Source organism: Cryptomeria japonica, chromosome 3 (genome assembly GCF_030272615.1).
Source record: "Cryptomeria japonica chromosome 3, Sugi_1.0, whole genome shotgun sequence".
NCBI lineage: Eukaryota > Viridiplantae > Streptophyta > Pinopsida > Cupressales > Cupressaceae > Cryptomeria > Cryptomeria japonica.
In genome coordinates this window covers 744,800,227-744,944,405 of record NC_081407.1, presented here as the reverse complement: position 1 = coordinate 744,944,405, position 144,179 = coordinate 744,800,227, and the positions used below count along the sequence as shown (strand labels likewise).

At 36.5% G+C, this 144,179-nt stretch overlaps 1 protein-coding gene across 1 annotated transcript; it reads right to left on the bottom strand.

The window, feature by feature from the left end:
• Nucleotides 1-59,618: 59,618 nt before the first annotated feature.
• On the bottom strand, nt 59,619-110,176 carry LOC131042277 (succinate dehydrogenase [ubiquinone] flavoprotein subunit, mitochondrial). The gene is made up of 16 exons (XM_057975612.2): nt 109,808-110,176; nt 109,558-109,725; nt 107,315-107,402; nt 106,727-106,873; nt 106,432-106,572; nt 104,868-104,953; nt 104,653-104,745; nt 104,499-104,562; nt 102,358-102,501; nt 101,902-102,089; nt 101,532-101,706; nt 101,128-101,298; nt 64,247-64,316; nt 63,957-64,077; nt 63,814-63,851; nt 59,619-59,967 (listed from the first exon to the last, which is right to left on the bottom strand). The coding sequence occupies exons 1-16, from the start codon at nt 109,916-109,918 to the stop codon at nt 59,865-59,867; spliced, it is 1,908 nt and encodes a 635-aa protein (XP_057831595.2). The 5' UTR covers nt 109,919-110,176; the 3' UTR covers nt 59,619-59,864.
• Nucleotides 110,177-144,179: the final 34,003 nt, after the last annotated feature.

Genomic DNA, 144,179 nt, shown 5'->3' with positions numbered 1-144,179 from the left:
ATCTTCTTCCAAAGTGTTCTCCAAAAATAACCAACAAACTTAGTATCTCTGTCTAAAACTATGCTCTTAGGTAATCCATGCAATCTCACCACTTCCTTGAAAAATAGGTCAGCTGTATGCACTGCATCTAATGTCTTCTTACAAGGTATGAAATGAGCCATCTTCGAGAATCTATTCACTACCACAAATATAGAATCATTTTCTCTCCGTGTTTTAGGAAATCCAAGTATGAAATCCATGCTTATATCTTCCCAAGGTCTTTCCGGTACTGTCCAAGGTTTATACAATCCCACACTTTGACTACTACACTTTGCAACTTGACAAACTCTAAAACTTTGCACATATTTCCTAACATCCTTATGAATATGGGGCCAAAATTAATGCTCACTCACCAATGCTATTGTTTTATCAACACCAAAGTGTCTGACTAATCCTCCACTATGTTTCTCTTTTATCAGATTCTCCCTCATAGAACTCTTAGGTATGCACAACTGAACTCCTCTGAATAACAACCCATCCTGAATGAAGTAATCCAGCCACTTGCTTTTGTCTACCGTAACCGGTTCTCTACATGCTCTCCAAGGTTTTGCAAAATCTGAGTCATCATCATACAAGGTCTTCAACTCCTCAAATCCTAATACTATCACTCTCATCTTTGTTAGCAAATTCCTCCTTCTACTCAATGTATCAACAACTTTGTTAGATTTCCCACTTCTATGCTTCAATACAAAGGTGTAATTCTACAAAAATTCTACCCATCTCATATATCTCTGATTCAACTTACTCTGACTGTTCAAATACTGCAAAGCTTGATGATCCGTATACACCACAATCTCCATAGGCAACAGGTAATGTCTCCACTTCTTCAAGGCTTGAACTATGACGTAAAATTCTTGATCATACACTTAATATCTCCTCTGGGCATCATTCAATTTCTCACTGAAATAAGCTATTGCTCTCCCTTCCTGACTCAAGACTGCCCCTATTGCTGTTCCACTTGCATCACAATCCACTTGAAATACTTTGTTGAAATACGATAAAGCTAACATAGGCTGCTCAATCAATTTCTACTTCAGCAATTCAAAAATTTTGTTTGCTCCGGTGGTCCACTTTAATTCCTTCCTATCTCCCCTCATCATCTCAGTCATAGGGTTACAAACTGAATTGAAACTTCTGATAAACTTCCAGTAGAAACTAGCCAATCCATGAAATGATCTTACCTCTCCAATGCTTTCCGGTGTAGGCCATTCAACAATTGTTTTTACCTTCTCAAGGTCCATCTTCAAACCATCCTCAGATATGACATCCCAAATAGACTAACTCTTCCTTCATGAAAGTACACTTCTTAAGATTTATCAACAACTTTTCTTCTCTCAACCACTGTAAAACTTGTCTTAAATGCAACAAATGCTCCTCTTTTGTCTTACTAAAAACTAGAATGTCATCCAAATATACAATAACAAACTTACCCAAGAATTTTTTCAATACCTCATTCATTAGCCTCATGAAAGTACTCGGTGCATTAGTTAACCCAAAAGGCATCACCGACCATTAATATAGTCCTTCATTTGTCTTGAGTGTTGTCTTCGACTCACCTCCTTCTCTTATCTTGATATGATGATACCCACTCTTCAAGTCTATCTTTGTAAATTAGTTGGCTCCACTCAAACAATCCATTATGTCATTCATCATAGGCAATGGAAACTGATATTTCACTGTGATCTTGTTTGTTGCTCTAGAATTGGTACACATCCTCCATTCTCCATTCTTCTTAGGTGCTAATACTGCTAGTACTGCATAAGGACTCATAATTTCTCTGATCAAACCTTTCTTCAACAACTCCTGCACTTGTCTATTCAACTCTTTATTCTCTTTCGGTGTCATCTGGTGTGCAACTTTGTTAGGCAAACTAGCTCCGCGAACCAAGTCCGTGCAATGACTGATACTTCTCACAAGCAGTAACCCATCAGGCAAATTTTATGAAATGATGTCTTTATACTCTGTTAGCAACTCTTTTATCTCTTATGGGGTTTCTTCTTCATGATCCAAATTCTCATTCTTCTTAGGAACTAAGGCAAAACACACATTCTCATGTCTCATTCCATCCAGGAATTTTTTTCCATCCACCAAACAGATTCTAGTATTCATACAAACTTCACTCTTCAAAGGCTCCTCCAAGGGCAACAAGGTTTGCTTCATCCCATTGGCCACAATAGTGTATGTATTCTTTCTCCCATCATGTATTGCCTGTCTATCAAATTGCCAAGGTCTACCCAACAAAATGTGACAAATATCCATAGACATAATATCACACAAGACTTCATCATGATAATTCCCAATTTTCAATTTCACCAAACATTTTTCACTTACCAACAACTTATGTTCATCTTAAATCCATGCTATCTGATAAGGCTTAGGGTGTTTCAATCTTTCCAAATTCAACTTATTCAACATCTCTTCTGAAACAAGATTATCTGAACTACCACTATCAATAACAACTTTACAACACTTACCAAATACCTTACATTTAATTTTCAACAAATTCTTCCTCTGCAAGGGCTCTTCATCTCCTCCAGTATGACACAAAGCTCTCCTCATCATCAACAGTTCTCCATCTTCCAGTTTATTAGCTGATCCAGTGGGGCTTTCTTCCACCACTATTGTTCTCCTGGTATTCTCTGTCTTCTTACATTTTAAAGCACAATGTCCTTCTCCTCAACATTTATAGCAAGTTCCTCTAAACACTCTCTTGTCTTGTCTTCTGTCAGCTTTTCCAAAATTGTCATTCTGATAGCCATACAATTCTCTCCTCCGGTAGAAATTTCTATCATCTTTCCGGTATGAAATACCTTCTTTGCTTACTTCCTTGTCCTTGTTCTAATCCGTAGAGGTTCTTGTACCTCCAATATATCCTCTTCCTCCTTGAAATCTTCCTCTGGAAAACCTTCCACCTCTACCTCTCTGTCTTCGTTCATGTCTTTTGTTCAGCTTCTCTTATGCTTTTAGAGCATACTGGTAAGCTTCTTCAACACTATGCAATTTGATCAAATTGAGTTCATCTTGTATAGACATCCACAATCCATTCAAATATCTTGCAACTTGTTCAACTTCATCATCAACATGTCCGGATCTGATATTCAACTTGTAAAATGCTTCGGTGTACTCCACACTAGATTCCTTCTGCCTCGAATTCTGCAACTTCTAGAACAGATTCACTTGATAATCAGATGGCATAAATTTTTATTTCAACTTAGCAACCATCTGATTCCATGTCTTGCTCTTCTATTCACCTCTTCTTTGTCTATCAACCTGCAAATAATCCCACCAAAGAGATGCATGAACTTTCAACTAGGTACATACATATTTCACCTTTCTTTCTTTTGCAGTGTTTTCAAAATCAAAATATTTCTCATCTCCGAGATCCAATCCATAAATTCATCTAAATCCAACTTTCCATCATATTCTGGTGGGGTAAAATGAGGTTTAGTATTCGCCCTACTGAAAACCCTCAAAAACCTTTCTTTGTTTGGACCAGTCATCGGTGGGTTTATTTGTTCTACCAGGGCTTCTTCTCCTTCATCTTCACTCACATTTTCAATAGGACGACCTCTTCTCTGGGTTGTCTCAACGGCTTCCAACTGGGCTGCAATTCCTTGCAACATTTTCATCACAATAGGGTCTGCATTACCATGTGCTACACCATTCCTATTTCCTCTTCGCGCCATCTTCATGCCAGCCCTCTGCAGTTGCAGGTTGGATCCATAGTCTACCACCCTACAACAAAATTTCTCAAGACAACACAATCTCCAAAAGGAAAGATCGCTTTGATATCACTTGGTGCAGTCACCGGTTAGGAGGGACCTCAAAGAGATTAATCTGGGCTGGTTAGCAAGAGTAAACACAAAAGAAACACAAGGATATGATGGAGACAATGCATAACTGAAAGAATTATATCATGAAAAACTGATTACAATCAACTGATAACAATCCGGTTACAAAAATTAGCTCATTGGCCTGCTAAAACATTCTTAATTATAGAACATGTCGAACCTAGGACCTCAAATCTTCAAATCTATCTTCTATGTTCTATATCTTAATTTATCTATATTCTAATTCTCAATTACAATAATTTATATGATCCAAGGGGATTCGATCGGCCCAAAAAAGGGTCAAATGCCGAAGAACGAGACCTAACGTGTAAAAACAACAAAGTCGACCTCCGCCAAAGAAATTCCTTCGGAAAAGCCAAAGGATAAGTGTAGATCAAAGGGAATGGTCGACCACATGCCAAAGAACATCAAAATCAATGCTCAGGGCTCTGCAAGCTATGGAAGGGATCTGGTAGATTCCAGTAGATAACAAATGCAAATAAGTCCAGGCAACCAGTATTAGAAAACTGTCTCAGAAACCGATAGCGATAACTTGCTAGAAAATGATCCAAATGCTCCACGGTTTGGGAATAAGGTAGATGATCAAGTCCTCAAGAAAAAATCCAACTCCTCGAGACCCGGTGAGCCAATGCCAGAAAATGTAGAATGAAATGTTGAAACTACAAAACAAAAAGGAAATATTTTTTGGTTGATGCAAGATTGCCAAGAACCGGGGATGCTCTTGCATCAAGATGAGACATAAGTATGAAAAATCCTAAGTAAACTTAGGATAAGTGTGAATAGGTCACTAACTAGAATGTTGATTAGTTAACTAATTTGAGAACAACTCTATTTACACTAAGATCCCTCCTTAAGTGTAACTTAGGGAGTAATGTATGCATGATGATGAGTGTTACCTAATAGGTCATGTTATATACTCATGTACAATTTTTCACAAAGCATAGTAAAAGAGAAACAACCAATTGAAAAAATACCTCTCCAAAAGAGAAATGATGCATGCAATGTACAAGTGATGAAGATAAGTGATGTAAGGAAGGGCTTGTGACAACTCACCAAGGAATACTTACATAGTAAACAATGAATGTTCTCCCCATAGGAGAAAAAGAGAGAAGGTCATGTGCCCCCCCCCCCCCTCCTAAAAAAAAAATGTGAAGGAAAGAACTCCATGCAAAGATATGCTTCCTCCCAAAACTAAGAAATCATGCAACATCTCATTAGAATGATGCCTGTAGTGCTAGTAGATGCTGAAGATGATCCATGAATGTTAGAAAATATTCCCCCCCATTGGGAAGAAACACTACAAGTGTGTGCAAGATGGCTTCCCATTCTTGATAAAAATATTCAAAAAGTATAATGATCGTCTTTGAATTCTGGACATCATCTGAAGATTGATATGATTCCCATGATAGATGCTCAATGATCTCCAATCCAATGATGCTACAAGGTGACAAGTGTTAGTACGATGAAATAGGTACCTTAGAAGATTTGGGAATAGGGACCATGGATGTATGGTGATAACTAGACTAATGTGAATTTGATATTATTGCAAATGATGTCAACATAGATGATGACTGAGACAGTTAGGTCAACTCATCAATATCTACATAATTTGTTACAATAGAAGCTAATATAGGAAAGGAAATATTAATATCCAAATATATAGAAATAGAGTGACAACTGCATAGCTGTGAGTGTCATCAATTAGTAGATGAATGTCCTCAAAATTATCTCTCAACTTATCCCCATACAAATATTGTGACTACAAAACACTTGTTGTTTTTGCTTTTACTGTTATATATAACAATATTTACACTATTCATTGTAACAATCTATTTTTTATAATTTTTTCTCATAGCTAGTTGGTTGCAAACCATTTGTATTAGTTGTCAAGTGATTGCAAAGTTTGTAATGGGTTTTTATTTTTATTTTTTTGCATAAGTTGTAAATAGGGAAAAATTTCAAGTGTGAACAGTCGATGAAAATATTTTTCCATGTTGGAGACTTTAGCATCAATTTTTTTTGGATATTGTATTATTTTAGCTCCTTTTTGAACCTCTAAAATAATTATTGTAAATGAATTTTGACAAGACAACTTTCATCTCAATTATCAAAATTTTAAAAACGTTCTTTTGATGCATATCAAAATTTTGCAAGGAATTCATTTTTGCTTGTAGTTTTTGTTGGAATCCAAGAACACTGAGTGGGGGGGTGAATCAGTGTTCTACCAGATTGCTCTATTTTAACATTATTAAAACATGCATACACCAACCGGTAATACTGATACATATAGAATTGAAAGAAGTAAAGCAACCAATAAGCCAATCACATAAATGAGTACCATAACACACATAATTATACGTGGAAAACCTCAAAGAGGAAAAAACACAGTGGGATTTGTGACCTACATATCAATCCACTGGCCATATGAAGAGATATTACAAAATATAGGGGCTTGCACTTGCAGGAAGGCTTATAGCCTAGAGCACACTGATCAATCACAAAAGCAGCCTCACTGACTACATACAAATCCAGACTACAATCCAGAGAAATGATTGAACTGCAAAGGTAGCACCTTCTATGCCTGAATACAGTTTCGATTAAGCTCTGTCTTACGGTCTGAAACCCTAAACCCTTACCGGAATATCCCTTACATAAATATCCTCACATACATAATCTCTCTCATATATTTCACATCTCCTTCCTTATTTTTTTCCCAATACATACTCACATGATATATATCAAAAATGATCTAACCAACTGAACTATATACCCTTTACAATTTATCATGCCTTATATCGGCTTACAAAGATAATTACAATATCAATATACATGTCGGCTAGATAACATAAAACATGAATATAAAAAACAATTGCCAATGCTGGATCCAAAATATGTCGGTCTTCAATACCGATAACCTGATTCTAAACCATGTCGGCCTGCATTGCCAGTAACCAAAGGAATCTATCCAACGTGTCGGTGCCGGTGCCGGTGCCAGTGTAGTGTCTGTGAAGTGCCTGCCGATACACAATTAACCCAAAATATGAAGCTGGAACAAGATGCTATGTTGCCATCAATGATAGCATAGTGAAACCAACCAATTGAGTGCCAGTTGCCAACAATCTCCTGCTTTGGCATTGATGGAAACACTCATGTGAAAAATGGTCATGGTTTCCAACTGTCGGTTTCATCTTGAACCTACTCCCCCCGAGATGAATATCCATCAATACAAAACACTCCATACATCCATAGTTTTCCATATATACTCCCCCTAATGTATACAACTCCCTTTTTCTTATTCACATCTATATCACTCCCCCTTTGACATCAATGCCATCAAAAATACCAAAAAGAATACCAATAACTGGGACGAAGAATGAAAGACTATACAATGAATATGTCCCAAAATACTTTACCGGAGCTGGATGTATTTGAAAATATCCAAATAGGCCTTCTCCAATAGCTCAAGATAGGTATCTCAACTTGATTTGAAAGTACCAGAAATAGATACAAGTCCATTTAACATATGGGCAAATCACCCTTTCCCATTAAGCTCTGTCGGTGTGGGCTTATCAAAAACTTGGGCTTCCAGAACCAAAATTTTACCATCTATAGATGTAGTTAGTGAATTCAATCCATCAAAAGAATTGGCTATACCTGCAATCTCCTCCTGAATATCCTTTATCTTTTTATCTGTCTCAGCTGTGAGCAAACCTGTGTTACAACATAATCTATAGATATTAGTACACTGCCTCAATGCATTATTTGTCAATTTCAACTTATCATTAATCTTCTTCCTCTCAGACTCAATCACTTGACCAAATGTATCTCTTTTTGCTTGTGTGAACCTCTCCAGTGCTTGCCCATTTGATATCTGTTGCAAGGATTGGAAATCCTTTGAAATGTGCTTCGTGATTGTCTTAAGCTTGCCAGATGGGCTTGCTTCTCAGTCAAACTTACACTCTGGGACAAGTCTATGAAAAACAGTGATAGACTGATCAATAACACCTTTATCCATAAATCCTTACTTCAACATTTTCTGTGCAACCATCATCATGAGTTTAGTAGAACTCATCTCGGTTATGCTCAAAGAGTTTTTTAGTGGCGAATCTTCGCCAATTGGCGAATTCTACGTTTTTTTTAGGAAATAGCGAATAGTGTGGGGCAACATAGTGGTCAAATCGCCTAGAATTTCATGGTTAATGGTCCACTATATTCTGGCTTCACCATTGACCACACACCATTCGACGTGCATGCTCATAATATTCACTTGGAATCACTCGGACATGGGTATTAGATCACCTTCGTTATTTGACAGAAATAGTAAAATGACCATGTATCGAGGACCTAATTTGCCAACAGTAAATTAAATGTTCATTGCACGCGTCAAACAAATTCACCAATATTAATTAAAACATTATAAGCATTCGAGGACCCATTTTGCCCTGCTTAAATCAAGATGCATTTTGAAACGCCTGCACAATTTGCCAAAAATGCAATCATGGATTGATATAAATACAATTGAAAGTTTGAAACACTCTTTCTTACAATTTTTTTGTGTCTGATTAGTAAATTTGGGAGCTCTCGATTCGCATTCCACAATTTGAGTTTGAACGTGGAAGTTCATTGTAGGGCGGAGGGCCAGAGTTACAATCATGCAACATAGGCCCAAACATTCCTGATTCCTAATTCGGAGAATTGAGAAGGCATAAAGGTGAGTAATCATTTCTTCATACTTGATAGTATTAGTTTTAACTTTTAATTCATAGTGAGAGGTCAAGACTCAAGATGTCACAGTCAGACATGGCTGAGACTCCTAAGGGTGGTGAAGGGATTGAGATGTCAGACAAGGGTGAGATTGAGACTCCTCAAGATGATGAAGGGATTGGGATGTCAGACAAGGGTAAGAATCCTCAAGGCGGTGAAACTGAAGGGATTGAGAGGCCATCAAAATGCCCAAAACTTATAGATACTACCATAAAGTCTTACTTTGGAATTTGCAAAGTTTCTGGTCCATCAACTTCTGCAGTTGTAGAAGCCATTCACAGTAGGTCACCACCACCACAAGGTGGGATTGTCATTGAGTTAAATGCATCAAATAAGGATGACAATAACGACACGACAAAAGATGTTCTAAGGGATGCACACAATGAGATAATTCATTCGGATGCATGCAAATGCTAGTACTGAAAATGATGTTGGTAGGAAGAAAAGAAAAAGGAAAGTAAAAATGGGGCATGAGTGGGAGATGACAAGGAGTTTTAAGATTGATTAGGCAGAAAAGTACCCATTCATTGAACCGGTCCCAAACAATGATGAACAACCAACAGAATGTAGGTATAAGATTTGTAGCAGGAAAACTAAAAGAGAGAAGAAGATGCAACTAAAGCTTGACACCATAGAAAATCATATTGGTAAGGTTTATGAAAAATAGATCATAGACGAAAAGGAAACACCAGTAGTAAGATGAAAATCAAAGGAAGAATGTCTTCATGTTAAGTATGTCGCTGAATATGAAGAGCATAACCACAAAATGACACTGATTGGTAATAGTGGATTTGGAAATACAATCAAGGTTGGGCTTGAACATGCAGCGAAAGATGCAAACCTAGCAAAGACTGTTCAGATGAGTGCTATTTTTCATATTATGTCAAGAGGGCATCCTATGAAAGATTTCCCAGAATATAGTAATTTATTATCTTTTTTGAATGTTCCTCACTATCCTATGTTACATTGGTTAGTAAACGCTGGATGGGAAATGACAAACTATTTCATTGAGGTGGAAAAGCAAAATTTACAGGAGAGAGTAAAAGAGTCAAAATTCATTTCATTATCCATAGATGAAGTTACTATGGTAGATAACACTGCTTGGGTTTGTATGCACGTGTATACCGTAAAAGAACACGTTCGCCAAGCTCATCTACTTTGTGTTCGTAAAATGAGGGGCAATTCAACAACAAAAAAATTATATTTGGAAGTTAAGAAAGATTTGAATGAAATTGCTGGTATGGATGACTTGACAATTGCCAAGAAGTTGGTGTGTGTTGGTGCTGATGGAGCTGCAGTAATGCAAGGTCAAAGGACTAGTCTTTGCACAAGACTACAAACTAGTATTGCACCATACATGGTTGGCATTCACTGCATAGCCCATCGAATGAACTTAGCATATAGAATTGTAAGCAATTTCCCTATAGTGTCAAAAGTTGAAGATCTGGTCCACGAGCTCCACTCATACTTCTGCCGAAGTCCTAAACGTTTTGCAGAATTTTAGATTTTCGTTGAGGGAGTGATAGCAGGAAACAAGCTTTTCAGGGATGTTGAGATTAGATGGATCTCCTTGAATGAACCAGCGGAACGAGTTCTAACAGAATATCAATCCTTGATCAGACTAATGTATGAGCAACGCCTCACAGTAGACAAAGCTCCTGATCTCTTACATAAGTTAAGTGATATAGAGACTCTGTTAACTTTAGCTAGTCTTCTCCCCATGCCAGATTCAATGAAAAACCTTGTTAATAAAACCAAAGACAAAACTGTGTATATTAATGAGTATAGCACTCTACGTAAAATGACATGCTTGGGCCTGGATGGTCTATATTTAGATGTAGCAGGGTGAAGCCCAAATTTTTTTAGGTGACAGATAATTACAGATTTGAATCATGCTGATTTTTTTTTACATTTCAATACAAAAAATGAGTTATGTGTCTTTGTAAAAAGGATTTCAGATACCAATGCACCAATCTAAGACGGGCAAGCGAGGTAGAGCACTACCAGTTAAAAAGGAAGATTTTGACATGATTGTTAAATCTGTCAGTGATAATTTGAAGTCTATTACATATGAACTTTCAACTGAGATTCGTAAAAGATTCCCTCGAGAAGAAATACTTGAAGCCATGGGTTGTGTGTATCCTCAATTTTGGCATTCAATTGGAGATAATCCAAATGATGCAAAGGTGTTTCATAAAAAACTAGAGGAATTGATATTGACATTTTCAAAAGATGCATACTGCAATGGACAACCAATATAAGGAATTTTAAATTTAGATCATCTTAAAAAACAATGTAAACGCTTTGCACTGTGTATGAAACGACAGTTGGTTGACTTGGAGAGTCCATTTGAACCTGGATCAATCACAAGGCTTTGGAAAAGGATAGATCAAAGTGAAGTATTACGTTTTGTAATACCAGAATATTTCAAACTTGTTGATTTATGTCAAACAATGATATTGGGGTCGGTGGAAGATGAGAGAGTTTTAAGTGCATTAGGGATTTTGAAATCAAAGATAAAAAACAAATTAGACAAAAAATTGGAAACTTGCTTGAGGTTGTTTGTAACTTAGTATAATGTTAGAGATTTTCCATATGATAAGGCACTGGCAATTTGGAATTCCATGCGTGAAAGACGAGGGCTATGCAACACTTTAAAAGTTGGTGGTGCTACTGCTAGTGGCAGTGCTAAGACAAATGATGGATCACAGACTCAGAGTCAGCATGAAGACGAATAAATTTTTGAATACCCAACTCAGAATGAAGATGAACCTGTTAGTACTAGTAAGTTTCCGGATCTTGAGTCCAATTGGGATATAGAAGCCTCAGACTGAGTCACTAAAGTGAATTAACAGTCAGTTTATAGGTATTTATACTATAGTTCTTGAGTCATATTACAATTTGCAATACTTTAGTTGTCATTGATGATTTTTGATATTGTATTCCTTGAATTTGTCAATCAAAACGAATACTTATTTCATATTTTTAATTGTGAATTTGAATTATTCGTAAATAATTAGAATTTAGTTTCTGAATTATTAGAAAATAATTGAAATATTAGTAAATTGCTTCCACATTATGTTGAACATGAAATGCAACAATTTGTGTCACAAGACCCATAAAATTATTCATATTTCATAACTGTTAGAACCTTTCTATTGTTCTACATAAAATTCTTAACATGATGTTCAGGGCGATTAGGGTTTTGTGTTTGTTTTTTTGTCTCAGTTGGCTAGTAAATTGAAGTTGTCATGCGTTGAAAATCTGAGTTGTCCTCTCTTTATTTGTCCATGTCAATGTCAAGTGTGGTCAAACGGTTGGTCAGACAATGAGACATGTTTAATGTTTCATCTCTAACTCGCAGATAAATTTCATGTTTAACAATTTAAGTGGCAAGTTAGCGAGTGTTGGTTTGGGTTTAAATCGCGAGGTCTCTAGTTTTTTGGGTGTTAGCATTTTATATTAGTGAGTTGGAGATTGTTAATGAAATTGCTTTGGTTGCGAGGTCTTGAGTTGGTCTGTTGCCATGCATTATAGCCGCGAGAGTTAGTGAGTAAGTCATTAATGGTCTGTGTGCCACTGCTCGCACCTGTTTATGAAGGTAATTAACATAAAACATTGATATTTGTTGGTACTCGCTGGGTCGCTGCAGTCAAGAGATAAATAGTTTGAGATTTTATGGTTATTGCTAGCTCGCAGGTCCTTTATCATCAAGTCAGTTTAAGTCGCGATCTTGCGAGTACTAGGAGATTTTAGTTCTCACTACCTCGCAAGATGTTTTGCACTTGACCATTTTATGTTGCGAGGTTGCGACTGGGTGTGATTTTATGTTATCGCAAGGTCGTGAGGTGTTTGTGGTTAAGTCATTTTAATTTGCGATCATGCGATGTGGTTGGTATCGCAGCTTAGTTGGTTTTGTCGCTTGCTCGCAGGTTTTGAAGTTGTTTAGCAATTTATGTTACGATCTGGTGACAGGTAAGTTTTGGTCTTATTTTGTGGCCATCACATGCTCGTGGGTCTGTAAGTCTTAAGTCAAAAAGTGTTGCGAGCATGCGATGGCGGTTAAGTGTCTTATTGTCACAGGCCTGCAAGGGTTTAAGTCAAGTTAAGTTTTGAGTTGCGAGCTTGCGATGAAATAAGTTGTTTTGTTAGATTTGCAGTGGTCACCAGCTCACAGGTAAAGAAAGAATATTACAAATGTTGTTGCGAGGTTGTGACTGAAAGGCTTGATGAAGATCAACGTTTGTCGCTCACTCGCAAGATTCTTTGAGGATTCGTAAAAGGGGTTGTGAGCTTGCAATTAAGAGGATTTGGTAGCATTGTCGCTAACTTGCTGGTTACTTTCCAAATTGTTATAACAGGTTGCGGGTGTGCGATTAAAGATAGGGATTGACATGTGGACTTGTTTGCTGGGTTCTGTAAAAGTTTTGAATGGCAATCACTAATCAAATAGAAGGGCATGAATTCAAATTTTGCTCTAGTACTTTATCTTTGAATTAATGCCACAATAGCTAGTTCATGCAAGTGTGCCAATTAATGAGAGAAGTGACGACGCCCAAATACCATAAATTGCATGATCGAGTTGAGATTTTGTATAATTGCATTAATGCATTCTATCTTCGAGGTAATCCAGTGAATTGAGCTTTGCAACAACGTTGGAGAATTCAAAGTGTTGGGTGTGGGAAAATTTCAGAAAATTGGTTAAGTTTTTCTCCTACATCTAAAATGAGCAAGGCGATGAGTGGAACTGGAGGTTCCAAGCCCAAGGCCATGACAAGTGGAGGTTCCAAGCCCAAGGCCACAGAGGAAAAGAAGGATAAGAAATACAAAGAAGAATTTGTAGATTTCCTACCAGGGACTTCTGTTGCTTTGAATACAAATGATTTGGCATGGAAAGATTTATGGAGCCAATGCAGAAACCCGACCACGCTTCATATGACTGGTACTGCTCTGTTTCATTATTTCTGGAATAATAGGGTTAAGGGTATCCTAATGTCAAACCCTTGGGATTTAAATATGGCAAAGTTAATTGTGCCAAATGTGTATGCTGATGTGGATTTGATCAAAGAGTTGGCCAAACGCTATTGCCTAGTATCTAGGGTAATTAGAAGAAAGAATCATTTTGCCCTAGTTTCAATTAACAGAGCTAGCTTCGTTGAAGTTTTCCAGATTACTGGTGTTGCATGTACAAAAATAGATTTGGAGCGGATTGCAGAGGATTTTGACAAATACAAAGGTGTTATCAAGAAGCATGCAATGCCCAGATACATGCCTAGGGTGAATAGGAAACCACTTATAATTCCAGATAGTATTGAACCACCATTTGACATCACACCTTTCCACCATTATATGCATTGTACAATCTATGGATTATGCAGAGTGTTGGGTTTTGATGGAGATTCAACAATGTCAACTGAATTACTGATTATGGCTATGGACATTCAACATCGAGATGTTAACAAAGATTACAATTGTGTGGGCTATGTGGTTGAACACATTCATAATTCTCTAGTTGAACACATTCATAATTCTCTAGTTGAAATTCAAAGTGTTGCACCCAACCCTACATTTAAGCATTATTCATTGTTGATGCATTTAATCTTGTTCTATAATGTTGAGTTCATGGATAAAGAATTGGAGCTTTTCAAAGAAGAATTGTGTGTCTTAATGCCAAAACAAAGATGGACCTAGGTTTGGGACAATAGTTCTCCCCATTCTTCTTTCCTTTTCTTTGAAAATTGGATTGTTTTGCCAATTATGGAAATGCTAGGAATAAATAGGGAAAGATTGTCAATTAATGTTAGGAGAGTTTTGAGACCTTACCAGTATGTTCCAAACTAGTCTATTTCACATAACTGGGGGGACTTTTTATTTTTTGATAACTTTACTATGATCAGAGTCTATGGGTGTCTTCAGCCTCCCCATATTTTACCAAAATTTGTTCCAATTAGGATTGCTTTTATGGAGTTTATTTGGCAATTGACCCTAGTTGAAAAAGAATACCTTGACAGACACAGGAAGGGTTCTTTTCTTCCTAGGCTTTGGGTTGCGTCTAATTTGACCATTGGTAGGAATTCCTTTGATGAAGTAAACAATTTCCTTAAACAATATAGGTTGGTTAATGTCGTGTCTAGATTCTGTGATTCTAAACAATTTATTAAATGTGCATTGCCAAAATTGACACCTTGGGCCACAATAAATGACCATGAATCATTGGATGATGAAGATGTGGTTAGAAATCTGCTAAGAAAAGAGGAAGTACAAGAAAGGAGAATAAAATGAAAAAATTGATGAGAGTTGAAGCAGAATTGAAGGTTGTTGACCCTAGTTTCTCAGGTTTCTATCCTGATAACCCGTACCTAGAGAGGATTAACAAAATGCTGAGTTTATATGAAACTCTAATGGAACAAATGCCTAAAATTCCAGAAGTGGCTGCTCAGCAACAAGACCCCCAAGATGGACAATCTTCACATGGCAAGAGGCCACTTATTGTGTCTGCTGATGATGTAGAGAGTGGGGATGAAGTTCAATCTACCCGAGTGCCACCTGCAAAGAAACAAAAAACCAAAGAGGTCGGTGCAATTGTGAGGAGAGACCCTGCTAGAGCAATTATTACAGATTAAGGACACTACTTTCATCAAATAAGGACACATATCAGAGAAGCAGGGCAGAATGAAGAACATGGAGAAACAAACGAAGCTCTTGCTCAAGGCTTTGATGAGCGTGTAGTGTTGTCAAATGAGTTCATGAAAGATGATGAATTTATTAAGTCAGATGAATTTAATTTTTTTTTGACAAGGTTGAAACAAAATTAATTAAGACAAAATTTGATCATAGAGGAAGGAAATGTAGACAAGAAAAATGAGATCATCAAGGCACTACAGGAATAGGATCCTGACAGGGATCAAATATCTGTGGAACGGGCAAGACAATTGATTAAGAGTACTGGTATGATTATGATGCTTGATTGGGATATCCAGTCTAGTTTTATTATTGATTAGATTAGGAAGCAAGAGGACCCAATGTTTAAAACTGAATTTGAAATTGGAGATGTAATAAGAGGATCAAGATTTAATCCTAAGTCAAAGACACTTGCTGCTTGGTCTTTGGCCCCTTCCACTCAAAAGACCCACCTTCTAAATATCCAAGTAGAAAAGAAAGCTGACAGAATGATTTGGAATTTGTAGAACACAAGTGACACGGAGATTGCCTCATTTTTTACTCAAGTTTCTTTCATGAATTTATCAAAAAATAAGGATTTGTCAAGAACATACACAAAAACATATAACTAATTGATTGAATTATCTAAAAAATATGAAGAGACATTGATGAAGAAAGGCGCTCTAGAGGAAGAGTTAGTGGAGTTGAAAGAAAAAATTGCAAATGAGCCCCTTCCAATACAGATTACAGAACAAGTACAAGAAATACCAGCTGATGTGACAACAAAAATGGAGGAATACACAAAGAAAATTGAAAAGATTGAAAAGGAACAAAATGTCAAGGCTATCTCCATTGTGTCAGGAATTCTGAAACATAGGATTAATGTATTGAAAGGAAAATTGATAGTAGTGCAAAATTTGCACATTTCTTTGAAAGAGGCAAGTAAAACATCCTCTGAGGCTGTCGCTTTTCTTGGACCTTTGTTCAATGTTTGGCCAAGAAGAAGCACATTAATGGATAAGATAGATATTGCAATGTTGTATAGTGACGAGTTCCCTCCCAAGATCAGTGACACTAAAGACATGGTGGAGGTAATGAATGCAACTTATGCATTTTTCACAGGGAAGGATGTGCTTATAAGTGAAAAATTGCAGACATTTGGGGAACGTTATAGTAAATTGGTGCCTTCAATTTATGGTAGTAATGGAGAATTGAAATCAGTTTCCGATTGGACCAATGAATTTGATTTGATTCTAGAGGAAGAAGAAATAATCAAGCATATAGATGATCAGGTTGATGTTGATATCCTTAACGACATGTTTGATTCACTGTTCAAGGTTGAGGTTGACCATGCAAATTTTATTGTTGAGGCCAAGGAAGTTACAGATGCCAGATGGAAATATTCAGTTGCAAAGTTGGAAGAGGTAAAGGCATTCAGTTGGCCAATAGACAAAGAGGTGGATAGGTGGCAAGCCATGCTAAAGCAAAATAAGAAATGTCAGGTTGCTACCCAAGATTCCTCAAAGTAATTCTAATCTTGTTGCATCCTCATCTTATAAAAGGATTCCAAGATTAATTTGAGAGGGATGGGCCAGTTGGCCACTTTTATTGATGTTGAAAACTCTGATACAGTTGTAATATACTAATAGTTCACCTGTTCAAGAATTTGATAAGTGCATAGTTGAATCACATTTTGAATTTACTTTCTGATATCATTATGAATATAATATCAATAGCATTTGCAGTTTGATATTTTCACATAATTGTCTTTTTGTTGAAGTTATGTTTTCATTGTGAATTGAATGGTCAAGGGTTTTTCAATTTACGTTTCTGCAAGGCAAATTATGGAATACAGATTTGATGATTAAATCATTTGTATGAATCATTTTTTTAAATACAAATTTGATGATTATATCATTTGTATGAATCTGGGTTGTGTATGTAATGGCATATTCATTCTTGTTTATCTACAAATGAATCTTATTGAAGTTTATTATCAGGTTGTCTTTGAATTGTAAGTGACTTTATGCCCTAGGATAAGGCACTGGTCTGTTGTCTTGATGTTGTCTTGGTGAAGTGACCTTCCAATTATAATAGTTGATTCATTGTGGGTGAATATGTTTTCTCGTTTGCCTTTGATTATGAAAGTGTGATTTATCTATAACATCTGTCATGGAATTAGATCCTCAAAAGATATTCCCTTTAATTGAGTTGCATGCATGTTTTACTAATTATGTTGTATTCCTATCTATTGTGGTGTTTGATACTTTCATTCTTAATACTCTTATGATTTTATATGCTATGAATGTTTATGTAATATATATGGAGGTGTTCCATGACTATCAAGTACATGTTTTCCCTCCATAATTATAAAGTTGGCATTTCCTCATACCTATAATCAACATGTATCTCGACCTTTGTATCCTTGCCATTATATGTGTATATATGAATATAAATTATATATATATATATTCCACTGTGAGCATTAAAGATTTCCTGTATCTTATCCATCAGTATGTTCGACAAGTTTTCAGGGACCTCAAAACCCTCTTCCCTTAATTAATCTGCCCACCAATTACAATGAGGTGATTTAGGTGAATCCTTAATATGATTTTAGACTAACAAAAATTTTGCATTCCTGGGCATAATAGGAAGCATTAAATGAAAAATTACATACACCATAACAATGCAACAAATGAAAAAACTCATGATTCTGATCATTTGAAAGAGATATAATTATACACCGGAGAGAAATAGATCAGAATTTAATTTCTATTGAATACAATTACTACTTCCGTCACAAAATAAATTTATATATAACTCCTTCAAGAACCTGCACAAAGCTTGACACTAAATGCTTTTCATTTGCTTTGTAAATGACTATACAACTTGCTCCCTTTAGTGCCTTCACCTAGAGTCTAGAATCACTACTGGAACAAGAAAAGGAACCCCAAAGGCACCATAATTTTGGAACCCTCAAGAGACCCCCCCAAAAGGAACCCTTCTAATGGCCTTGATTTCCTTTTTTATAGAAGAAAAGGGAGCAACAAGCTTCAGGCCAAGAGACACATGTCAACAAAACATTTACTCTCAACAATTAGGCCTAAAAGGCCATATGCAAAATTCTGTTACAAAAATATTCTTTATCCATGCTCTGGCTGTGAATCAAAATTTTCAGAAGCAAAACTACTTGAGCCATGCCATTATCACCCTGATGCCTTCAGATGGAATGTGAGATGTTACATTCTGTCCAACATATTGTTCCCTTCTCGGAAGGGATACTGGGACCTGACAAGAAGTAAAGTCACCCCTAAAAATTAAAATAGAGGAGGAGCTTCAACCTTCATGCCCAAGAACATAGAAAATGGAAAGAGGAGCTCGAGCCTTCATGCCCAGGATCAGGGAAAGTGGAAATAGGAGCTTTAGGGTAAACATAATATGTTGGGGAGGGGTCGCAACTTCCATGTTGTCATAAAGATGACTGGTTGCCACTCCCCACCCAAACAAATCCTTCTTCATTCCTCTACGAGCTCCTTCTTCAAACCCCCTGCCATCATGTGGTAGAGTAGAAGCAGAGGACGTGCCATGCGTGGCCTTTCTTGATAAGAAAAGGCTTTCACACTCCCTCTGGAAATCCTTCTCACTTTCACAACCCCTCTGACAATAAACAAACTCACACAGGAGAAAACAAAAAAACAACCATCTGGTATCACATAACACACAACAACTCCATGCACGATCCTGCTCAAACATAATCTTCCTTTCTGAGGAAAAAACCACTCTCAGAAAATGAAAAAAGGTTTATTTTCTCTTCTACCAATTAAGTCACCACTCCATTGTATATAACTTTTTAACACTTCATCTGGTGATGCTCATTCACATGAAAAATCATCGTTTTGGTGCTTTTCAACATGACTCTAGACTCTAGAAGTCATGCCTATCAAATCCACTACATCCTGCTAAGGCTCATCTTATGTGAAGGATTTTGTTATGATTTTATTCCTCCTTGATTGTACAAATTTTCCCTCAGAATCCCTGACAACAAGCAACCTCTGATTTCTGAGAAATCCGTGATCTCCCATCTCTAACTCAGAAGCTATCCAATCCTTTTATGCCTCTTAAACCATCATCCTCGCTTGCCTAATCAACCTCATGTTGGCATATGTGCAAGAGTATGATGACATGATGATATTGTATGTTGTCATTGATGTCAATATGCTGAGAAGTAAACCAGTATATTGAAGTTAAGCAACTGGCAAAGAGAACCGGTATTATGGTGTAAACCGGTATATGTGTCATAAGTGAAGCAGTATGCTTGTCCAAGTGAACCGATATGATGTTGTGAATCGGTACCGGTATGTCAGAATGAGAACCGATACATGGAATGTGGTAGGACTACCGATTGGTAGTCTTAGCTTTAGGGTTTTCAGTTGAAGTATTCCAAGCCTAATGACATTGTGTGATGAGTTAGCATTGTAATGGAGATCAGATTGTGTTGCCACGTCAGTCTCGTGCACGTGAAGGATCTTGCATGAGGGAGATTGATCCTATCTACCTTGAGAATGTGCGGAGTCTTTGCAAACGATGGAAAATACGTGATGGGTTATCGCTTCCATGAAACGGTGAAGAACAAACGATGGAGAATGTCTTGAGATCTGTTCAAGACCGTTGTATTCAAATGAAAAGTGATCAATGGTCAGGATTGAATCGATCAATTTATCAACCTAATTGTTTAGGGTTTAGGGTTTATGCTGCCGACCTATCTATGTTCTATAAGGTTGGTGTTGTGTTTCATGTTGAGGTTGTTGGCAAATATTTTGTGTGTATCCAAGTGCAAAGATACGTGATTCTTGCCTGACTAGATAAGAGGATTGATACCTGCGTAGTGTGTGTGCAGAAGGAAGGAACTAAAGTGGATCTGCATTGGTATGGAGTGCTATTACCAGATCATTGTAATACCTGTTGATCTTTAACTACTTCAATAGTTGGAAAATCCCTTAACTGGGTAGCTTTAACCAGTTTGCTATAAATCCTTTAACAGGGTGACTCAAAGCCATTGAGTTCATAAAATCCTCTGACAAGGTAACCTCTGACAAGGTTTAACCATTAACCGGGTATTCTAGCCATCCCTTAACCGGGTGATCCCTAACAGGATCGGTTCCTAACAGAACCTGTTGTAACAATCTTTAACTGGACTAGGCTCCTAACAGAGTGGACTTCTAAAGAGTTCAAAAACAACTTGTGGGTATTCATCCCCACCGTGGTTTTTTCTAGTTGGGTTTCCACGTGAAAAATGTGTGTGTCATGTGTGATGCCTCTTTCATGTGATCCTTTGTTATTTTTTGTCAAGCGGTGAATCATGTTATGCTAGTAAATTATTGTGCCTCTGATGATAGATTATCTGTTTATGCATAAGGACAAAGTGGAAATGAGGAAGTAGGTTGTGTGGAAAGATAAGAAGATTGACCAGTTCATGTCTTTCACAGTTGCACTGTGTTTAATTGGTAGTAGTCTGGTTTGGACCGGTGTTAGGGATTGTCAGTAGTTTACAGTCTGCAATCAAACCAGTTCAAGAGAATTTTTATTGTTGTGCCTATATTGATTCACCCCCCCCTCTCAATACTGGTTTGGTACTCACTTTTCATCATTGAGTTATCAATTGGTATTAGAGCATCTTCTAGGTCCTCTATGTTGTAAGCTTAACTGCTTGAGGGAAAGATCCTATTGTAATGATGAAGAGGGAAGGTCCAAAGTTCAATAGAGATAACATTAAAATATGGAAGGAAAGAATGAAGATATACATCAGAAGCATGGTCGCTCAACATTGGAGCTATGTTGAGAACATTTATGTTATCCCTATTGGTATTCTCATCGATGACCAAAAGAGAGATTCAGGAGAATGGGCAAGTCATGGAAGCCCTAATCAGTAGTTTATCTGACATTGAGTTTATTGATGTCCAGGATAAAGACAATCTCAAAGAAGTATGGGATACTCTTGAGAATATCTATGGTGGTGATGAGCATATAAAGCAAGCTAAGGAAGAAAGCCTTAGAGGGAAGCTTGAAGACATGCAGATGGTTGAAGGTGAGACCATTCAACAATATTGAATACAAATCAAAACCGTTGTTGGAGATATCAAGAGTGCAGGTGGTAAAATGGAAGATTCCACTGTTGTTAGCAAAGTTTTGAGATCTCTATTACCGGTCTATGCAATAAGAGTTGCTGCTAATCAGGAGTTGAGATCAATAGACAAGACTAAGGTATCCCTAGACTCCACATTGCAAAATTAACAACCTATGAGCTAAATAGTTTTGATGGCAATGTTTAGAAGACTGAATCAACTTTTAGAGCATCTGCTGCACCATCCAGAAAAGGAAAAGAAGCAAGCACCAGCGGTGAACCAAGACAGAGCAGAGAAATGGATGATGAGGAGATTTTGATGGAATTTGAAGCTCTTCTTGCCAAGAGACTTCCTAAGGGAACCGGCAAACACAGAGGTAAGCTTCCTTTGAAATTCTTTTCTTGTAACCAGATAGGACACATCGCTATAAACTGTCATAATGGTGATAGCAAGGACAAACCAGAAAGGTTCAAGAAATTCAAAGGAGGAAACCGGAGAAACTATTTTGTAGCAGTTGATGAAGGTGTCACAAATGAGGAATCAAAAGATGAAGAAAATGAAGATATTGTGTTTGTTGCAGTCAAGGAGGATGTGGCAGACAAGAAGGCTCTTGTCTCCCGCTTTGATAATTTCAATGAGTGGATTATTGACAGTGGTTGCTCTCACCATATGACTGGTGACTGGAGCAAGTTTATACCCTGGAAGAGTATGATAGTGGTGTGGTTCGTTTTGGTAATGATGCACCATGTATGGTCAAAGTCAGAGGGTCCATCTCTCTAAATGGAAAGAGCAGTGCTGACAATATGTGTTGGGTGGAAGGTCTCAGACACAATCTATTGAGTGTTGCCCAACTGAATGACGGTGGACTCACTCTGGAATTCAAAAATGGAGTGTGCAAAATCAAAGGAAAGAATGCTGAATTGATGGCCACCGGTATGCAGACCAAAGGTAACTTATTTCAGTTGAATGCAAATATAAGTACATGTCTTATGGCTAAGTTTGATGATACCTGGATATGGCATAGGAGACTCTGCCATGTAAACTTTGATAACATTGTGAAGGCTAGTAAGACCAAGGTAGTTAGAGTATTACCTGTGCTGAGCAAACCGAAAAATCCTTTGTGCAGAGAGTGTCAACTGGGGAAAATGTCTTCCTCAACCTTCAAAGGTAAATCTTTCACTGCTAACAATTTACTTGATCTTGTGCATACTGATTTGTGTGGTCCTATGAAGACTAGGAGTGTGTAGGGAGATAGGTATTTTATGATTCTTACATATGATTGCTCAAGAATGATGTGGGTCACATTCTTGAAGGACAAATCTAAAGCTTTTGGAAATTTCAAAGCCTTCAGAGCACTGGTAGAAAAGGAAAGCAGTAGAAGAATCAAATGCCTTAGAACTGATCAAGGAGGGGAATTCACTTCCGGTGAATTCAACAAATATTGTGAAGAGAATGGAATCAAGAGGCAACTGTCTGCCCCCTGGACTCCATAACAAAATGGCTTAGTAGAGAGGAACAACTGGATTGTGGTTGAAGCAGCTAGAACTATGTTGATCCAAGGAAAGGTCGCTCACACCTTTTGGAGAGAAACGGTGAGCACTGCAGTCTACACCATGAACCGGGTACTCATCAAGAAAGAAAAGGATAAGACTCCTTATGAGTACTGGACCGGTAAGACACCAGTGGTAAGCTTCTTCAGAGTGTTTGGTAGTAAATGTTATATCAAGAGGAGTGAACATCAGAGCGAGTTTGATGCCAAATGTGATGAGGGAATATTCCTAGGGTATTCCACTAAGAGAAAAGCTCTCAAATGTTTCAACAATAGGACTCAGAGAATTATTGAAAGCATCAATGTTAGGGTTGATGAAAACTCTGAGAAATCCGAGGAAACTGATAGAGAGCATGTAGGAGATGAAACTGGTAGTAACCTTCTGGGAACCAGTTGCAAATTTGCCCAGTACCAGCAACTGTGCTCCTACACCGGTAGATGCTGATGAAGATGAGGATGATGAAGAAAAGCAAGAGGAAGCTGTTAAGAATATACCTAGGTATGTCAAACTCAATCATGATCCAAAGTAGATCATAGGATACAAAGATGTAGGAATTCTTACAAGAAGAAAGGTCAGAGAAAACTCATGTATGATCTCTGAATTTGAGCCTAAATCATTCAAAGAGGCACATAAAGATGAAGATTGGATCAAAACAATGGAAGAGGAACTTGATCACATAGAAAAGAATGGTACATGGTCCTTGGTACCTAGACCAGAGCATAAAAATGTCATTGGTACCTGATGCTTTGTAAAAAGGGAAGGTTAGTCAATGATAACAAAACACAAACAAGAAGAAAAGCCAAAATGTTAGTGTCAGAAATCATAAACAAAATACTTTCCTACACAAACATATCAAAAGAGATACCAAAAGCATGAGAGAATGTCTAAATAGGAAGATAAATATGATGAGGCATCTCCAAATGCCTCCTAACATGCTCTTGGCTCCTTCTCCTTTGTTACTCTCCTCTCCAAGTTCCAAAATAGTGTAGCTCTCAACAACTTTTTGCACTATGGATGCTTATGGAGGTTTGAGATTGAAGTATTTGCTCTAAATGTGAATAAAAAGCTAATACTATGCTATTGATACTAAAATGATTTATTTTAACCAAAATGACAAGATATTAGTTGATTATGCTAAAATGCTCTCTCAAAATGCCTATAGCTTAAATGCATACAAGTTGTCAAGATCTGGATTATGAAGAAATGGGCTCTATTTATAGGAAAAATAGAGCAATGGATGGTTGAGATTGAATAATCTCAACAAGGGTCAGGATTGAATGATTTGAGATCTATGTGAGGGCTTTCAACCCAATCCCAGGATGACAAGTGTCAATGTGAGATAGGTTGAGAGGAGAGGGAATAAGCATTAAATGCTTGACATGACTGTGGAAGTTAAGGTCAAGGTTAGTTGAATGAATAAACTCTTTATCCAAAGAATAAAGCTTTTATCCAATGGATAAACTCTTGTGCAAAGGCAAAAGGGATAAACATGGTCAAAGCAATAAATGCTTGAGGAGACACATGAGTGCAATTTGAAATAACCACAAATGGTTATGTTAGAGCCATTAATGGTCATGTAAGAGCCATTAGTGGTTTTGGAAGACTTTGGAGGTTAGATTGTTGAACACACAAAGCAATAAATGCTTTTCAAAGACTTTGAGGTCTTTGAGAAGTGACTCCAAGTTACTCAGGAATGTGACAATAATTAGGGGATGGATTAGGTTAATTAGGAAGGGCTTAGAAGAATCTAGAAGGGGGTTAGGATTTCAAGTGGGTTTGGTGGGTGAGGGAAAACAAGATTTTTATTTAAAATAAATTAATTTATTTCAATAAATGTGTGCAAGTTGCATTTGTAGGAAAATGCAAGTGGGGGGGATTTATGATTTAAATAAATGTTTTATTTAATTTATTTAAAAAAGGAATAGGATATTTAAATGAAATAAATATGATTTATTCATTTAACTGATTTGAATTTGGTTTAATGAATTAATTAAAATAAATTGAATAACTTATTTAATTAATAGGAGAATGTTTGGAGATGAATTAATTAAATATTAATTTAATTAACTGATGGCTAGTGGATTTTTAATCAAATAAATAAGAAATATTCATTTAATTAAATTGGACAGATTTATGTGACTACATTTGCCCCTCTTTGAGACGGTGCGGTTTATCGCGTCGTTTCAAAGAAAGAAAAATAGGTGTGAAGAGATGCCCCATAAAATGTAAATTTAATGGGTGGTAGGCCCCCGTGAGAGATGGGTCGAATTTTTTAAAAAAATCTAGCGATCTCTCGAAAAAGAATGAAAATTGGCAGGGTAGTAGAAGAGAAGAAGTTAGCAACGCGGGTGAAAAATAGAAGAAATCGGAGGTAAAAATGGAGAAATGGGAAGCTCGAGAAGTTCACGAGGACCACAACGGTGAGTGGGGGAAAGTTACGGTGACCACGAAGGGTTTAAATGGGGAGAAAGGGGTGAAAACATGATCATTTGTTACCACGACCAGTGTGAAACCAAAGCTCTGAGATTGACTTTTGAGAGGAGCGAGCAACAGTCAGGATGCCGGTACCTATTGCAGAGCACCATTTCGAGCGAGTTCGTCAGTTCTAGCGGCCAAATGACTATGGATCAGCGGTACGCAAATTTAAAATTTTGGATTTCATGCATTTTTGATATGTTTTTTGCTGAGTCCAAGTTGAGTCGGGACAATAGCGCTGAAACTATGTTTTGGCGCTATTGTCCAATTAACTAGCGCTATTGTGCCGCAATAGCGCTATTGTGGTGTTGTTTGAGCGCCTTTGAAAATTTGAGCGCTATTGTAGGCTTGTTTAGGCGCTTTTGTTTGATGAGCGCTATTGAGGGGTCAATTGAGCGTTTTTGTTTTTAAGCAGCGCTATTGTATAATTTTTGTAGCGCGTTTGCAGTTTTAGCGCTTTTGCATAGCTGAATAAGCGCTTTTGTTAGGGGTTTAGCGCTATTGTAGAGAAGTAGCACTTTTGTTTGCAAAATAGTACTTTTGTTTGCAAGATAATAAATGCCCCAGTTTGTGTGAAGAAATCTCCCGATGTCAAGGATGGATGGATAGGGATGCGAAGTGGGAGTTGTTTTGAACCATAGCAGCCTGATGAGACTTAGGTCATTAGGATAAATGTCTGTTGAAGTCTAGGTGTGCCATGATTGCTTACCTGTTGAGACCCAAAGATACTTGATCAAAGTATCTGTTGATAGTCTTAGGTTTAAACTTAAGAAAGTTTGAAAACAAAACAACTGATGATGATTGATTGATTCCCGTGTGCAGGAGGATCTATGCGTGTTATAGTTATGGGAGAGACATCTAGCGACACAGGGGTTGCGGGATCAGCTGACAGATGCCGAGATCGATTGCATTGTAGCGACTGGTTTATACGATGTGATGCATATGCCCATGATTCGGATGAATCACATATTGATTATCGCTTTAGCAGAGTGCTGGCATAGTGAGACATGCACATTTCACCTTGCACAGGGGGAGATGACAGTGACTTTGGAGGATGTGTGGCATATCCTTCATATTCCTATTCGGGGTGAGTTAGTCACTTACGATAGAGCATGGGGGACTGTAGTAGTTCAGCGAGTCTTTGATGACGATGTGTTTATTGATGATGGCTCGATAGAGTGGGAGGACATCGCTACATTATACGAGCCTCTACCAACAGTTTTGGCAGGCATTGTGGGAGGACTACTGTGCCCAGATAGGCGATCATATGGTCTGGCCGTTGGTTGGGGCAGGTGATCGAGATGATGATGGCAGAGGGGACCGGATTTGCCTGGGGATCGTGCGTGCTGGTGCACTTATATCAAGAATTGCATGAGGTGGCATACAACGGGAGGGGCTCATTAGCAGTGGGAGTGAAACTGCTGCACATTTGGGCGGGGGAGCACTTACCAGTGACCCGATCAGTGAGTTTGAGATTTCGGGCAGTCGACCAGCCCTATATGTTTATGTATAGTGGTATGATGAGTCAGCCTCACCTGGGGAAGTTAGAGTGGTGGAGGTGGACATTGGATGATCTGGATGTCGTGATCTGGAGACCTTATCTGGAGTGCAAGCCATGGGAGGATGATGCGGAGGCACTGCCGTATGTTTTTATGACGCGATTCCTCATTGGGAGGACATCTTATCATGTAGAGAGACAGGTGCCAGGCAGGGTTCTGAGACAGTTTGGACGGTAGCAGGGACTGCCTAGGGGATTGGGGGAGTACGCCAGAGTGGTCCGAGAGAGATATGCATGGGGACTAGTACTTCCATATGATCAGGCATTGGCGGAGTTTCGGATGCTTCAGGTGACGCCATGGGATATACAACTAAGGGTGGTGGATAAGGGGGTGGCAGATGAGTATACTCAGTATATGGCAGCGCATTTGATTCTACGAATATCTGATCCAGTAGAGCCGGTTCCTTCTTTTGAGGACGAGAGGGGACGAAGATGGAGGAGAGGAGGTTGAGGACCGATAGCAGGTGGAAGAGGGAGAGGATATGGTGGGGGTGGAGGAGGAGACGGTGGAGGTGGTGGTTTAGGTGGCTTAGGTGGTCGGGTTCAGCGGAGAGGGAGAGGCGGATTGCCACTGCGGATATCACAAAGGCCGTTGGTGCTGGGAGGAGTCAGATTAGGTGGTTGTGGTATGGAGAGGGAGATCCCGATGGACAGAGGGGAGGGAGCTACTGGAGAGGCACCAATGGAGATAGGGGAGGGAGCGATAGGGGGTGGTGATCCTCGAGAGCATATGCTAGCTCATTTGCATACTCGACTGACAACAACTGAGACACAGGTGGAGGATCTGGAGGTAGAGGTTGTAGCAAGAGATGTGTAGCTATTTGCACGAGAGTCAGAGCTGACTGTAGTGCTGCAGGAGAGAGATCAGGCCATGGACAGGGTGATCCAGTTGCAGGAGAGAGTGAGGTTTTTGGAGGGAGTATAGGGACAGGGGCCATCTGTGGAGGCATTGGCGAGGGAGCTACGGAGAGCAGGTGGAGAGGTTGATTATTGGTGGGGCCTATATGAGCAGGTGGTACCATCCAGTCAACGAGCACCGAGCTATTCGCAAATGCAACAGGCCAGATCAGAGCGATCCCAGAGGATGCAGAGTAGTGGGGGTGTGATAGGCCCTCTACGGAGAGACAAGTCAGGGGGTGTAGGAGCTAGTGGGGGATTGATGGGGCCTCCACGGATAGATAGGTCAAGTGGTGTGGGGACGAGTGGGGGAGCAGGTGGCGATGGTGGTGCAACATCTGGTCAGAGTGGTATCTGAGAGAGCATTTTGCATATATGTATTTTATTTTTGGACTGTATCTTGGATGGCTCTTGGTAGCCGATTTTGTAGACTTCATTGGACTCTGATACATGAGATGATATATATGAGGAGATCCCATTTTTTGATTTATATGCATATTGTGATGTATGGATGCTATACAGTATGGTGTTTTTATGAGTTTTATGCTTAGATGGATACGTGTATATGTTATGTATTTAAGAGATGATTCCTATATGCATGTTTTTATGATGATTTATGATGTTGGATATTGACATATGAATGCAGGTTTATACATGTGTGCATGTTTTGTTCGATGATTTACTTTATGTATGTAATGCCATGATGATGATGTATGCTTATGATGATTTATGAACATGATTTTGGTGTTTCCTGTTTTGATATAATGATGAGATAATGATATGCAATGATGAATGCAATGTTTTGAATGAATGATTATATGTATGTAAATGCATCTAGATGTTTTTAGATGAATGAAATATGGATAAACAAATGTAAAGTACAAATGTTTATATGATGATGTCTAAATGAATGCATATGTATAATGGATATATAAAATGGTATGAACCAATGTTTGGAGACAAATGGTTTTATGATTTTAAATGCCTAAATATGATTAGGTAAAAATGATAATGTGATGATAATGCAACTTATGGTTTAATAATTGCACCTTAATGTAATTAAAAAAATGAATGCAATGTAAATGAATCCTAAAATGAGCATAATAAGACACTTAATAATGGATGAAATGAATGTACCTTTTAACTAAGGAATAGATAAATGAATGTATGCAACGATACATGATAAAGGATGATAAAATGATAATTGATCACTGACACTAGATGAATGCATAGTAAATGGTTAATACAATCAAGGACAATTTGATCATATGAATGAATCTAATGATCATGATTACGCAATGATGCAAATGATATAAGAATACTAATGTTTAATAAATGATAATGAATGATATGCATTTTAACCAATTAAAATGATATGAAATGTTTTTGATGCAAATGCAACTAAATGTAATGATGATATGACCATGATGAATGCAAGGTTTTTGAGACTTTGCATGATGCATTGATGATGTATCAGAGTACTCGGTCGTGATTGTATCCAAGACCAGCTCAATTCTTACATAACTGTTTATATTAACCTTGCTCATATTTGCATACAAATCATACATATGAATGAGTGAATGGATGGGTGATATGCAATGGAATGCAGTATAGATGAGATAAAATGATGATCCATAGTGCTCTATTTTCATCATTGAGCTTTAAAATGTTGTAAGAAAATACAAGCATCTTGACATAATGATTCAAGATGACTAGAGTAGTTCTTACATGGATTTTGATATAGCAAGTTAATACAAACGACTTGATATAATGGGTCAAGTTGACCAGAGTATTGCTTGCGGAACAGACAAGGATCATCTTCGTTTATGCATGACTTGGATCATCCTCCTTGATCTTAAATTGATCACATCCTGAGACAAGTTCACACCTTAATAAGAGACAAAAACCTTTATCCAAATTGGATGAGGAGGAACCAAAGAAGGAGCATTGGTCATGTAAGCAAACAGTATGTACATAAAGAATAAAGAATATGGATCCTTGGTAATGGTTCATGCTCATATGGTTGAGGTATACGCTGTAGTCAGCAAGCCATAATGATCTATGACTGCATTTTGCATAAGATCACGTAGCTTAGTGAACTTCCCACGTAGACACCATTAGGACATGCCCCAGAACTTCATCGGAATAATGTGTAGACGATACATAAACACTATTGTAAGATCCTGATATAGATAATCAAATGAATTACTCACAAATCAACCAAGTATTTTGATAGCTTAACACAATTTTCTTGTCAAAGAAAATGTCATTTTGTCTTTGTTTTGTTAAGGAAGGAGTCATCCTTGTTGACGACAATTTGATTGTTGATGTTGATTGTTTGGTCAATTTGAGAAGTGATTATCGTGGGAGTATTTTGCAACGCTTGTTTGGTATCTTCTCAGATGAGTATGTACAATGTGTTGCTATGTTTTTTTTGTTTGATTTTTGATGTTTTCTGATGTTTTTGGAGTTTGTGATGATTGTTTTGAATGTTTTTGGTTTTTGTGAGATAGTTTTCCAATGTTTTTGGTATTTTGTGAGATAGTTTTGAATGAAGAACTTAATGAATCACAAGACAATGTAGAATCCACTTCCATCAATAGGTTAAGGGTGTTGCCCTCAGTTTAGACATGACTATGAAAAAGAGGGATGCAAAACGCATGAAGTACTTTCTTGATTGCAGATTTATAACAAGCCATGGTTTTGGACGGATGGATGTACGTATGAAGTAGAATGTGATCGCAACAAGTCTGAAAGACAATGGAGCCATAGCCTTTACGAGTGGCGCCTATTTGCTAGGTTTCCACCATCGTACTTACCCAAGGTGCCACCAGAGTGGTTGTTCACCGTTTGGATGCATGATTTTTCTTTACTATTTTGATATTTTTGTATTTTCTTCAGGACATTTTTTTGAATTTTTTTGGTATTTTGCCAATATATATGAGAGCCTAATGCTCTATACAGCTTTTTAGGTGTAAAACCGTTTGAGGTGCATGCTGTTGATCGGATCTGCTAGTGGTTCTCCTTCTGATGTAGCCAATTGATATGCCCTGGACCCAAATACAACAGTGACAACATATGGACCCAGCCAATTTGATTCAAACTTTCCTTGATGTTCTCGGTTGGGTTGGTTAGGAGGATTTTCTCGAAGAACAAGATCACCTACCTCGAATGTACGAGGCTTAACTCAATGATTATAACTTTTGCTCATGCGCTGCTGATAGGCTTTGAGGTGGTTGTATGCAGCTTGTCGCTTTTCATCAAGTAGCTCTAAGTCCTGAAGACGGGATACTCTGTATGCTTCATCATTAATGAGATTGTGCAAGGAAACCCGTAGTGATGGGATCTCAACTTCAATAGGTAAAGTAGCTTCTGTACCATAGACCAATGAGTATGGAGTTGCGCCTGTAGGGGTTTGAATGCTAGTTCGATATGCCCATAGTAATGGATTCAATTGAACATGCCAATCACAACCGACATCATTGACTATCTTCTTTAGGATTCTTAATATGTTTTTGTTCGATGCTTCGACTTGACCATTGCCTTGTGGGTAATAGGGAGTGGAAAAGCGGTGTTGGATGTGAAATTTCTCGCAGAGTTCACAGACATCTTGATTCTTGAAAGGAAGCCTGTTATCTGTGATGATGGACATGGGTACACCATACCGACAGATGATGTAATTGAGGATGAATGAGGCGATCTTCTTGTCGGTAACTTGGGTAAGTGGAACAGCTTCGATCCACTTTGTGAAATATTCGGTGGCGGTAATAATGAATTTATGGCCATTGGATGAAGATGGATGGATTTTACCCACAAGGTCAAGGCCCCATTGACAAAAAGGCCATGGTGTTGTGATTGGTTTCAATTCTTGTGCCGGTGCATGTATTAGGTCTCCATGAATTTGGCATTTCTTGCACTTCTTGATAAAGTAGTAGGAGTCTTTTTCCATAGATGGCCAATAGAATCCATTGCGCAGGAGTTTCTTGGCTAGTGACGGACCACTTGAGTGAGTCCCATAAATTCCTTCATGTACCTCTTCCAAGGCCTTTGTTATCTCATCTTATTCCAGACATTGAAGGAGAGTGCCATCAAGACTGCGTCGGTATAGGGTTTCGGCAATAATGGTATATCGAGCAGTTTGGCGAATGAAGGTTTTACTTTGGTTATTCGATTGGTTAGGAGGAAAGGTGTGACCGCGGAGATAGGTGTAGAACTCACCGTCCCACGGGGATTCAGAACCGACAAGGCGACATATCATCTCGGATTCAGGGATATCATAAGCAGGGATCCAAAGCTGTTCTATCAAGAACTCGTAGCGTGTTGAATTCTGCAAAAGATCTAGGAGAGATGCGATGGTAGCCATAGCGTCAACAACTCCATTATGATCTCCTGGTATCTGCTCAAAGGTAATTGTAGTAAATGATGCCTTTAGACTGTCCACCATTTGCTTGTATGGCATGAGTTTATCATCCTTGGTTTGATATTCATTTGTTGCTTGTCGAATGACCAGTTGTGAGTCGCCATATACTTGTAGTTCTTGTAATTTCCATTGTACGGCTAGCCTGAGTCCTATGATCAAGGCCTCATATTCTGCTATGTTGTTTGTGCATCGAAATGTGAGCCTGTAAGACTTCACGATGCTGTCACCTTGAGGTGTGATAAACAAAATACCCGCCCCCGAGCCATGCCTAGTGTACGAACCATCAAAGTATAGTTTCCATGGTTGTGTTGTTGTGATCATGAATATCTCTTCATCTGGAAAATTGGAAATGAGGGGATGATCACCTATGAGGGGTGCATCAACCAACTAATCTGCAATGACTTGTCCTTTGATAGCTTTACGGTCCACATACTCGATGTCAAATTCACTTAGAATCATCACCCATTTGGCCAAGCGACCTGTCAATGTTGCTTTGCTGAGTAAATACTTGAGTGGATCAATCTTTGCAATGAGTTGTACCTTGTGTGTTAACAGATAGTGCCTCAGTTTAGTGGCTGCCAGGATTACTACTAGGCAAGCTCACTCAATAGGTGTGTAATTGAGTTCATAGCCAACCAGTGTATGAGAGATGTAGTAAACAACACACTCTTTCCCTTCTGCATTATGTTGTGTCAATAGTACACCCAATGTTGTACTTGTTGCTGATATATAGAGTAACAAAGGTCTACTTGGATCTGGTGGGATCAACAATGGCATATTCATGAGATAATTTTTAAGAATCTGGAATGCTTGCTGGCATCTTGCATCCCATTGAAAGCAAATGTTTTTGTGTAGCAGATGTGTGAATGGGTGATACTTATCAACCAATTGTGCAATGAATCTTCAGATGGATTGAAGGTGTCCTTGTAATGTCCTTAGCTGACTGATATTGTTTGGTGGTGGCATGTCCATGATTGCTTTTACCTTTGCTAGGTCGACCTCAATACCTTTGCTTGAGACAATGTATCCTAGAAGCTTCTCAAAGGTTACTCCAAAGACACATTTCTTTGGGTTTAGTCGAACATGGTATTGTTCCAGTCTATCAAAGATTTTATCTAATATGTTGAGATGCCCTTCTCTGGTGAGTGATTTTGCTAGTAAGTCATCAACATAATCTTCCATCATAGTATGCATCATGTCATGGAAGATGGTGGTCATTGCTCGTTGATAGGTTGCTCCTGCATTCTTGAGACCGAAAGGCATTACATTCCAGTAGTATGTGCCCCATGGACATGTGAAGGTTGTCTTATGTTGATCCTCTGGTGCAATTTTTATCTGATTGTATCCTGAAAAACCATCCATGAGTGAAAGCATGGCATGTCCTGCTATTAGGTCCACTATGATGCCAATGTTTGGTAGGGGGAAGTCATCCTTAGGACATGCCTTATTCAGATCTCTGAAGTCAGTACAAATGCGGATGCCCCCTTTTGGTTTGCCGACAGGAACAATGTTGGAGATCCAATCTGCATAATCAATTGGTCTAATGAAACCAACATCTAGGAGTTTCTTGAGTTTTGTTTTGACTAGTACTACAATTTGAGGATGCATCTTGCGAAGCTTCTTCTTGACAGGTTGGCTCCTTCTGCTACTGTGAGGTGATGCATGACTAAATCTGGATCAAGACCAGGCATGTCTGTATATGACCATGCAAAGTTAATCGGGCGCTTCTGGAAGAATTCGACAAACTTGGGTTGTTCCTCTGGAGTTAGAAGAGTTGCCAGATGTATGAGGTGAGGAGTTTCAGAAGTCCCCACATTGTATTCTTTGGTTTCTTCAATGAGAATCGTTGATCGTTCCCGCTGTGTGCTACAGGGAAGGATGTCAAAACTTTCATCCTCAGGCACCTCAGAGAGGTTTTCACCATTGGATACACTCTTTCTTTTTACTTTTGTTGAATCAAACAGTGCCACGGTGTGGTTTTCACTGGAAGATCCATGTTTTATTGTTATATTTTTGCAGCTAAAAGGTTTGGCATCCGCCCTGAAGTATGCTGCGCTATTAAGTTCTATGGCGAATCCAGCTTTGTGATCCCCGTTTGGCAGGTTATCCCTTAATTCCAAAAATTCAATGATGGCCTCATCATTTTGAAAAAGGTCAAGACATGGGGGATTTGGTTGGTTCCATTCGATGAGTTCAGGATGGATAATGGGCATTACTTCATCGATTAGGTTAAGTTTGTTATATGTATCAGTGAGGGTTAAGACGTTATGGTGAAGGTCATTGATGGTACTCTCCCTATTAGAATCAGGCGTAGGATGTGACGTAGGGTCTGTGGAAGAAGCTTCCAGTTCAGGAACCCAAGAAGTCTTTATCTGTGCTTCTCCGTTAATAGGGATGTCTTTGCGGGGTGGTGGTGGTGATGTGTCTTCCTCATCTGAAGTGTTAAGCTGTATGGAATCAAATTCCCATTTATGTGAGTCGGTCTCTGAATCACTTTCCAACATCCGATTACTATACCATACTGGGATGTCCTTTGTGTTAAATGCTACAGGTGTGATCGGTTGATGTACCTTTGTAGATGAAATGATCGGTGCTGCAGGAAGGATGATGGGGATCAAAGAATCCGATATGAGGAGTATTGGTAGTGTTGACTCAGTTGCTTCTGCTGGAACTGCTGGTGTTGTAGATGCTGTTGCAGGTTCTGTTACAGTTGTTGCTGCTAATGGTGTTATTGATGTTATTGCTGCTGTTGATGGGATTACTGGTTTGTTTGGTGGGATGATTGACATTGTAGATGGTTGTGTTGAGATTTTGAGCCTTGGTGGGGCAGTTGCGATGGTATTTGATGCTGCTTTGATAATGAAAGGTGTCCTCTTTGCAATAGGCTGATATAGTGGTTTGTTGGGTTTTCCTTTGAATCTGAGCTTAGGAAAGATCTCCTTTTCAAAGCCTAGGCCTGTATTATCTTTGGGATTTAATTCTGGTAGCAGTGGTTCATGTCTTCCTTGTTTGCAAGATCCCAAAGCACTCTGACCATCATATCCCATTCTTTGCATAATGAGGAGGCCTTTGCCATACTGATCCATGGGAAGTGTAGCTTGCAGCATATCAGTGGTGATGAGATCTTTATAGATCCATTCCGCTAAGTCCTCATCTTTGGTTTCTTCTTCTTGACTCTTCCCAAGGATGAAAGGCATCAAAGCACATGCTGGCATGATCAATGGTTGCTGAAGTAACTATTGTGGTTTACCATGTGTTCTAGGAGAAGTGGGCATTTGTCCCACACAAAAGAGTTGACTTAAGTTGTATTCCTCGGGACCTTCCTCTGCTATTTTCATCTTAAGCTTTTCCTGCTTGGGTATAGGGGTGTTTGAACTAGCAAGAGAGGTTGGACTTATATATGATGTGGAGGAAATGGCTTTTCTATTGTTAGGAATAGTAATCTTTGGTTGATGACTGATATTATGACAATATGCAAAGGGATTTGCATCGCCTGGGATTGTGATCTCTACACCGTTATGTGGGAACTTGATACATTGATGGTAGGTAGATGGAACGACTTGCATGACATGTATCCAAGGTCTTCCTAACAATAGATTGTATGGCAGAGGAAGGTCCAGAACTTGACAGATGATGTGTTTTACCACAGGGCCCACTCAGATTGGTAGTACCACAGCTCCTTTGGATGAATGTTCTACATCGTCATAGGCTTTGATTGTGATCTTCTTATGGGGATCCACTGATTCTATTGCATATCCCAAAGTGGTGACCAACTGTACTGTACAAATATTTAAGCCCACTCCATTATCAATCAAGACTCACTTGATCCTATGTTGGTTGATAAAGCCTTCAATGTGTAGCGAAGCGTTATGAGGTTGCTGGAAGGAAGAGTTGTCACTTTCAGAAAAAGTGAGACAAGGTGATGACTTTAAACTTCCAACCAAGGCTTGAAATTGGTTTGTATTCAGGTTTGTAGGGACTGACGCCTCTTGGAGAGCTTGATCCAAGATTGTTTTATGAGATGGAGATAAGTGCAATAGTTCTAAAATGGATATAAGCGCAGACATTTTGTCTAATTGTTCCACAAGATTGTACTGCTTTGGTATGGAGGTGGTGCCTTGTGGAGCTTCCTTTATGGTAACCTTGCCGCGACGTGTAACAACATTGCAATTGGAGCTGAGATTTTTGATGGTTATAGTTGCAATTTATTCACCAACATCATACAGGTGATTTACAGTATAATTATATGTAGCCTGCGTATAATCAGTGGTATCAGTGCCTCTCTTGGAAGTGGAAGGACCCCTTTGATCTTGTGATGGAAGTGGATTTTTGAACATCAGATGATCATTGTTTGTTGTTTTTGGGTCATTCCCTTCGATTTCAATTTCACCTCAGTCAATAAGATCCTGAATAAGATCTTTCAATCTGTGACAATTACTTGTCTTGTGTCCTCTCCCTTGATGGAAATCACAATGTTCAATATCCCTCCACCATGCAGGTTTGACTTGAGGTTCATAGTTTGATGTTTTAGGTAGAGTTACCAAATTTTGAGAAAGGAGTTGTCGAAACACTGTTTCGATGGGTTCCCCTAAGGGAGTGTATGTTCATTTTTGTTTTTGTTGACGAGGTCTGGGTTTGTCGTGAGATGTGATGTGACCTTGATTTGAAGGAACAATTGTGTTAGTCTGAGGTGGGAGATTCTGTCTTGCAAATCAAACCACAGGTTGTGCACTTTTGATAGTGTTGGCATCCACAACCCCATTGTTGATGATATTTTTGTTTGTGTTCCAGAAGCTTGGTTTGTCACTATTGAAGTGTGGGCGAGGACCATCCTTTGGCTCATTATAGATTTTGATAAGTCCTTTCTTGATGAGAGCCCGCTCACATTTTAAGCCCTTGGTGATCATGTCATTAAAAGAGTCTGTGTCTTTGACATCCAGGTGAAATTCCATTTCTTCATTTAAGTTGGAAATAAATATTTCCACTAGTTCTTGTTCAGGTAACTGAAGAGAACGTCTGCTAGACATTTGACACCATCGTTGCAGGAATACTGAGAATAGTTCACCTGGTTTTTGTTTAGTGTTACACAGATCAACCATGGTGATGTCCCGTTCAATGTTATGAGAGTAATGTGCCAAGAACTTTTGAATTAGCTCTTCAAAGGTCCTAATGCCACCTGGTAGTCGGGAAAACCATGAAGTGGTTGTTCCTCCCAAGCTTTGGGGAAAAAGTCAGATTAGGTATGTGTCCTCATATGCCACTTCGAGGCAAGCTGAATGAAATTCTCTGACATGATCGCGAGGATCTCCCTTTCCTCTATATTTTTTGAATTTGGGTGTTTCGAATCCCCGTGGAAAGGGTGGCATATAAAGATTCCTATCAAAGGGATAGGGACATATGTCATTGAGTGAGAATTGGTTAGTTTTTACATGACTATGAAGTTGTTGGGTGAGATTTTCAACTTGTTGCCGCAACATCTCCATTTCATTTGGAGGAGGAGGTGGTGGGTTACCTCGGGGAATGTTATATCTGATGGGATCTCTACCTCTTTCTTCTTCATGGCGACTTTGTCATTCTGATGCTTGTCTTAATTGGGCAAGATCAAAGTCAGAGGGGAGCTTGGCTCCTTCTTGAGCGAGCTTTACAAAGTGAGCATCCGCATTGCTCCTGAGTATTTCGTCAAAAAGTTTGTTAAAGAGAGGGTTATGTTGGGCCCTTTCTATTGTTGTAGGAGTAGGAGCACTTGGGTTTTCGTCATTCACATTTCCTCCAAGGGCTTCTTGGAATTCATTGATGTTTTCCTCCTCTTCTTCCTCAATCTCCATTTGTCTAGTTCTTAGTCTAGTATGAGCCATTTTGTTCACAAGTTTTTGTTGAAGTTGAGTGAAAATGATGATGAGTTGTTGATGAAATGAGAGATTGATGGTTGGTGAATTGTGTTGCATGTGGATCTCTATCACTTTAAAGGTAGATGTAACCAAAATTCCTTCTTTGAATTGATTGGTTGTTTGATAAGGTTTGATGTGATAAGGTGTAGAGAAATCTGAGATGTGTTACAGATTTAACTACCTAGTAATGAGAGGATTCACTCATGAACTAGTTTTAACCTACGTAGATGTGTCTCTTAGGATGAGCTTATCTTAGATGTAGAAACAATCTAAAAAGTGATGGGATGCGTTTGATTCAAGAAATATCTAAAAGAGAACTTAGGACAAGAACCTCTTAATGTTTTGAGAGTTGGAATGGATTGATGATGAAGTGATGATATATGAGTGAGATAATGGATGAAGTGTTTTAACTTCAATAAAAGCTTTGTGTCACAAATGGAACAAATTCTACCTCTTCCCTTTCGGGCGTTGGTGGCGTTTCTCGAGTTATGTTGTATATGATACAAACGTTTGGGAAGAAGTTGGGATTAATCTTGCCTCCTTGGTTTTTGTGATAACTCAAAGCTCTATATTGCATAAAAGCTCTGCGGTTTAATGATTCTGAATCAAATTCGTTTGTTTTACCTTGAAGGTAGAGACGCATATGACATAGAAAAACTCTATGAGAGACAAAGATTTGTCTATTGAGATAGAAGAATTTCCTCCTTTTGATCAAAGCCTTTGAGCTCAATGGTCTTCTTTTCAAGTTGATATTCTGATGATGATTCTTCTTTTGCAAGATGTGAAGAATGGTCATAAAGTTTGATACTTTGTTGTTTGCACCTTGTTTTTGATATTTTTGGTTGTTTTGAAAGATGTTTGGTTGGATGAATACTTGTTTTGATTGATTTTTGATTCTTCTTTGACAAGAAAACAAAGCAAGCACACACACACAAGAATGTTGCCTTAAAAGGCACAAATGAGTATGGGTCTAGATCAACCCAATCCTTGGACTTTTTATGACCCTTTCCTTTAAGTGTATTTTAGGTGCTTTTCTTTCCAAAGCCTGAAGTCGGCTCAATTTGTACTTGGTCTTGACTAAAACGAAGACACCTCAAACACTTTGTATCCCTAAGGTCAAATGGCCAGTTGTGATAAATTCAACCCACATCTTGATATTTATTCGACTTTGGTACTACATACTTTATGAATCCCGCCGTGGCAGGTAAGGATGTGATATACTAAGTCTTGTGCGAGTATAACAAATAGATGATCCCTATGATGGGGGAGTCACCACTTTTATCAAGCCACAAGTGACTTTTGAAAAAGCTATGTTTCTACTCAAGGAAATATGTATGGTGAGTATCTTGGGAGCAAAACCATCTATGCTCTTGCACTGAATTGTATCTCAAATATTCTCAATCAATAGAACGGGTGGGCTACTACTTAAAGGTGTTCAGTCATTTTTGATGTCTTTGGACATAAGTTCATTCTGCAGTGACTCACTTAAGAGCCTTGTAACTTGTGGTGGGGCCCATTTGTCCTTTCAACAAGTTACACTGTAGGAACAACTATACCCAAGGCTATAACTTTCGCTCTCACCTGATTTCTATAGTGGCTCGAAGGATTTACCGCGCGAGGTCGTTCCCAAGAGTGATGTGTCTCTTGGTAGGCCTCTCTTAGAAAGATAAAATTTTGAGCGTTACTAACACTTTTCTCTTGCAGCTAGGACCACGAAAGCCAAGGGAGAGGATAATATGTGTTAGAAGTAGGACCACTCGACCAACTTTTTGCACAAGTGTGCCAAACACGAAATACACTTGTTCTTTTTAACTTGCCACCACAATGTGTTTTAACTATTTGGAGATGTTGCTACAACAATCATGGTGTTCTTTTTAACTTCAAATGCAAAATTTTGAGTAAACTAGAACTTTGAAAATCCTGGTCAACTTAATTTGAAGCACGTATGAAAGCAAAATCGCTTTGCAAAAATTTTGAAACAAGTTGATTGTGAGTTTTATTTGTACCAAAAATTGAAGTGTGGATTGTAAATTTTTGCTTAAGTTTGATGCTAGAAATAAATTTGTCTTGTTGATTTTAAGCACCAAATGAAAAGTTGAGCCTAAACTTACAATAAACAAAGTTGTTTTGTTCAATTTTAGAGCACCAAATACAAAATTTGATCCTAAGCTTGCAACAAAACAAATTTTGTTTTGTTCAATTTTAAAACACTAAATTTTTTTTTTATTTTTAAGGAGGTTGGTTTTAGACCTGCACAAGAAACAAATAATTAGTAAAAACCGAACCTATGGTGGGCTTCTACAAGCCTAAGAATTTTCACTTTTTCGGTTACAGGGTGTTTTTTACAACGTTCTGTTACAATAGCGCTACTCTGTGTTTAAACAGAAGCGCTATTTAACACAAACACACTAATATAGACACAACAACGCTAAAAGTAAAACTTTGACAGCGAAAGCAATAGTGCCAAAACAAGGTCAAAAGCGCCAAAACAATTTTAAAAGCGCTGAAACAAGGTCAATAGCGTTAAACTTGGTACAATAGCGCTAGAACAACAAGTTGCAATAGCGCTACTACGTGATCAAAAGCGCTAAAGCGCAACCTGTGTGTCAAGTTTCAACATTCAAACATGTTAGTTGTCAAAAAAAATTGTTTGTTTAAGTGTTTGGATTCACATCGGGTTCACCAAATGATGCTCTGTAAAAAGGGAAAGTTCGTCAATGATAACAAAACACAAACAAGTAGAAAAGCCAAATTGTTAGTGTCAGAAATCATAAACAAAATACTTTCCTATACAAGCATATCAAAAGCGATACCAAAAGCATGAGAGAATGTCTAACTAGGAAGATAAATATGATGAGGCATCTCCAAATGTCTCCTAACATGCTCTTGGCTCCTTCTCCTTTGTTCCTCTCCTCTCCAAGTTCCAAAATAGTGTAGCTCTCAGTAGCTTTTTGCACTATGGATGCTTATGGAGGTTTGAGATTGAAGTATTTTCTCTAAATGTGAATAAAAAGCTAATACTATGCTATTGATATTAAAATGATTTATTTTAACCAAAATGACAAGATATTAGTTGATTATGCTAAAATGCTCTCTCAAAATGCCTATAGCTTAAATGCATACAAGTTTTCAGGATCTGGATTATGAAGAAATGGGCTCTATTTATAGAAAAAATGGAGCAATGGATGGTTGAGATTGATTAATCTCAACAAGGGTCAGGATTGAATGATTTGAGATCCATGTGAGGGATTCAAACCCAATCCCAGGATGACAAGTGTCAATGTGAGATAGGTTGAGAGGAGAGGGAATAAGCATTAAATGCTTGACATGACCTTGGGAGTTAAGGTCAAGGTTAGTTGAATGAATAAACTCTTTATTCAAAGAATAAAGCTTTTATCCAATGGATAAACACTTGTGCAAAGGCAAAAGGGATAAACATGGTCAAAGCAATAAATGCTTGAGGAGACACATGAGTGCAATTTGAAATAACCACAAATGGTTATGTTAGAGCCATTAATGGTCATGTAAGAGCCATTAGTGGTTTTGGAAGACTTTGGAGGTTAGATTGTTGAACACACAAAGCAATAAATACTTTTCAAAGACTTTGAGGTCTTTGAGAAGTGACTCCAAGTTGCTCAGGAATGTGACAATAATTAGGGGATGGATTAGGTTAATTAGGAAAGGCTTAGAAGAATCTAGAAGGGGGTTAGGATTGCAAGTGGGTTTGGTGGGTGAGGGAAAATAGGATTTTTATTTAAAATAAATTAATTTATTTCAATAAATGTGTGCAAGTTGCATTTGTAGGAAAATGCAAGTGGGGGGGGGATTTATGATTTAAATAAATGTTTTATTTAACTTATTTAAAAGAGGAATAGGAGATTTAAATGAAATAAATATGATTTATTCATTTAACTGATTTGAATTTGGTTTAATGAATTGATTAAAATAAATTGAATAATTTATTTAATTAATAGGAGAATGTTTAGAGATGAATTAATTAAATATTAATTTAATTAACCGATGGCTAGTGGATTTTTAATCAAATAAATATGAAATATTCATTTAATTAAATTGGACAGATTTATGTGACTACAGTACCAAATGGGTTTTCAGAAATAAGCTGAATGAAGATGGGATAGTGATAAGAAACAAAGCCAGACTGGTGTGTAAGGGGTATGCTCAAGAAGAAGGAGAAGACTATGGAGAAACCTTTGCTCCAGTAGCCAGATTGGAAGGAGTTTGTATGCTTCTTGCATATGCAACTTTTAAAGGATTCAACGTATACCAAATGGATGTAAAATCTGCATTCCTAAATGGAATACTTGAAGATGAGGCGTATATAGAGCAACCATATGGGTTTGCCCTATCAGAAGATAGTGACATGGTGTGTAGGCTACATAAAGCCTTGTATGGACTAAAGCAGGCACCTAGAGCATGGTATGAACGCTTGCACTCCCATCTTGTGAAGATTGGATTTGAAAGAACAAGTGAAGATAGCAATATCTACTTGAAATCAGAAGGAGATCAGATTCTGATCTGTGAAGTATTTGTTGATGACATCATCTTTAGAGGAGATGACAAGACGAGTTATGATTTTGCCGATGAGATGAAGAAGGAATTTGAGATGTCACTCATAGGGGAGATTAAGTTCTTCATTGGACTGCAGATTCAACAAATGAAAGATGAAATCTTTATTACTCAGTCCAAGTATGTCAAAGAGGTGTTGAAGACCTTTGGCATGGAAGACAGTAAACCGGTTGGTACACCAATGGTGACTGGTTGCAAACTATCAAAAGAAGATGGCTCAGCACTGGTAAATGAGAATGAATATCGATCAATGATTGGTAAGTTGCATTTTGTAGTGCATAGTAGACCAGACATTGCACATGCAGTGGGTATTACCGCTCGGTTTCAGTAAAGCCCAAGAGAATCCCACTTGGTAGCAGTCAAGCGGATTCTTAGATATCTGAAGGGAACTATTGACTATGGGTTATGGTATCTGTAGTCACATAAATCTGTCCACTTAATTAAATGAATATTTAATATTTATTTGATTATTTAACCATCAATTAATAATTAATTAAATTAATATTTAATTAATTCATCTTAACCCTCTTCTCCTATTAATTAAATAAATTATTCAATTTATTTGATTTAATTCACTTAACCAAATTCAGACCATTAATTAAATAAATAAATCATATTTATTTAATTAAATTTTCTTTCACATTTAAATAAATTAATATTTATTTAAATTCCCCCAAAATCCCACCTCTCACATTTAAATAAATTAACATTTATTTAAATCACCTTTATCATCTACCCACTTGCATTTTCCTACAAATGCAAGTTGCACAACTATTTTAAATAAATCATTTATTTAAATCACCTTTATCCTCTACCCACTTGCATTTTCCTACAAATGCAAGTTGCACAACTATTTTAAATAAATCATTTATTTAAATCACCTTTATCCTCCACCCACTTGCATTTTCCTACAAATGCAAGTTGCACAACTATTTTAAATAAATTATTTATTTAAAATCCTATTTATCCTCACCCACTTGAAACCTTTAATGGTTTCCCTTAAAGTCTTCAAACTTAATGGCTTCCTTCTATAGTCTTCTTAAGCCTTTAATGGTTTCCCTTAAAGTCTTCAAACTTAATGGCAAGAACTTAATTGCTTCCCTTAAAGTCTTCAAGCCTTTAATGGTTTCCCTCAAAGTCTTCAAGCATTTTAATGCTTTATCTTCCTTTTTCTCATTTAAATAAATTAATATTTATTTGAATATTTATCCAAATGCAAATTACACCATTTAATTGAAATAAATGATTTTATTTTAATTGAAAATACCAAAATTCCTCCCACTTGCATTTTCCTACAAAATCCACTTGCATGCCTAAACCCCTTCTAGATTCTTCTTAACCTTTCCTAATTAACCTAATCCATCCCCTAAATATTGTCACATTCCTAAGCAAATTGGAGTCACTTCTCAAAGACTCCAAAGTCTTTGAAAAACAATTAATGATTTGTGTGTTCAACAAATTAACCTCTAAAGTCTTCCAAACCACTTATGGCTCTTACATGACCATTAATGGTTAATTCCACTTGCACCCATGGTTAAGGACTTTGACCCCTAACTTAACCCTCATGTAACCCATGTGTCTCTTCAAAGCATTTATTTCTTTGACTAGGGTAACCATCATGTCCCCTCAAGCATTTAATGCTCCTTATCTCTCCTCTCAAGCCTCCTCATGGTGACACTTGTCAACATGGGATTGGGTTGAAAGTCTCACATGGATTGAATATCTTTCAATCCTAACCCTTGTTAAGATGACTCAATCTTAACCATTCATTTTCCCATTTCTTCTATAAATAGAACCCTTCTCCTCAAGCAAAAAAGGAAGCATTAGAGTATTGTTGTTATACTGGCATTAGCATAGAGCTTTCTCATAGCATCACTATCTACACTTGCATAGCATTTGCTTATCATATTCAACTATCTTGAATCTTCATATGGCATCCATGGCTAGTGCTAAAAACTGAGAGCTACACTCATTTGGGACTTGGAGAGGAGAGGAACAAGGGAGGAGCAACTATGAGCATCTTGATTAGCTATTTTATTCTATGTTTATATGGTTTCTATTTCATGCTTAATATCTCTCTTGATATGCCTGTTTAGGATAATCTTTTGTTGCTAACACTAACGTTTGTTTCTTGTGCTCTTGTGTGTGTTGTCATCAAACAGATTTTCTAATCCTTTTTGCAGAGCATCAGTATCCATACAATAATGAGTTCAACCTGAAAGTGTTCACAGATGTTGATTGGGTTGGTAATGTAGATGACCGGAAGAGCACAACCGGTGGTGCATTCTTTCTCGGTGGTAGACTGGTCTCATGGATGAATAAAAAGCAGAGCTATATCTCTCAGTCTACAACAAAAGCGGAGTATGTTGCAGCTTTTATGAACTGTACCCAGACTATTTGGATGAAGCATGTATTGAATGGCTTCAAAGTTCCTGTATCTGAACCGGTAAGTATATTCTGTGACAATACAAGTGCAATTAACATATCCAAGAATCCGGTTTTACATGCTAGAACCAAGCACTTTGAACTCAAGTATCATTTCTTAAGGGGAAAGGTTCAGAACAAAGAGGTTGTATTGGAACATGTTTCCTGTAAGGAGCAGTTAGCAGACATATTCACCAAGCCTCTACCAAAGGCTTCATTTACATATTTGAGAGGTGAATTAGGGGTGCTACCCCTTCAAGAGGTGAACTAAAAGTATGTGCTCCACATTAGTAAGATATTGCAGTGTCCAATCTTTTTCAGGATTGATGTGTTGAAGGATGCTACTCCTCAGGGGGAGAAACATAGTGGAACAGGGAAGCTTGTGCCTCCACTTTGGCATTGTTGTCAAAGGGGGAGAAGATGTGAAGTGGGGAAGATATCTGTAGCAATAGGGAGAAGATGCGATGCCGAGTGATATCTTTGTATATTGCCATCAATGCCAAAGGGGGAGATTGTTGGCATATGTGCAAGAGTATGATGACATGATGATATTGTATGTTGTCATTGATGTCAATATGTTGAGAAGTAAACCGGTATATTGAAGTTAAGCAACTAGAAAAGAGAAGTGGTATGGTGGTGTAAACTGGTATATGTGCCATAAGTGAAGCGATATGCTTGTCCAAGTGAACCGGTATGATGTTGTGAACCGGAACCGGTATGTCGGAACGAGAATCGGTACATGGAATGTGGTAGGACTACCGGTTGGTAGTCTTAGCTTCAGTGTTTTCGGTTGAAGTATTCCAAGCCCAATGACATTGTGTGATGATTGATCATTGTAATGGAGATCAGATCGTGTTGCAATGTCAGTCTCGTGCACGTGAAGGATCTTGCATGAAGGAGATTGATCCTATCTACCTCGGGAATGTGTGAAGTCTTTGCAAATGATGGAGAATGCGTGATGGGTTATTGCTTCCATGAAGCGGTGAAGAACGAACGATGGAGAATGTCTTGAGATTTGTTTAAGACCGTTGTATTCAAATGCAAAGTGCTCAATGGTCAGGATTGAACCGATCAATTTCTCAACCTAAGTGTTTAGGGTTTAGGGTTTATGTTGCCGACCTATCTGTGTTCTATAAGGTCGATGTTGTGTTTCATGTTGAGGTTGTTGGCAAATGTTGTGTGTGAATCTAAGTGCAAAGATACGTGATTCTTGCCAGACCAGATAAGAGGATTGATACCTGCCTAGTGTGTGTGTAGAAGGAAGGAACTAAAGTGGATCCGCATTGGCATTGAGTACTATTACTAGATCATTGTAATACTTGTTGATCTTTAACTACTTCAACAGTTGGAAAATCCCTTAACCAGGTAGCTTTAACCAGCTTGCTGTAAATCCTTTAACAGGGTGACTCAAAGCCATTGAGTTCATAAAATCCCGTGACAAGGTAACCTCTAACAGGGTTTAACCCTTAACCGTGTATTCTAGCCATCCCTTAACCGGGTGATCCCTAACAGGATCGGTTCCTAACAGAACCTGTTGTAACAGTCTTTAACCGGACTAGGCTCCTAACAGAGTGGACTTCTAAAGAGTTAAAAAATAGCTTGTGGGTATTCATCCCCACCATGGTTTTTCCCAATTGGGTTTCCACGTAAAAAATGTGTGTGTCATCTGTGATGCCTCTTTCATGTGATGCTTTGTTATTTTCTGTCAAGCGGTGAATCATGTTATGTTAGTAAATTATTGTGTCTTTGATGATAGATTATCTGTTTATGCATAAGGACAAAGTGGAAATGAGGAAGTAGGTTGTGTGGAAAGCTAAGAAGATTGACCGGTTCATGTCTTTCACAGTTGCACTGTGTTTAACCGGTAGTAGTCTGGTTTGGACCGGTGTTAGGGATTGCCAGTAGTTTACAGTCTGCAATCAAACCGATTCAAGAGAAGTTTTTTTGTTGTGTCTGTACTGATTCACCCCCCCCTCTCACTATCGGTTTGGTACTCACTTTTCATCATTGAGTTATCACCTCAACTTAGGAGAAACCTTCAAACTAGTCCCTCAGGAATGAGTCGACATCCAAGCCATAAAAATTCCTCGTACATATTAGCTTGCCACCACAATTGTCGCTAGCTCTCATGTTTGTTTAATGTTAGCATTTTTAGGTCGCGAGATAGTGACCAGATAGTTTGTGGTTAATTTTTATGGTTATCGCCATCTCACGAAGTAAAATGTCTGAAGGCATGATCAAGCCACAAGCTGGCGACAAGTTGGTTTGGGTTTACATCGCGAGGTCTCTAGCTTTTTGGGAGTTAGCGTTTTATGTTACCAAGCTGGAGATTGTTAATGAAATTTCTTTGGTCGCGAGGTCTCGATTTGGTCTGATGTCATACACTATAGCCGTGAGAGTTAGCGAGTAACTCATTTCATACAGTTATCGTTAGCTCTCATGTTTGTTTAATGTTAGCATTTTTAGGTCGCAAGCTACTGACTAGACAGTTTGTGGTGAAGTTTTATGGTTATCGCCAGCTCGCGAAGTTAAATGTCTGAGGACCTGATCAAGCCGTGATCTTGTGAGTGAAGTGCTAGCGGTTAAGAGATAAACAATTTTATGTTGGCGAGTACGCGAAAAGGGTTAAAGTTACCACTATCTCCAAGTCGTTGCGGTGACGAGGACTTAACATTTTGTGGTCGATAATTGGTGAGTGGCGGTTCAGTTTCCCTCAGTCGCTAGATCTCAAGGTTATCAAGGCTTAGCATTTTCAGCTTGCGAGTTGGAGATAGAGTCATAAGGGCTTATCGCTAGGTCGCAAGATTTTCTAATGGGTAGTCTTTCAGGTAGAGAGTTGACGATTGTGTGCCACGTGTTTTAATGACTTGACGAGGATTGCTGAGGTGCCAATATATTTTTTTTACGTTTTGGAAAAGGTTTGAAATCGCCAATATATTTTTTTATGGTTTGAAAATATCTTGAAATTGCCAATATATTTTTTATATGGTTTGAAAATAGGTTGAAATCGCCAATATATTTTTTTAATGGTTTGAAAATAGGTTGAAATCGCCAATATTTTTTTAATGGTTTGAAAATAGGTTGAAATCGCCAATGCAAATATTTTTTCTAGTTTTAAAATCATTACAATTCGCCCATGCAAATATTTTTTTTGGTTTTAAAAAAATTACAATTCGCCTGGATTTTTCACAAACTTTGAGTGATCACGAATGATTCACCAATGGAGATTATTATTTTTTCTTTGTAAACCGCAAAATTTCGCCAGTCAAATTAAAATTTTCCTCTGCAATTATACACCTTTCACTACACCTTGTCCGAGGGGGGGGGTTCTTAAAGTTTTCCCTGGTTATGTTTTTCTTTTCAACCCGTGAGGTGTTACTTGACAACAATGATGGACTCACTATTGGTTCCCTATTAGATTCCTCTTTCTTCTCCTCTGATGTTTTAACCTTTATAGCTTCCTCACTTGCATCAGTGGCTTCGCCACTTGGTGCAGTCTCAGTAACTGTTAGTTCCTCCCTAGGAACTGTAACCTCATCCTGTACATTTATATCCAGAGGACTATTGTCCTTAACATTAGTATCATGTACATTATCAACCTTTACACTCTCTGTGTTTGCTGGTATCTCAATATTTTTCTGTATATTTGTATCTACTGGGGGCTCAATTTCCACTATCTTAATGTTTTTCAAAATTGAGGGTGAAGTACCCATAATACCTTTTCCCTTCCCTTCAAACGGGATGTCTGCAATATCTATCTTAGATTTTGGTGAAGTATAAAAACCACGGTTCTCTTCAAAGAACTTAACCCATGCCTTGTGGGTCTCCTTGATTATCTCATTTACTCTACCTAACATAAGACTGATTATTCTATGCTTGCTGTTAAAGATTTTCCTATCTGCAACTTCAAGTTTCTTATCCATCTCTTCTAGAGCAATAGAAACACAAACAGGTAACAACTCTTGAATCTTTATATGCTTGTCCTCTTGCATTGCTGATAGTCTTCTAGTATCTAACATATCATACAATTGTGCCAGTATTTCGTCTTCAATTTCTTACAGGGTTTTCTTATAAATATCCAAATATAACAAAACTGCTTCCTCTACTTTGTTTATCATCCTCTAAATGTTCATAATAAAATTGTACATTCTTTTACATACCATCTTTAGTAATCTCATCAACTAACTCTGCACAATTCTTTGGTGGAATGATAGTTACATTACCAGATTCAATTGCCAGATCAATGTCATCCTTCTTCTTTCGCCTTCCAATACCGAATGGGGCTGAAGGTGTTTCTTTAGGTGCTTTCTTCTGTGTTGGTACCCTGATAGTAACTTTCCTTACCGATTGCTTCTTAGCATCTACCTTAGTTTCTTTAGTTTTCTTCCTTATTACCCTGTTGAATGCCAGGGGTGTGTCATCTTCAGATGCATATTCAACTACAATAGGTTCATTGAATATTTCTGGTTCTTTCCTCTTCCTGCCTTTCTTCGGGACAACATCAATCAATTCTTTGATGTCCTGAGAAATCTTTTCAACAAAATTACTTGCCTTTCCTTCTTGCTTCCCTCTCTTCTTCCAGTTGAACTCAGTTTCAACCTCTTGTGTTTTTTGCTTAGCAGTGCCAAAGGTTTTTACAATTTCATTTACCGGTGCATCAATTAGCATTTGTGCATAAGCATCAAGAATCTAAGCATCTACTTCATAACCCATTTCCTTAATCCAACTCTTCTGTGGCCTAGCAACTTCCATCAAAGTTTCATCTTTCTTGATCATGAAGCATATATTGGTTGAGTAATTCTCAACAATGTGCTTAGGAACCCTCATCCTAGAATTCATAGCCTTGTGAAATGCTTTGAAGTATCCCCATACTTTGCCATCTCTCTGACTATCCAATGTAGCAATTGACTGTTTTAGTTGCCTCCCTACCGAGATATCGAATGCCCATTTTCTCTTCCCAAAATTGAGTCTCATTGATGAAAAATAGCATTAAACAGACAATTAGGTTACCATACCGGAAAGTCCCTTTCTTTTCTCCTTTGATTTTTCCTAGGTTAATCAATAGTTCATCCAACATCCAACCACATAGATCCAATTTCTCATTCTCCCTCATCATTTTATAAGCTGCATAAATGCAAGAGCTAGAAACATAATTCAGTTGGTTTGATTGTGTTACCTTGTAACCGATGACCATGCTACCGAATCTGATGTCTATGTCGGTGATAGTACTGATTCTCATTGATCGTCTATGTGATGTTGTGTTGGTAATCTTGTTGACCCGATCATTTGAAACTTTCTTCTCTAGACGTTGTCCAACTTGTGGTAAACCGATGATTGCCCTAATGGCCTCCTTTGTAATCTTATATGGTCTATCCAACCAGATAAAATCTCCATGCACTCTTCTCAAAACATACCTAACAATTTCATCTTCAAATTCCAGAATATCCAGAATGTCGATAAACCCTAGATCAACAATATCCTGGTATTCAGGTTTAATCTTTCCAGAATCTCCCATTAACTCATTCATGTACATGCTCTTGATATCAGTCATTCCTAAATCCTCAATATGACATTGAAAGTAGGCTCTTACATCTTCAACATACACGACTGCTTTCGTAACATGGGAAAAAGCTCCAACCGAATTGTTTAGGGTAGCAACATGTAAATATCGCTTGAAAATCGGCTTGGGCCAGTCCTTGACCTCAACAACAGTAATATTTGCAACAAGGATAGGTACATATGATGATCTCACTTCCATGATTTAAGATAAATACTTGTGAATCGCTACCGGTGAGAAATCCAAAAGACCTCTTCCAATTGCTGGTGAAATCGCTCAAGATGATATCAATTGCTTTGATTCGCCTTAGACTTCCTCTGAATTTCTCTGAATGCAAAGTGATCAGAAATGAAGTGAATTCAACCTTTTATCCTCCAAGAAACCCTAATCTTTCATTGATATAAATGACTTCCGATGGAAGAGACTGGATCTCGATAAAACATCTCCATACCGGATAAACATTTCCAATGTCTAGAACATCTTCCAGAACCTCTTCCCGGGGAATATGCAGCATCTTCATGAATTTTGCCTACGCCTAAGGCATTTGCCTTAGTTACCAGATGAGCTACTTGTCGGTGCAGGAGCAACCTTCTCTGCCGGATAAGTAACCAGAGCATTCCCATATGCAGATTGATCTTTTGACTTCCTGACCCATCTCTGCATATGATCTTGCCATATTTCATTAACCTTTTCTTTCCCTTTCTCATTTGATCCTCCATTACCAACTGATGGATTTCCACTTCTACATAATTTAGCAATATGTCCAACCTCATTACATGCAGAACATGTAACATTGTTCTTTTGAATTGCTTTGCTAAAATCGGGGTAATTGCTTGACTTGCACTGATTAGCCATATGTCCAAATTTTCCACATGCATAACATTTAACATTCATTCAGAAGTCTTCTGTCTTATGTCCATATTTATTACATTTAGAACATTGACTGGGAATAGAATCAGGGTTTTGATTTGCTCTATTTCTACATTGCCTAGCCATGTGACCAAATTTATTACAAAGAAAGCATAGACCATTAAATTTATAAGCATTAAACTGCATTACCGGTGCCTTATGGTCTTGATCTTCATTTGCAGTACCAGAACTCTGTCCTTGTTCAAATTCAAGTCCACTGGAATCTCCATTCTGCCTTTGTCTCTTCAATAACTCATCTAGCTGTGCTGAACTAATCTTTAATTTTTCTTTATATTCACTTGCAATAGTCAGATCATCTCTCAGAATTATCGTTTGTCTCTCAAGCTCTTGTTCATTACTCTGGGATTGTACTAAATCAGTTCTCAACATATCATTCTCATGAACTAGCCTACCACATTCTTCAAATTTGTTCTTCAGAGATACATCAAGATTTTCTTCCTTTTTCTTCTGGTCTTCAATCTCCTTAGACATTCTCATAGTTATAGGTTGCATTTCATTTCTCATAACCATGTTCTCCTGACTGAGCTTTTGACAGTGTTCCTTAAGTGCATCTTTATCTTCATCATCCTGATTTTGCAAAAAATCCTTCCTCTTAGCCTGAACAAATGACAACCTCTCCTATAGGACAAGAATGAATTCCTAAGTAGAATTCAATTCATTTTGTAGCTTCAAGTTCTTCATCCTTTCAACATCATAATCTCCAAGTGTCACCTCAAGTTGCTTTTCCAAACTCATATCCATGGATTCCAGATTCAGGATCTTCCTCAAGCTGTTAAACTTTCTCCGAGACAAAAGGCTCTGATACCAATTGTTGGAATCCAAGAACACTGAGAGGGGTGGGGGAGTGAATCAATATTCTGCTGAATTGATCAATTTTAACATTATTAAAACATGCATACACCAACCAGTATACCGATACATATAGAATTGAAATAAGTAAAGCAACCAATAAGCCAATCACATAAATGCGTACCATAAAACACATAATTATACGTGGAAAACCTCAAAGAGAAAAAACCATGGTGGGATTTGTGACCCACAATATCAATCCACTGGCCATATGAAGAGATATTACAAAATATAGGGGCCAACACTTGCAGGAAGGCTTATAGCCTAGAGCACACTGCTCAATCACAAAAGGAGCCTCACTGGCTACATACAAATCTAGACTACAATCCAGAGAAATGATTGAACTGCAAAGATAACATCTTCTATGCCTGAATACAGTTTCGGTTAAGCTTTGTCTGTTCCGGTTTCAAACCCTAAACCCTTACCGAAATATCCCTTATATAAATATCCTCACATACATAATCTCTCTCATATATTTCACATCTCCTTCATTATTTTTTTTCCCAATACATACTCACATGATATATATCAAAAATGATCTAACCAACTGAACTATATACCCTTTACAATTATCATGTCTTATGTTGGCTTACAAAGATAATTACAATATCAATATACATGTCAGCTACATAACATAAAACATGAATATCAAAAACAATTGCCAATGCCAAATCCAAAAGATGTCGGTCTCCAATACTAATAACCTGATTCTAAACCATGTTGGCCTACATTATCGGTAACCAAAGAAATCTATCCAACCCATCGGTGCCGGTGCCAGTGTAGTGTCTGTGAAGTTCATGTCGGTACACAATTAACCCAAAATATGAAGCCGGAACAAGATGCCATGTTTCTATCAATGACAACATAGTGAAACCAACCGATTGAGTGTCAATTGCCAACAATTTTGAGATTTAGATTACCTATTTAATAAAAAGTTATAAAAATCACTATGCAAATAAATGGTCAATTTGACATCCAATCTTGATAGAATTTGCAATTTCTCTTGCACATCTTTTTAGGGGGCTTATTATCAACACTGTTCATTTTCTTTTTGTGGGGGGTGGGGGGAAGGAGTGGGAGGAGTTCTCTAATCAAAGTGGAAATTTGGGTGTTTCGGATTTTTGAGTTTTTGAGTTCATGTAATCATGTATCTTACACTAGACCCCTTCCATTTGAGTATTCTTCATAATACTCCTAATAAATGATAAACCAAATGTGGATATTGTAGAAAGAAAAGGGATACAACAAAGTATTATATCTATTATAAAACTGAGAAAATGGAGAAAATTCTTCTTCATCATGGTATTGTCTCACCTAATCCTGTATTTTCAAGGTCAACATAAGGATCATCAAAATTTTGTGAGACATCACCATCATTTGGGGATGAACTATGTAGTTTTTTTTTTTGGCAAAAGTGGCAAGCCACTAATAAATTATATTTATATAAAAAACTAATTCAAGAGCTCCAGGAGGAAAGAATCAGTAAAGAAAACCTCCCTTCTAAGCTCAAATACAAAATACAAGATTAGGTAAAGGGCCTAATCAACTACTTATGAGTGAAATTACAAGCATCTTCCATATTGCACTTTGTACATTTGATATCAGATAAGATCTATGAAAGGAAGCCTATACAACTAGAAATTACATATATGTCGGTCCATAACCCATTATATTAATTTAGCATAAGAAGATAAATTAACATATTACAATGTATAGCAACAGAAATTAATATTTTAAGTTTGCTATTTCTGGGAAAGGCATTGTCAAAGAAGAACCGTTGATGGTCGACAAAAACCACAGGGAATAGGTGCTCGACAAGAGGGAAATTCAAAATGATGGCTCCACAAAATGTCCCACCTGCCTTGTAGACTCAAGTGAACGAGCCAGTGGACCTTAATTGTGGAGAGATGTGATGGTTTGGTGCAGGAGCACCTAACCCAAAGGTACACCAGGAGGTTAAAGATCATGTCATGAGTCATTTCACTTATATTTGAGTTTATATGGTCATTTTAATGTATTTTGAGTCATTATGAGGTCATATGTAAGGCTAAAAGAGACAATTGTAATGATATGTCCAAGTTGTCCTAATAAGGTCTTGATTGAGTTTATGAGGTCAAATTTGTATAAACAAGTCATGAAAGGGTAAAAAGGTTGTAAAAGGCCATAATGAAGATTTGTGAGATAATTAAGTCTATGAGGTTAAAATGACCATTTGATATTTTAAACATGGATAATAATGCCATTTGGATTCATCAAACTCATGTAATGAGTCATTTTATAATAAGTTGTCAAAATTGCCATGTTGGGCAAATAATGTCAAAATGAGCAATGTAATGGGGTTCAATGGGTAGAATAGGTTTTTAATGAGCATTTTAAGTTTCATAAGGTCTTGTGTGACCATATTAATGCAATAAAGTTGATTAGAAAGTGTCAAGATGCAAAAAGGTTAACAACTTGTCAAATGACAACTAAAAGTGTCAATTTGACAATAAATTAAAGTTGTAAACACCCAAAAGTGGTTGTATGGGTGGTTAAGAGTTGGTTTTCGATTTCCATGAAGGGAAGAGGTTTAAATATGTTTGTAATGATCCAAAATGAAGAGGTTGAGGGTCGGATTTGCTTGGCATTGTAAGAGTTTAGATTTTGGCAATAAATACAAATTTTTCCTTGCAATTTTGGTAAAAAAATAAAATAAAAAAAACTCTAACTGTCACATTATTTTGCAGGATAGATTACAGTTCAAAGTTGTAGGTCCATTGTTTGGATGTGAATCTCCATGTAAGGATAATAGAAGGAGTGGAAAGGGAAGTATATGACATGTACTTTATTTTTAATGTATTTTTGTTGGAGTTACAATGAAGGAAGATAAGGTTTTTGTTCAAATGTCTTTGATTCTCTCAGTAGAAGCACACTGTTTCCCTATTTCAGTGCATGTTTCTATAGATAATTGGATTAAATGAACACCTAAATTGATTGGAATATGTATCTCAATGAATCTAATCTGTTTTGAACCATATTTGATCTCTATCCGTGAAGCATGAAGGGAGAATGGATGAGTTTTCATAAAATTGTCATAAAACCCTCCAAATTGGGGTTTGTGGAGAGTTTCACTAATATCTTTTGATTGCACCATTGGAAATAGTTGTAAATTTGGTATTTGCTAGAGTTTTGAATTCTCTTTCAAATTAATTCCGTTTCAATGTGATTGGTTCAGTATTTTTTGAGATATTTGATGCCCTAGGCAGACTGGGCATGCACATTTCTTATTTTTTCTGTAACAGTCAAACCGGTCTCAGTGCAGAGGGAATCACTCTTAACTCCACCGTTGGATTGTTCTAAATTTTGGATATGTTTTAGTAAGCCTAGTTATCTACCTCTCCACTGGAGCGATTGCAAAAATATTATTTGGCCGGAAAGATGTGAATAACTTAATCAGAACTATCAAAATAGGGACAATCAAGTTTGTCATTTTTCGTTATTAGTCCAAATCATTTGCAAGTTGGGGATAAGGTGTTTGTGGATGATAAATGGGATGTAATAGGCCATTGTTGATCAGGAATAATGCTTGAATGCAGATTTAATTGCTCATACATTAAATTGTTGATTGGTTGGTTGTTGGGATAATATGTTAAGGATGTTGATAATGCCTCTAACTGATTGAAGAATTGTGTTGATACATTGGGCTTCATGGATGGTTTGGAGTCCTAGAATGGGTTATGGTAGATGCTCTACATCATGGTTTGATGCAGGCCCGAATGTGAGAGGAAACACGTGACATGAACACACAGGCCGAATTGGACTAATGGGACATCACCAACACACATGCGGGTGCAGAGAACTCCAACTGGTGTGCGGAGGAGGCGATAGAATTGCAAAACAAACTAGAAGTCTGTGGCGTGGAAGATTTCAAGCAATATAGAAATGATGGACTCCAAATGAAAGGACGCTAGAGTTATGAGCCCGACAATCGATAGATTTCCAACTCACATGATATCTCACTAAGTTGGAAAATGCCATTTTGGCCATCATCTTTTCAGCGGGTACATTAATGACAACTTAACAAGCGTTTGGATTAAAGATCAAACGAGAGATTTTCATCCACAAATAGAGATTTGAAGTGTGGTGAGAAGGGGTTGTTGAGCGTGGGATAGCATGGAAGCGAATTTCTCTCTGCGTACGAATAAACAACAAGTTGCTTTTTGGGGGAGTATATCAGACAAGCGACTGACAAACCTGTTCGTCTTTGAAGAGAAGATGTTTATTACCAAAGTTAAGATTTTGTTAGGGTTAGAGTACCTAGCAGGGAGCTTTAGGTACCAAAACAATCTGGACATTGTTTCCCTCTTCTTGGCGTCGTGTCTAGAATTGGAGCCACAGAGGTCGATGGAAGCAATTGTGAGCAAATGTGTGAAAAAGGAGTGGCTAGATGGGATGGGGGAGCTTCTTGCTCTAGTTTGAGACATGGAGGGATTGTTAGTCTTGATAGGGTTTGGATTCACATCAACGAGTTTGAACCCCCGCTTCGCCCCTTCCTTCTATGGAGTGCCACGAACAACAAGGAGGTCCAACGAGCTACGACACAAATAGGGTTCAACGGGATCAAAATGTACATAAGCTCGATTGAAGCTTGGGAAACCAAAATGGGGACCTTACAACGAATCCCGAGCCTTGAAGGCGTGTATGAATCCACCAAGGAGAAGGCGAGGCAAGTCAGTTGGGAGGAGAGGGACGAGCAAGAATCGACTGTTGCTATTGGGTGAAGGCGAAGGGGGTGACATCGACCCAGAGGAGATAATGCAAAACGAGGTACGGGAGGTGGCGGAGGATGAGAAAGGCAAGGCGGTGGTAAAAGAGGGATAGCCATTGTAACATTGGTGGGGATTTTGTTATTTTGACCGTTTGCATTGTCATTTTTGTAATTTCTAGATAGCGTGAGATTTTTTGTGTTTAGGATTGTCGATTGGGCGATGGAGGGGCTGTTTTTGTATGTATATCTTCTCATAGTATTGGCGGGGCTGGATGATAGCCATTTTTGAAGATGTAATGAACTCATATGTAAACTTATTTAGAATTAATACAATACAAGCTTTATCGATAAAAAAAAAAGACACCACACACGATAACCATAGAACAACTATGAAACTACTAGGAACAAGTCATTTCAAATCTTACAACAACCCAGCCCAAAGACAGGGTGGAAAGAAGAGACCCACCCAAAATCAAGGTGGTTTAAAATTTGTTCCAAGGATCTTTGCTTTATTGCAGAACTAGGGTCCTCCCCAGATCTTAATTTCTTGAGACAAGGAGTCCTAAAAACACTAGCAGATCCTTTGACCAACCCGGAAGCTATATCCTTCATTGAACAATCCATAGGGGAATTCCCTTTAGTGTCTACATTCCGAACCTCCTAAAAGGAAGGAAAGGACTCCTTTGAAGCAAGCTTTTGATCCTTCTTCTTCCAAACAAAGTCTTGTTTCTTATATTTCAAGCAAGTACTAGAGGCATGACCCACTTTACCACAAGAATGGCAAATAAGAACAACCCAGCCAGAGTATGGGTTTCTGAAAGTTTCTGAGTTTCTGGGACGTCCTCGCTTCCGGGATGGGTCAAATTATGCCGGAAACGCGTCCCTGGGAAACACTGCAAATAACCTAAGAATTTTCAAACTCAATCTGCTGCAACCAATCACTAGATTTAGAAGACAAGGTAATCTGAGTAGGGAGCACCTAATTTTTCTCCACAAACAAACAAAGTCTAGCAAATAACAAACGCTTCATGAATTTGGTGACATCATCAGTAGCACAATATTGCCCAAAAGAATTGGCAATAATCATAAAGAAATTTCATTCCAAAATCCTGTTGTTATGTGCATGAGAGCGAGAGATATGGGATTGGGAGGATTGTAAAGTCCCTATTGTTGTGGGGAAAATAGGTAATCAGTTTTTGATACACAAAAATAGTGTTTGATGTTATTGCTTCCATCATGCGTATTTGAGTTGGGCATGGTAATGGCTGCAAATTCTTGTCATAGGTTATAACTGATTTTTCTAGTGGCTGTAGGTGATTATGTGTGTGCCTACTAGAATTTGCTGCCCTTCATTGAGCTCCCGATTCTACATTGTCATTAGCATAATTTGGTATCATCTTCATATTATCCGATTATTATTGCTATCATCATAGAAGAGTGCCATATTTTTTAAGTAGCCCCAACTTAAATCAACAGTATCTTTTTGTTATTCGGAAGACTAGCACTGGCCATATATCCATTTTCAAGAGAAACAGTTCCTTTCAATGATTGTTTCTAGAACTTGGGCCCCCTGTGGATATCAAATTTATTCATGAGCTGAGAAGTTTGCCACACAGCAACATTCCGTACCCTTTGAAATTTTTTCCATAGAACTTCCATCCACTTCCTCTAAAAATCAAACTCGCAAAAAAGGTTCATTATTGAAAGACATAAATTTTTGTCCATGATATTGGCTTGAAGTTTCTGGATTTGACAGTGTAAGCATTTTTCCATCAATTTTTTATATCACAATTCTCTTCTCTTGCTATCTACATCCTGATGATGGATCATAGAGTGTGCTATGAAACATTGATGGAAAATGCTTAAACAGTCAAAGCCAAAAACTTCAAGCTAAAGGTTAATTATATCAAAGCAAATAAAACCATGAACTAAATTATAGGAATCCACTCTAAAGGGGGTGTGGTTTCTCAGAGACAACAGCTTGCATGGTACCTACAAGAGATTGCATAAGAATTAAAGTGTCATTTTGTATCAAATCAGGAAATAACTCATGCACCTCTATATAGAATGGATAATTTTGTCTTGCATATCACTCACAAACATACTGCAAATCATGAAACATGGTTGATACTAGTGTATTATCAACAAAGTACGAAGAATAATGATTTTATGTTCTTTAATGCATGCATAAAATTCAATTATTGAACAGTAGAATTTAGTGTTTCAACATTGAAAAGTTGATTGTGAAATCTAAATTCTTAATTACTAAGTAACCATACAGCTCTATTAAACAAAACATATCAATTTCGAATGATATCATACATTGATTCCCATCTACACTTGGTGAATCACAGCTGCAGCCCATATTCATTTTTCTGTATCACATGCAAACTATGACAAATACAGAAAAAACTCATTGCATGGTGAATGCAAAATAATGCACTCACATTTATTCATTAAACAAGAGCACTAAATGTGTTATCAAATCTGGAAATAATAATTTTGGAACTCCTTGGAAAGTAAAAAGAGAGCCAGTAATCTGAGTTTCAGTATACTCGAGCTTTTGGAGGAAATGTTTCCACCTCATCATCCAAAGTGTTCATATGGACAGGCCTATAGGCCATACGAACCTTCCCATTTTCCCAGTATCTGCAGGAAAATAAAACCACAAAATCATGGTCGATTAACACATTCATCAACTACATTTTCTTAATATGTTTTTTCCATCTTAACTCTCTTAATCAAATCTATCAAAGCATACAAAACCACAATTTAATGTGCACTTACCATGTCAATAAACATAGAGTTTTATATGCGCATACTACTATTTTCAATTTTGAGCTTTCCACAGCAAATAACTTAGCCCTAGGCTTTTATAAAAAATAGATTTGCTTGACTGAGTAAACCCTGAGATATTACAGTGGTATTGGAGACATTGATTTATTGCCAGCCTGTGGGTGTGTGATGCAAATTTATGTAAAGAGTGATCGTGAAATCCAGTACTAGGGAAGAAAAAGGAGAAAGTAAGAAGCCATGTGTGAAAGGGGTGAGGAAATCAACCTCCACGAGGTCATTAAGACTGAAGACAGAAAGTTGGCTAGAGAATTACAGTTCTCCATTTGGTCGTCTATGGTAGAGTTTGTGAGGATTTTGAGGGGAATGAACCAGCAATGAAGTGCTCAAAGGTCCAATTCCAATGGTGTTGAAGGAAGTCACTCAACCAATGATGGAGTTTCAATCAACCCTCCATTCAAGACATTTAGAACCAATTTTTTACAAAAGGGAGAAGACCTACTTGAAGAAGATGGCAAGGTTTTATGCTGATTATATCCACTAAATCTAGCCATCCCTCATGACACGACATTCATGGAGTGTTATGACATGAAGACAAATGGATAGAAGGGTATTTGAGGAACTATGTTATAGGGCAGCAAACAACTTGAGTCAAATGGCTTCACCTTGGGGAGTATTGCTACGATTCCACTCACCACATGTCTATAGGTATGACTCCTTTCAAGGCTCTCTACGGTTATAATGCTATCTATAGCAGTCCCAAAACTAGCCCAAGTTGTATGTTGATCTAAGCCACCAAAATAAAATGATTTTTGAAGTGGAAGACTTGGTATGCTTAAGGTTAAGACCCTATAGACAATCTTCCCTCAAGGGAAGTGATGCTAAGAAACTGAAACCACAATTTTATGGACCTTATAAGATCATAAGGAGGATTGGTGAAATTGCACATGAGATGGAACTTCTAGAGAAGAGCAGGATCCATAACACTTTTCATGTGTCATGCCTTAAGAAACCTCTTGGACAGCAGGTTATTCCTTCACTTGAGTTGCCAACAATTGATGATGAGGGGAAATAGGTTTTGGAACCTGAAGCCATCATAGATATGAGAGAAGTTAAGAAATGTGGTCATTTCAAAATATTTAATCAAGTGGAATAATTTGCCTATGGAGGATGCTACGAGGGAGGGAGCCAAAATTTTGATCATCCCAACTTGAAGTTACTCAAGGGCAAGCAAAATTTGGGAGGAGAGGACTGTTGTGTCCCATCCATGCCACCCAGTTGAGATAGTTCTTCCCATAAATAAATAAATTAAAAAAAGTTTTCCTAACACTACATTTATATATATTATATTTTAATTAAAATAGAGATTAAGTTTATTAATAAAAAAATAATAAAATTAAATTTTAATTAATTTTTGGTCCAACCTCTTTGCAGTTTTAAATTTTGGGCCAACTTGTATTTTAACATTTGGAGCATCAACTTGTTGATTTTCACTTTGGGGTCGATTTGGGTTTTTTTTCTTAATTTGGCAATCATGTATAAAGGAGAGTTATTTTCCATTTGTTGATCATCATTTTTGGGGCAGAATTCGCCTATTGCAAATCTGAGCAGCTAAGCTGGGACGAAAACCTCAATTTGGGAGAATTCAAGTAGGATGAAAACCTTACCTGGCTACTGTTTTTATTGTCTTCTGATTGTGGAATTTTGAAAGTTTTCTCTTGGAATTCAGTGGCTAGTGTATACACTGCCTTTTAGAGTCCAATGAACAGCTACAGTAGCACTTTTTGCAGATTTATTAGAGATAGGTTGCATTCAATATTCAAATACAATGGCGGATTGAGAAGAATGGTTAGGGTAAGCTGTCATGGTGTTCTATCGAGTCACAAACCATAATTCCATAGCAGATCAAGGTTACAAACCCATTCACAACATCAAATCAGATCTGCAACCCACCAACCCAGATCTGCATCAGCCAATTGAAGGAGGCATTACACTACATAGATGAATCACCAAGGTATTTGTGATGTAAGTAGGGAGGGCAAAGCATGTACTATTACTGTAGGAAATCTCCTATTGTTGGGAGCAATCTGCCAGGACTACTTATACCAGCATACACTACTGACTACTCCAGTTCAATCGTTAGATCTAGAAGAATATTCCACATGGAACTGACATGTAAAATTTGAAACTTCTAATTAATTGTTCAAATTGAACTATTATCTGAGAATTGTCATCTTTTTGTTATGCCTTTTCGTGTGGAGAAGTTTATTGATCTGCTACAATAAAGTCAATTAAATTTTTGAACTGTATGATGATTTCATGTGTTTTGCCTGGGTTTAATTTTCTGTGTAAGTTGATCTGAACTTAGCTCTAGGTTTTTATAAATAAAAAACATTTTCTTGGCTAAGTAAACCCCAGGATATTACATTTGGTGTGAAGTCTCAAAATGAATCTATTGAAGGTTCAACTGCTATTAATGATGAAGTTGAGCTAGCCGTAAAATCCAGAACAGCAACTAGCGATGAGCACATACATCACTCTAGTGATGACGATTGAGAAGTTGAGTGGGATTTTCCCATGCCGAAAGTGTTCAAGATTGATTTCCAAACAAAATCCAGTGAGAGGGAGCTCCAAGATGATCTAGAAGATGGTGGAGCCTATTCAAAAATAAGAAGAGGCATATAAATCTTTATTGTGTGATGAGCTAAGTAACTTGCGTGATGAGCAAACTAACTTTGCTGATGTCAAATTACTAAGTCGCTCATATGATTTTCTTTATACATCTGAGGTTAAAATACTAAATATAAAATATAAAAAGATGCAAAAATGGTTAAATCAATATAGGATTTTATTTCATAAAGGTAGTATAGAAAAACAAAACTATACATTCTCAATCTGCTTATAATGATCAAAAATTAAAATTGCCAGAAAAGGAGAATAATAAGCAAACTTCTTATTATTCAGCAAGGCACAAAAATAATCTTCTTGACAGAAATTTTGAGATGCACTTGGATGATATCCTTTTCAATCCTTTTAAGTTGTGTGCTATCTTTTCCTGCTTTTCTTTATTTTTCTTTTTCATTTAATTGTGGAGGTGCTGTTGTACATTATGCTGATATTATAACACTTTCCGTTAACTTAGCTAACTTTGGATAAATGACTTACAACAACCATCTACCAGGCATTTGAAGGACTCTGTTTAGAAAATCTTAAAATATGAACTGAAATTGATGGGAACCATCCACATCATCTATATATCTAATTTGCTTATACAGCGCCAAGAATTTGCTGAAATGAGTAGTCAGTTAAATTTGGGGAAGATAACCATCAATTTGTTCATCATATTTTTCATTCTAATTTAGTTATTAGGAAAACCTTGAAGAATAACTAGATATTAGAATACTAAGTTTCAAAAAGAAAGTTCAGACTGAGCTGCTGACATGGGACTTTCCTAGGGAATAATACAATGTTACAAGAATTGTCAGCTTAAGTATTTATTAATATGAATGAAGACAAGGTTCGGTGGCAACGAATGTTATGGTAATTTTAGAAGGTTAACCTATCAAATTTATCATAGAACTTCATAAATAAAGACAATGCAAAAGAGACTTCAATAGAGAACTGAAAATGATCACATTGTAGGTCATGAAGAATTTTTTCTTTTCATGAAAGATATAATACATAAAACATGCAGATACCAACCCAAGTGAGTGTTTCATCCATTGCCCATCTTCTCTTTTCTGCACAGAAACCACCAACAGAAAATCACGAGTATTGATACACAAGAACAGGAAGCAGAGCAAAATTTTGCAAAAATAACATAAGAATCTAAAACAGTTTATTACTGGAAAGTCTTCACGATAATGTGCTCCTCTGCTTTCCTTTCTAGCCTCTGCTGAGTGCAAGGTGATGCATGCATTGATTAGAAGGTTTTCTAGTTCAATTGTTTCTATCAAATCTGAATTCCTGCAAGGAGATCAACATCAAAAAGTAAACAGTTTCAGAGCAATCAAGTGATTCAGGAAATGATTTTAAGAATACAATAGCAATACTACCAAGTACCAAGAACACATTTTATTCACTCAACAACAAAAAACATTTTACACATCCTACGTTGAATCATCAATCATCTTACCATATCAGACTCCTGTCTTTTATGTTGACATCTTCAAAGCTCTTCCATGTTTCATTAATTAGCCTACATCCTAATAAAGCATTGAGGGCTCCAGTAAGTTTTCAAACAACACATAATATACGCATACGTAGAAGCAATTTATTGTACCTAAAAGACGTAATAGAAGTCCCACAAACTTGAGGCATCTGAATATGGCCAAACTTGGAATAAAATTTTCTAAAGTTGAGAAAATCATTAAAAAGCTTCTTGCATGTACCTGCAGATGACTACATGAGATGCAAGAAATTTTCTAAATATTTATTGAAAACCATTAGATCTCTTCTATTTTTGCAACTAAAGATATTAGACAAATGTTGTGATTCAAAAATAAAGATGTTGCACATGTTGTGACTAATATGTATGGGGTATTGATTTAAACACGAATCTGAACCAAGATGAGTCAGGTCAAGAATGAAATTATTTTATAACTAACAGACAAAATGTGACAAGATACCAAAATAAGCAGACTGGTTCCAAGCAACAAAAGCTATCCCAAGAAACACATCTGAAATCTCCTCCTATAAGGATTTAGGAAATGGGAATTTCATGACAAAAGAGTCTTGTTGTTCACATTTGAACAAAAAGTTTATGTTTTGTTTTCAGAAATTTTCAAGCTTTAAAAAGTCAAGAATTTTTTACCATTCATCAATGGTGGACTGGATATTCCATGGTTTTATAATGGAAAAATAATTTATTAATTTTCAAATTGGGATTGATTTTGGATGAATTAGATTGGGAGGAAACAAGAATCCATCTTATTTTTTGGTCTAGAATCCTTTGGGACTGTCCATATTGTTATCCCACTTTTGTGCGTTGATTTCCAAAACATGCGAAAACTACAATTCGGCACGTGAAGAACCTAGGATTGAGGTATAGAGTGTAGGAAGGTAGTGGCTCCCAACGTTTTTTAGGATCCTAAGTGATCTAAGGATAGAAGGGGCCAAATTTATTAATCAAGGGATAGTTAAATTTCATTGAAAAACTATAATAAAACCAACATGTTAATTCTACGTCATATCCAAAATGCCTATAAAGGCTTGGTATGAGCATAAAGGACATGTTGGACTTTGTAAATCACTAGATATTGTTAGTTGGGTACCCTTGTCTTGCAAACAAGAGGCATACTCAATCCCTTGTAGCCAACATTATTGACTATTACGATGACACTCCTTGTCTTACCTCTAGGATCCTTATCCTTGTTGTCAACGGATTTTGCATCCAACATGAGACTCATCTCTAGCCACGTATATGATTGGATAAGACCTTGATTAATTTATGTCACTTTTTTGTTGTGCATTCCAATCTACAATCTGTGCCCAAACTCTCTTCAACCCTATGCACAATCAAATGATCCTAAGCATACCATTGAACAAGCTAGGGCACCATTATTGATCAAAGCATCATCACATGTGATAGAAAAGTTAAAGAAAATGGCTAAGTAAATGCTAGAGCGCATAGTGCAAGTTCACTTGCACAATGTGCCCTCCTTGCACATGACCATGCAGTGCACGCCCAATATCATTTGTGCATATGACCCTACATTAAGCACTCGTGTTTGTGCACACAAATTTGTGCATATGACCTTGCACAATGCGCCCAAACCAAGATTAAAGAAAACAAATAATTTTTTTTGCTAAGTATGGCCCTCTAGCACAAAATGCAGTTCTACCTGCACAATGCGCCTCAGTTGCGCAACTAGGTGTGCAACATGCGCTTTTCCTTTGTGCAGAGGTAGATGTAGAATGCGCTCATAAGGTAGCATTCAAAAAATTTAGTAAAATAGTAAGGATGATTCAATGTTGTAATGATTCTAAATCCTTATTTATTTTGCAGGATGGGAATGTGAGCAATCAGGCTTTGAAATACTAAAACTCAAAGGTATGATTAAGGAAAAGGATGAAGGCGTAGATTGCAAATAGTATCAAGGAGTTTACCATTGCAAAAGAGGCTTATGGATTGATGAATGAGTAAAGGAGAATGATATCCCACTGCTGCAAATGAATCAAAGATCAAATTCAAGAGCATTTGATCAAGATGGTCAAGACATGAGGATCAATTGTAATGAACACGAGGGAGGAAACTTCACAACGAACAAAAGGTGGAGAATCAACAACTTCAAAGTTCAATCCTAGTGCAAAGATGGAGATACAATATTCTACAAAGATTACATTTCAAGGAGGCAATACCAACAAAACAACATGTAAGACTTCATTAGCAAGCACAAGGATACCTAGGAGAGTAGCCTCAAGGTCTTCAACATAATGGAAGATTCGCTCATAGGAATCACGAGTTAAGAAGGCAACACAAGGAACTCAGTAAATTCAAAGTCCTTAACATATCATGAGATTCAAGGCAAATCGACAAAGACACTCATGAACGTGGTGTCAATACAAGGGCTACATCAAGATAAGGACTCAAACAACATCATTTCCTAGTTACAATACCCACATGGAGATTGTCTTACAACACCAAGATGAACAAACATATATGAGGAAGGTGAAGAAATTTACAATCTTGGATTTCCTCCGAAAATCTAAGAATCATTGTTAGTACTCTAAAGTGAATGATTTTAAAACAATTTGATTTAGAATCAAACTTTATCAAGAGGTGAACTAGTTCAGGATTCCCAAACAAGAAGATGGAAATGCAAGTGAGATCAAGTCAGAAGAGTTAATCAAAGTTAGAAGATCGGTTTGATCAAGATGATACAATTTGGGAATATGCCTTCACCCACATCACACTAGGGATGGGTAATGTTGAATATTGAGAGATATTGTCCAAGGTATCAACCCTCCTTCATGATGAGATATCAAGTCTACAGTGCAAGGTGAGGTGGCATTCCAATCATCATTTCACCAATTAGAGGATTCCAAGTCAACTCGTCCAAATGCAATGAACCTGACTCACCTTATGGGGACACAAACTTCGAGATACCTAACCTCAATTCTTATTGTTTCTCATTCAAAGTTGGAAATGTGTTCCACAAATTGTAATTATTTCATTGGCTAGAATAGAGTTTGTTGTAACAAACCCTAATTAGGGTTTTGTCTTGTAATTTTGGCCATTGATTGGAGAATCAATTTGAGCCATTGAATTGTATTGAGAGCACTATATAAAGCTCAAATTTCTCATTGTAAAGGTTAATAGTTAATAGTTGATCAATAGTTGATAGCAAATAGTGAGAGTAGGAGAAAAGGAGATTGTTGCCAAGACTTTGTTGCAAGAAACATATTATTTTCATTGAAGATATGGTGAATTTCACATGTTGATTCAACATTTGCATTGTCTCTACTTCTCATTTTTCATGTTCATTAGATGGATAGAAGTTGTTGTGAATGATTCATTGTGAAACTCTGAAGTTCATACCATTTACAATTTGTTTATTATAAGTTGTAGTGTATGGTTGGCCTGAACTCTTTATATAAGCTCAACTTTGATTGCTACTTACCCATTGATATGCATCACATTGACGGTGTCTATGTTGTTGGTGGTGATTTGAACATCATAAGATCACCTTAAAAGATTGCACTAGCTTTGTGGAGTTGTTCTTTGTATGGCAAAGCAAAGTCTAGTAGAGTTTCACTAGTCATTCATAGTCTCTTACATTCCTAGGAGTAGTGTAGTCTCTCTAGACCCTCATCCTTTCTATCTTTTTTTCAAGTCAATCAAATCTTAAGTTCCAACAACATTCAAGTAAGAGTTCAAACGTAAGTCTCGCTTGTGATTCCAGCAATACCACATCAACCATTGAGTTATCCACATGTCAAGACCTGACAATCGAAACCTTGGAGTCACCTCATATGATCACATAGCTTAGCATTCGAGAGGATTTTGTTCAAGAGAGGGTAAAATACTTGGTATTTTATTTTGTGTTGCATAGTGTCACAAAAACACATCAACATAGTCTTTCATCAAAGTTTTGGAAAGGGGATATGACAAGTCCTACCTCCCCAAGATGGCTTGTCCTCAAGCAATGCAAATTGGGATGCTTGAGTATCTTAAGTCCTTCCATGTGGCATCTTCAACTGGTAGGTTCTTTCATTTAATCAGATATTTCTTGATTCTCTTGTTTCTCAAGGTTTGGACTCAGGTATCCATCACCTATTCTCAAAACAAAATCAGCTTACCCTCATTATCTAAGGCTGTCAACTCCTTTGAGGGCATAACATGCTGACCAAGAACTTTCTTCAAGCAAGACACATGGAACACATTACGAACCTTGCTATTCTATGGAATCTCCAACTCATAGGTCGCTTCACCTCTGCTCTTCACAATCTTGTAAGGTCCATAGTATCAAGGTTTGAGCTTTCAACTCCACTCTTCTTAATAGAAGTTTGCATATATGGCTGCAATATCAAGAATACAAAGTCTCCTACCTCAAAAGATCTCTGTATTTTTCCAATTTGCATAAGTCTTATGTTGATTTTGTGCTCATTGCAAACTATCTTTTAGAATCCTCAATATCTTTTGATTTTGATTAATTAGAAATCTTGCTAAAAGTCCTCTACTATCTAAAAGCAATAAGTCAACAAAAGAAACTGCATCATAACCATATAGAGTTCTAAAAGGTGACATTCAAATGGACATGCGGTGTGAAGTATTGTAGCAATATCCGTCCAACCACTTGATCAATGCAATTTGCTGATTTGAAACATAATTTCTTAAGTACCCTTCAATCCATTTATTCCCTATCTCTATTTGACCATTAATTTGAAGATGGTAGCAAGTACTTGGTGTAAGTTATGTGCATGTCAAAGGAAACAATTATTGCCAAAATGAACTAAGAAATCTGCTACCCCTGTCACTGAAAGTGTTCTTGGGCAAGCCATGCAATCTAAATATCTCCTTGAAGATTATATCTACTACTTGAGATGCCTTGAAATCCGATGTAATAAAAATAAAATGTGCATGCTTGGTTAATTTATCAACCACAACATAAATACAATCCATATCTTGCACCTTGGAAAGGCCTATGTTGAAGTCCATGGATAAGCTCTTCCATTTTTGCTCAAGAATTGGTAGTGGTTGAAGTACGCATGTTGGAAAAGTTTGTCTTCCCTTGTTTTGTTTCTAGTCAAGCATTCTTTGATATGTTTATGGACATCCTCACTCAATCCCTTCCATGTGAACATCTCAAGGATCTGCCTATAAGTATTATAATACCCTTGATGTCCTACTAGTGGAGTATTATGAAAAGCTTTCAAAATATTTTCCTTGATCTTAGACTCAAGCACCAAAAATACTTTTTTTGTAGAGGATCAGCCCCTCCATCACAACAAACCTGTCATATTTAACAACCTCGTCAAGGATATCAGTAGCAAATTTATTCTTAACATACTTAGCAATAATGAAAACTTTTCAATCAGCATATAGTGTGGAAAATGAGCATAAGGTAAGCCTCCTAGAAAGTGCATCAATGACCATGTTTTTCTTACCTTTCATGTACTCTATGTCAAAGTCATAAGCTTGCAACTTGCTTACCCATTTTTGCTAGCAATCATTCAAATATTATTGGTTCAAAAATAATTTAAGACTACTATGATCAATCTTCACCACAAATCAAATATTGTCTAAACATTTCCAATGCACGTATAATTTCCAACATTTCTTTATCATAAATGGAATAACCTCTTTCTAGTTTACTTATTTTTCTGCTTTCAAATGCAATTGGATGTCCCCTTCAAATTAGGACAGTGACAATACCTTCTCCAGATGCATCACATTCAACAACAAACGGCAACCGAAAATCGGGAGTAGCAAGTACAAGGCATGAGCTTGTTACCTCCTTAATCTTGTCAAAAAAAAAATTGAGCATCTTCAGCCCATGCAAAAGCTCCCTTCTTTGTCATATCAGTAAAAAGAACAGCCAACTAAGAGAAACCTTTCACAAACCTTCTATAGTAACAACATAGTCCCAAGAATCCTTTCAATTGTGCCAAATTAGTAGGAGGTGACCAATCTAAAATCACTTGGATCTTTTGTTGATCCACTTGAGCACCCTTGGAACTTATGATATGTCCCAAATACAAAATCTCCTCCAAACCAAACTCATAACTTTGCAAAAAGAGACTACTGCTCCAAAATACCCAAAACTATATCTAGATGTTTTAAATGTTCCTCCCAAATTTTACTATATATCAAGATAGCATCAAAGAATGCTAGCACAAGTTTTATGAGTTGTAAAATAAATACCTTATTCATGCATGACAAGAAGGTGGCTAGATCATTAACGAGACCACAAGACATGACCAAATGATGACACCTAAAGGTTTTCTCAACATCTTTATCTCTCGTCCATGCAATTTATCTATGAACTCATCTAGCCTTGGAATCAGATATCTATTTTTGATGATCTTTTTGTTAAAAGCCCTATAATCAATACACATTTGCATACTATAGTCCTTCACAAGAACTACAAAAGATGCAAATGGACTAGAGCTAGGTCCTATGAAGCCCATATCAAGGAGTTCTTTGATAGCCTTCTCAATCTCATCTTTATATCCTCTTGGATGACAATATGGTGTGATTATAACAAGTTTATCCCATTCTTTGAACTATATAATATGCTGAAATCATCAATCTAGTGGAGTCATGGAGGCATATCACTGAAAACTACACTACTATGCTTATCCAAAAAAAAATGAATATCAATGTGATGCGTACGTTCCTTGCCTAATCGAGGCTTTGTGAGAAGAATCAAGCAACTTGTTGCCCACGCTACTTGGCCTCTATAGAAGATTTTCACCATCCTTTTTGCAATCACCACCCATGGAGCTTGATTTGAGATCCCTCTAAGGAGAATATTTTTCCATTTATCATGAACTTAAGCTTCATGGTTTGGTATTTCTATAAATATTCCCCTAGAGAATGCAACCATTGTACTCCAAAAACCATATCACTATCCCCTGTACCAACCAAATAAAATTTATCACATATTTATGGTCTCCAAGGGTTATATTGAGCTTCTTGATTACCCTAGTAGATGGAATAGTGAATCCATCAGCCATTGCAACATTAAAACCTTCAAATTCTTGTCTCCAATCCTCTCTTCATCACCAACCTTTCATCAATAAAGTTGTGGGTAGCCTGTAATGTCCCTACTAGTTAGAGATCATTAACCTGCAAAATAGATTGTTAGAATACAACATATATATATATATATATATATATATATATATATATATATATATATATATATATATATATAGAAGTAATCTAAATTGCAATCTAACTTTAAAATACTTACTTAACATAATCACAACTTTTATCTAATAAAAAGGATACGATTGCCATACAAAAGTATGTCCTTAGGCCACCGTGAAGCTCGCCTTCTTGGAACCCATCTTGTTTCCAAGCCCTCCAAGAAGTCGAAGGTGAATTCGACTCCTGTCTTGAATGTAATTTCTTACATCCAAGCCCTCTAGGAAATCGAAGGTTAATTCGACTCCTGTCTTGAATATAATTTCTTACATCCAAGCCCTCTAAGAAATTGAAGGTTAATTCGATTCCCATCTTGGGTGTAACCTCTTACACCCAAGCCATCCAAGGAAGACCCTATGTCAATTCCTTGCCTTGGATGATGCATCCCATCATCCAAGTCCTCAGAGGGGACCGGCCAGATCCACCTCTTCTTGGATGAACTTAGTCAACCAAGCCATATATATGCATATAGATATTCAGTATATACTGCCCTCCAGGGATTATCATAATCCCTCCATTAGGCTAAGGGAATTTCTTCCCTATAACCTTCATCATATAATCACATTAATATTACATTTTATAATTCATTACTGTTTTCCATTCCATAATTTACGTCTTCATTTACATATTCTTTAATCTTTCTAATGATCCTAAATATACATACATATTCTACATAGATTCCTATCTTTATTGCTACATTATATAAGTAATCATTAGAGATATATGTATTCATAAAAATGCATATGTGTGTGTGTGGCACACACGTCCACACACATATATACCTTAAGACTTCTTAACCCCTCTTACCTGTACGCAGATTGTAGCCTGCAGTTGGAGTTCGCACTGTAGATGTCGCCTGCAGATTGGGAGGCATACCATAAAGAACACAAATGTTACTTCCTATAACTTGATAACAATTCTGATCTGATCTTATCAATGGTGATGTCACTAGATGCTTTTGATTCCTTCCCTTTATATCTCTCAATTTGAGGGAGAGTTCACACCTCTTCATCATGTATGCCCTTTGGCAAGAGACATACCCTTTCACCATTAGCACCCTTTGAAAGAGTGTAACTCTTCATTATTTCTACATTTGAAAGGGACACAACCTTTCATAATCAGATCTGCACTTATTATTTAAATCAAATCTGCACTTCTCATCACCAAATTACCCCCCTCTCAAATGAGGTTTTCTTCTCCCTTTTATATATCATTGTTGAGGGAGTCACAACTTTTCCTTTCATGTCTTTCGACTTTTCATTAACTTAATTAATTTTTTATTAATCATATTTAATTATATCATTTTATATTTTAATTTTATTATTATCATTTATTATTAAATTCTATTTCAAAGTGGGGATATTATTATCATTTATTATTACATTATATTTCAAAGTGGGGATATTACAACCTACCATCAATGAGTAAGGTCATCCTCTATCCTACTAGAACTTCACATACTCAAAAGGGAAGATATTTTAGGGATCTTGAGAGAGCAGAAAGTGTACTCTCCTTTGTGATTATTTTCTACCTCGGGTTCATTCTTTGACTCTAAATACTTATCTGACACAACTTCAATGTAATGTATTTGTCCTTTACCCAAGCATCTATGTCTAGGAGTCCATGGCTCTCTACAAAAGAAACACATTTTTTTTCTTTTGAAGTTCATTCTTGGATTCCTCATACTTGTTTGATTTTGGGGATATCACATTGGTTTGAGAGAAGCTCTTATTATGAGGCCTCTTATTTGGCGTTGGTGGTGCATTCCTAGAGTAGATTACATTTTTTGGCCACTAAATCCTCCAAATTTAGAACTCTTCTGATGGCCTCTTGCAAGGAAAGTGAATAAAATGCCCTTAGCAAACCCTTGAGTGGTTTGGATAGACCCTCCACAAAAATAATTGAGTCTCTTTTTTGTCACATATGGAACCATCATCGGTAACCTCTGAAATTATGCCACGTAGTTCTTAGTTGTACTCTCTTGCCTCAATTATGCTAACTCCCTAAAGTGAATCTTTGGATCCTTTTTGTCAAAGCTCTCCATCAATATTTGGCTAAACTCCTCTAGGGTAGTGATTGATCATGTCCTTGGGTCACCATGCCATGGTATCACGAATCATGAACCACACCATCTAGGTGTAAAGTGGCAATTTAATGGCTTCTTCTTCAAACATTGGCTTCAAGGAGAAACATGTATCCAACTTCTATAACCACACCCTGGCTGAAAAACAATCGGATCCATCATATGTGGGTATATTGATCTTTCCCAAACATTGTTGAATGTCCCTACGGGGCTGCTCCTCATACCTTCTCCTCCTATGCCTATTTCTTGTCTTCATCTCATAGTACTCAACAAAAGACATACCATAATAGATGGTAGGATTTGGGGCATTATATTCAATGTGATACCTCGACATTTCATCCTCTTGTCATGGGTGTATAGGTTGTTCTTTTTCCAAGAGTTTTGTATCATCTTTTTCCAAAAACTGTCTTTCAATGTCTTTGGGACAAGGTTAATTAAGTACTATCATCTATTCAATTACCTCCTATACCATTTCGAGTAGATCGCCCAACACTCCATTGTTGAACCAATCCTTTTGAAACCCTCACAACCTTTGCCACAAAATCCCTTAGAGTGGATTGAAATTCTCTAGCCAACTCTCTGTTTTCAAACTTAATGACCTCCCAGAAGTGGGCTTCCCCATTTCTATCACCCAGCGTTTCTTCTTTTCTCTTTTCTCTTCACAAGTACTTGGTTTCCTTATCACTTTTTTGCATGAACCTACATCACCACACACCCACTTGCTGGCAAAAAAGGTAGCTTTGATACCACTGTAATGTACCAACTCAAATTTGGAAACACAAATTATAAACCGTATCACTTTTTTGCATGAACCTACATCACCACACACCCACTTGCTGGCAAAAAAGGTAGCTTTGATACCACTGTAATGTACCAACTCAAATTTGGAAACACAAATTATAAACTTTGCCTAATTACATCAAACAACACCAAATACAATAACATAGACAACTTGCACAAATGACTCAGAAATTTTCCTACAACTTTATATTGGTATAGCTATAATTTCTACAACAAGATGGACTATTATGATAATCATTACAATAGCTACAAAAACAACTATAAGTCTGCAACAAACAAAGCACATATTGAACAACTCAACTTTCCTACAAATTCGTGATGCTACAATGCAATCCCTGAGTGAGAATGCCCTCAAGAACCAAAAGGTTTTCGTCCTCCAATTCCAATAACCAATGGGTTTTCATCCATTGATCACAATCTCCTATTGGTTTCCATCCACAAAATAAATCTCAAACACAAAATGCTCCAAAAGATTAAAATGGCATAATAATGGATGATCCCAAAATGAAATGTTTTTTTAAGTTTTATATGTTGCACACTTGAAAGATAAAACAAGTTAGCCTAATCCTGCATTGACACCAAGGCCCAAATTAAAATTTTACATGTTACATATCAGGTCAATCATGAAGGCCTTACAAAACTCAAAGTTTCGAGTTTCTCCTTCCTTGATACCAAGTTGAGTCATATTCCTCCATTGGCCCCAATCCTAAAACCTCGATGAAATCCTTTTCTAAGTCTCATTTTCAAAGTTTCAGGGATTCTTGTTTCATTTTGCCACTTTGGCACCAATTGCAAAGTATCTCCGATTCTCAATTCTTGACTTTTCCCTAGCATATGTCAAGCAGTGGCTCCGATCCCCAATCTTCAACATTTCCTGGGCTTGTGTCAAGTAGCATCTTTGATCCTTGATCCCTGACATCTCCTTGGCATAGGTCAAGCATTATCTCCAATCCCCTATCCTTGACATTTTCGTAAGTCCATTCCAATCTTTCATCATATTTTTGGAAAGTGGACATAACAAAACCACTATTGAGGACTTGCAGGATCTTGAAGAAGCTTTCGTTGGTAAGCAAGTGGGAGTTCTCTGCTCCTTGTCTTTAGTTTACTCATTATTGCAATATGTTGTAAAATGTATATTTCAAGACATTTAATTCATCTTATGAAATCATAATATTATTTGAAACCTTCTTATCAGATGGATTGTAAACTACCCACATAAGCAGTGACAATGTGATTATTTCTTTTGTTTTTTATTGATGATGTCAAATACACATTGTTTCATATGTCATTTATGATTTTCTCTATGTTGGTTAAAATGGACTTAGAGAACCTTTGGATTTGGGATTAAAATAAAAATAATGTACATCCATTTATGTTACCATCAGAATGTATGCTATATTCATTTTTCCTAGTCTTGGCTTGAGTGTGAAAATCATCATGGGGAGGTGTTAATTTGGTTCTCCTTGTCATTGGGAACATTTCCCTTCAACTCTTGTGTTCTTGGACTTGTTTTGTAGTCCCTTGTTGACCTCCCAATCTGTTGGATCTGTCTGGTTCACTTGCTTGTGTGTTGGAGATCAAGTGTGGTTATTCCCCATGGTTTCCTAATCATTTGTGGTCATTTTAGAGTCTGTGTTGTAATCTCATTTTTGTGAGTCCCAGATGTCGTCGCTAAGTTCAAACCTGGAAATGATCATCCACTCAGTCTCTAGTCAAGATGACAACTTAGATTTTGGACTACAATACAATTTTTAGACTCCAACACAAATTCTAGACTGCAGTGATTTTTAGGGCTACATCACATTTTAGGACACGAGTATTGGTGCACTAGTGTCCTTTCTAGGCGCTAGTGTCCTAGCATGCTAGTGTACTTCTAGTGGACTATAGTCTTTTGATGCATTATAGTCCTCTATTTTGTTGAACGAGTATTTCTAGCCATTTTTCATGGAAACTTGATAAATAAAAGTTGTTCCCCTTGGCCTAGTGCATCTTCCCATGTTACTATTACCTATTTTCACTACAAGCTCAATATTCTTCAAAAGGAGAAACAAGTGCTAAGTATGAAAAGAATACATGTTTTTGTCTAACTTGTTTGCTTCATGTGCAGACACAGGGAAAATAACTTTTTGTTCATTGAATTATAGCATGTGGGGTAAAATGTGGCTCCCATGAGGGTTGAGCCCAACATGCTGAGGGAGATGGGTGTTTCTTTGCAGTTTTTTGAATTTTACCTTATTGGCAAGACCTACCCTGATGACCTGATAAGAAGTGTAGAGCACGCGGAATTTTGTCATCGGCTATCGGAAGGAGCTATCCCATGTTATCCCGATAACTCAATGGAAAGTGCAAAGCGGTGTGTGAAGTCATTGGGTAATCAAGGGAGTGTTTTCATGTTATCCCGATGACCCGATGGAAAGGCCCAGGTGTAGACCATTTATCCCACATTGGTTGTGCGGAGGAAATTTATCGCATTTATATGCAAGGCCGCATATATCCTTAGTGTCAAAGCTTACGGGCTTTTGACAAGGAGCAGTTCAGCGTTGGTGGGCCCCCTGCATGCGTACGCGTCTCAAAGTGGCCAAATTTTGCAGTAAAAGGGCAAATTAACAGGCGAGCATGTTGCAAAATATCTGACGGCCATCGCTATACCGCTATGCGAAAGTGCTCGACTGTTAATCTCCGCGACTTAGCGACTGGTGAGGTGGTGTCCAGCTGGAAGATTGAGGTGGCGGATGAGGCCGTGCTCAGGTGGATCAGGTGGCAAAACAGGGGCTGACACGTGGTGACATCGTGGCATAAGAGAGAGCTGCTCTGAGAGACTAAAGACCGAGCAGATCAAGGTAGATCAACGGTGATCAAGAAAGATCTGACAGCTGTCGCTATGTCACGATGGGAAGATAATTGCCAAATACTCCCCGCAACTTGGCGACAAAGCACGTGCCGAAAAGGGAAAGTTAAAGCTCGAGCAGATCATTGAGATCCAACAACAGATCAAGGAAGATCGAACGGTGGAGTGACATTCCGGGGCTATCCATGACTGTCGCTGTACCGAGGTTGTGAAGTGCCCGGAATGAATACCCTCGCGATAGGTGGCAGGTCGGGTGGTGCCGAGGTGGACTCTAAGCAAATCACAAGGTGACACGTGGTGACACGCGGCAGAACAGGTGGCATGTCATCAAAGTGAATGTCGAACAAACCTTGGCCACGATAGATCTCTAAATGGTTTCACCAAATGCATCGGTTTCATCGAAATAAGAGGTATTGATGAAACTATAGTTTCGATGAGACATGAAAACTGTTCGCCGAGGGAGGTAGTTTGGCCAAAAGACCGATGCCGAACAAACCTAAGTAAAACGGTGGGTCCGGTGGTGCTGATGACGTGGCAGTTGAGGTGGTTGTCCAGGTGGGCTCAGAACGAATCAGGATGTGCCACATGGCAGAGCGTAGAAGAAAAACCAAGGCGAGCCCAGGAAGAAGTGGGTCCGGTCTAAAGTGTTGAGGTGTTTAAGTGGAGCCTATATGGTGGCCACGGACAAGTTAGATTGTAACACGTGGAAAGGGTCTGCAAACGAATGACTCAAAAGTGGGCCCGTTTTGAAGGTTAAAGAGGTGGTTAAAAATCGAACAGTTTCCAGAAAATCCGAGGGCTATCGCTATACCGCAATGAAAAGATGCCTGAAGGTTAATCCTCGCGACATAGCGACTGATGATGTGGAGGTTAAGGTAGCGCCCAGTTGGATCCAAAGGCGAATCAAGATGTGCCACGTGGCGGAGCACGGAAAGTTGTCGTTGGTCATTGGAAGTCAGCGTTTGGAGTGCACCATCGGCTATCGGTACATGTTTAGGAGCTACACCGAAAATCCGATGGAATAGTATACTGTTGGAAGCGCGCCATCGGATATCGGTGGGAGTGTTTTGACGCTACCTCGGTAACCCGATAAGAAGGTGCGCGAAGTTATAAACTCTCTGTAGATGAGTGACTCAGTCCAGGCGAACTCGATGCGAAATGACGAGAAGTCAGCGGTTTTGGAGGAGTTTCTCTCTCAGTTAAGCCCCTGATTTTGAGGAAAGGCTTAGAATTGATGACAGTTGATCCATCTTGGAGCCAAAAAATTCAAATTTTGAATTTTTACAAGCTTTCGTATAAGTGATTGTTTTTCACTCTTTTTTCTCTAGTTCTGAAGTTTGAAGATTGTGTAGCAGAAGATACTCATGCTCCTGTAACTCGTTTCTTATGAGTTTTCGAGATTTGTAATGCAGATAACTCCTATTGATCAATAAAAAAGTCTATTTTCCTTCTCAGATTTGTGTTGTTCAAGCATTGTGTGTGAGTTCTCAGAGTGAATTTTGTGATTTTTATAGAATCCTTCTTTTCATCTTATTGCCTAAATGTTATGATCATATGCAACATGTTATAGTGCAAGTCAGTGAATGTGTTGTTACTTTTAATGTTTGAAGTTGTGAAAATATCTGTGTTTTCCTCCTGCAAACATATAAAGTTTGAACCTTTCATATGAATCGTTTTTGCAAGCATGCACATTTGAGTTGTGAGATTACAAAGCTTCATTATCTGAGTGTTTTGTGAGGTTTGTAAGCATTTGCAAGTCAGTTTCAGTCATTGGTGGATCACCTTTTTATCTATAGTTTTATTTTATGCATATCCTTCTACCTCTTTTCCGGTCAAGAAGTCATTAGTTTTTAGGTGATCAAATAGGAAGCCGACCTATAGTCCGGAGGTCTGCTATCATAACAGGATACCCACAGCCTGAGAGCAGTCCAATGTGTCACTGGATTGCAGGAAATTCAAGCTTGCATTGGGTGCAAATCCATATGACAATACTTACTTCATTGATAGGTGTTGTAATCTAAGAGTTATTCCTTCTTTTGCATTGGAAAGCATGTCATTGCAAAAAAAAGACCAATTGTTGGGAGGCTTGTACTTCCTAGTTGTGAAACCTCTTGTGGAGGTCTGTCCCTTGTGTTTCAATTGTCCTTGGTGGGAGCTTTTCATTGTAAGTGTGACATGTGTCTAGGGCATCCCGTTTAGTTGAGACATGATATCTCCCAGTTTACCCACCTCTCATTGGGTTTCTAGTGGCGTTGTGAATATCATCAAGTGTGTGTAAGGGATGGGAGGTAGATGGTTCTCTAATCCTCTCCATGTATTTTGTTCACAAGAGAATACAATCGTGGGTTAGAACTCGATTATCATTGTGGTGTAGTTCCACTCTCTCATAGGTTCATCATGGAAATTTCATCCCTTGATTGGTAAGCCTTCCACTTGTGCCACCTTGCTTGGTGCAATGGTGATATCTTGTAGGTGTCATCAATGTCTAGTGTTGTGCCTGATGTGAAGCGTCATCACAATGACCTTGATATGTCTTTTGTGTCAATGTGCTTAGCATGACATTTGTGTGTGCATTAGTGTGCAATGTGACATGTCAATGTCTTAGCGTGAATAATCAATACATTCTTGTGTGATTATTTCAGAAAAAATTGCTTTCTTAGTTGATGTCCTAGGTGTGTGGCTTGGGGCATTACAACAAGTAGAATAGTTGATGGTCCAAAGGCCTCCAAAACACTTAAATAAAATTGGCTAGGAAGTTGTGTTGAAAAGCTATTGATCCCATCACTATTTGAATTGGACCAATAGCATGATTCCCTGTTGACATCTGCCTTGTCAAGTCCCAAAGACAATGGATATCGTTGATCTAGAAAAGAACAAATTAGCAAGGATACTAGCCTAAAACTCAACACAAGCACAACATAAAGTCATAAATAAGATCTATCAAATCGCATGTCAACACTAGCAACCAAATTTAGTTGTGACATAAATCAGAAATGTTCAATGCGTTATCATTAAAACTTTTACCCATGTCATGTATGGACCGTCTACTTATTCAATATACACCATATCATTGCTAGGACACACACAATTTGTAATATATGACCAAGCATCCTCCATTCTAAATTATGACTTGCTAGCAGCATCTGACTATTAGCGATTTTGAGAATGTCAATAAGCAAATGAACCAACAAGTTGACAAGTTATTGCATTTAGCCATTTCACTCTTGAAAACCTTTCAAAATTTCACCTAGCAGCATCATGCCCCGTTGAGCATTTTGAATGCATCAAAAGGCCCCCAATGAGTGTGTGTTGCCAATTTTCTTGTGAATATCGGCATTTAGTACCATGCACCGTTTGGAGGTAGTTACAAGACAGCAAGCTGACAAGCTAATAAGAGAACTAAAAATAAGCCCTGGCCATTTTCCACTTATTCCCATCATTCTAATATCAATAATATATTCCATGTGCCAATAACAGAATGACCCAGTCATATATCCTTGCCTTCATGTAACATTTGACACATCCATACAAAGATTTGCCGAGTCTTTTTCTTATGGCATAGACCCATTAGTGCATAATTCAAGAACTTGACTTTATACCAAACCCCATAAAAATGAGTGAATAATCCAGTTGCATTGATTGTATCCCTGACCTAGTAGATCATAGTTAGAGCTTTGAAATTGGACTTTTGACCTTCTGATTCTTGGCAAGACTCATCATTTCAAATGTGACAAACCAGTGGACTCTCTTGCAATTATATTAAAATGTGGATACCACAATATAAAAAAATTTGGTACAAATTCCCTAATTTGTATTCAACGAAACAAATCCTAGGTCTTTATCCAACTGTTAAAAGTGACAACAATAACAACAATAAGAAATACATTGATATTCAATTCCTTCAATATCACAAAGAATTAATGTATTTGTGTTGAGCACCAAATCTGTTGTAAGTTGATTGAGACTTGGCAATCCAATGAGTTGAAAAACCAAAACCAAATGTTCTTGAAGCCTGCAAATTAGTTCAGCAATCAAAAGGATTGACCAAATCCGTAAGTCTATCATGAGAATAAATCAAGAAAATATCTCCAAGCACACCAACAAAATTCCCTCTGTTAAAAAATGTTCTTCTAAAGCCCACCTATTAGTCTCTGTCTAACAATATGGAAAATACACATACTTGAAAGGATAGAAAGGATTGTAACACAGATGCAAGGGTTAAAGCTCTAGAAAGCCATGCTTTGTGTCTTTTGAATGCAATAATTGTAGATCAATTCCACAAGCATCCACTAATCTAATTTAGGGTGCATGGATCAGACAAAAATACATTATTTTCATTTTCATGCAAGCATAAAGCATGCTTTAGAATGATAACTTGATAGCAGATTATATTGAAATCGAGATAACAAATATATAACTCGTTTCTATTGAATAACAAGGTGGGTATCACAATAATCATTCCGTTTGAGAGTACCCTAAGAATAGAAATAACGAAAAGCTCAGTTTAAGGGGGCAAAAAGCCTGCTGAACTGGCCTTTACTTCCATTCTATTTATTTTATACTCTTATAATTTAAAAAACCGCAAAATGATGTGAACAATTCCCATAAGTGTAGCCATATATTTGATTTCATTCATTTTCAAAACTAAGGCGAATTTACAATAATAGAATTCCTTGACTGCACTTGATGATAGAAAAATCCTTTGAGCTAAGCTTAGTGATTTTAAGTTTTGATTTATAAGGACTGTGCCTGTAAGATTCCGTTACAAACTTCAAAGTCAAATTTCAAGTCTATTTGAAGCACGAATAAACAAGGGAACAAGTCTCATTACGGCTACAGATTGCGAAATCTTCGATGAACTAGTGCCTTTCCTGAGATCTGAGATCTCCATCAAAGAATAGATTAAAAAAATGCTAGGCTAAAAGCAGTTCTGCCAAAAAAATTGTGCAGCAAAACTGAATTGAATAATCCCTAGACCGATTTGTGTAATAAGATGATCAAGATTGATAATTGAAGGTGGAAGATGGAGTCGCGTGGGCGAGAGTCGCAGAGGGCCGAGCTAGGGCACCAATGCCCTAGCTTGTGATCGAGCGTGCGTGCAGGGTGTCGGGGGTGTGCAGTGGAGGTCTGCGCAGAGCGGGGAGTAGCCGAGGGAGTAGGGGAGTCGTGTGGTGGGCTGCGGGAGGGTGCAAGCTGCATGGCTTGGGAGTTTTTTCAAGCAGGCCGAGGGTTTCCAATGGGGCTTGGGGCCTGTTGTGACGTTTTCACACATCGCCCCATTGCAAATGGGGACCCTTGCCTTTTTGCTTTTTAGGGTTTGTTTTTTGGTCTTTTAGGGTTTTGTTAGTTAGCCTTTGCATTTTGAGTGCTGTCGGGGAGATCAATAGGATAGCAAGTCCGGCTTGAGTGATGTCCTGATCCTGAAATTTGGCTAAGTCTGAAAGTCCTGATCCTGAAATTTGGCTAAGTCTAAATGTCCTGATCCTGAAATTTGGCTGAGTCTGGAATGTCCTGATCCTGAAATTTGACTAAGTCTGGAAACTGAAAAACCTCAAAAAACTAGATTTTGCAATATAACTCCTGGAGGTCTGAAACCACTCTCAAACAACCTGAAAGTATATATGGAATATAACTTAAAGTATAATGTCACTTATACTTAAATGTTATATTCCATAAAAATTATCCTGATAGAGAGTTCAAAAAGTCAAATTTCGCTCCTGTCCTTCACTGAGGATCTAGAGCGAATTTCGCTCCTGTCCCTCTCCAAGGGACCAAGGCAAAGCGCTCTTGTCCCTCACCAAGGGTCCAGGGCGAAAAGGCTTATTTGAGTCATTCCTGGCCTTGTTTGGTCAAATTGAAACATCAAAGGCATGGTGAAGGACGAAATGAGCATGATAGAGCATCCCGACTTGATCAAAGACAATGAAATGATGGAGTTTTTGTCTACAAAGGTAAAAGCGCTCCTATCCCTCACCAAGGGACCAGAGCGATTTTCTTTATATACACATTTTTAGACCTTTCTTAGACTTGAACTCTTATTCACGGCGTGTAACAAGATGATATCTTCCTTAGCCAAGACATTTCATGGTGAAAAGTGAAGCATTTTGGCCTAGAAGACAAAATTCGCTCCTGTCCCTCACTGAAGGACCAGAGCTTCAATTCCAAATTTGCATTATCCTTGCAAGATTTAAGTGATTTCGCGATTTGAAGAGGTCAAGGGAAGTGTGTTTTGCCCGTTGAATATAACTTGAGTAGGCCACAAAGAAGAGAATCAACCCAAATGGCAATAGGCGCTCCTGTCCCTCTCCAAGGGACCAGAGCGATTTTCTCACAAGACAAATTTTTGGCAAAGGTAAAGCGAGTTTCATGTTTGGGATGAGTGAAGGAAGGCATAATCGGTCCATTGAAGATAATTTTGAAAGTTAGCAAAACATAAGTGAGCTCATAATTGCCAAGGCGCTCTTGTCCCTCACCAAGGGACCAGGGCGAAAAACACATTAACAAGCCTTCCTCCCCAAATTGGGATGAATCCAGGTCAAGGCACAAGATTGGAGTGATATTTAAAAATGCTTCAAGGAAGAATGGAGTTGCAAGGACCACAAAATTTGATGAAAATGGGCTAGGGCGCTCCTGTCCCTTACCAAGGGACCAGAGCGAAATCTTCAAGTATGCCTAAACACTTAACGTTTGAAATACTATTTCTTGTTTCCAAGACTCAAGATGGAATGGGGAATCATGTTTTACGCCTTAGGAGTAACTGAAGGTCGATGTGGTCAAGAGATTGTGCAATAAACTAAAAAGCGCTCCTGTCCTTCACTGAAGGACCAAGGCGATTTTCATAAAATCAACAAATCCCCTCCAGAATCACGCCACGACAAGGTTGTGCAAAGTGAGAAATATCTTTCGAAAGATGATGAACAAGGAATTGCCCCCAAGAATCGACAATCTTAAGCTCAAATGTAAAAATCGCTCCTGTCCTTCACTGGAGGACCAGGGCGAAAATCTTTGGATAGTCTATTTTGCCTTGAGAAAGCGAGTGGAACATGCACTGAAGGGACGAATGAAGATCATTGTTTGCCTCCAAACTTGAATTGGCGATTTGAAAGACAAAGACCAAGGACAAAAGGTGAGATCGCTCCTGTCCCTCACCTAGGGACCAGGGCGAAAATGCTTTAAGGCAAGCTCCTTCGAAAGATCACATGAATTAAACTCAAAGTTCCTAATAAAAATGCCATTTTGAACGCCTAGGATGAAGTTTTGAACGTGGAAACAAGAGACGCAAGGCTTAAAATACAAGAGCGCTCCTGTCCCTCTCCAAGGGACCAGAGCGAAGTTATCAACATTCATTATTTTTTGCCTTATTTTAGCAAATCGCACTAGATGCCAAGTTCGCTAAAAAACTTTGAAATATTTTAAAATTTTTAACTAAATTGGCATTTAATGAAAAGCGCATAGCATTTAATAATTAATTTTGGAGCCTTGGAAAATCGTTTTTTTTTATTAATTGAGGCATTTGAAATTAATTATTATTAAATTAAAGTTTAAAAGAAGAGCGCTTGAGATATCATTTTCATTATTTAATTAAGTCGGCCTTCTCCTTTTATTAATTTTTGTTTATTTTGGCCTATTTTCACCAAGTCGGCCTATGGGAAAATGAAGTGGTGAGCGCCTATATAATTGGGGTGTGTTGAGCGATTTTATCAATCATTCATTTATTGTATCAAGTGCGATTTGGAGAAGCAAGGAAGAAGTGCGAAATCTGGTCTAGTTGGAGTGAACTTTGTTGGAGGCTAGAGGTGGTCGAGTTGATGCTTGTGAAGACTAAAGGGGGCGCATTTTGCTAAAGGGAGTCTTGATCTACATTTTGCCTAGCGAATTCTCCTATTTTTGCATCATTTTTTTAGAATTAATTCCCAAGTGGAGGTATGGCGTAATCACCTTGGCACCATTTTTGAAGATTTAAATTTTGTTGTGAAAATCCTAAATTAGGAAATGATAACTCAAGATTTATCATAAAGTTTCCTAAATTAGAATCTTGAATCTTCCTTTCTACACTTCAAGATATATTATTAATTGTGAAATGTTGTGTAGGTATCAAGATGGCGACTCCCAAGCTCGAAAGATCTACAAGTCGGAAGACTCTCCTCAAGGAAAATCAAGCCAGATCAAGGACGATCAAGCAAGGACAAGGACGACCTTCTTCGATCCAGCCTAGCATCGACAAGGGCGACCTCTTCCAATCCAGCATTCCAAGGCGAGGTACAACAGTCATCCTGCACATCAAGGACACAAGAAGTTAGAACAAGGGTTCGTTGAAGAAGCAGATAGTTCCAGATGAATTAGTTAAAGCTAGCTTCTCAACAACATCAAGTTGAATATTTACCAAGTTACAAGTGTCAAACGAGGTGGCATCCTAGTCATCACTTCTCCAGTCAGTGTGGTCCACCTCAGCATTTCCAGATTCAATGTACCTAACTCATGGAAGGTGGCACAAACTCCGATGTACCTACCCCAGCTATCCATTGGTGGAATTTTCTAGAGAGGACATGTGTCCAAGCAATACAATTTTATCATTGGTCAAGCATTAAATGTTATGTAATGGTTGTAACAAACCCTAATTAGGGTTTTCATTGTTGAATCTTGGCCATTGATCTCGAATGGATCTAAGCCATCGAATTGTATTGAGAGCACTATATAAGCCCTGGCATTTCATTTTGTGAAGAGGAATGGTTAGAATAGAATAGGAGTTGGAAGCAGTTAGAAAGGAGTTAGCGAATAGAGAGTAGTTAGCTAGTTGATAGAATAGCAATTAAAGTAGAGTAGAGAGAGAAGGCAAAGATTGTTGCCAAGATGTTGTTGTAAAAGACTTGTAACTTCATTGAAGAAATGGTGAAATTTATGGGTCGATTCGACAATTTGCATGGTCTCTATACTTCTCGTATTTGATTTCATGTTATTAGATGTCTATGTGGAAGAAATGTGCTTGATTGATGGTGGAATTCGTCTATCCATACTACTAGCAGTTTGTTGATTGCAGACTTGCCTTGTGTAGTCAACTGGAATCATTCAGCTTAAGCTTAACTTCAATTGTCGCTTCTTCATTGATATGCATCAACCTGATGGTGTCTATGCCTGCAGTGATGATTTGAACATCATAAAGCTTTCCTTCGAAGATCGCACTAACCTTGTGGAGATGGTCCTGGGATGTCAAAACAAGACTTAGTTAGAATTTCATCAAAGATCAATCATTGCTCCCACATTCCTTAGTATTAGGATTAGATTCTTTCCTCGCCCTCATCTTTTTTCCTTTTTTCAAATCAAAGCTAGTAAGAGCCTGTGTTCCAGCAATATTCAAAGCAGATCAGACGTTCAATCATCAAATGTAAGTCCCCTTGTGATTCCAGCAAATCACATCATACCACAGAGAGCTTATCCACACATAGAGACCCTACATACAAGAACCTTGAAGTCATCCCGATTGATCCTTTTTCGCGACATCTTCAGCATTCGGACGCTTTACTCAAGAGAGGATAAGGTACCTTTAGGTATTTTATTCTGTGTTTGATAGTGTACAAAATACACGTCAACAGGGCCTCGGTTGGATCTCCATCCTAGGGGTGCTTGGGAGGGGTGGAGTTTTGGGTGTCGTTCATTCTAGCGGGCTCCTTTGGGGTGTGGGTTCCTCTCTTCTTGAGATCTAATGTCGAGTATTGGCAGTGAGGCCTCGAAGGTACCGCTCGCCATGGATTTTCGTGCTGCGGTGGGCTCAAAACCCCCATCCCAGAGCATAAAGACTTTTAACAATAACCTTTTCTCCTCAAATTTGGGGTCTGGTAGTGCTGGTAGCTCTTGCATTTTGAAGGTTAATGGTTGCTTGGAGAGATGCAGTGAGAGGCCGAGGCTGGTTATTCCTCCAAAGATGAAAGCTGAAGACGTTGAGTACTTTTCAAAACACTCACTATATTGCAAGTTTTTGGAAATGAGGGTTTCCTTGCAGTTTTTGGAAAACTGGGCGCAGAGGAATTGGGCTCCGGAAGGGGAAATGGAGATTATGCTGCTGGCAAACAACTACTTTATGGTTACTTTCAACTGCATGGAGGATTGCAATAGGGTTTTTGAAGGAGGCCCGCATTTTTACAACCAGGTGGGGTTGTTCATCAAACCTTGGCGTGCGGGGTTTAACCCTTCGGAGGAGCTCCTGAATAGGGTTCCAGTATGGGTTCGTTTACCACGCTTTCCAGTGGAATGTTGCCGAGAGGATGTGCTTCGGATGCTTGTTGCATTGCTTGGGAAGCCAATGGGATCTTCAACACAAACCCTGGGGAGAAAGGTAATGACCTTTGTGCATATCTGTGTTGAAATTGATGTTAGTAAACCTATACCAGATGCTATAGATATGTGTGCGGGTTCTTATTCATGGGTTCAACAGTTAGATTATGAGACTTTAACATTTCGGTGTCGTCTGTGTCATGAGTATGGGCATTTACAGCGTGAGTGCCCTAGATATAAACCGGTGGAGTGCCAACCTCAGAGGCCGGCCCACAGCCTAGATGGGGCTAATAAAGGAAAAGCTGCTATGAAGGTCGAGGGTGCGGGTGCTAATGGTTTTGTCTTAGTTAAGACAAAGAACAAGAATCGAGGACAAAAGAGGCCCTTACAGGAGAGACAAGAGGAGCATACCTTTAACAAATTCGAGCCCTTGGATGACCTTAGCCAGTAGGAGGTGAACCCGAGGTTTACCCCTTTGGACCAAGGAGCTTCAGGGGAGGCTCCTGAAAGAGTGATTGAGGACCCTTCCCAGGCTCTGCAAGTGGTTGGAAGCCAATATATGGGGATGGATCAGCCAGTAGGGGTCTAGTTGGGACTCACTTCTAGGTTGGAGGTGAATTTGGTTGGGGGGAGGGTTCTTCGATAGCTCTGAAATTGGATCTGGCTGGGGGTAAAAGTAATAAGCCCTTTGCTCACCTAGGTCTTCATCAGAAAGATATTAAGAAAAGTGCTTTGGAAAAGATCTCAAAGTCGACAAAAAGAAGGATTTGGAGAAGATCAAATTGATGGGAGAGAATTTGGTTGAGTCAGGGTTAGTAAAGACTCTGGATTCTAACTTTTCCAATCCTCCAAAATGATTGTGCTTTCATGGAATGTGAGGGGCTTGAACAGTGGCCCTAGACAAAAATATGTTCGGGATTTGATTAGGAATCATTCACTTGATATCCTATTCTTGCAAGAAACTAAACTCTCGGTGGAGAGTATGATGGGTCTGGTGCCGAAGCTGTGGGGACGAGGCAAGTGTCAGTGTATTGGGGCAGCGGGTTCCTCTGATGGGGTGGCATGTCTTTGGAACCCTTTAAGGTTTCGCCCTGTCTGGTGGGTTGCCTCCAGATCTTCATTATCTGGGATTGTCTCTAGTCTTGAGACTGGAGAATTCATCTTGTGTTCTAACATCTATGCCCCTACTGATCTTCAGGGTAAGCAAAACTTATGGTCTCATATTTCTTGTATGCGAAGGCTGGTCCCTTTTCATCCTTGGATTATGGCGGGAGATTTCAATGCTATCCTTGAGTTGAGCGAGAAGAAGGGGGGTGTTATGCGTTTGGAACCTTCTTCTATCCTTTTTCGGGATAATATATCTTCGTTGCATCTTGTTGACATTAAGCTTGGTAATGGTTTGTTCACTTGGAACAATAGTAGGGTGGGGGAGTATTGGATTGCAGAGAGGCTGGACCATTTTTTGGTTTCTAGTTTTTGGATTGGTGGGGGGTGGACCACAAGTTATAAGATTCTTGAATGGAGAGGGTCAGACCATTGGCCCATCAAGCTGGTCTCCTCCTCGGCTCGGGTCGCTCGCTCTCCTTCATTCAAATTCCAACTTATGTGGCTTCGGGATCCTTCTTTGCAGGCTCTTGTAGCGGAGTGGTGGAGGAAAGGGAGGTCGGCCTTTGGCACTGCTATGTACACTTTTGCCAAGCAACTGTGTAATTTGTTAAGTTTCAGCTTAAACAGTGGAACCGTCAGGGTTTCGGGAACATTTTTCAGGCTAAGAAAGCTGCTCAAATTGTGCTGAATGGCATCACCAGTGAAATCAGAGAGCATGGGTTGTCTGAGGCCTTGCTTAGGGAGGAAGACAGGGCTGTCAAGGTTGTAGAGGAGTGGGAGCTTAGGGAAGAAATATACTGGAAACAGAGAACTCGTATTGATTGGCTTCAGGCGGGGGATAAGAACATTGCTTTCTTCTTCAACTCAGTGAAAGCAAGAAGACATGGAAATTCCATCCCTGTTCTGGTCAATGATAGAGGTGATCAGTGTTTATCCTTGCAGAAGATCTCTAGGGAGTCATTACAGTATTTCCGGTCCGTCTTCAGTGAAGACTCTCAGGGGGAATCGGTGGAGGAGAATCAGGTTCTTGCTTGCATTCCTTCTCTTGTCACCAGGGAGATGAATGAGCAGCTTTGGGTCCTATTTTGCTGGAAGAACTTGAGATGATTGTTTTTCACATGAGGAAAGGAAAAGCCCCTGGACTAGATGGGTTCCCGGTTGAATTCTTTCAAGAGTTCTGGGATATCATCAAACTGGACTTACTGGAAGTAGTCCAGGAGTCTCAGAAGAATAAGCAGATGCTTCGGGCTTTGAATGCGACCTTCATTGCTCTAATCCCCAAGTGTGATGGGGCCGACAGGTTAGGCCAGCTCCGCCCTATCTCTCTTTGCAATGTGATTTATAAGATCATCTCTAAGCTGATAGCAGATAGGTTCAAGAAGTGTCTAGGGGATGTTATTTCTGAGGAGTAGAGTGGGTTTGTGGAAGGATGCCAAATTTTGGATGGTGTGGCCATTGCTATGGAGACCATTCATTCTATGGCAACCTCCAAGGAAAAAACTATGTTTATCAAGCTGGATATGGCTAAGGCTTACGATAGAGTTCGTTAGTCCTTCCTCCAGAAGATCGTCAGGGCTTTTGGCTTTGCTGATGAATGGATCCAATGGGTTATGAGTTGTGTTACGTCTACTTCCTTCTCTGTGCTAATTAATGGAGATCATATTGAGTTGTTTGGTGCTTCTAGGGGTCTTCGCCAGGGGGAACCCCTCTCCCTTTATTTATTTATTCTTTTGACTGAGGGTTTGGGGAGGTTGATTAAGTATAATGTGGGTTTGGGTATTATTCAGGGCTGGAGTTGGGGTAATGATTTGCAGCCGCAGTCTCATTTGCAGTTTGTTGATGACACGACCCTTATGGGACTTGCTCGAATTAAAGAAGCTACTAATCTGCATAAGGTCTTGGATGTTTATCTTGCGGCTTCAGGCCAGATGATCAATGAGGATAAATCTTCTATCCTCTTTTTCAACACTCCTAGAACTATTCAAAGGAGGATTTCTCTTATCTTAAGATTCCAAGTTGGCTCCATGCCCTTGACTTATTTGGGTATCCCTATGTCTCCTGGGAACCCTCCTAGGGAGTCATGGCAGGGTATCTTGGATAAATTTCGCACGAAGGTTACACACTGGACTCACAGGTGGTTATCCTTTGCTGGAAGGGTTCAACTGATTCAATCGGTGGTTCAGGCTCTTCCAATTTATTGTTGTATGCTTCAAGTGGCTCCTAAGTGGTTCTTGAAGGGTTTGGACTCCCTGGCCAGGCAATTCTTATGGGCAGGCAATCTGTCCTCTTCCAAATGGAGTCTTGTCAATTGGGACTTGGTGTGTAGCCTGAAGCAGTCGGGGGGGCTTGGCTTAAGGCAGTCTATTTTATTTGGGGAAGCTTTGGCGGCTAAACTTTACTGGAGGTGGTGTGTTGAGTAGGATCGAGGTTGGGCTAGGATTTTGGCCATCAAATATATGCAGAGGATCCCGATGGAGGAAATCCCTCGATATCCGCTTGAGGGAAAAGGTTCAACGATCTGGTATACTCTCAAGAGGGGGGCTTCTCTCATTAAGGAAGGTCTCTTTTGGATTTGCAGGAGGGGGGAAGAGGTCCTTTTTTGGAACGATTCTTGGGATGGATACCCTCCCATCCTTGACCAGTTTCCTAACCTTGGGAATTTGTGCCAGAGATTTTTGGAGGAAGGGTGGTCAAGGGTGAGTGACTTCAAGGCTGTTTATAGGTGCGGGCGGCTGGATTTGGAGCAATGGAAGGCTCCTAATGAGTGGTCGGTTGCTGGGATGGAGGAAGAGCGTGCAGAGTTACATGGCATTCTAGCGAGTAGACACTGTAGTTCCCTCAAGGGTAGGGATGGACTTGCTTGGTATCCAAATACCAAGGGCGTCTTTACTATGGCTAGTGGTTATCGGGAACTGTTGAACCAAATACTGCAGGGAAGAGAGGTGCACTGGTGGAAACAGGTGTGGAATAATTTTTCTTGGCCAAAGTGTAACTGATTTGCTTGGACTTTGGCTTTGAATAGATGCTTAACGTGGGACAACATCCGCAAGCGAGGATTCTTGGGGCCTTCTATTTGTGTTTTGTGTGGTAATGGGGAAGAAGATTCCTCACACCTATTCTTCAGATGTCCCTTCTCTATGCTTATTTGGCACTATTGGTGGGGAGTGTGGAAGCACCCTTGTGTTCATGCGGATTCTCAGGTGGAATTCTGGAGCAGCTTGGGCAGACCTCCTATCTTGTCCTCCTTCCTCCAGACTGTTTGGTATATTGGACCCATTTTCATTCTGTGGCAGATCTAGCTCGAGAGGAACAGGAGGATCTATCGTGAGGTTAGATTGGTTGTTCAGTAAGTGTGGAATAGAATCATTGTTATGATCTGGGAGGCGGTGGAAGCTAAATGTGAAGTGAACTTTCCTCTGGGTAGAGAAGAGGCGGAGATTTTGAGTAGGTTGAATTTGCAGGAGTTGTCTCCCGCCTCCGCTTGTGTCAGAAGAGGTAGGCGTGCTATGAAGAAGGTTTAAAGGGTGGGAAGGTGGTTACCTCCTCAGGATGAGTTTATCAAGATTAACACTGATGGCTCCTCTAGGGGTAACCTAGGCCCTGCTGGAGTTGGTGGGGTTGGTAGGAATAGTTTGGGGGAGGTGGTTTTCCTCTTTTCGGTGTATAAAGGATGGCAATCTAATAATTTTATGGAGGGATTTACGATTCTCTATGCCCTAGAGCGTGCTTGGGAGCTAGGTCGAAGGAAGGTTATTTGTGAATCAGATTCGCAAATTGTTGTTAACTTGTTGACTCAACAGAAGGTGTGTGGGATTCAGTGGCAGTTGGCAAGGATTGTTCAACAGATTCTTCAAATTAGTTCTTTAATGGAGCAGGTGTCTTTCATCCACTCGTGAATGGAATAGAGCAACTAATTGCCTGGCTGAGTGGGCCTTGGAACATGGTAGTGATTGGAAAGTTGAAGGTTGGGAGCACCTCTCCTCAGATTATTGTCAGGACCTGCAAAAGATTTTTGTTGAGGACATGGATAGATATGAAGTTTGCTGATCTGGGGCTGGTTTTGTGGTTCTTTTTGGGATCTCGAGGCTCTGGTTCTCTTTGTAATTCTTGTGTCTGATTTTCAATAAAGTTTTTACCCCTTTATTCAAAATAATTCCTGGACCCCAAGGGAAACCAAATGTTCCTAGCCTTTTATTTGTATCGCCATTGTAATGTCTCATTTTTTACTAGATTCGAAATAAAATATTATTTAATTCTTATGGTTAAAATATTTTCAAATATAGGAATTAAATAATAATTAATTATTATTATTATATTAAAAAAAAAATTAAAAAGGGGACACAATGCATCAAGTTCCTGTCAATAGGGGAGAGGGTCGTTAGGGCTAACTTTGTCACCTCCGTTTTTTATTAGAAATGTAATATGGACACTTAACTATCTACAACTAAGGTTTGAACTTTGAAGGCACGACTAGTCATGCAAGTTGTCAAAATAACACGTCTAGTGCGAAGTGTCAAAAAAAATTACTTTTTAAAGATTCGACCAAAATTTAATCTAAAAATCCCTAGTTGTTGAATTAAAAAATATCATTTGTAATTAATATAATATCGTATTTTTATGTAAAATATAACTTATATGAAACTTAAATGGACCAAATACCTATTAGTTAGTTTAGAGTAGGTAGAAAGATAAAGATAGAGATGTGAATTGATATATGGATATAGGTAGAGAGAGATAATGAGATAGAGAAAGGGAATAGATTAAAGAAGAAATATGGAGGGATGGAGATAGAGGGGCAAAGAGATATAGATATAGGGGTTTAGGAAGAGGGAGAGGGAGAGAATAAGAGGAAAATGGAGGTACAGGAAGAGGCAAATAAATAGATAAAAGGTGGAGAGAGGGAGCGATATAGACTGCAAAGATATAGAAAGATAGAAGGGGAGTTGGAGAGAAGATATTGAAAGTGATATAGAGAGATAGAGCTAGAGGGGGTGTATATATAGATAGAGAGGGAGTTCGTGAAGTAAAGTACTTTGTATTATATTCAAACTATAATCATTTAAAAAACACAATCATTTAAGCAAGCAAAATCTCAACTTAAACATTAAATTATGTAATGGTAAAAAATGAATGTGAACTAGGATTTACAAGTAATTAAACATATCAATTTTATAGAGATATAGTGGAAGGTAATTGAGATAATTTTTAAATTAAATATAAATTAATATAATAAATTAAATACAAACTTAGAATATATCAAAATCCAAATAGTAATTTAAAAAATTCATAAAACTTATTAAATTAATTAATAATTAATAATAAAAAAATTCTTAAATTAATTAGAATTAAAATATTAAGAAAATATATACTTAAAAATAGTAAGAAAGATAAATCAATATTAATAATATAATTTAAAAGTACAATTATAGTTCAAATGAAATATTGAAAATAAAGATAAGCTATACAAAAAATTTAGTTAGAAATAAAATAAAATATTTAAAAAAAGGTATATTATTTTTTTATTTTAATTATGTAATTTGTTTTTCATCTTTTGATATTGTAGACTATGAAATTGTCATGTTTTTAATGTAACAAATTATTAAAGTTGATTAGAATATATATATATATATATATAAAAAGAAAATTTTAAAAAAATCTATTAATAATGAATAAATAAAAAATTAAATTATAAATATCTAAAGGGGTTCTATTAGAATGGCTAGTGTGTTTATGAGAGTATGATATGAATGTACATGTTTGAAAATAATTTTAAATGCTACCAACTTAATAAGAAAACCTAAACAATATTTTCTATTAAAATTCAAAATTAAATAAAGTTATTTAATTTATTTTGGTTTCCCGTTTATTTTTTATCAACTATCTTAGTTACTCAATTTTTATCAAATATCTTAGTTACTCAAGACCATAACATAATTATCAATATTAATATAGAGAAGAACATGAACTAAACCAAACACAAGAATATGTCACCCATTCATATGCTATTACATCAAGATGTTTTCATTATATATATATATATAATTCACAACTATACTACCTTTTACAAAATTCTTATCTACAAAATATGATTTTAAATAAAAATATTCCTTTAAAAAAAAATTAATGTCATTTTATCTTTTTTAAGAGTAAAAATGTCTTAATATAAATTTGTGATTTTTTTTTTGGAAATTTTGATTTTTCCTCCCACAAAACAAATAAGAATACAAATAAATGATATTTTTATAATCATATTAAATAAAAATTAAATTTAAAATTAAACTATTATGATTTTGATAAAATTTATTAAAAATTAATCAAGCAATTTTTGAAAAATATTCAATGTCAAACAAAAATGATGATAATAATTTTTAATATTTTTTTATTTAATAATTATTTTAATAAAAAAAAGATAAAATTTAAAACGAATAAAATATAAAATATAAAATAGAAGTTTTGATGTTTATAAGTTTATTTTTATTAAATATATAAATTCTTTTGTTTGTTAAATCTATCATAGTAATTCCTAAATTTTATTATTAATAGATTGAAATTTATAACTTAAAATTTTTAAAAATAATCTACCAAATATTAATACTTATGAGGTTTTGGGATAGATACTGGAGATGGAATGATTTATGTTTTTCTCACAGTATTGTTTTAAAGAAAGTGAACGTCACTTTCAGCAGTGGAAGATTTGCTCTAGGTGAATCTTGGAGAAGCCACACAGGTTTCTCATAACGCAGGACAAATTTGTCAAGTATTCCGTGGAAACAAATTTACAGGTAGTTCTATTTCAATTAATAAACTTATCAGATGGAAGTGCTGCCTACGGATGTTATTTTGATTGTTAGAAAAGTTTATTTCTAAATTTAATATCGGTAAGGTGTTTATCAATCTTTGCCGTTTCTGCTTTGCGTGAGAAATAAAGAATATAAGACTGAGCGTTACTTTTGATGATTTTAGAGATTAATATATCCATATTTTATTATTAGCCGCTCCTTATAAGAAGAATCGGTTTAATTGTTTGATGAAATATTTCTTTACTGGCCGTGAGCAAGTGCGAAGTTAGACTATTGTTTGAATCAAATATTTCCATTGAGCTTTGCTATCGGGAATATTTTCCCTTCAAGACTCGTGGAGCATGTATTCAATTAAATAAGTAATACTGGTGAAATTCACCCCTTGCGCGAAATTAATATTTCAAGTCCAAAGTTCAAATAGTTCAAATGTTGATACTAATCGGGCGTTGAACATAGTTGGGTTTGAAATTTTAATGTTGTGAGCGATGGTATTGTTTTGAGATTAAAGGTGCATTTATCGGGAAAGCTGTGTAGGCGAATGTGCGGCAGGATGGAAATATTCACTATGTGCAGGTTTAGAGACATATTAATCGGGAGCGTTGATGACCGATTGGAATCAGTAGTTTTGATTGTATGCCTTTGCTTTGTCTGGTTAATTTTATCAATGATTAGCGGAGACAATGTTTTGCAGCCATTCACTATTCTCATGCTAGCTGCAGATGCTTGCAGAGTTGGTGTGCCGTAAAGGCATTTTCTGATCCGTGGGACTCAGCGCAAGGAGACAGAAAACAACAAAGACAAGGTGGTTGGAGTCGTGGCCATTAATTGGTGGTGTGGACAATTAAGGGAAGTCGTGTGAATTGAAGTAATCGTGGAACCTAAAGAAAACCCAAATATGAGACTGTTACAGCATTCCTGGGCGGTTTAAAGATGGAATCTTAATGAAGCTTGGTATTTGAGCATGTACCCAGGCAGTTTATTCCCTTTTGAGGGACGTTTCAGTAGTCTCTGCATTCAGAATTGAAGAGCCAGCAAAGGAGTGCCAATTAGAGGCATCTACAGAGGTCACTGCCATTGCTAAGACTGTTGGGAGTGATAGAACAATCCACTCTGGGTGTGCAGCAGTGACGTGGGTAACTGAATATTCATTCTTCTCTGTAGTAAAGACCTCAGATCTCTTCAGAGCAAAGTCTGCTCGGGGTGTTAAGGTTGGTCTATAAAATCTTTGTTCTTATATTCTGAAATCTGTCGTTAAGTCTTAACAGAAATTATCACTGTAATCAGCAATACATCACTAAGCTTGGCTATTAAATATTGAAATCTGTTAGTAAACATTTGTACTACTGTTTCATACCAAGAGATCAATGCAATAAGATTGTTGGATGCATTCCTTGTCGCTCTACTTACATCAATATGCAACATTGAACTGTGCATGCAAACTGTTTGACAATATATCAAAATAGTAAATCATTAAGAAGTAAAAGGGGAAAGTTCAAAATTTTGGGAGTCGGTAGTGAGGTTCCTTACAGACATTTTGGTATTCATAAAAATAAATAAAGAAAATGCTTTGATCAGAGACATCCAACAAGTAACAACATCTATAGCCCAAAAACAAAAACCAAAGCTGAAGGTCCAGCTACTCATGCAATGGTGTAGTGGTCTGGAACCTGCCCATGAATATGGTACCATAACACAGATTGAATAATAGAAGCTTTAAAAATATAGGCCCTTCAATGGACTAGAATTCAAAATCTCTAGATATTTGTGTTCAAAAAATTGAAAACAATTCTACTAGTACCTCTACGGAAGTTCAAGGAAAAGCTGCAACACATTCGAGCACATAGAGTAGTCCCAGAAATGTTTACAATATGACAATCCCCTTTTGCAAGGATGGCCATGTGATTGAGTCCCATTATATGCTTTATAATCTGAACTTGGACAAAACTTAATTGAAATGGAGATCTTAGGTAATACCGTAATATAAGTGCTCCTTCGTAGTCTACAATGTACAGCAAATTAAGCAAAATGATTCGATTCTCAGGATGACAAGGCACAAAGAATGAGAATATAGGGAGATCAGCCAGAAAAATAGAGCCCCAGAGCTACATTCTGCTGATTTCACTGGTACATGGGAATGCATTTCCTGGGGTCTATGTCCCCAAGAATACAACAGTATGGGTACACCTAGGAAATGTCCCCTTGGCCTATAATGAGTTCCCACACCAAAGAATATGTATATACACGACTATTTGGTTCCATACATTGCAGGTTGTTCTCGGTATACATTTTCATGCATTGAATCCTCGAGCATCCTTTGGACAGGAACCTTAGTCATATTGGGAACTCGTCCTTCCTGATTTTCCCATCCTCAACACCGAGGCAATTGAAAAATTAAAACTTTCGATTTTAATGAATTGATGAATCAGTGAGCCCCATATAAAATTAAATGCTCTTGAACCCCACATATTTGTTTACCAATCTGCAGGCTTCATACGACTCATATGCATTAATAATCAAGAAAAAATGATACAATCAAGTCCTGAGAACAAACAACACGGGCCTCGCAAAGATCAGATGACACGCACTTGAAGCCCGTATACAGATCGAAAGGTCTAGTTCCTACCTGTAGTTGCTATGTCACTACATTGATCCAATAAGGAAAGCTCTAAACCCCCGAACCCCTATATATCTTCCAGATGGAAAATCTTAAGGATTTGCTTGTAAAACTATTCTACAAATCTCTAAGATCTCCCATATGTTGATGGAAATGGACTTCGAACTTTAAATAAGATTTTCTTGGACCCATTTTCCATATCATTACATCCTTGTCTCGTGGCGTTCTTTCTGTTTGCTTCCCACCCTGAGTCACTTCCTTACATTCCTTAATACACTTGCCATGCAACTACATACTAGCATTTGCATCATCAGGAGGTGTAATGGTTATGCCATTTGTGATGTATATAAAATGTATTATAATCTGACAGAGTTTATAGTTGATTTAATAAATATTATTAAAAAAAATGTTATCAAATCGTACTTGTGTACTATGGAACGTACAACTATAATATAAAAATTATTTGCATGTTCAAGATGTGTTCTTCTATCATGAGTTTACACTGAATATCAGTTTTTTTCTTTTGATTTTTGTTTAGAAGGGAGAGATCAAAGTGAAGCCTATTGAGAGGAAGTGTTTTAATGTGAAGAATTTTGTGAAGTAGCATGAGCTGAGCTGAGGGTCATACTTCTATTGCATGAAGAATGATCAATTTGAACACATGGCGATCAATCTCCTTTCATCTCCCTCGATCTGCCAGGTTGATCAAACGTAAGCAGCTGAGACTATTTTTACAGTATCAACCAAGCTCTAGTACTAAAGAATTTTGTCAACATTAGTGTTTTACTGAGCTTCATCAAGATGCAATATGAAGATAATTGACAAGTGTAAAATCCTTATCACCAAAGGTGAGTATTTTGGTGTTGTCATCACCTTATGTTGATAGTTTGTATAAAAGCTGTAGAATTTTTAAGTAGTTTCTAATCCGAAGACAATTAAAATATTGTTGAATTCCTATGAGCAAAGCTCACTAGTCCTTTTTCTTCATTTTATAGTTTGTATATAATCAAAACAGATGCCTTTTCATATGAGCTTCTAGCATTACATTATAGTTTTTAAATTTACAATAGATTCCTACAGATTTTTGTAATTTTAACTTATTTAATGTGGGTAAAACTGTTAATAATAATTCGCCATTTTTCAACAGATCGAAGTAAAAATTTTAAATAAAAATTATTACTCTTCTTTAAAGAAACACTTAAATCAGGATTATAAATGACAACAAAAATTCACATGGTGTTTTACATAAGATTTCTAACTTACCAAATAAATTAGAAACAGAAGTATAAATTATAGATTATAAATTAAAGAATAAATGAAAAAATTCAACTTTTAAACATATAATTTATTAAATATAATTTTATCATTTAAATTAAAAATAAACTTAAAATGGGGTCCATCTCAAGTGGTGATGTTGTTGTTGTGCCCACCAAGGTTCAAACGCCTGCTAGATCATTGGGATTACATGCTTGTGCCTTCGGTGATCCAATGTGCTATGGGGTTTGAACCCCTAATTTACTATTTTTAATTTTTAAGCAAGTTTTATATTTCTTTTATTGTAAAGATATATAATAGCTGAATTAAAAGCATGTGATATCTCTCTAATAGAATTTGCCTATTTTGTAAAAGCTCTCGATTGAAATAGTAAATCTATTTTGTTCAGCTAGTTAATAATCGTTAACCTTGTTTTGTTTTAGTTGTTTAAATTGTTGCTTATAATATATTAAGTTCCTCACCTACTGTAGTGTCCCCTGAATTACCAGCTTAATTCAGATCAAGTCCCAATGGGACATATTGATGAAATTTGTATGCATACTTGGATGGATCCCATGGTATCATGGTACAAGTGCAGTAACATATTTTAATCTCTTTGCTGCTTTAAATACCTTTATATTATAGACATTTATTCTGGTCCCATCCTCAATGCTCAAAATAAAAAATAAAAAATAAAAAATAAAAAATAAAAAATAAAAACAAAACCCAAAGAATATCCAAAGGAACAAGATGATGAACAATAGAAATGAAAGTCATTCTTGTAGCTATATTTTGGAAAACAATAAGACAAACTAATACAGCTTTAAAGTTCTTATGGGTCTTGAAGAGGAGGAGATGAATCTTGATTCTACATCCACTGATTATCTATGAGGATTATGTTTGGAATGCTTTCAGGCTTAAAAACTATTAAATAAAAGCTCTCGGCCTTGGTCATTCTTCATAAAATTTTAAACAACAGATTTTTTCAACTCACAAACATTGTCAATCTAAAAAGTGGTCGAACTGTTCAGAAATATTTGAGGAGGATTCTATTGATGCCAAACCTACAAATACTTGCCACGAAATTTTCCTCTATGTGCTTACTTAGTGCAGGTCAAATTATGGGTATTAGTTTGCATGGGTCCACTCACAATCAATATATTGGTGCTCAGTGTAATAACGATTCCTTCTGTATTCACTAAGAATGAAAAATCAGTTTATAATGCTCTGAATTGCTTTTGTACTTTAACAAGGCCTCTGGTTACAAAATTAATGTTCAACAATTTAATGTTCAAGAAATCAACAACTATGAGATGCCTTCACCACACTAATGAATTTAGGGGCAGAAATGCAGTCATGGAAGATTTTCATGGGTGTCAGATGGAGATTTATGGTAGCTCTCTTATGTTAACCGACTTAAGGTGAGCCATATATAAGAGATCGCTTGACAAACATTATCCAACTAGGATAAATTAAAAAATATCAAATTCTGTATTGTACAGTCCTAAGACAAAAGTTCTGATTCATTAAGTAATCTCCCAAGAAATTGACTAAAGCGCTTGCCTTCTAAGATTTGATTGCCTTATAGTTTATCATCTTTCGTTCAAACTGTGTTTCAACTTTAACTTTTCCTTGTGTCTCATGATAATTCTTAAAGTTGAAAATCATTTATAATTTGGCAGTACGGTACAAACTTCAAAGAGAATGTTATTGAATTTGTAAATGAGATTGAGAGAATCAACTGGAATTGTGCTAGAATTGAGAAAAAAGTTTGCACATAACATTTTTTCTGACCACCATGTTTGCAAATAAAGTAAAAATGACTACTTACAGTTTAACGAAACACCATTCGTATTTTAGAATTACCTTCCTCCAAAGTCTCTCGAGTGCGGAAAACTGCTGCATTGTTCTGCATCACTCTCTGCATGTTCAGCCGTATCTTGGAAGTGGGTAAGCTGCCATTTGCATTCCTTAATTTATCCAGCCAAGTAATTGTTTTTTCTCCAGCATTGTTTGGCAAAGGTTTCTGAGTTTGACCTGTTCTTTCATGCCAAAGAGATTTGAAAAATTAATGTACTCTGGTTATGACAGCCCAAGATTCAAAGTACAAAATGGAAATAATAAATGGTAGCAATCTTTGAGGCTGTATCACAGTCCAAAATAAACATTATAGTGACATAAAATTCAAAAAAAATCATCCACTAACCCATCAGCTAATCTTGTAGCATAATCCATGCCAATCTTTATAAACAGAAATACCAAGAACATACCTGGTTTATATAGATCAACAACTCTGTTGGCACAAGCACGACCAAAGACAACAATGTCAAGAAGGGAGTTTGCACCAAGTCGATTAGCACCATGAACTGATGCACATGCTGCCTCTCCAGCAGCCATTAGCCCAGGTACCACAGAATCTGGGTTATCTCCTTTGATATGCAATACCTGCATATCAGAAATTTAACCAACACAAATTGACATAAAAAAATTTAGTTTAAGCTAATCACAGATAACATTTTTTCCAAACGCATATACATATTAATGTTTTCTTTCAAGAGTCAAGCTTCTCCGTAACAGCAGAAGAATAGTTATCTGTAGCTATTCAAGTTAATATAAGCTTTCTTTGATATCCATTATTACCTCGCCAAGGTGATTTGTTGGAATCCCACCCATATTATAGTGGACAGTGGGCAAGATAGGTATTGGATCCTTAGTAACATCAACCCCTGCAAAGATTGCTGCAGTTTCCGAGATGCCAGGAAGCCTCTCTTTGAAGACCTCTGGAGGTAGGTGATTTAACTGGAGATACAAGTGGTCCTTCAAGGGTCCTACGACAAAGACATGACATTAGCAACCAGGAGTCATTCAAGAAAATGTAAATTTTATCAACAAGAGAAATATCAAAGTACAAGCAACACACTTGGAAGCTTTTACTTCTACAGGAATGTTTCTTGACACATAATGGGAAATCTTGCTTGTGTCTGAGAATGACTTTCACCAAGAAACACATCATTAAAACAAGAGATACAACATTGATTGGAAATTCCTTAAATTGTTCATAAACTTAATACAACTAAAGGATTTGTATTAAAATACCAACACCACGGCCTTCACGAATTTCCATGGTCATGGATCTACACACAATATCTCGAGAAGCCAGATCCTTGGCAGTTGGAGCATATCTCTCCATAAACCTCTCACCTTCACCATTACGTAAAATTCCACCTTCACCACGTGACCCTGAATTTTTGGCCAATCAAAACCATAAGTTAAATACTGCACAAGAATCACTCGACCCCATTTGTCATCAGAATAGCATATTTTTTTGGTGACACAATTCAACGTATTATAAGTAAATTAGTAACGAATACTGCCTTCAATATCTGAAAAATTTCAAATCTTTTAAACTGAGATCCTCATTTGTTGTAGATAACTATAGCAATAAAGAGCGTAAATTACCAATACCAAAACAAGTTAATGTTTCCGATAATTTTCAAGAAAGAAATAAATTATATTGATGTCCATGTGTGACCAAGAATAGGTTAAAGATACTGGAACCTACAACAGTTACAACAGCCAAGAACTAGAGCAAAAAAGGGTACCCTACATTTGAAGCAAAAACAATAAAACAAGAAAAGGAGGAAAGAACCAGACATGCAGGTGTCAACCTAAAAGCCAAAAGTAACCCCCAAACACGTATTCAAAACTATGTGAAGAAAAGACCTTGCGAACAGTTAAGCTGATGAAGACCATTCAAGTAAGGGAACAAAAAAGATAATCAGTATTTTGGGACACATTGGAGGAGCCAAGGATAATATCATCAAAGACATTAGCAGTATCAATGCAAAGTATGAGAATGCTTGTTGGAGAAAGTCCCAGGCTAGGGGGGCAGGCTGGACAATCCTAGTAAGAGCAGTTGATTCCACATAGAAACTTCAATAACACTCAAGATCAAAGAACTGTTGATGGTAGACAAGAGAGTGGTGATGTGAGAAAATTGGAATTTATGAAGGCATCTAACAGGTTGTGGCATCACTATACTGGGATAAACTCATAGAAACATCATCCTAGTTCAAATCCATTTGCCACAATAAGGCAGACCATAACACCAGCTCCTATACAAATCTTAAGAATGTGTTCCAAGCATAACCACACAACATTAAAGGAAGCCCATAACTGCAACGAGGATTTACCAAGCAAGAAAAACTACACAGGCCAGAATATTCTATTGACATGGAATTGGAAACTAATAAGCTATAAGGATAATAATTTTTCATATTTGAACTAATAAATCATCCATTTAGTGGGCTAACATTTCTGAGTAAACATCTAAGTTACCGGGTTCTTCTGTTTTAGCCCGGGTCCTGGTACGAGTACGGCTCGGGTACGGGTATGGTCTGGGTTCTTCCTACGTGACTGGGTTCTCTATAGGTCTTTTTGTGAAGGACCCATAGAGAACCCAGGCACCCAGGAAGTACCAAGGCTCATACCAAAGCATAGTTTCATAAATTAAAACTTCAGTTTCACTTCCATAACTTTGTGACAGCATATTCTATCAGAATATGCCAGCAAGCAAGCAATTAAATATCATTTCAGTTGCATTTGTGAGCTATACCTATGAACACAGGATTAGTAAACTTTATATCAGCTTTACTGAGATTGATTTCAGTTGATTTATATTATGCATATCTAGCAGCTGTTTGCTTATGTTGTTGATGATTTGGCATTTTGTCATATGTTAGAAAAATGAAATTGAACCAGCTTCTGCACTTGACACAGCTAGTGGTAGGGGCAATCCAATTGATTGTGGTTTAAATGAAATTGAACCAAATGTTGATATTGACCTTGATGCTTCTAATGAAGAAAAACATGAATATTAAAATCGATTATAATTTGAATTTTCATTGTGTAATGACATCTTGAGACTGAATATTTTCATTTTTGCAAATTATGAATGAGGTATCAAAAAATTATTTATTAGCAATTATGGATTCATGAGTATCACTCTTCTTATAGTTATACATTGATACAATTTATATTTTAAAATTTTGATGTTTGAACATATATATAATATGTGTGTGTACAGACATACCCGTACCCGTACCAAAAGAATTTTTTTTTTGCCATACCCGCAAATCTGTACCCGGTTTTGTATCTGTACCCGTACCCAAACCAGTAACATAGGTAAACATGAATGAAGCTTGTAAACCAATTTACTTGTATTAGAAGATTTGTACCTTCAGTAATAAGGCAACCTGCACCATATATGCCCGTAGGATGGAACTGGATAAATTCAAGATCCTAAATAAACGGAGAAATCGCATGAGCATAGCAAGATATTGTGGATTCATTAATAAACATTTATCAAAAGGAGGATTCAATAATAATGACCTGTAAAGGAAGCCCAGCACGTGCAACCATGCCATTTCCATCTCCAGTACATGTATGAGCTGATGTTGCAGAGAAATAAGCTCGGCCATAACCCTGCATGAATTACGATATACAAAATTATGCAGGGCACAGGACTGAAGTATGAGTGACATTAATGAAATTGATACTTCAATAGCTCTCATAAATAAGATCAATTCATTAAACCAAATCCTTACGCCTGTGGCTAAAATTGTGGAATGGGCACGAAAACGATGTATTGTGCCATCTTCCATGTTTAGAGCAAGCACCCCTCGACAGGCACCTACAGCCAACAAACAACAATGTAGAACATAAATACTTCATCAAAAATACAAGAAATCCAATGAAAGAATTTATAAAGAATCAATACTTCACAAACTGGTGAGCAGTCTTAGACTCTTAAGGATTAGCACTCAATTTTTGAAAAATTGAACTAATTAGTTAAAAAAATCAATCAAAAGTAACCAATTCATATCAATTGTCAAAGCAGCAATTAGGAATTGAACATACAAAGTACATTTTTCATGGACATTATTTTTTACCCTACCCTACAAGAAGCCATTCCTTTTGCCCTAAGCCTTATCTATTTAGATCCTTTATTCATGTGATAGATGATAGGCAGCAAGTACTGGAGGCTTGACTTTGGAGACTTCATAATATGGCTTATGTGACCTCCTCATAAAATTTCACTTTAAAAATAAGCCTGTGAAATACATTTTTATAGCTATTACAGTGTACATACCAACAATGTATAGTACATCTAGTTCACAGTATTTGGCCAACAGCAGAAAATGGCAGGTTAGAGGAGAAAGGAGCAAATCGTCATATAGGAGCTCCTCTTCAATTATGCAATATCATTTTCAGCTCACTTGTGAATTTCAAGGCTCCCTGTGGATGTTAAATAATGGGATGAGGATCAGTGTTTGTGGAATTCCTCAAGGCTTTCCAGCTTCTCTAGAGATCACGTTCGTGGATTACTGTATTACAGAGGAGCAATGTCCTCAATAGCAGCAGGGGCCATTTAACTTTTACAGAATTATACTTTGGATATGTTATACCCTTCTCAAATTTACAATAATTAAACCTTGACCTTGTCCCTAAGAATGTAAAGGATAAAGGATTTTATTGGCCATACAAGAGACTTTCCAAAGTCCTTAGTTGTCATGTTATGGTGTAAATTAGCCTAAGCGTCATGACTAAGTGCAGATCTCCATGGTTGTTAGAAACCACATTTGTTTTCTTGTAGTTTATAGGCACAAAGGCCTCTGTCCTATCCAGCATAATGAGCAAGCTTGTGACACATCTCTATTCCAAAGTTAGATTTCTACGAACCTACAAGTTTCCAGGTTACGAGAACACAGGAATTTTTGCTTCAGAAGGTCCCATGTGTCCATTTATTCCCTTGGGCATATACACTGAATTCTCCAATCAAATTCCTTGTAGCTGGTACCATCTTGTAGCATTTTTCATGCCATACACGGCAAGTATCCTTTCTTTGCATGTAACGTTTTGGGGAAGCCATTTGATAAATTCAAATGTCTCAGTCTAGTTGTCTCGTTTATGGGATACACTTCCAATGACCATGTTTCTTATAATAAAAATAAAACCCACGAATAACAAATAAAGTTGTATATATCAAATCATTTTAATCTACTGAAGAAAAAATGCCAGGCAAAATTGAGAAATTACTGTATGAATCAAGTCCATGTACCACATGGGGATAGGTGCATTTTTTTATTGTAACATTAATACAAGGCTTACCATCACCATCCATGATAAGGTCCAGTGCAAAGTATTCCACAAAGAACTGAGTATTATGCCTCATTGCTTGCCCATAAAGTGTGTGTAGTAGAGCATGTCCAGTTCGGTCTGCAGCACAAGCACTGCGATATGCTTGTCCACCTGCATCAGAAGCCATTTCTAATGATTAATATCAAATAGAAACACATAAACTCTCATAAATGATGCATTAAGACAACAAGCAAAACAATGTAGTTTATCTACACTGGCATACATTGAACATCCATTCACAAAGAACTCGAGAGTCCAAACAGACCTTTTCCAAAATCTAGACTTTGACCTCCAAATGCACGCTGGTAGATCCTTCCATCTTCAGTTCTTGAAAATGGCAATCCATAATTTTCCAGCTCAATAACAGCCTTTGGAGCCTCCCTGCACATATATTGAATAGCATCTTGATCGCCTGCATTCACAGGTGCAAGATATTTCACTTTCAATCTCATGCTTCTAGCTAGAAATTTGTCTTATAAATCATGAAAAATCAGATAGTAATGCAAAGCTTCTCTTCATGACAATTTAATGAAAAACAGAAATAATAAATTCAACTCTTATAGTTTATTTACGAGCATAAAGAAAGAGAAATTGGGAGCAAGGCATAGCTATGATGCGCTGCCCCAAAAACAAGCAAAGTCCATCATTTGAACCCTGCAGGTAACCCCTCAAGCCCAGACTTTGGGAAAAATGGAGGAAGTACTAGATACAGTGGGATTCGGAGGTAAAAGTGGAAAGAATTTCAATTGTAATCTAAAATGGTTATAGCTCCCAGAATAAATAGCATTGCCCCATATTCAAAGATAACATAAAGAAGGAGAAGGAATCTAGAAAGAAAGAAATAAGTGATTACCAAGCCAATCACTTCCCTTTACTGTATCATACATATGCCACCTCCAATCATCTTCAGTCATATTTCCCAAAGCTGCATTCATTCCACCCTGAATATGCTTTTTGATGTTACTGATGTTCTAATTATATAATCCAAACACTCTTTTTAAGTATAAATAGAATGTTCAAAATTTTTATTTATATATTATTGCAAGAATAGAGTTTGCATTTTACAGCAGTTCTTAAGAATTCATACAACTTTAAAATGACTGAATGGATCAATACTCAGAATTCAGATAAATGAAAAGCGCTTACTTCTTTCTTCTAGTTCTAGGATTCTTTGAAGTCAAGAAATCTAGGGCATCTAAACTACTGAAGCACGAATATAAATATAAGTTCTGTTTTCTCCGCAATAACTTTCCCTCTGTCCATATTTGTTGCATAATTTGCTATCATTTTAAAAAATTAAACAAACTGAATCATCCAATTTTTATGAAAAACATTGGTTTCTTTCAGTTTAAAATTTCTAGAGTACTCTAAACTACTAGAGCGCAATTATAAATATCGTCCTGGTATTCACTGCAAATATTTACCTTGCCTTCATTTGTTGCATAACCTGGTATCACTACAGAATAAAATGAACACCAACTTCTTTTAGTCCAAAAAAATTTAAGGTAACCTAAACTACTAGACCACAAATATGAATTTAATGTTATTTTCTCGAAAATATTTTTGTTTGGTCTTCATTTGTAGCTTTTATTTGATAACAATAAAAATTGGGACAATCTAACTTAAAGAAAATTTATGTGCAAATACTTTCACGTTGCTGTCATTTGTCAAAATCTCAAATTATTTGTAAAAGTTGTTAAATTATGTTGGAAAATGACAAACACAAAAATTGCTGGAAATCTAATCCATAAGAGCAACAATAATAAACATAGAATAAAAATAATGTTAGTAAGTTCATACAAGATTTTACAGTAAATTGTATAGATATTTTTAAAGCAACACATTCTTGTAACTTCCCAAAACTACTCCAAACTAACTAAAGCAAACTAACTATTTTAACAACAATAAATCACAAGTCACTAAGGTGATTATTAAAATGTAAACCTTAATTCCAACACACCCATCTAAGGTTTACATTTAACATAACAAAACATGTTGGTTGAAACAAACAAATATATATTCTTCAAAAACTTTTCTTTGAAAAACAATTCTTGAAACTCCATCAAGTTGTCTAATAACCTTCAAAAGGATTTAGCTTCCCAGTTAAATTCTCAAGTTCCTAGATTACTGCCTGCTAGAACTCCTGAATCACAGATCTCCCAAATCATTGGACAACAATCCATCAAGTTGTCTTGTGACCCTTGAAAAGATATAATTCCCCAATTCCACAAACTCCCAAATTATCAGAACAACGATCCAAGTGAATTCACCAAATTCCTTCTTGACTTTAAAAAACAAACTTCACAATATGAGTATTCTTCAATTATATCAGCATAAAAAAAAAAAAACATATGTTTTTCATATAAATAATAAAACAACATCTTTGAACAAGAAGTTGACTTGAGATTATGAAAAATCCTCCAACCTCCAATGCCTCTAGCCTAGAATTTCAACACTTATCAGTCCTCACTCCCCAAAGCTAGTACTACTATCTATAAAAGGCCACTCAATACAACCAAGATTTTAGGAATATTTATAAAATTTGTAATACAACAAGACTTGGTCAAATTCAACTGAAAATGCCTCCATACAATAAAACTATGTTTGAATTTGTTTATTTAAATTAATAGCAGCAGCTATTTCTCCTTCCTCTCTTGTGCTCTGCTACCATGTTTGTAAAATGAAAAGCACAAATATTACTAGATATCTAACCCAACAACAATACTAAACATAAAATACTAATATTACTATTTAGTTCATACACAGTTGTGAATGAATTAACTTCCAAAACTATCACCAAATACTCAGAAAACATAACTAAAATGACTTTATTCTAGTATAAACCTTAATATTCCAAAACTAATTGCTTTCAGTCCAAAAATTTAAGGTCAATCTACACTATCAGGCAACAAATATGAACAGGATATTAATTTCCTCTGCGACTACTTTCCTCGGCCTTCAATTTTTACAGGATTTTCGTTTCAATTTTTTAAGTTATATTATTAAACAATTAAATTATCCTTGCTGCGCAAGAAAAAGTGTGTAAAATAAATATTTAAAAAACTGTGCACGACACAATTTTAAAAAACTGTGCACCTGCGCTGCAACGGTGTGCGATCGAGTGGGAAAAAGTTTAGTAATACAGGCCGTATTAAATCCATTCTCGGAAAGTCCTATAGCAGCTCTTAAACCAGCCCCTCCTGCCCCGACAACCACCGCATCGTACGTATGATCAACGATCGTGTAAGAAGAACGCCCTCCTACCTGCACAAGAATTACCGGACCATCAACATTTACATTTCAAAAGTGCAGCAAAAATAATTAACAAGGGTTCACATTCACATACTGACGAAGCTTCTGAAGATGCCAATCTAGAAAAAATCCGTCCATATTGATACGATCGTTTGCTTGAAACTGCATAAGAAGAGGAAAATTTCTGCGCAACTCTTCGCCACATCCTTGCGGGATTCGAACCAGTGAACTCTCAAAACCCTTGTCTTGAGAGAAAAAAAAATTGTATCACAGAAAGGTGGAGCAGTATCCCCATCTTTATATGTAAATAAAATGATGAAATTGAAGACGCACGTGCTTTTTATTTCAGAAGCGAAATTTCCTGATAAATGAGATGTTAGAAAGATGGTTGAAATTAAATTCGCCATTGTAGACACCTGGTAGAATTTAGATTTGTAGTGAACAATGCAGTAACCCCACAATGGCTACGCAGCGGACAAAATGGCACCATGCCCTATGCAGTTATAATCATCCAATCAAACCGTACACGTCCTGCCAAGTTGATCCGTGCTGACAAGCGGATCGTGGTGGATCTGTCCATTATATCTGCCATCTTAATTTGTTTTTTCTAGGGGAAAGGACCCAGTAGTTGAGCATGTTCCAATTGTTGTGAGGGTTGTTGATACCTTTTGTTCCAAAAATTGAACAGATAAAACTTATTGTTTGAAACAAAAAATATCAATTTTTGTTAGGAAATGTACCAACAGTTGTTAGGAAATGTACCAATAGTTGTTAAGAAATGTACTAATATTGTAAAAAGTAACCAATCAGGTGATGCCACATCGGCTGCACAACTATTGGGGTCTCTTTTGCACGCCTATTGGTCTCACTTTTTTTTGGGGCTGTTTTGGACACCTTGGCAAAAAGCATGCTGATGTGGCATCATATTTGATGATGTGGCCCTGAAACCTTAGTTATAAGCAGGGGACTTGCCAAGTAAGCTGCTGTAAAAAAATCGGAGTGATTCGAAATTTCCAAGTAGGATTTTGAGAAGCGTGAAGTTAGGGTGCACGACTACTGGGTCCTTTCCCCTATTTATTATTGTTTTTATTTTTTTGAAAGTTACAATGAGTAAAATAATAAATGTTATAAATTATATATTCAATTTTTTTAAATAATATTTATATTATAATAAATGTAAGATATATATTATATATAAATTTTAATAATGTTATTTTTTTAACTTTTTAAATATATAAAAGAATAATAGTTTATTTTATATAAAAATGTTTTCTTTTTAAATTAAAATAATTAAGTCATTTTAATATAAGAAATAACTATATGATTTATATATTGGAAAAGGGAATTGAGGTTTACATTTTTTTTTAAATTTGATGTAATCAATTTTTTTTTGTGAGTTTTAAAGATGCAAAGTGAGGAAATTTTATATTCACTTGGTTATTTCTCATGTTAAGTAATTTTTTATTTTCTATGTTAAGTAATTTTTATTTTTTATGTTAAGTAATTTTTATTTTCTATGTTAAAACCACTTAATTATTCTTAGGTTAAAATCAATATATTTATTTTGATAATATTTTTTGTTTAGAATCACATCTTTTAAAAATTGCACATAAGTAAATATGGCACATAAGTAAAAATTTAATTCAAACTATAACTATTGCTCAAATTTACAAAAAAAAAAAGTATATAAATTAGACACAAGTAATAAAATTAAATTCAAACTATGTAAATATTGTATCTAGATTGACAATTTAAAATATATTTATTCAAAATTTCATTTCATAGGTGTATTTTAGATTAATATTTAATATCACATATCAAAAAAATTGTTAAAATATTTGATTAAATTTATATATTATTAGATTAAATAATAATAATAATAATAAACATACAAAGAAAATATACTAAGTAAATTTTATTAATTAAATTATAAAAACTTAAATAAATAAACAATTAATAAAACTTTAAAACATTATAACTTAATAATGTAGGTTAAAAAGATTAAAAATTAATAATAAAACTTAATAAACTTAATAATTTATAATGTTTCTTAAAATTTAATATTATAATTAACTATTAATTTATTTTATTTATTATTTCACAAATATAGCTTAAAAAATCAAAAAAATTTAATAAATAAAAAATTATGAAAAAATATTAAAATAAATTATTTCAATTTTAAAAATATAATCAAACATAAAAGAAAACAATAACTTATTATTTAAATACTTTAAATACATTATTAATTATTAATTTATTATTTTACAAATATAACTAAAAAATAAAAAATTATAAAACCATATTAAAATAAATTATTTCAATTTAAAAAATATAATCGTACATTTAAAAACAAAAAGTTAAAAGTAAATTGGTTATAGGAAATTTTATTTTTTTTACATTTAAAATATAATCATACTTTAAAAAAAAAAATTCCCCCACAGAAGATTTGATTGGACGGGGCGGTCACGTCATCACATGAAGCATGGCATTGCCTTGGGCCGTTTTGTCCGCTGTGTAGCCATTGCCTTGGGCCGTTTTGTCCGCCGCGTAGCCATTGCCTTCCTGGTGTCTGAAACTTTTTTTAAAAAATTGGTGAGGTGGGATTATGACGCATCATCGATTTCAGTCAAAAATGGTAGGTTTTTAAACTGAATTATGCAGATTACAAAGTATTCGAAAATGATAGGCTTTTTAAATGACAGGTTTTTTTACTGAATTATGCAGATTATGAAGTATTCGAAAATGATAGGCTTTTCAAATGACGTAGTTTTTAATTGAATTAATGTAGATTCCAATGTTTTTGAAAATGATAGGCTTTTCAATTGACATGTTTTTTTAATAGAAGATTTATATCATTCACACAAACTTTTTAACTAATATTTATTTTAAAATTTTATATAATTCACAAAGAATATTTATTTTCATTGATGAATAAAAAAACATCATGACTTGTATTTATTGTCCTCTACATCTCAATAAAGAAAAGAAAAGTTTTTTAATTTTTTAATTTTTTAAATTTTTTTTATTTCTATGATGACATCACTGTTATGACATCATTTCTACTAGCATAAAGATTAAAGTGGGACCGCCACTTTCACTATGACATCATTTCAACTTTAATAAATTATTTAGATCAAACCTTCTAACAAATGCGGGGTAGTTATTATACTATTAACAATTCTACTAGCATAAAGATTAAAGTGGGACCGCCACTTTCACTATGACATCATTTCAACTTTAATAAATTTTTTAGATCAAACCTTCTAACAAATGCGGGGTAGTTATTATACTATTAACAATATGATGTGTATTGTGTGTCTGTTGGTTTAGCTCTCTTTTGAGGCTTGTTGTTCTTCCGAGTCAGCGCCCCTGTTTTGGCTGCTTTATTATCAAAAACAAATGTAGGATAATGTGAATTAATAATAATTTTATATATTTATAATATTATAGGTGAGTGTTTTTAGTTGTAATTGTGTAAGATTTTTTGTTAAGATTTTTTCATCAATTATTTTACACATTTGTGATCTATCATCATGAAGAAGGGAAAACGCCATGATGAAGGAACACTATGAATTTAAAAGAAAACAAGAAATATTATAAAAATAAATAAAATATAAAGATAATAGATTTATCATAGGTAAGATTATAATATCTTATAAAAAATGTTTACAAGAATGATATTAAGGTGTTAAAAATTTTAAATGGGAAATCTTATAGAAATTTGACAAGTATGATAATAAAAAGTTAAGAAAGATCGAGTTTATTGAGGGTGTAAATATAGAGAAGTAACAATGAGAAAACCAAAAAATAGAAAAAGAAAGAAAAATTATTGCAATGGGATAATATAAGCAAGCAAAAAAGGAAATTCACCAAGTAACATGAAAAATGAGAAGAAAATAGAAATATATTATTCAACAAAATCCTAATTGTATTCTTAAAAAATTTCATTAGTTTTTGATAAAAAAAAGCAGCGTTAATAGGGCGCTGACCCTTAACAAAGAGACCTCAATCCTTCTACAATTAGCATTAACAAATGCTAATTGTTTTTGAAACAAAGCAGCGTTAAGAAAGGCGCTAACCCAAAACAAAGCCAAAGCCTAACAAGGAATAAAGACCAAAGTCGGACCGGCCAAACCAACCAGTCAAACCAACAACACCCAAACCAAATCAAGAGGGGGGAGAAAACCCTGAATCTTGAGAAAGGAGGGGTTGGGAAAGGAGGTTAGATTTTCCTTTCCGCCTACAACAAACCACCGTCCAGGCAACACTATCAGTAGGAGCTTTCGAAGAAGAAACAAATGAGGAATACCCTGCAGAGTCACTGCCAGACTGTTGTTGCAGAGCAGCAACAAGATGTTGCTGCTGAGTGGTAGCAAGAGAAGTAACGCCAGGAGCCGAGTGAAGGTGAGAAGCAGGAGCAGCGGGAGGAGGATCCAAGGGGGCGAAAGGGGCCGCAACAACAGTAACATCAACCAGGGCTTCATCAGCAGTAAGGGGCGCCTCATCTTGAGATGAATCAACCGAAACAGAATCTGAAGCATTAATCGTCAAGTGGTCCTCCATAGCATCCTTCCACTAAGTAGCAGCACCTTTGTGGCGAGAGAGAGAACAGTCAGAAGCAAGGTGACCCGTTGAGAAACACCTTCGACAACGAAACGGGAGGCCCTCATAATCCAGCAGTTGAGTCCAAGGCCTATCCCCAACCATAAGAACCACATCCCTAGGGAGGGCCAACAATATGTCAACATCAATTAATAGGCGAGCAAAGGTAGAATGACCCATGGAGAACGTGGCATCATCAACCTTCAAGAAGCTACCAATGGAGTTACCGATGGCCTCAAAACAAGAAGGTTCCCAGAAATGGAGGGGGAGATTGGGGAGGCAGACCCAAACCGGACAAACAGAGAGAGATTTCGTAAGGTGGTTGAAGGAAGGAGTCCAGGGCTTAAGGGAGAGAGAGTGATCCTCCCAAGACCAAAGCTTCCCCAAAATCAAATCACGGTCAAGAGTAGAGGCAAAGGAAGCAACAAAAAACCCCTTAGCACGAGGGAAAAGCTCAATGCCATAAGAAATATGGGGCTTCCAGTACTCACTCACCCAGCGATGAAGGTTCGGGAGGGAAGGCCAAAACCCAGTAAATTTCCAAACCAGAGTGTTGTGTTGATAGAAGTCAACATTCTCCATAACCTCACCACCACATACCACAACAGGAGAGGTCTTGGCACAAGGAAGAGGACAAACCCCGCTAGAAGGTTGGGCAGATTTAGCCACACGGGCAAAGCTACGCTTCCCAGCAAAGGGTTTGGGCATAGTAGTCTCACCCGCAAGAAGGTCGTCACTAGCACCAGTAGCAGTCGCCAAGGTATCCAACTCCAGAACTGGATCAGAGACACCCGGTTTGGGAGGGACAAAACCACCAACAGGGATCTTGGCCTCCAAACCCCCAACGTTAGTACCCAAAACCGTAGAAAGACCTTCTGCACCAGCAAATTCACCCAGTGTAGCAGACAGAGCCGCCACAACACCAGCACCGGAAGTAGCAGCCACGAGAGGGGGAAACTCACCAATGATGTGGGAGCCATCAGTGACCCAACTAGGTCGACGCACCAGCTCAGAAGAAGCAGCCACAACCACAGCCCGGGCAAGAGAGTCATGGCCCAACGCAGAGGGGAGCTGGGATCCAATGCCAGTCAACGCAGTAGTAGGGACATTTGAAATGCATGAGGCGGGAGAGTCGTTGGAGAGCAGGTGCGGGTGCGAGAGCAACATTGCGGGATTGTTTGTTTGTTTGTTTTAAAAATTGTTTAAAAATTTCATTAGTTATAACAAGAAGAGTGTTGATAAAAGGTGACAATAGTATAGTTTTGGAATTGAGAAGGGGATCTCTAGGATCTTTGGAGATAGGATGAGGCTTATGATGGTGGAAACAAGTTTGAAAGTTCACTTAAGGCTTTTTGGGGGGGAAGCTTTTGGAGATATTATTATAGATGTCTTTAATGTAGGGAAGGTTTGTATAACAATCATTGTCATAGGAAGCTTCCATGGGTTTAGAGGTACATCTCATTTTGGCCTTTTTAAAAGATCTAGTGATGTGCATGGAATAGCACCCATTTAATTTGAAAACATTAGCAAGTAGTTAAGCTCTTGGTTAGTGTGATATACATCATAAATGTGAAAAGACCCTCAAGGCTAGGGTATTTAAGGCACTAGCTTTATGTTTATTAGTGATGGGAGCGAGCATAGTGGTAGAGATCAATATGAGAGGCTTTTCTAAAGACGCAGTAGGCTAGAGATCCATCTAGTTTCCTAATGAGAACAAATTAGTAGGAACCTAGGGACATGGCATTATTATATGTGTAGGTGGATGGAGATGTCAACATGTGGTACACATGCCTTAAGTTAGTTATATTGGTTTATGTAGATGAATTGTGTAATTAATCCTATCAAGTGATGAGCAATCCTTCACTAAGATTGCCCCTCTATTATTATTTTTTTAATAAATATTTAAGAAGAGGATTTACTAGTTGGGTTTAAGTTCTTTGGAAAAATTGATGACCTCTATAATGTTATTGAGATGAGAATGGAAATATTCTAGTTTCTCAAGTCCATGAGGTTAGCATATGTCTATCTCAATTACATAGTGTTTCCACCATCTTAGTTCAAGAGAGAAGTAATTGAGAGCTAACTCTTCAAAATACTCTAGAAAATGGTTACTAATTATATGTGGTGATTAGTTGGCCTTCTTTGGGATCACCTGTCCATTATATTATAATAGATATTTAATAAGGGGAGTAACTAGTTGGTACCAACTTCTTTGGCTATTTTGATGACCTCAAAAATATTGTAGAAGTGAGCATGAAAATATTTTAATTTCTTAAGGTCATGAGGCCAACATATTTTAGTATTATATACATGGTGTTTCCACCATATTAATTTGAGAGGGAAGGAATTGAGAGTTAACTCATCAAAATACTCCATGAAAAGGTTGGTAATGGTAGGAGAAAGCAGGGAACCCATGGTATCTTTTGAATTATGTATATGTGACTTACCTAGATTCTTTTCTCTCCACTATTGTTGTCACCTTCTTCCATCAAAAGAGGTAGCCCTCAAGCACCTCTTGACCTTTGGATTTTTTATCCCTTTCCATTATTTGATCTTCTAAAGTAAAATTCTAGATTTTCTTTGATAGAGTTATCACTCGTCAAAATGAGAGAACAATAAAAAAACAACAAATTTTTGAATACACAAACCAAGGACCAACGTCACTTTCTTGGTTGCATTGTGATCACTAACTAACCTAGGTCTTCAAATTGATTCTTGATTTAGACTATCTCTAACAATGGTGTCATTTTTTTGATGGTTTGATTTGTAGACCCTAAATCCTTATAGTTTGGTAATCTCCTGAGTTCCAAGGGTGTCAAACCTAGGAAGATCACCACAAACCTATCTTCAAGTTGGGCAGTTGAGGACCAATTGTTGAGGTGGGTAAGACCTCCTTCACTTTTGGCTCTGCAATAGAAAGGGGGGTTTTCATAAGGTGTTGGGATAATCTTTACAATATGAACACAAAGCTTACCTTGACATAAACCATACCCATTTGCATCTATAGTGCACTCCTATTCTAGATGTCACTTTGTGCCCATATGCTGGTTTAAGGAATATAAGGTTAACACCTTATCAAAAAAGACAATCTACCATACATGTTGAAATGTATTCTATAATAAGCCCATATGTTTTTATATGCATTCATAAATGATAATGGAGCACACACATAAGTAAAACTAAAAAGAGGTGTAGTTAAAGTGTGTTGAGGATGATGGGGAGCGATGGCCAACTACAAATGGGTGCATTTATCCAACTAGGAAACAAAGTCTCTAAATTTAATCAAATATGCAACAAAAGTAAACAAGCTAATGTATTAATCAATACACCGCAAAAGACTAAATACTCTTAAATGTATAAGCAAGCTAGGTTCTAGATATTCATTCAACAAAATCATAGATAGTTGTAGAATATTAAGTTGTATACTTAGTAATCAATGAGTATGCTCGAACACTTCTTGTATTATGCTAATAAGATACCTTGCAAAGACTTTATAAGGATTTTACAGACATCTTATTAAAAAACTCGACAACATACATGCAAAAATGCTAACACACACTAGGAAATACTCAACTAAGGTTGATTATACCTTTAATCATTCAATCTTCAATGTTTACAAAGTGAAGTTACAAGTTTGGGATAAACCCAAATCATTACAATGCAAACACAACTATACCCAAATGTAGAATATGCAATCTATGGCTTCCTATGAATTTTTTTTCCCCAATATACATCAAGTAGGGAGGTGTGCAAGTTGTCACAGAGTTACTTGGTAGAGAAAATTATTAACGACCTCATCCAAATAGTAGATTATAAGTTTCCACTAAAAATCTAATCTAAGAATGAAGAGGTGTGAGAAAATAATCTTTTGACGTACCATACATCTACAATAATGATTCCTCTAGGTGGAGTACAAGAAAATAGGAAAATCACCCATGAAACTCTCTAAAAATCACACCTAAGAAAGGTTCCTACTAGGAAAGTGATCTAGAAAACATAATTGAAGCATGGTTGCCACAAATTTACCCTCAATCAATGCCAAAATTATTAAAAACCTACATAGAAGAACATGTCTCCTCAAACTAGGTGGTTGCAACAACCATTGGGTGTTCATGGGACTTTAGAGAAGGTGGACAAGAAAAAACATGCCATCATTGGCTTCACACAACCTATTGGTTCCTTTTGTATCCTTTTCCTACCCATTTTTACTTTTAAAATGGTTGTTGAAGCTTAATAGGGGAGCATTCTCACTAAGTTGGTGGTTCTTGGAACCATGGGAACTACTGATGCATTTACTTGCACCTTGATTTGCTTCTTTCTTCGCCATAATTATATTTTTTTTCTTTATTGATAATCCATAATGCATCACAAATATCTTTGATGCCCTTTATTTTTCCTCATCCACTTAAATTTCTCCTTAGTCAAAGGTAATAATCCAAGAAAGAACCAATTCAAGGTATAGAGCACGGTCATAAATTGATTGACAATTTCTAGTGTTCTCATAAATTTTGATCATCTTACCTTAAAACTTTGTTTCTCTAGCATTACTCTTGCCCATTCACTTACATTTTACTTACATGTTTTCTTTTTTTACTTCAACATTTGTAAACCCTACCATATGGGTATTATCTCTATCTCCACTTGGTCACTCTTGTGTCAGGTGGCCTTGATTGGCAGTCAAATGCACCCTTGAGGCTTAATTGGTGAATTGAATTCAATCAAAAACAAATCAAGGCTTGAAATCAGCACTAGAACAAGTCAATGGTTTTAAATATTTTTGGAATGCTCAAAATATTTGACGCATTATTTTCAACCTTAAATTATTTACCTCTTTTATTTTCTTACTTAGCATTTGATGACAGGAAAGGAATTGGGAACCCATTACTGGTTCCAACAATTCCTAGAATCGATAATGTCAATGGAGTTTCATAGAACTAGGAAAACCTTTTAATTGTCATAACTTGTCCAATTTTTCACATAACTTCACTAACAATGAAAATTGAGGCACCCATTAAGCTCTTCTATCTTTAAGATGAACCATAGAAAATTGCATGCTACGTTCCCATTTTCCTATCAATAGTTAAAACTATGTTAGGAACAAACTTTCTTCACTTTTACCAATAATGTTATTGTCCCTTGAATTATCATTTAATAATTATCAATTATCCTATTTGATTTTTGGTACCTAGGGTGGCTCTAAGAACTTTTAGGAACTGTTGATGAAATGCCACTGAAGACTTTTCAATTAGGCTACAAGCTTTGGGTGCAATACATACCACGCATAAATTGAGCAAACAAGTAGGAGAAGTGAAAGGTTGATGGGACCTTCCTTTATCAAGCCATGGACATCATGCCCGATCCATACAATTCCAAAGTGGAAAGAAGGTAAATGGAAAGTTGACAAGATGACAATTAACAAACTTAGTCAAAACTAGGAAGATGAAAAAGGATGTTAGGGGTCAAGAATGGGTGATGAAACGTGAAAAATTGGTAGAAGTAGGTAAAATAGCAAAAAATTGAAAAGTGAAAGACAAGAAAATCTATAACCTTAATAAAGGTTTTGGGAATCAAAAGGATGAAGGGTAGATAGCAATAAGGGGTTTTAAGGTAGGGAGGAAGTTGATGGGTCGATGCAAAAAAAAAAATAGGTGGATTTTGAAGAGTGTATCAAGCATCAAGGAAAATATGGGCTAGGAGACACCAAAAGGAACAAGAGAAAGGGAAACCACAACATCTTGAATGACTAACAATACCAACACATAGCAGACTATAGGAGGATACAATGAGGAGTCAATACTTATAGAATATGTATGTCAATGCAAATGGCATTAAAAGCCCATTGACCAAAACACATTAGATGGACATTTTTTGGTTATGCAATTCAAGTTTTTGATTAAGGAAAGAAAATGGGAGTGAGGTATAACATCTAAAGGCATAAAATCACTAAGTACTTCCTACTTAGGATCTCTCATATTAATTATCAATAATGGGGCAAGAAAAACCATAAAACAATCCACAAGAGCAACGTAGCACAAAATGAAATTAAATTTGGGGTGACAACAATATGAAAACATGATTAATGTGGAGAAACTCTTTTAGGAAAAATCCACTATAAAAAGAGGACAAGTATGCATTAATCTTAAATAAAAAGATAAAACCAACACACTAACACTATTTACTTTGATAGTGTTCTAATAACACTTGTGTACCTATAAAATAAACATGAAACTACTATCTCAAACCCTCCATATATCTAGAAAAGGGAGAGGACAAAATAATGAATGGTTTACAAATAGAATACCAAATCTATAGTGTCATACAAAAACCTCGTGCCCACCTTGTTTCAAGAATAGTTAAAAAAAGGGTAAATGATGTCACACAGACATCACATGGCCTCAATCAATTAGTACATTGAATAGTCCATAACATAAAGGCATCTTTAATTTTCTAACTTTTGATGGTCCATATCATTAAGTGTGGTGTTCTATATAGGATTGGCTGACTCATGTGGGTCCCATATAATATGAATATATTCTCCACACCACAATCCTAGTGCCTAGAATTAGGAAAGTGCATTTAGTTATTCCAAATTCAATGATAGTTCCACCACCATTCTACTTGACCTCCTTTTGAAATTATATAACAAAATTGCCTAGATTCTTATGGAATCTTAATGATACATTATTTTTTATTACACCTAGGTGTCCAAGGACACTTTTCAAGAGTGTTGGAGACACATTAAATATGCATAGGATTGCAAGGTAAGTGGCACCTTAATCTCAACATTTTTAAGGTAGGAAATTTTCACACACACACACACACACACACACACACACACACACACACACACACACACACACACACACACACACACACACACACACACACACATATATATATATATATATATATATATATCATTGATATCAATTTAGATCTATTCACCTTTAACAATAAAAAACCATCCATCATTGATATCAATTTAGATCTAGTCACCTTTAACAATAAATTACCCATACTTCTATATGGATAATTATCCTTCAACAATTTGATATTAAAATTCCTAAATCCATTATGGATGCATCACAGGTTGTATAACACATTCATCCTACAAATGCATCAATTGCTTTTGCATTTAGGGGGATAAAGTAGGATTGTTGGCCTTTTTTTGCCTTTATATTTTTGCATCAAGTTGTAATGGGGTGGTATGTTCAAAAAAGTCTTCCATATATGAAATGAAATGCAAAATATATTTTGAATATCCTTATAAAAATGAGGAGTTTCCTTTTTGATGGTTTGAGTCTCTTCCCACTACAGACAATTTTGGGACACAACTTAGTACCTAAGTTGACACCTATATCTACATCATTCATAATCTTATTCTTGATTTTAGAACAATCTTCCCTATCAAATGTTATTTTCAACACTAAAGTACTTTGGGAATTATATTGGTTTTTAACTGAATGATATCAATTGCAAAAAAGGTTTCTCTTCCTTCTTAATTATCTATCACGGGCTTCAAATCTAATATTTTCTTATCAAATCCATTTACACAAGTAATAAACATATGTATCAGTCTTCTCATCATTATCAAATTCTTGCAAATTGTAGATGTTATCAAGTGTGGTATCCATCATATACATATAGAAAGGATAGTCATCACACATCAAAATGTGAAGCTAAAGTGATAAGTGTGTCAATTGCGGTATTTTAAAACATATCAATCTAATGAATATTCAATACATCAAACATTTTGATTGTTTACGCATTGCATGCCTATAACTATTTACCTCGTGTTATAGGTTACATATGCACCTATAACTTGAGAGGCAATTATTTCTTAATCTCCATATAATTTGATACACAAGTAATATCATGATTTAAATAAATAATTAGGCCCAAGATTAATGTCGCACAATCTAGAATGGTTTTTTTGCATTAAAATGTTATCTTGAAAGAAAATCTGATTTTTCCATCATGAGAAATAATAACCCTTACACTTCAACCATATTTATAGCATCCATCATCAAACATTTAATGTGAAACTTGGGGATAGGTAGTAGGGTCAACAATGTTCTCATTTGCTTTACAATACCCTATGAAATGATTACACCCAACCTCAATATGAAAATCCTCATGTTTTACTTTATAAATATGTTGAATGATATGCAAAATCTTCTTCTCTCTATATAACTTGACCTTCCCACATGTAAGGGGACAATATATAATGACCAGACCATTTTAGTACTACCTCTTATTGAAATAACCCTCTTTCTTGAATAGAGTATGTCCCATTTTATAGGGTAGTCTAATATTCCACTAACTGAACCTCAACACCATTTACAATACCAATTGCATGCACTTCCTGACCATCAATTAGAAAAAGCTTACCATTTTATCAAGATAATTTTAATCACAATTTATTCATAATCTTCAATGGAATGACATTCTCAAATGTTTGTGGAGCCAACATTCAATCAGTACAATTCACTAATTTATTAGTGAAGATGTATATATCTATATTTATTTGGATCCCAACTATGAATATTTGTAAATACAAGATGGGTGGTCATTGTGCATTAGATCAACTAGTAGGTTGCTTAAAGTATTAGTAGTCTAATCACCATGTTATAGAGACAAACAAGTAAGAAAACATTCTACTAATGTGGTTTGGAATCCTTGATAACTCATTCATAGGTAATTTCACTCTTATTTATCTTAGAGCATAATCCATGTCATAAACTATTACTAGGAAATGAATTCAATTGAACATTGCAATCACATGTTATATATGATTACAGTGGGAAGACCTACAAATCCACCTTCTTGATATGATTACTTAAAAGTCTCTTATTCCCTTTAATTTTAATAGCTAAAGCATAATCCTCTTTCAATGTTTAAGGATATTTATCTTTGAGACATGATCATATTTTAGAGTTACACACATTCATTTGGCCTTAAATTGGGACACACTTTTCTAATGATGACGATAAATACATTGTTAAAATTAGCTATAGATTATATTATCCCTTTTCTAATAGTACTCAACTTGTGAGTTTAAACTTAGAATCAATATTATAGTTGTATTACATCCTAAATACTTTCATTAACTCATCCATTGAACTAACTTTTTAGTCATTAAAAAATGTGTACTCCTTTCTAGCACTATCTTCTAATGATTGAAAAAGAGCTTTCATAATAATATCATCGTCATGTATTTCATAGTCATCAATTGTGTTGATGTATTATTTTAATTTATCTTCACTATTGATTGCATTATTTCCTTGAAACATGGGGATCTTACCCCTAATTTCGTCTAGTAATAGGTTGGGGTGATAAATCCCATAAAATTATAGGCACATATACTTATTAGCTCCCAATGGTGATAAATCCCATAAAATTATAGGCACATATACCTATTAGCTCCCAATGGTGTTCTACCATGATGAGATCTTGTCTTATGTCTCCTAGGTGGAGGTTCTCTATTATTATATTAAGAACAATGAAATACCTAATAAGGGTGGTGGAAAACATGATTAGGAATATGTTGGTGAAAATCATAAGATTTTTGATGTGTCATATAGACTTGAACTTGGTTACATATGGCTTTAGTTTCATCAAAACTTTGATCATTAGCATGTTGGTAAAGTTACTTGTGATTTTCATATTTGAGGAGACTCTGGATCCAAATTTGTCCATGGGAATCACCAAGAGAGTGAATTGTGCTTATTTTCTTTAGATTTATGAATAGATGAAATAGAGCAATGGTTAAATACAATGATTCTTTCATTATTATTTATCTTAATCATTTCATGATGTTGGTAAAGATCATTGTGCACTTTAGCCTTATCTCTTTTAGATAATAATCTTTCATATTCATGACCAAGCTATTAAATTTTTCTATCATCTCTTACAGATCTATCAATTAAGTCATTATGAGTATATTCATTTCTAGAATCCACAATAATTCCTTTTATTTTAGAAGTTCGTACATTTTCATTAGAGTAACAAATAGTTAACTTACTAGTGTCCTTGACTTTCTATGGTATTTATTGCTTTATCATAGGAGCCTATAAATATTCCATCTTAGGAGGATGTATGAAAAATATTCTTCAATTTCAATCCTCAATCTTATTTAGGTTCAACAATACAAAGTCAATATTCTTTGTTAAAGTAAAAAAATTTGAAATAATTTTTTCATAAATTGCTTTAACATAGTCCTAGCATTGGTTAGCATTTCAACTAGGTGTTGATATGAACGTGAAAAGAACTTCAAAACTAGAATGAACTTTAATTATTCCCTAAAAATGCTATCATTTATTGGTGATAAAAAATATAACTCCACAATTCTAGAGGATGGACTCAAAATATGATATTAGGAGTATATGTCAACTTAAAATGAATAACTAATACTAATATTCAAATAATGGATAATTAAGTACCAATTTACAAGTGACAGCAGCTATTCTTCTTTTAGGCTCTATAACACCTAGGAGAATACTCCTAGAGGTTTAAAGAGAAAATTTTAAAATAAATAAAATGAATATAATTGATCTTTTAGAAAACTATACCCTATGTGTACAACAATCTCAAGAATTTATCATTTAACAACCATTGCATTAGTTTATGATGCAGGAGCATGTCGGGTTTAGTTTGGTTTTTAAGAAGATGGTGCACAGTTGAACTTGGATTTGATGCATTGGAGAGATAATGATATTTGAAGAATGTCAATTGAGGAGGCATAGGCTTTTGGCCTTCTCATAGGCCAAAAAGAGTAAAAATATTAAGGCTAAGATCTGATGAGGTGGGCTTCAGGATCTATTTTTTATGGAGAGGAGATCTCATGAATCAAAAAAAATTATGCTACAGGATAATTTAGAATCTTTTCCTAAAAAATAGCAGCCCCTACATTTTAGGACTACATTTTTCAGTGGGTGCAATTGGGGTGGGGCTAGAAATTGCCCCACCAGCTTAGGGATTTTTTCTACCACTTGTCATTTAGCTACTATTTTAAATTCTCGCTAGAAAAGATATAGAAGGAAAATGGTGTTCATTTATTAATTTTTCATTTGCAACATTCTTCATGAGATCACCAACTTCCTAAAGTTGGGAGCTTAAAATTTTAAGTTGATCTCCACTAATAAATCATGGGACCACCAACTTTAAAATATTCCTAAAAAATCTCAATAACACCCACTGAATTTTTTTAGGAAGCCCCCTCCATAGGACCTTACCCTAAGTGCACTCGGAAGAGATAAAGGGGAGAATATGATGTAGCTAGAAGATTGAGAGACAGTTACATCGAAGTTGCAGGCATGAAAGAAGTTGAACAGTCAAGGACATGGGAGAAGACAAAAATGAGAGAACTATAAACCACATAACAAGGATAGGAAAGATCTCACTCAACAAGGAGTTCAAAATGCCAAGATTGTGAAATGGCATGGAAGAAGGTGAGATAATGCTAAGAAGAGTGAATAAGTAAATAAGAGAGATGGTTGGAAAGAATAAATAGTGCTAAAAATAGAGCACAATCACATGGTGGCCTCATGCATAAAGAATGAAATCTTTTAAAAATGAAGAGTTTGGTGGAAACGTGATCAAGATAAGTGTGCAAGGAGAAGAAGTGGAAGGTGTGGCAATTGGAGTGGAGGTTGTGTGAGACCTAGATAAAATTAAGAATAAGGTGAAACCTTCATTTGATGCCAATATTGGTGCTAAGTTCAATCCATCTGTGGCAGATCAAGGCATGTTAAGGAGGGTGTGTTGAACTGAAGATAGCAACTTAGAGGAAAAGAGAAAGGGTGTATAGGAGAATAGAGATAGTGGCTTGGACAAAGGGTTGCAAAGGAAAGTGTTTAAGGTGTTATTTTAATGCAATACTCATAGTAGCCTGAGATAAGAAGACTATGCTCATGTATAGAACAAAGAACTCTTGGGATTAAGGTGTATCAATCTTAGAGTTCAAACATGTTTATTTTATTTATTTATTATTTTACATCCACTTTGTAAGTCCTAAATTTTAGGGGACTAGTTTTATAGGATGTTATGTTGAGACTATGACAAATTTCTATTATGACTATGATGGTCACTACTTCAATGGAAGAGTTGTGGAGAGTTATTTCTTGGCAGTTATGTTTTTACTTCACTTTTGACAAGTTGTGTGAGGTAAGGAAGGTGCCTATTCTTGGTCATGGTGATTTCTATGTTGTACTTACACTTTATTTCTAAAATTGACCTTTATGGATGAGATAGGTGTTGTTGCTTTGGAAGTTTCTATGTGCAATGTGTCATGGGAATACCAAGATGTTGTTTATAACACAACTTACCTCTTAGGCGATGAAGATGGTTTTGGAAACCATGAGTTCTTACCTCTTTGTGTTGAGATCTTTGTATATGTTGATGCCTTAGTTGATTTCATCAGACATGGTGATTATTTTCTAATGTGTCATTACGTTGTTGAAATTGCTCAAAAAAGATTTGTTGTTGTAGCTACTCCTGAACAACATTGACTCTATGCTTTGTATTGTAACTATTTATTGTTGTTGATGGTACAATTGATTCTAGCTTTTGGAGTTTGAATATTTTTCCAAAAGGGTTTTCCCATGTAAATCTAGTGTTATGAGTTTATTTGTTTAAATCTGAATTTGTATGTGTTTATGTAATATATAATAGTAAAAGGGTTTGTAACAAATTTTTGCATTTGCTCTTCTATTAGATTTAGCATTTGGAATCATTATTCCACACTTTTCTTTATTTCAAGTATAGAGGGGGGCCTACATGAAATAAAGAGGGATAGACAAAAAGAGAATTAAGAGTTTATTTCTAATTGCAAGTTTGAAGGTTTGAAGGTTTGAAGGTTTGATGTGTGGTGTGGGTTAAAGAAAATTCAACAAACAAAGATAAGAAATAGGAAGTTGTGCAAGAAGGCTTTGATAAAACAAATTAAAAATAAGAGATGCATGGGCATTTTGAATGCATGCAATGGGGATGAAAAGGGGTGTTGGGAAGAGGCTAAGTCTTTCAATAATAGAGCATGAATTTGTTGAATTATAGCTAGGTCATATCCCTTGATTGGGCCAACCTAGCTTGGTAAATGTTTGATGGGCCTACTTATGTGATTATATTATGTAGCTTGTGAATGTTAAAGGGCAGACCCTATTTGGGCGCTCAACTTGTGTAACTTGTAATTGGGTCTGGCCCTAAATGGGCATTGTAACTTGTGATTCATGTTGGGCCCTAAATGGGTGATATAATGTAACTTGTTGATGTGATAGGGTTGACCCTATAATGTGTAACTTGTAATTATTATGGGTTAGACCCTATTTTGTGCGCCAACTTGAGATGCCTTATAAATTTACTGTAAAGGCCAAACTAAGTCAAATAAGATGTAAAAGCTCATATATATTCAAGGCAATGCAAGCATCAACACAAAATATACACACTTAGTGAGTTACCTCTGCAAGGTTAGAGAACTTCTATTGTATGTGATCTTCAATTTCCTTCATTGATCAGTAGTTGTGATCAACAAATCTGGAGTTGCACTCTAGGGCAGTGAATGCTTATCAATCAGCGATTTGTCTATTAGGCTAGGCGAAGATCTTCTGGGTTGCCGAATTTGCCTTAAGTCTGTTGGAGCGTGTCAAGGCTACTCAAAGGTTGTCTAAGTTTGACAGCGATTTGCACATCACCCTGACTTCCAGATAAAGATAAGTTTTCCTATAGTTGATTTATGCCCTATAAGGGTAAACTTGTAATCTGCTTAATCAAATCAGATCTGAGATTATTGTTGTTGAGTTTTTCCTCCAAGAGGGAGGTTTTCCCAGGCTATCATAGTGTTATGTGTGCATTTGTTTTTTCTTGTTCTTTACTGTCAATCTGATTGCTAAGTTTAACATAAAACTAACATGGTATCAAAGCAGGTTCCTTCTATAAAGCCTAACAACTTGAAGGTAGATCTTGTATCCTTTTTTTGCAGACTGAGAAATCAGAGCAGGTAGAACAGAGAAGTGTTGAAAAAAACTAGCATGAATGCAATTCTATCCAGCTTATCACTCTACTCATACAAATTGGGAAACAATTCACAACTTTTGATTACTAATGTCATGCAGTGTCCAGACTTCAAACCGAATCAGCATGCTTTTGTGGCGAGGGTATTTATGAAGTGCTTATGGATGAGAATGGATTCTGAGTGGTGGTGAGGGTCGAAGGCCACACAACCATCATCAAATGATTCAGTGTGATCTAAGTGGATGGTTATGTTGAAAAATAACTTATAAGAGATAATTATTTTTTGAATTTTTCATGTTGTTATCAATTCATTGCATAGTGAATCATGTATATGATAGTCTTGAACTATTAGTAACCTCTCTTAAATGCTTTCAAGATGGACTGAGGAGCTTAAAGATGATGATTGTATTTAAGAGAGGAAGCTTTTGAGACATCCTGTGAGGAAGCATCACAGGCTGAAGACTAAGATACATAACTTAGTTGGTGATACTATGATCAAGTTCAGCTTCAGAGGGAGCTTGTTGTGTTCAGCTTCAGAGGGAGCTTGTTATATTTAGCTTCAGAGGGAGCTTGTTTGTTATTTCAGCTTTAGAGGAAGCCATATCCTTGGTTAAGGCAATCTTCCAAGAGAAGATTGAGGTGAAAGCCCTTGATTAAGGCATTCTTCTCTGGGAGAAGTCTGAGGTTAGAGCCCTCATTCCACCCTCTGCAAGTAGGCATGGTGGACCCACCCTCTACAGAGTGCAAGGTGGGACCACCTTCTATGGAGTACAAGGTGGTAGTTTCTTTGAGGTGTAAGACCTCTTCCACCCTCTGCGGGCAATGCAAGGAGGATCCATCCTCTGTTGGTGTGCATGATGGGTATTATGAAATAGTTCATGATGTATATTGAATTCATCCTCTGCGGGCATGCATGATGAATATCATGGAAGGAATTTATGATGCATCTTGGAACCATCCTCTACGAGAATGCATGATGGATATCATGGAAAGAGTCCATGACGCATGTTCACAATGTAACTTGATTATTCAAGGGATCCTCCCTAGCTAAGAGGGAGTGTTGAAATATAGATAGGTCGTATCCCTTGATTGGGCCAACCTAGCTTGGTAAATGTTTGATGGGCCTACTTATGTGATTATATTATGTATCTTGTGAATGTTAAAGGGTAGGCCCTATTTGGGCGCTCAACTTATGTAACTTGTAATTGGGTTTGGCCCTAAATGGGCATTGTAACTTGTGATTCATGTTGGGCCCTAAATGTGTGATATAATGTAACTTGTTGATGTGATAGGGCTGACCCTATAATGTGTAACTTGTAATAATGATGGGTCAGACCCTATTTTATCCTCCAACTTGAGCTGCCTTATAAATTTACTGTAAAGGTCGACCTAAATCAAATAAGATGTAAAAGCTCATATATATTGAAGGCAATGCAAGCATCAACACAAAATATACACACTTAGTGAATTACCTCTGCAAGGTTAGCAAACTTCTATTGTATGTGATCTGCAATTTTCTTCATTGATTAGCATTTGTGAACAACAAATTTGGAGTTGCACTCTAGGGTAGTGAATGCTTATCAGTCAGCGATTTGTCTACTAGGCTAGGCGAAGATCTTCTGGGCTGCCAAATTTGTCTTAAGTCTGTTGGAGCGTGTCAAGGCTACCCAAAGGTTGTCTAAGTTTGACAGTGATCTGCACATCACTCTGACTTCCAATTAAGATAAGTTTTTCTATAGTTGATTTATGCCCTAGAAGGGTAAACTTGTAATCTGCTTAATCAAATCATATCTGAGATTATTGTTGCTAGGTTTTTCCTCCAAGAGGGAGGTTTTCCCAGGGTATCACTGTGTTATGTGTGCATTTGTGTTTTCTTCTTCTTTATTGTCAATCTGATTGCTAAGTTTAACATTAAACTAACAAAATTGACTTTTATGTAGATTTGAATTTAATTTTTATAAATTGGTACGATTGTGAATTGAGATAATTTGATTTATAATGTGAGTGTTCGGGTAATTTATTTTGTTGCAATGACGTTTTTCAATGGCTTGATCAATTAATATAGGCTTGAGTAGAATTAGCAAGGTCTCGTCTACATCAATTTATTGGTATAAGCCCAATAAAATCCCTTAAGTAGTTGGGATGGATTGTCTATGCAACCTAAAACGTAGATAAATTTTTTTCCCTTGGTTCTAACTACAAATAAGGATCACAATGCATATGTGATTATGAAAAAACTAGTAAACTTAACCATCTAAGAATGACTTTAAATATTAGGCCTCATAATATATTGAAATATTTAAAGGCAATAAGTTATGCACAACTAATAAGCCAACCAAGAACAAAATAATGTGAAAGAGAATTTTGTTGAATGGATTATGAGTGTTGTGGAAGAATTGATAGCCAAAGATAGGTGCTTTGGTCTTATGGGTGATAGATTAAAAATTTAGTTTCAAAAACAAGCACATGGATAAATATCAACCCTATAAGCATGACATGAACCAATACTAAATAGAAAACAAGTCATGAACTTGAAATACTATAAGATTAGTTGTATATTAATCCATATGTATTGATAAATCTTATATAAACATCACTGATGAAGCATACTTGAATAATCTATGAATGGCCATACATATTTCATATATTGTTTTGAAAAAACCCTCGATGAAGCACTTAGTAAATTTTATAATATATAATAATTTCTAAGATTAAATAATAAAATAAAATGGACTCTCCCCTCTCTAGTTTGTATCAGAAGGGTCCTTTAAAAATAATGTGTTCGGACTTTTGGGATTTAGAGTAGAGTTCTTGGAAGCCTCATAGTGTTCATTTCCCTCTCCTCTATTTTCTCTTGTTACTTATTTGGAGTCTTTGCTTTCAAAGGTCAATATTCCTTTTTAACTAGGCAAGATTCCCCTAAATGATGGGACTCTCACTCTAGCTCTTATTTGATAGCCTTATGTTTTGCTATGCTTTCTAGTTCTATTTCTCCTTGTCCTTTTGGGCCAAGGTTTGAAATCCACTCTTAATTTCTAAGGTGAACAATATCTTTTAGATATTGGTCCAAAATAAGGTTCTTGTTGGGAATTAAGGTGGCTCAACCATAGCAAGTCAGGAGTGTTTATATATTATTATTTTACATTTTCCCGTAGTTATTTGGTATTTATTCTATTAAATATTTGTGTTCCATCAAAAGGGGTGTGAGATTTTGAGTTGGCACTTTTGCCACATGTTTGTGCCTGCAAAAATAAGTTATTCGTTTTCAAAATATACCCATCAAGTGGTCTAACATGGAAATATTTTTCTAAGGATGTTATGATAGATTCTATGACAAGTTTAAGGGTTAAAAATAGCGAGGATTATTTTGGACATGAGAATCAGTTATGACATATGTAAGAGAATACTTGCATATAAGTTATTGATCATCTATGATACATGTAATACTATCTCCTATTTTTGAGGGATTCATATGACAACCTATAAGATGATATAATGTCATGTAAGAGAATATGTTTGGCATGTAGGGGTCACATGGATTTTTTCCATAGTATTTTGAAACCTTTTTTTGACCCATGGTAATGTTTTTATTGTGGTAATTTGAGCCCCCATAAGTCTATATATTGAGGAGTCAATATAATATGGATGAAGCAAAGAGAAATCATAACCCTAGCGGAGAATAGTAGATCATAGCTCTCGCGAAGGTCAACTTGTGAGAGATTTCTACTTGGATTCGGCTAGTTATTTGGACTTTAAGATCATGCACAAGGTAGGAGCTAGAGAGGAATGACATGATAAAGGAAAGGATCAGGGAGCAACTTAGGCATTTCTAGAATAGTCACTCTCCTAGAATGGACCACAAAAGGTACAAAAGTTAGCAATTAAGCTAAAGGTTTTGGAGCATGGAGCTCATTTTAATCTCCCATGCGATGAGTCTAAAGGGAAAGATGCAAAGAGAGCATTCCTAGAGTTCATGCCCCCACTTTTAGCTCAACACCTTAGTACACATACAATTGTGGTAAACCCTAACTTTGAGAGAATTGTGAAGTTTAATTGAGGTGATGATACTCATTATGTGTCTTAAGACAAATATACTAGTTGAGGGATTTATTTTATTTTTGTATTGAAATTTATGAAAGGAAAAGGCAAAAAGTGTGTTGAAATATTTAGCGACATTCATTTTTCCTCATTATTAGGTTTGGCAACCTACCCAAGGTTTGTTTATTTTTGTTGATCATTATAAAAATAAAAAGGAAAAACATATTGATATATGTTGTAGCCTATTATGTTTCTTGTTGTCTCTTAGTCTAGCAACTAGCTCAAAAATTGCTAGCATCCCTTTTTGGTCTCTATATTTCAAGATACACATCAAGAGACTACTAACATAACTCATTTGATTATTTTTGTCTCACTATGTACTTCTCTCCTAGGATTTGAGTGATTGGATCCTTTTTTGTATTTTGGGATCATTTTGTAAAGGTTTTATACATTCTCTTTTATTGTAATAGATAGCATCTGAATATAAACAACAATACATTATTTATTTTGACCATTGAAACTAGGTTTCTTTCTTGTATTTTATCTACATTTTGTTGTCTCATGTAGTTTCATGTTTGAGGACCTCATGCAACTCTCATTGTACCCATTCAAAAAAGCAACTACTTAGAGTTTTGGAAGATCTACCATATGGATAAGTTAAATCTACATTTGTTTTATGTGTGTGCCTCACTTTGTGCAATAATTATTCCCTTTCTTATGACTCATTAGGAGTATTTCTGACATGTATTGCAGATACATAAAATGACAGCAAACAAGCATTGTTAAAATCAAATATTTTTTCACAATTTATTTATCTTATTAGAATATAAGTAACCCATTTTTATAAAGAGATACATCAGGGAATTGGTGAAGAACAAAGCTCAATGAGTTTTTTGCAAGCCATCTTTACCACTAGTAGAACTCTACCCCCTTCATCATCCGATTTTAATTTTAGTATAATTTTTATCTTATCCCATAACATATTGTACGTTGTCAAAATGTTGACAAGCAAACCATTAAAATGCATATTGTGTATTAAAAGATCAAACCTTAAAAGGCTAAAAACTTATTGGGGCTAATTAACATTAATTAAAAAATTACATATCCTTCCTCTATTTGTAGGTTTATATCTTCCTTATATCTAGGTCTAAAAGCAATTCTATGTTAATAAATATAATTTTAGGTTCTATTTTTCATTTTTCTTTAGTTTTGGTTTGTTTTTTACTTGGTATATTCGATTGACTTCTTTCTCAAAGGGTTGTTATAGAGAGCTTGATAGTTTGTATTGAACTCTTACACTTATAGGTATGTCATTGGATACCCAAATTTTGTTAAAGGATTTAATCTATTCAATGAAGGATAGTCTTTGATGAAAAAAACTAATACAAAAAAAGTTATATGAGCTATGTATTTTTGTTTTAGGACCTATGTATTATTTCTACAATGAATTTGTGTTGTTAAATAGTATTTATGCCTTGTTGGCATGTTCCAATATGAAATTTAAAGGCTACTACAAATATTAATGTTGAGGCATAAGGGCTACTTAAGAAATGCAACTAGATCTACCATAGGATCTATGTAATGTGCTAAAAGATTACTATTTTGTTTGGTTTGTTTTCAAGTTATTAATTGTTCATCAAGAATTATTTTGATTAGGTAAATTGGGCTAGGGCTTGAACCCTTTTACATATCAACCTACAAAGAAGGATCTCAGGAGGAGTGTAACAACCGAAATACAAAAGATTTTTTTAAGTGGAGCTAAGAACAAATGGGAAGAAATGGTCCCAACCCTAGAAAAATAATTATTTTAAGTCACATCTTTAGAGTTTCAACAACATCATGCTTGTATCGAATTATAGTGTCAACTTGTGCATGTGGATTGGTGAACAATACAATTATTATTGCTAAAATGATTTAATATTTTGTGTCTAGTGGCATGTGTTCTTTAGCCAACAAATTGACTTCTTTCATTGGCATCTAGGTAAGGGCAATTAGAATTCCATATAATATTGACTGTTGTAATTGAGATGACATCAATTATATGTTGATGTTGGCAATCACAAATTTTCAACATTGTATTGAGGAACTATGTAAGGTTCCATAGTTGTCATTATATGAAACATGTGACATGTCTTCTTTAGTTGTCTTTGTATTCGTTGCGATGACCTACAAGTCTTTCATTTGGTTCTCTTGCAATTATCTTATATGGATTACAATTTTATTGTGAAGGTTGAATTGTGGCATCTTAGTATATATTATAGTCATAGTTACTGATGGTTTCAGCTAGATGCTACCTTAGGCATCCATTTTCTTGAGTTTGCATTCCTTGGACAATTACTTCTTTGTTTTGACAAAAAACTAAGAAAACACCTTTGTATGGAGTCTAAGGCATAAAATTATGTAATAAGGACAATGAGAAGGCAACAAGGGAAGTGTAGTAGAAAAGAAATGAAATATCTTCCTCCTTTATTTCTAAGAGACAATAGAATGTAAGAGAAGTTTGCAGTAGAAGGATGTAGAGGTATTTCTCTTGGTTGGTTGATGTAATAGCCTATTGTTTTGTGTATGAGAAAGAGATGTGAGATTGAGAGGATTGTGAAATCCCTTTTACTATACAATATGCTTGTGGGGCAAGTAATCTGATTTTGATTGATAAAGATAGTATTTATTGTTATTGCTTCCATAATGTATATTTGAGTTTGCCATGGTATTGGCTGCAAGTTCTTGTCACATCTGATTTGTTTAGTGTTGCATGTGATTGTGTGTACAGTTGCTAGGATTAGCTACCCTTCACTGGGCTCCCAATTCTAACTATCATTAACATAATCTAGTATCATCTTCTTACTATTTAATTATTGTTGAAAAAACACCTTGATCAAAGTTTAAGACTTAATATTCTATTATATGTAATTATCCTCAATGTGATTATATTATATGTAATTATTCTATTATATTCTATTACTTGTAAAATCTTCTTTTCCATTTCCAGGACCTTCATTGTTTAGCTACACACATGGTTAATGGGATTTTTAAAAACTTTATTGCATATCGTACACTTCTTGTCATCTTAAATCTAACATCTTTCAAACAACATCCTTTGTCATTATCATCATGCAACTATCAAGAATTGCAGATTCAAAAAATATCAGTATTTGTAACCTTGCACTTTGTCTAAAAAATTTGACAAAAAGTTTTAGATATATCACATTTATCAAATGATTAACATAAATCATTTATATCATGGGATAATTTTGCAACACAAGCTCCTACAAGATCAAACGACAAACAAAAACATATTCCACAAGAGAGAGTTGAACAAAAGAATTTTATATTACTCAAAAGCAAAGAATACACAATTAATTATATTGAACAATGAGGTGCTTATAAAGAAATAATTGTGTTAAATTGAAGAGAACTAAAGTGCAAGCATGAGGAGATAAATAAAGCTCGACTCTAGCTAAACTGTGTGCATAAAAGCTAAACTAGGTGCACAACTAGCATGACTAAAATAAGCACTCCTAAGTGAACTTAAACAAAAAAGTAAAAAAAGCATAACTAGTTGTAAAAAAGCAACCAATAGCTAAATATGCTCTAACATACATGCTACAAGCAATCGATTTAACACGTCATTTTTTATTTCAAATTTTGTATTTGATCTTTTCATAAACCATTTTTCTTTTCCATCTTCAACTTTATTTTATCTAGTCCTTCATTTTTCTTTTTAATTTTTTTCAAATCTTTTTCCAGATTATCATTTTCATGTAAATATTTATTTATCTTCATTTCTAACTCATTTATCTTTTCTTCCAAGTACAATGTTAAATTTTATCAAATTTTCCTCCAAAATATATTTTTAACACATTAAATTCTCATTTTCCTTCTGTAAAGTGGAAAATTGGATCCTAGTGCCTCCCCACCTAGGAGAGAGAAAGGAAGCCACTAGGATGATCTTCACTTAGGAGGAAATTTACATTCAAAAGAGGGGTTGAATCCACTAGATCCAAATCCAAGGGAAACAAGGATGTGAATTCTGAGTGGATTGCAAGTGGTTGAAGTGTGATTTACCCTCTTTTGTAAATGAGAAAGTTGACTTGTTGATTAAATGGAAAAGAGAGAGGAAGTGAGTGAAATGAGGAGCTACTAGCCCGGGATCGCGCTATAACTTTGGATTTGAGCTAATTAGACTGATACGGATCTGCCCTGCGAATTTGGAGAAAAGTTGTCGAGATCGTGGCGGGAATGTACATGGTCTGTCACAAAATCCGCGAAATGAAAAGGGTTCTTCCGTCTTTGCAAATGAAGCTCAAACCTCCAATTACAGTTGTACACCTGCAACTTACACATAGACAAGAGAAGAAAGGGGGGTTGTGGATAGGGGTTTGCCTCAATCAAACCTTGGTTGAGGAATCAACCTAGAAAGAAAGTAATTGCAAATGCTTGAATGTAAACAATGGAGATGTATACCTTGTAGATTTGCAACTTGTTGATGATGATTGCTTTGCTTCTTGAATGTAACCACAAATGTTGTATGAAATGGCATGTAACATGACAAAACCCTAACACACACATGCTTGCAAATGAATGTCGTAATGTTTCTCCCATGGATGAATGAAGAAGACTTGAATGCTAGAATGTTCGAACATGACCTTGAAATCTTGTATCTTCTCCTTGTGCCTATTATCTCCTATCATGCCTTCATTTGTCGTCCCTTTGTTGTTGAATGAGGGTATTGAATTACTTTTTATACATGCCTCAAGGATTAATTTTCAACCACCGAAGGCCGACAAAGAGGAATTACAAACCCCAAAGATAAGAAATGCATAGGAGATCGGGCAAACCGAACATAGGGCCACCCTAAGGGGTGAGGATAGGGGTGCCACGCCCTTGTCCTGCCCTATTTTGGGGCCCAAACAGGGTCTAAAGCAGACACAAGACATGAAGGAGAAAGAGTGAAGGGTTGGAAATACAGAAATAGGTCTCGATAAGGGAAGGAGATGTTGTCACCAAGGTGAGGACCCAAAATGTGGTTAAAATTGCAGGGGTCGCAATTTAAGACACTACATTTAGCCCCCACTTTAGCGGGAGTATGACTTACGCCACTATTGCTGGTAAAGTAGAAGAAAAGAGAGATGAAGATGAGAGATGCAGAGCAATACCACAAGGAGTGTAAGACATCACAAATATTGAGGAGCAAAAATTCCCCAATCTTAGGGTCTTAACTCATGCCAAAATATGCAAGAGCACACAAAACAAAAAGGCACAAGACACACAAAACAAAGACAAAGCACAAAAAGACACACGACAAGAACAAGACACAAGACGACAAACTAACTAGCTGAAGAGATCTCAAGCTCAGATGTCTCAACAACTAATCAAGACACAAAGACCAATGCCATCACATAAACACAGGTGATCACATAAAAGAGCAAAGCTTACATCATCCATGAACTATCAATAGTAGAACTATGAGTTCATGAGAGGAAGAAGAGAGAGAACATGAATACACACTTTGGTGATCCATGAGAAGAAAAGCGAAGAAGAAATAAACCATGGACGTCTCACCCCTAAAAATAGGTGATCCATGGAGAGAAGGAATTCTCGCTCCTAGAGCTTGCCTAGGTGATCCATGTAAAGAGAGAGAGTAAGAACATCGTTAGTTCCACTCAACCTCATGTATGTGTGTGCAAGTGAGGTTTGAAGCACCTCATAGGAGTCTATGCCCGAGTACGCTACAACATGTATAGAATGTATAGTACAAGTGTCAAGAAAGGTGTGATATCTCACTCTAAGAGACCATGCTCTGGTTCCGAGAATAATCATCCCACATAAGAGAAAAGTGGTGTCATATCTCTCTAAGAGACCGTGCTCTAGTTTCGAGAATGACCCATTGTACAAGAGAAAAGTGACAACATCTTTCTCTAATAGGTTTCCCTCTGGTTCCAAGAATGTCTCATTGTACGAGACAAGAAGAAGTGAAGACATCTCACTCTAAGAGACCATGCTCTGGTTCCGAGAATGACCCATTGTACAAGAAAAGTGATGACATCTTTCTCTAAGAGGTTTCCCTCTGATTCCAAGAATGTCTCATTGTACAAGGAAAGTGACGACATCTTTCTCTAAGAGGCTTCCCTCTGGTTCCAAGAATGTCCCACTGTACAAAAAGTGATGACATCTTGCTCTAAGAGGTTTCCCTATGGTTCCAAGAATGTCTCACTGTTCAATGCATGAGAGAAGTATGCTACAAAGGAGCAATGTGGGTGCCCCCCCCCCCACCTTAAGATGTCAACATAGGCTAATGTTGATATCTTAAGGAAATAAGAACAAGGATACCTACCTTCATCACAAAGAAGATATCCACTATGCAACGATGTCATAAATCCAATAAAGAGAGGGAGTACTCTTCAAGCAAGGATAAGATAGTTGACAAGAGATGTCTTGCTATAAGTGTAAACATGATCCTTGGAGAAGAAGAGATCTTTGTTCAAAAGACATCTACCCCTAAGAGGAGTTTTCTTAGACAAGTATAACATCTTCTAGATCAAGAAAAGGAAAGAACAAGAATGCAATCATTCCTCCTATTTCTAGGTGAAAGGGATTCTTGATGAGGGATGATTCACTTTTAGCCCCCAGAGGGATGGTTAGATTTATCATAGATGTACATTACCAAGTGTAAAAGAGGTTGTAGTCAAGGATTAACACTTTTTGTATAAGAGATAATCCTTAAGTCAATAACCAACAATTATACACAAGGAATGACATCAAGTAATAGAACTCACACCATCCACTTTGATGCTCTGCAAAAAGGATTAGAAAATTTGTTTGATGGAAACACACACAAGAGCACAAGAAACAAACGTTAGTGTTAGCAACAAAAGATTATCCTAAACAGGCATATAAAGAGAGATATTAAGCATGAAATAGAAAGCATACAAACATAGAATAGATAAACTATACTCCTCCAAATGCTAGTCAAGATGCTCATAGTTGCTCCTCCCTTGTTCCTCTCCTCTCCAAGTTCCACATGAGTGTAGCTCTCAGCTTTTAGCACTAGCCATGGATGCCAAATGAAGATTCAAGATGGTTGAATATGATAAATAAATGCTATGCAAGTGTAGATAGTGATGCTATGAAAAAGCTCTATGCTAATACCAGTATAACAACAATACTCTAATGCTTCCTTCTTTGCTTGAGGAGAAGGGTTATATTTATAGAAGAAATGGGGAAATGAAGGGTTAAGATTGAGCAATCTTAACAAGGGTTAGGATTGAAAGATATTCAATCCATGTGAGACTTTCAACCCAATCCCATGTTGACAAGTGTCACCATGAAGAGGCTTGAGAGGAGAGATAAGGAGCATTGAATGCTTGAGGGGACATGATGGTTACCCTAGGGGGTTGGGTTAGGGTTAGGTTAATGGATATTCCTTTTATCCAAGGGATAAATGAATGTGCAAGGGTTAAATGGTTACCTTACTCAAAGAAATAAATGCATTGAAGAGACCCATGAGTCAAAAGGATGGTTAAGTTAGAGGAAAGTCTTTAACCAAAGGTAAAAGGTGAGTTAACCATAAATGGTTATGTAAGAGCCTTTAATGGTTTGGAAGACTTTAGAGGTTAACCATTTGAAGACATAAAGCCTTTAATGGTTATTGAAGACTTTGGAGGTTTTTGAGAAGTGATTTCCTTTTATTTAGGAATGCGACAATGATTAGGATAGGATTAGGCTAATTAGAAGGAGTTAGAAGAATCTAGAAGGGATTTAGGCATGCAAGTGGATTTTGTAGGAGAATGCAAGTGGGAGGAATTTTGGGATTTTCAATTGAAATAAAATCATTTATTTCAATTAAATGGTGTAATTTGCATTTGGATAGATATTTAAATAAATATTAATTTATTTAAATGTGAATGTGAATTTTGGATTTTATTTAAATAAATCTTAATTTATTTACATGAGAAAAAGGAAGATAAAGCATTAAATGCTTGAAGACTTTGAGGGAAACCATTAAAGGCTTGAGAAGACTCTAGAAGGAAGCCATTAAGTTTAAAGACTTTAAGGGAAACTATTAAAGGCTTAAGAAGACTCTAGAAGGAAGCCATTAAGTTTGAAGACTTTAAGGGAAACCATTAAAGGCTTGAGAAGACTCTAGAAGGAAGCCATTAAGTTTGAAGACTTTAAGGGAAACCATTAAAGGTTTCAAGTGGGTGAGGATAAATAGGATTTTAAATAAATAATTTATTTAAAATAGTTGTGCAACTTGCATTTGTAGGAAAATGCAAGTGGGTGGAGGATAAAGGTGATTTAAATAAATGTTAATTTATTTAAATGTGAGAGATGGGATTTTGGGGGTTTTAAATAAATATTAATTTATTTAAATGTGAGAGAAGATTTAATTAAACAAATATGATTTATTTATTTAATTAATGGTCTGAATTTAGTTAAGTGAATTAAATCAAATAAATCAAATAATTTATTTAATTAATAGGAGAAGAGGGTTAAGATGAATTAATTAAATATTAATTTAATTAATTATTGATTGATGGTTAAATAATCAAATAAATACTAAATATTCATTTAATTAAGTGGACAGATTTATAGCCTCAAAGGATTAACACTTCTTGTATAAGAGAGAATCCTTAAGTCAATAACCAACAATTATACACAAGGAATGACTTCAAGTAATAGAACTCACACCATCCACTTAATAGGGAAAAGTGGATCCCTAGAGAAAGAGAGAGAGAAGGATCATTGCCCCCCATGCTAATGGGACAATGAGAAGAGCTTACACAATCTACTAGAGGGAGATTAAACATAAGCAAATTTGCAATGAACTTACATGAACACATGCAAGAAAAGACATTAGTAAATGTAAAATACACATCTCAAGAAGTGGTAATCTTCGAAAAGAAGAGAGAAAAACCATCATATAGTCCTCAAGGGGGATTAGTCATAAAAGCATACCATTGTAAGAAATAATAATCACATATGAACAATGTAGCCCCTAAAGGAAATAATGATGCAAGGGAAAGGAACGAAAATCCTTGCCCCCCTAGTGAGGAGAACAAGGAGAAATATTACAAATGTTCTGATGGTGATTAGTTTCAAGTGACATGTTGTCCAGATGGAACAAAATCCTCTCAAGGAAAGGATACATACTTCTCAAGAGATCATTCCCTATTAAGGGGCATATCATACTTGCGAATAATCGAAACCATAGAAGAGGTAAGATTTCCAAGAGAATGAAGGAAAGAGAATAAGTGCAATACTCATTGAAGATGCCCCTCTTCAAGCAAAGAGGAAAACCCAGAACAATTATATGTTCACATAAGAATAGCCCTATGCAAGAAAAGAGATCTAACAATTAATGATGCACAAGGATAGAGATAAATGCATAGAAAAAATGGACTTCATGTTGCTGCCCGAAAGTATGTTAAAGTGAAACAATACCACCACTAATGATAAAGAGCCCTCATTAAATGGGCTAATTATACCATAGGGTGAAGAGAAACATGAAGTGAAAAGAAGTTCTAAGGCACGATGTTTTTACCAAAAAATACAACTAGATCCTCTGTGAGACAAATGTGTGCAAGATCATATTATAGTTGAACAATTATTTTAAATGCATAACATTGTCCAATAGAATGTGAATATAAATCATGAAAAATGCAATATTCAATACCTTTCACTTGTTTAAGATTTTTGTTTTTATTTTGAGGAGGAAAGGAAATATTCTTGTCATATTTCAACCTCTAATAGATTCTTGTAGCTAATCTATCAGGATGGTAAATATCATCTTCCCATGAAGAAGAGGGTTTGTTAGAAGGGGTTTCATTATCCACAATTCTAATTTTGCCACTATCTATGCCATCTTGAATAAATTTTTGAAAATCAAGGCAATCATCAACATTATGGTCATGGGTTTGATGAAATGAACAAAAGGGATGCTTTGAAGAAGAAGCATTCTTGCAGGCTCTCTTGATTTGTTGTTTTTGAAGGTAATCTTTAAAGTTTTGAAGCCTAAGGAATTCGTCCATGGAAAGAGGGGTACCACTTTCTAGGCCTCTTGTAGTAGTTTGTGTAGGAGGGTTTATAGGGACACGAATTCCATGCTCAAATTTTCCAATTCCTTGTCCTTTAAAACCTTGTTTTGTAATTATATGAAAGCCACGACTATAAGAATGTTGCAATTGACTGGATGGAGGAACAAGATCATGAATTTCTTTGAAATCTGATGTGTAAGGAGGTAGAAAAGGATTTGTAGAGGAAGGAGGAGTATCATGTGAAATGACAATCTCTTTTCCTTTATCAAGCTTATCCTTTTTGGAAGATTGGGGAGGAATATCTTCATCATCTAAAATCTCATTTTTAGTGATTTCTATGCGAGGAGAAAGGTCATGAATAAAATGCATGGCATCTTCCTCTCTACAAAGACTTTGATGTTGAAGATAGGTCCTAGAAGAATAAGGAGGATATAAAGATGTAAGAATGTTGATGTTTTCATATTGTCCCCCTTTCTCAAGGGTGTGTGTAGAAGAAGAAGATGGATCCATATTACTTTCCAATGTTTGCTCTCTTGTAGAAAGATCATTGGTTAAAGCATTCGATCTCATTTCTTTCACACAAGATACCCTAGGAGAGGTACAAGGGTTAGGATCTCTAGGTTTAGGATCTACAAAAGCTTTAAGGTGATTAACATAAAAAATGCATTTTATTAACAACATCACCATAATGCAACATAAATTATACATAAAAGCTGTGAGATCTAATTGAAAAAAAATAATTGGGAAATCCTAACAACACAATATGACCAAGTGCTATGAAGAAAGAGAAGCAAGAGGAAATGGAAGAAACTCTTATCCGACACATGACAAATATATACAAAAATTAATGTAATCACATGTGAAAAAGCAAGTAAATCCAATTTATTGATTGCCATTAAAAGTCTCTTAAGTGAAATCTGAATTTGCTAGAATAGCAAATCTAAAATTAGGGCCTTTTTATGAAAACTAATTTTAAGATGTGAATTTGAGGAATTTTGAGTTTGTGTTTGGACTTATAGAGTGTTAAAATTGATAAAGTACGTTGATTTTTTGGATTTGAGCAGAAAAATATATTCAATTTCGAGAAAAAAGTTGAGGACCGTGACGGGAGCACACATAGTCCGACTAACTTTTTTCAAAAAAATTCAGGGATGATAGAGATTATGATTTTAAAGCGAAATCCAAAAAAACAGTCGATTTGGAGATGACTAGATCGATCAAAATTGCAGTCAAAGGTCAAAAATAGAATAATCTTAAAAATTAGGGTTTTATAATTTAACCACTGAATTTTCAGAATAAAGAAACAGATTTGAATTGCAATTTTTGAAATAGAAATCAGATCTAGAACAAACAATTAAAATTTTACAATTCACAAGCTTAATTTTCTCAAAATGAAAAATTAGGGTTTTTATGCAATTAACCTCTAAAATTTGCAAATAGTTCAAACTTGAAAATGAAAATTTGAAATTCAAATTAATTTAATCAGATCTAAGAATGAGAAATCAAAATTAAATGGAAAATTGGATCCTAGTGACTCCCCACCTAGGAGAGAGAAAGGAAGCCACTAGGATGATTTTCACTTGGGAAGAACTTTACATTCAAAAGAGTGGTTGAATATGCTAGATCCAAATCTGAGGAAAATAAGGATGTGAATTCTGAGTGGATTGCAAGTCGTTGAAGTGTGATTTACCCTCTTTTGTAAATGAGAAAGTTGACTAGTTGACTATGCGGAAAAGAGAGAGGAAGTGAGTGAAATGAGGAGCTACCAGTTCGGGATCGCGC

Excerpts from the sequence above, each read along its gene's own strand:
- LOC131042277 (XM_057975612.2), bottom strand. The coding sequence starts at position 109,918 with ATGTGGCGAAGAGTTGCGCAGAAATTTTCCTCTTCTTATGCAGTTTCA. Across the intron at positions 109,726-109,807 it reads CATCTTCAGAAGCTTCGTCA|GTAGGAGGGCGTTCTTCTTA; the intron begins GTATGTGAATGT and ends ATTCTTGTGCAG. Across the intron at positions 102,502-104,498 it reads AGGTTGCCTTATTACTGAAG|GGTCACGTGGTGAAGGTGGA; the intron begins GTACAAATCTTC and ends CCAAAAATTCAG.